At 38.7% G+C, this 144,179-nt stretch overlaps 1 protein-coding gene across 3 annotated transcripts; it reads left to right on the top strand.

The window, feature by feature from the left end:
- The first annotated feature begins 46,808 nt into the window (after nucleotides 1-46,808).
- Nucleotides 46,809-98,423, top strand: gja1 (gap junction protein alpha 1). Of its 3 annotated transcripts, none has more exons than XM_018093818.2 (2): nucleotides 46,809-46,918; nucleotides 94,467-98,423. In XM_018093818.2, exon 2 carries the CDS (start codon nucleotides 94,483-94,485, stop codon nucleotides 95,620-95,622), a length of 1,140 nt encoding a protein of 379 aa, XP_017949307.1. In that variant the 5' UTR covers nucleotides 46,809-46,918; nucleotides 94,467-94,482; the 3' UTR covers nucleotides 95,623-98,423. The 3 variants fall into 3 exon arrangements, with proteins under 3 accessions (XP_017949307.1, XP_012818279.1, NP_988856.1); XM_012962825.2 differs by lacking the exon at nucleotides 46,809-46,918 and adding an exon at nucleotides 87,881-88,063; NM_203525.1 differs by lacking the exon at nucleotides 46,809-46,918 and having other exon boundaries at nucleotides 94,483-95,622.
- Nucleotides 98,424-144,179: the final 45,756 nt, after the last annotated feature.

Raw genomic sequence — 144,179 nt, 5'->3', positions numbered from 1 at the left:
AGACTGGGTGTCTACTATTTACACTGGTGCCATGCCTGTTGATGCTCGTGTCATGTTATGCATATTTCTTGTGTCAAATATTATGGGCAACCACACTAGCACTATAGATATGTTTAAGATACTGCTGGTATGATTGCAGGTGTTTTGAAATATTTCTAAGATGCAGCAGGTTTTGACTAATAGCTCCAGGCCAGATGACAACATTTAGTAAAATTGAGCACTTGTTTAAGAAACTGCATTTGGCATAAATTAAGGTGTCTCTATAGAGTGCAACAAAATAGAAGAAGTTAAAGGAGAAAGAAAGGTAAAAACTAAGTAAGCTTTATCAGTAAATACAGCCATAAGAACTTACAGAAACGCTGCACTGAGTTCCCTTTCAAAAGATTTGTTGTGTCTATTTTCCTCTGCCAGAGACATGCAGCTCTCTGCTCTCTCCCCTCTCCTGCTCCCCTCCCTCAAGAATGCTAATTACTCACTTCCCCCCCTTAGGAATGTGGATCTGAGCCAATCAGCAAGAAGCTGACTCATAGGGGCACCTTTACTTATCCACGAACGCTCCGAGCGTTTGTACGATCGGTCCAATCTTACTTTCCACAACTTTTTTGTATCTTGCGTAATTTTTTCGACACTTGCGCAACTCTCATATTTTTAGCGCAAAAAAGATGGATCAGTTTTGCCGCTGTTTACAATTGTTCGGTATGAAAATTTTGTGATCTCCAATACGATATTCTCGTGACTAATATGATTTTTTGTAAGCGTTTTCGTGATATTTGCGATCTTCAGAAATTTTCGTTTCCAATCCGAATTTTGCCCATGCGGGATTTAAACTCGTGTTTTGATAAATCTGCCCGTTTGTCTAACTAACTGAGCACTGGTCTTGCTTTTGGTGCAGGAGTGAGGCATTATGGGAACTTTCTTTACACAGCTCAGTGTTTTTTCTTCTTGTTTGGCTTCTGATCACTTGAACAGGTGAAATATGGGGATTCTTAAGGGCAATATTGAGGCAACTAAAGGTATGCCTGCAGCTTGAGATTAACTCTTTATTAGCCTTTCCTTCTCCTTTAAAGAGTTTTAGAAGTGTAAGGCCACAACAACATTTTAGAGAAATCAAGCACTCGTTTAAGAGACTGCTATTGGTATGAATGCATGTGTCTTTACAGAGCTAAAACAAACAGAAGAAAACAGAGTGTATTTAGTAGCACTAGGCCACAACAACAATTTAGAGATATTGAGCCCTTATTTAATACACTGCTATTAGAATGAATACAGGTGTCTCTATAGAGAGCAAAAGTGTTAAAAGCTAGCGTGCATCTAGTAGCACTAGGCCACAGCAACAGTTTAGAAAGACTGATCAAGTGACAACTAGGTCCCACAAAGATCAAAATGTCATATTAATTATGCCCAGTTTTCTAGACAGCATTTACATATGCAAAAAATATTGAACATTCTGCGCACTCTATACATTTTATTACTCAGATATGTGGAGTCTAATATTCAAAAGTCTATAAAAGGGCATCCAGAGTTCTCTCAAATCAGTCTCCCCAGTGGCAGTTGTAAGAATGCAAATTAGAACATAAATTTTAATTCTTTGTATTAAAACCCTCACGATTAGGGATGAGCGAAAAAATTCGCCAGCGTCGGTTTCGCGGCGAACTTTTGCGTTTCGCCGCCGGCGAAACGGCGGCAAAAATTCGCCGTGCGGCTCGTTTCGCCGCGCGGAAAATTTTTTACGCACGTCCAAATTTTTTTGTCGCGCGGTTATTTTTGCGCGCGCGGCCAAATTTGATCGCGCGCGAGCAATTTTTGACGCGAGCAGCCAATTTTAGTCGCGCGCGGGCAATTTTTGCCGTGTGCGCCGATTTTTCCGCCGTGCGACAAAAAAAAAACGCGCGACAAACGGAAACGTCATTTTAGCCTTGCCCATTTCTTCCACATCAGCCAATTAGATTGGAGCCCTCCCACTGTCCATATAAGGAGGTGCAGAGGCGGCCATTACTCAGTGCGTTTTTGGTAGTGGATAGAGTAGGAGCTGAGGTGTGTGAGTTGTCTGTTTAGCTAGAGGTAGGAGTTGTTAGAGCTTTCTGTGAGTCAGTGCAAGTGGAAGTTGTGGATTTCAGTTCACTGCTTTCCCTCTTCTGCTTGCCTGCTCCCCTGTGAGACCCAAGAGCCCTTGTTAGGGCTACGTTTGTCTGTCTTTGTTTGTGTGTGTGTATCCCTTGTGCACACTTCTGGGGTTTAGTCTTTTATTTATTTATCTCTACCTTCCCCCAAATATCCAAACCCCCCCTATTTTTTTTTCTTTTTTAGTTGGTCCAGGATGACGGGCCGTGGGAGAGGGAGGAAGGGTGGGATGGGAGGCAAGGGTGGTGGGGGTGGGAGGAAGGGTGGTGTGGGTGGTGAGGGTGGGAGGAAGGGAGGTGTGGGTGGTGAGGGTGGGGTGGGAGGCAAGGGTGGTTTAGGTGGGAGAAGCCGTGGTGCTGGCTGTGGGCAAGAGCCCAGCACACGTGTTATGCTCAGTCTGGGCAATATAGGGCAGCAGCCACAGCAGCAGCTGCAACAGCAGCAGTCACAGCAGCAGCAGCTGCAACAGCAGCAGGTGGCAGGTCGCAGTGGGGCAACTGGCAGTCGCAAGACTTTGCCAGATTTGTTTGCCACCACTTCGCGACCTATTCAGTCGCAGCAGGCAGAGGCAGTTATGGACTGGCTCACCCAGGCTACCTCGTCTGCTGCAGACTCTAGTGAGCAGCAGGAGGTGGCATCACCTGCTAGCTCAGTGATAAGGGGCATGCTATCCCCCTTATTATTTGATCCTGAGGTGGACTTCAGCCCAGACACCCAGGATCTTTTTGATGATCAGACAGGTATGGGGGGGGCATTCCAGTCTGATGAGGAGGAGGTGTATGTGGCACAGCACACCACATCAGCTGTAGGGGATGTTGGGCAGGGTCCCCTAATGGCAGGGCAGCAGGCTGATGAGCCAGATGTGGATGTGGATGCAGGGTCTGATCTGGGGGAGGATGATGGGGACAGATCCTGGGTGCCGGCTCAGGAGGATAACAGCAGCAGTTCAGAGGGGGAGCTGTGTGTTGTTGTTAGTGATGCTGAGGAAGAGCCGGCCCCAAAGAAGCAGAAGACCCCACCAACCACTGCTAGGGGGGGTAGGCAACAGGGCAGCACTGCACCTGGGTCCACAGGTTCTGGGCGTATGGGCAGGGACCTTCAGCCTTCAGGTCCCCAGCCCTCCACAGCAGGCAAGGTGGTGGCCCGCACTTCAGCAGTGTGGGCATTTTTTACGTGCCAGAGTCAGGACCCATCAGTAGCAGTCTGTCACCTTTGCCGACAGAAAGTACGTAGGGGGCAGACAGGGTCACATATGGGAACATCAGCATTAAGTTCCCATATGAAACGTCATCACAGGATGACGTGGGAGCAGCACCAAAGTGGCAGGGCACCGGGCGGCAGCGGTGCTTCCTGTCCACCTCCTCCCATTCCCCAGGGAACAGGTGCTAGCTCCCCAATCCCTGTAGCAAGGGAAGAGGATTCTGAGGCTCACAGTAGGAGGCGGCCACTGTGCAGCTCTGCCTCTTCTGCAGCCCCCTCTGTCTCCTCCTCCTCCTTATTGCCATCTGCACAGCCCCTGACCCGGCAGGTCTCCCTCCCCCAGTTCCTTGCCCGCAAGGCACCTCTTTCCTCCAGCCACCCCCAAGTGCAGAGGCTCAATGCCTGCCTGGCAAAGCTTCTGGCAGTGCAGCTGCTGCCCTATCAGCTGGTTGACGCAGCCCCCTTCCGAGAGCTGATGGCTTGCGCTGCCCCTAACTGGCGGATCCCCAGCCGCCATTATTTTGCCAGGAAGGCCGTCCCTGCCCTCCACCAGCAGGTGGTGGATAATGTGTCCCTGTCCCTCGACTATGCTGTTGGGGGCAGGGTGCACTGCACCACAGACACCTGGACCAGCAGGCATGGGCAGGGGCGATACATTTCATACACTGCCCACTGGGTCACCCTCATGAGTGCTGGGGAGGGTGCAGGCAGCAGGACTCCCCTCAGGCTAGAGGTGCCTCCCCGTGGGGTAAAGGGCAAACCCCACACGGCCACTTCCTCCTCCTCCTCCTCCACTATGGATGAGCCACCCCTGAAGCGTCCCCGCAGTTACGCTTCAGTGCAGTACAAGCGCTGCCAGGCTGTGCTGCAACTCCTCTGCCTTGGAGAGAGGAGTCATACTGCACCTGAGCTCCATGCCGCCTTCCAGACTCAGGTGCAGCGGTGGTTCGCTCCCCGCCAGCTCCAAGCAGGGAATGTTGTGTGCGACAATGGTCGCAACCTGCTGGCCGCCCTCCACCTAGGCCGTCTGACCCACGTGCCTTGCTTCGCACATGTTCTCAACCTTGTGGTTCAGCACTTCCTGAAGAGCTACACAGGGTTGGGAGTTGTGCTGGAGAAGGCACGTAGGGTATGCGGCCACTTCCGCAGGTCCCCCACCGCCAGCGCGTCTTTGTCACGGATGCAGCGGCAACATAGCTTGCCACCCCACCGGCTGATCTGTGACCTGCCGACGCGCTGGAATTCGACCCTGCACATGGTGGAGCGCCTTGTAGAGCAGCGCTGGGCGGTCAGCAACTACCTGCTGGAGCACAGTGCCAGGGGTACTCAGGGGGCAAATTTGGGGTATTTCAGTGCAGAGCAGTGGCAGCAGATGAGGCAGCTCTGCCGAGTACTTGCCCCCTTTGAGCAAGCCACACGCTTTGTTAGCAGGGACAATGCGTGTGTGAGCGACATCATACCCCTGGTTTTCCTCCTCAAGCGCACGTTGGATGGCCTGCTAGAGGAGGGTGACGTGCCTGAGGAGGAGGAGGAGGAGTGCAGGCCCCGTAGGCAGGTGGAAGGGGCTGCGAGGCATGATGAGGAGGACATGCCTGATGAGGAGGATGAAGGAGAGGAGGACTGGGTGCCTGCTGAGCAGGGGGAGCAGGGCCCACGCCACCCTACCACCCCAGCTGTTGTCCGCGGCTGGGAAGACACAGAGCAGGGGGAGGAGGCAGGAGATGACCTGCTGCATCTCCAGGGCAGTCAAGAAGAGGTTGGTCGGGGACACCTCTTCTACATGGCTGCCCATATGCAGACATGCCTCCGGAGTGATTCCCGGATCTGCGCCATTAAAGACCGGGAGGATTACTGGGTGGCTACTATGATTGACCCACGGTACAAGGAAAAGATGGCGCAGTTCCTTGTACCCAGCCAGAGAGAGAGGAGGGTGGGTCAATTGAAAAGGGCTCTGTGCGCCAAGCTGATGGAGGCCTTCCCCCAGCCTGACACTCAGGCCTCCACTACTCCACACATCCAGCAGAGACAGGAGTCTAGCAGCAGCAGCAGCAGCAGCAGCAGCGCAGCTAGAGGTGGTGGGAATCTAATGGATGTGTGGAGAAGCTTCTTCGAGCCTCGCCAGGCAGCAGCAGGCCTGGTTAGCACCCAAAGTCACCACCAAAAACGGCTGGAGAATATGGTGGCTGACTACATGGGGTCTGTGAGTGTGCAGGACGCCATGCACACTGATGATGACACCATGAATTTTTGGGTGTCGAGGCTCGACCAGTGGCCAGAACTGGCACAATACGCTCTGGAGGTGCTGGCTTGCCCCCCTGCCAGTGTCCTGTCAGAGCGTGTCTTCAGTGCCGCAGGTGGGGTGGTCACGGAGAAGCGGACACGCCTATCCACTGGCAGCGTGGATAGGCTATCATTTATTAAAATGAATGAGGCATGGATAAGCGGGGATATCCATGTGCCCATTGCTGACATCAGGGACTAGCCTCCTCTCCTTCCTCCTCTCCTCCCAGATGTACCCTCCTCTCTCAATTGCTGCCTTATACTCCCCTAATAATCTAGCTGCTGCTGCTGCTGCTGCTGCTGCTGCCACTATATCATCTCATATCATATTCTAATTTGTGGCCTATCAAGGGTCCTTACAATGTTGCTACTATTTCTTAAATTCTAATTTCTTCTAATTTGGGGTCTGAAACGGCTCCTAATTATATTGTGGCTACTCTTGCAAAATATCATCTACTTTGGGGCTGGAAATGGCTCCTAATTATATTGTGGCTACTCCTACAAAATATCATCTACTTTGGGGCTGGAAATGGCTCCTAATTATATTGTTGCTACTTCTGCTAAAATATGGACCAATGTCTTCTAATTTGTAGTCTGTTGTTTTCTAATAACCTGCTGCTGCCACAGTATCATCTAATTTCTTCTAATTATGGCCTATACTGGCTACTTGCAATGTTGCTACTTCGGCAAAATATGTTCTACTATGGGGCTGGAAATGGCTCCTAATTATACCGTTGCGACTTCTGCTAAAATATGGACCAATGTCTTCTAATTTGTGGTCTGTTGTTTTCTAATAACCTGCTGCTGCCACAGTATCATCTAATTTCTTCTAATTATGGCCTATACTGGCTACTTGCAATGTTGCTACTTTGGCAAAATATCATCTACTATGGGGCCGGAAATGGCTCCTAATTATACCGTTGCGACTTCTGCTAAAATATGGACCAATGTCTTCTAATTTGTGGTCTGTTGTTTTCTAAGAACCTGCTGCTGCTGCTGCCGCCACAGTATCGTCTAATTTCTTCTAATTATGGCCTATACTGGCTACTTGCAATGTTGCTACTTTGGCAAAATCTCATCTACTATGGGGCCGGAAATGGCTCCTAATTATACCGTTGCGACTTCTGCTAAAATATGGACCAATGTCTTCTAATTTGTGGTCTGTTGTTTTCTAAGAACCTGCTGCTGCTGCTGCCGCTGCTGCCACAGTATCGTCTAATTTCTTCTAATTATGGCCTATACTGGCTACTTGCAATGTTGCTATGCCTGCAAGTATCATCTACTATGGGGCCGGAAATGGCTCCTAATTATACCGTTGCGACTTCTGCTAAAATATGGACCAATGTCTTCTAATTTGTGGTCTGTTGTTTTCTAAGAACCTGCTGCTGCTGCTGCCGCTGCTGCCACAGTATCTTCTAATTTCTTCTAATTATGGCCTATCAAGGCTACTTGCAATGTTGCTACTTTGGCAAAATATCATCTACTATGGGGCCGGAAATGGCTCCTAATTATACCGTTGCGACTTCTGCTAAAATATGGACCAATGTCTTCTAATTTGTGGTCTGTTGTTTTCTAATAACCTGCTGCTGCTGCCACAGTATCGTCTAATTTCTTCTAATTATGGCCTATCAAGGCTACTTGCAATGTTGCTACTTTGGCAAAATATCATCTACTATGGGGCCGGAAATGGCTCCTAATTATACCGTTGCGACTTCTGCTAAAATATGGACCAATGTCTTCTAATTTGTGGTCTGTTGTTTTCTAAGAACCTGCTGCTGCCGCTGCTGCCACAGTATCTTCTAATTTCTTCTAATTATGGCCTATCAAGGCTACTTGCAATGTTGCTATGCCTGCAAGTATCATCTACTATGGGGCCTGAAATGGCTCCTAATTATACCGTTGCGACTTCTGCTAAAATATGGACCAATGTCTTCTAATTTGTGGTCTGTTGTTTTCTAAGAACCTGCTGCTGCTGCTGCCGCTGCTGCCACAGTATCGTCTAATTTCTTCTAATTATGGCCTATACTGGCTACTTGCAATGTTGCTATGCCTGCAAGTATCATCTACTATGGGGCCGGAAATGGCTCCTAATTATACCGTTGCGACTTCTGCTAAAATATGGACCAATGTCTTCTAATTTGTGGTCTGTTGTTTTCTAAGAACCTGCTGCTGCCGCTGCTGCCACAGTATCTTCTAATTTCTTCTAATTATGGCCTATCAAGGCTACTTGCAATGTTGCTATGCCTGCAAGTATCATCTACTATGGGGCCTGAAATGGCTCCTAATTATACCGTTGCGACTTCTGCTAAAATATGGACCAATGTCTTCTAATTTGTGGTCTGTTGTTTTCTAAGAACCTGCTGCTGCTGCTGCCGCTGCTGCCACAGTATCGTCTAATTTCTTCTAATTATGGCCTATCAAGGCTACTTGCAATGTTGCTATGCCTGCAAGTATCATCTACTATGGGGCCTGAAATGGCTCCTAATTATACCGTTGCGACTTCTGCTAAAATATGGACCAATGTCTTCTAATTTGTGGTCTGTTGTTTTCTAATAACCTGCTGCTGCTGCCACAGTATTGTCTAATTTCTTCTAATTATGGCCTATCAAGGCTACTTGCAATGTTGCTACTTTGGCAAAATATCATCTACTATGGGGCCGGAAATGGCTCCTAATTATACCGTTGCGACTTCTGCTAAAATATGGACCAATGTCTTCTAATTTGTGGTCTGTTGTTTTCTAAGAACCTGCTGCTGCTGCCGCTGCTGCCACAGTATTGTCTAATTTCTTCTAATTATGGCCTATCAAGGCTACTTGCAATGTTGCTATGCCTGCAAGTATCATCTACTATGGGGCCGGAAATGGCTCCTAATTATACCGTTGCGACTTCTGCTAAAATATGGACCAATGTCTTCTAATTTGTGGTCTGTTGTTTTCTAAGAACCTGCTGCTGCTGCTGCCGCTGCTGCCACAGTATCTTCTAATTTCTTCTAATTATGGCCTATCAAGGCTACTTGCAATGTTGCTACTTTGGCAAAATATCATCTACTATGGGGCCGGAAATGGCTCCTAATTATACCGTTGCGACTTCTGCTAAAATATGGACCAATGTCTTCTAATTTGTGGTCTGTTGTTTTCTAATAACCTGCTGCTGCTGCCACAGTATCGTCTAATTTCTTCTAATTATGGCCTATCAAGGCTACTTGCAATGTTGCTACTTTGGCAAAATCTCATCTACTATGGGGCCGGAAATGGCTCCTAATTATACCGTTGCGACTTCTGCTAAAATATGGACCAATGTCTTCTAATTTGTGGTCTGTTGTTTTCTAAGAACCTGCTGCTGCCGCTGCTGCCACAGTATCTTCTAATTTCTTCTAATTATGGCCTATCAAGGCTACTTGCAATGTTGCTATGCCTGCAAGTATCATCTACTATGGGGCCTGAAATGGCTCCTAATTATACCGTTGCGACTTCTGCTAAAATATGGACCAATGTCTTCTAATTTGTGGTCTGTTGTTTTCTAAGAACCTGCTGCTGCTGCTGCCGCTGCTGCCACAGTATCGTCTAATTTCTTCTAATTATGGCCTATACTGGCTACTTGCAATGTTGCTATGCCTGCAAGTATCATCTACTATGGGGCCGGAAATGGCTCCTAATTATACCGTTGCGACTTCTGCTAAAATATGGACCAATGTCTTCTAATTTGTGGTCTGTTGTTTTCTAAGAACCTGCTGCTGCCGCTGCTGCCACAGTATCTTCTAATTTCTTCTAATTATGGCCTATCAAGGCTACTTGCAATGTTGCTATGCCTGCAAGTATCATCTACTATGGGGCCTGAAATGGCTCCTAATTATACCGTTGCGACTTCTGCTAAAATATGGACCAATGTCTTCTAATTTGTGGTCTGTTGTTTTCTAAGAACCTGCTGCTGCTGCTGCCGCTGCTGCCACAGTATCGTCTAATTTCTTCTAATTATGGCCTATCAAGGCTACTTGCAATGTTGCTATGCCTGCAAGTATCATCTACTATGGGGCCTGAAATGGCTCCTAATTATACCGTTGCGACTTCTGCTAAAATATGGACCAATGTCTTCTAATTTGTGGTCTGTTGTTTTCTAATAACCTGCTGCTGCTGCCACAGTATTGTCTAATTTCTTCTAATTATGGCCTATCAAGGCTACTTGCAATGTTGCTACTTTGGCAAAATATCATCTACTATGGGGCCGGAAATGGCTCCTAATTATACCGTTGCGACTTCTGCTAAAATATGGACCAATGTCTTCTAATTTGTGGTCTGTTGTTTTCTAAGAACCTGCTGCTGCTGCCGCTGCTGCCACAGTATTGTCTAATTTCTTCTAATTATGGCCTATCAAGGCTACTTGCAATGTTGCTATGCCTGCAAGTATCATCTGCTATGGGGCCTGAAATGGCTCCTAATTATACCGTTGCGACTTCTGCTAAAATATGGACCAATGTCTTCTAATTTGTGGTCTGTTGTTTTCTAAGAACCTGCTGCTGCTGCTGCCGCCACAGTATCGTCTAATTTCTTCTAATTATGGCCTATACTGGCTACTTGCAATGTTGCTACTTTGGCAAAATATCATCTACTATGGGGCCGGAAATGGCTCCTAATTATACCGTTGCGACTTCTGCTAAAATATGGACCAATGTCTTCTAATTTGTGGTCTGTTGTTTTCTAAGAACCTGCTGCTGCTGCCGCTGCTGCCACAGTATTGTCTAATTTCTTCTAATTATGGCCTATCAAGGCTACTTGCAATGTTGCTATGCCTGCAAGTATCATCTACAATGGGGCCGGAAATGGCTCCTAATTATACCGTTGCGACTTCTGCTAAAATATGGACCAATGTCTTCTAATTTGTGGTCTGTTGTTTTCTAAGAACCTGCTGCTGCTGCTGCTGCTTGGTTGGTTTGAACCAAGATCAGCTGCTGGCGATAATTGCCATTTGAATTCTAAACTTGTGCTGAGGTAAACATCGTTGGTCTGTAGGCACAAGAATTTTCTGTGCTGCAATTTGCGCCGTCTGATCCCAAAAGCCTGTCCTGAGGTAAAACAGTGATGGTATGTAGGCACAAGGTTTGAACCAAGATCAGCTGCTGGCGATAATTGCCATTTGAATTCTAAACTTGTGCTGAGGTAAACATCGTTGGTCTGTAGGCACAAGAATTTTCCGTGCTGCAATTTGCGCTGTCTGATCCCAAAAGCCTGTCCTGAGGTAAAACAGTGATGGTATGTAGGCACAAGGTTTGAACCAAGATCAGCTGCTGGCGATAATTGCCATTTGAATTCTAAACTTGTGCTGAGGTAAACATCGTTGGTCTGTAGGCACAAGAATTTTCTGTGCTGCAATTTGCGCCGTCTGATCCCAAAAGCCTGTCCTGAGGTAAAACAGTGATGGTATGTAGGCACAAGGTTTGAACCAAGAACAGCTGCTGGCGATAATTGCCATTTGAATTCTAAACTTGTGCTGAGGTAAACATCGTTGGTCTGTAGGCACAAGAATTTTCCGTGCTGCAATTTGCGCCGTCTGATCCCAAAAGCCTGTGCTGAGGTAAAACAGTGATGGTATGTAGGCACAAGGTTTGAACCAAGATCAGCTGCTGGCGATAATTGCCATTTGATTTCTAAACTTGTGCTGAGGTAAACATCGTTGGTTTGTAGGCACAAGAATTTTCCGTGCTGCAATTTGCGCCGTCTGATCCCAAAAGCCTGTGCTGAGGTAAAACAGTGATGGTATGTAGGCACAAGGTTTGAACCAAGATCAGCTGCTGCCGATAATTGCCATTTGAATTCTAAACTTGTGCTGAGGTAAACATCGTTGGTCTGTAGGCACAAGAATTTTCCGTGCTGCAATTTGCGCCGTCTGATCCCAAAAGCCTGTGCTGAGGTAAAACAGTGATGGTATGTAGGCACAAGGTTTGAACCAAGATCAGCTGCTGGCGATAATTGCCATTTGAATTCTAAACTTGTGCTGAGGTAAACATCGTTGGTCTGTAGGCACAAGAATTTTCTGTGCTGCAATTTGCGCCGTCTGATCCCAAAAGCCTGTCCTGAGGTAAAACAGTGATGGTATGTAGGCACAAGGTTTGAACCAAGAACAGCTGCTGGCGATAATTGCCATTTGAATTCTAAACTTGTGCTGAGGTAAACATCGTTGGTCTGTAGGCACAAGAATTTTCCGTGCTGCAATTTGCGCCGTCTGATCCCAAAAGCCTGTGCTGAGGTAAAACAGTGATGGTATGTAGGCACAAGGTTTGAACCAAGATCAGCTGCTGGCGATAATTGCCATTTGATTTCTAAACTTGTGCTGTGGTAAACCTTGTTGGTTTGTAGGCACAAGAATTTTCCGTGCTGCAATTTGCGCCGTCTGATCCCAAAAGCCTGTGCTGAGGTAAAACAGTGATGGTATGTAGGCACAAGGTTTGAACCAAGATCAGCTGCTGGCGATAATTGCCATTTGAATTCTAAACTTGTGCTGAGGTAAACATCGTTGGTCTGTAGGCACAAGAATTTTCCGTGCTGCAATTTGCGCCGTCTGATCCCAAAAGCCTGTGCTGAGGTAAAACAGTGATGGTATGTAGGCACAAGGTTTGAACCAAGATCAGCTGCTGGCGATAATTGCCATTTGAATTCTAAACTTGTGCTGAGGTAAACATCGTTGGTCTGTAGGCACAAGAATTTTCCGTGCTGCAATTTGCGCCGTCTGATCCCAAAAGCCTGTCCTGAGGTAAAACAGTGATGGTATGTAGGCACAAGGTTTGAACCAAGATCAGCTGCTGGCGATAATTGCCATTTGATTTCTAAACTTGTGCTGAGGTAAACATCGTTGGTTTGTAGGCACAAGAATTTTCCATGCTGCAATTTGCGCCGTCTGATCCCAAAAGCCTGTGCTGAGGTAAAACAGTGATGGTATGTAGGCACAAGGTTTGAACCAAGATCAGCTGCTGGCGATAATTGCCATTTGAATTCTAAACTTGTGCTGAGGTAAACATCGTTGGTCTGTAGGCACAAGAATTTTCCGTGCTGCAATTTGCGCCGTCTGATCCCAAAAGCCTGTGCTGAGGTAAAACAGTGATGGTATGTAGGCACAAGGTTTGAACCAAGATCAGCTGCTGGCGATAATTGCCATTTGATTTCTAAACTTGTGCTGAGGTAAACATCGTTGGTTTGTAGGCACAAGAATTTTCCGTGCTGCAATTTGCGCCGTCTGATCCCAAAAGCCTGTCCTGAGGTAAAACAGTGATGGTATGTAGGCACAAGGTTTGAACCAAGATCAGCTGCTGGCGATAATTGCCATTTGAATTCTAAACTTGTGCTGAGGTAAACATCGTTGGTCTGTAGGCACAAGAATTTTCTGTGCTGCAATTTGCGCCGTCTGATCCCAAAAGCCTGTCCTGAGGTAAAACAGTGATGGTATGTAGGCACAAGGTTTGAACCAAGAACAGCTGCTGGCGATAATTGCCATTTGAATTCTAAACTTGTGCTGAGGTAAACATCGTTGGTCTGTAGGCACAAGAATTTTCCGTGCTGCAATTTGCGCCGTCTGATCCCAAAAGCCTGTGCTGAGGTAAAACAGTGATGGTATGTAGGCACAAGGTTTGAACCAAGATCAGCTGCTGGCGATAATAGCCATTTGATTTCTAAACTTGTGCTGAGGTAAACATCGTTGGTTTGTAGGCACAAGAATTTTCCGTGCTGCAATTTGCGCCGTCTGATCCCAAAAGCCTGTGCTGAGGTAAAACAGTGATGGTATGTAGGCACAAGGTTTGAACCAAGATCAGCTGCTGGCGATAATTGCCATTTGAATTCTAAACTTGTGCTGAGGTAAACATCGTTGGTCTGTAGGCACAAGAATTTTCCGTGCTGCAATTTGCGCCGTCTGATCCCAAAAGCCTGTGCTGAGGTAAAACAGTGATGGTATGTAGGCACAAGGTTTGAACCAAGATCAGCTGCTGGCGATAATTGCCATTTGATTTCTAAACTTGTGCTGAGGTAAACATCGTTGTACTTGTAATGTACTTGTATTGAAGGCTTGCATTTCATTATAATTAATTGAATTATTTAATGGAGGTGCAAGCCAAAAAAGCATAATGGTTCTGAGGCTCATTCAATACAATAGCAGAATAGTCAAATTTGTCACTTAAGTGTCAAACTAGAGGCCTGTGCGTAAAAATTCACATATGCACGTCAAAATATAACCTTGCGCGACCAAATGTACATTTTCGCGACCAAATATGCGCTTGCGCGACCAAATGTACAATTTCGCGACCAAATATACGCTTACGCGACCAAATGTACACCTACACGACTAAAAATACGCTTGCGCGAACAAATGTACGTTTCGCGACGAAATATTCGTGCGCGCGACCAAAAGTACACCTACACGACTAAATATACGCTTGCGCGAACAAATGTACGTTTCGCGACGAAATATTCGTGCGCGCGACAAGCCGGGAGCGCGACAAGCCCGGAGCGCGATGAATTCGTAGCTCGCACGCTAATTTGCGCGCGAATGCGCATTACGCGGCGCGCGCATGCGCGTTACGCGGCGCGCGCATGCGCGTTACGCGGCGCGCGCGTCAATAGGGTGTGTCCCTAGTATAAATACCTGGTGCCCTGCCCTGTGACCAGTAGGAGTGGAAAACATTGCAAGACGTGGACATGGCTGGACCTGGTAACATGACTGAGGCGCAGCTGCGGTATTTTATATGCTTCCTGCACCGGGAGGGATATGATAATATCCCAGCAGGGACTCCCGGGATCCAATCCCTCCGCAGGGGCATTATTAGGAGACTGCGGCGGCGCCTCAGGAGGGATCACCAGGTCAATCTGAGTGTCCGCGTCTTGCAGCGTCTGTGGAGCGACATCAAGCGGCGCCACACTGAGCTTGTGGAAGAGCTGAGGGGAGAAGTGGAAGGTAGATTTTCTTAAAAATTAATATAAAGATTTTTCTTCTAAATTACCACTCACTTGTTTCCTATTTAATTTGCTATTTTTGAGCAAAAATGTGTTTGTGAAAATACTTTAACATTAGGATTGGAACAATAGCCATAATTGCAGATTATTTAAATAGAGATTATCTCTTAATGGTGTTTCCCATCCCATAACTGCCATACTTATAGAGGCCCTGCCCCATACCTGCCATGCTTATAGATACCCTGCCCCATACCTTCTGTAAGGTTTGGACCCACACATACACAGAGGCTTTTGCTATAGGCTTTATTTTACAAACTGTTAGGCTGCCAGCTCTGCTCACATGGCTATGACACCATAATGGGTCACATGACTGTCATCCCATAGTGACTATGATACTATCTGGTTTGCTGGAAAGGGCGCCCTCTAATGTCAGCAGTGTTGCATAGCACTAAACATTAACAAAACATAACAAACATCTTATAACAGGGTTGCTGTTGAACACTACACCTGCCATGCTTATAGATGCCCTGCCCCATACCTGCCATGCTTATAGATGCCCTGCCCCATACCTGCCATGCTTATAGATGTCCCCGCCCCATACCTTCCATGCTTATAGATAATGGTTTTCCTGTAGTTACATGACACATCTCAGCCTGTATCATTTGTTCGGTACAAAAGCAAGTGCTGTATTTCTCAAACTGTAATTCTTTCATTGACAGACGAATGGCTACAGGTGGAGCAGGGTGATAATGGGGCAGAGGCAGAGGCACCACCGGCTCCTGCACAGGATCCCCAGCCTGCCAATGATCAGGCAGAGCCAGCACCTCCAGCAGCACCACCAGCAGCAGCGCCAGAAGCACCCCCAGGAGCACGGGATGCTGCCTCCCAAACAGGGGGGGCAAATATTTTTTTGGACCTCCTACAAGAGGTCCGCCAAGAGGTGGCCCTTATGAGGGAGGACTATGGCCTTCTGAGGCAGGATATGGCCCTTATGGGGCAGGATGTGGCCCTTATGCAGCAGAACTTGAGGGAGATTCAGGAGGCCATCCTGTCCTGTTCTCCTCCTCCTCCTTCTCCTCCTCCTCCTCCTCCTGCTTTTATGTAGTTTTTTTAAGTGCAGTGCACCGTTGTGCAATTTTGTTATATTAAAATGTTCTTTATTTTCAAACTTCGACATTTGGATTTTATTTCATTTAACTACTGATCAGATGATACTTGAAGTTGTGTAACATTACATAGTATTTTAGTAGATTCATTACATTTACACAAAAATATACAGTATATTCATGTTAATGTGGGATACAAAGCACCCAGATGGTATCTGTTCATATTTATTATTAGTTGTGGCTGTGTTTGTAAGCTAGTAGTAACATATAAAATATAGATTGTACTTTTAGGTACTTTTTTAGTGCAGTAGTAGATACCATTAACTGTCAACCAGAAGTAATGTAAAAAATCACAGACATGTTTTTAAGAAACTGGCAAAATGGGAGCCTTTTTTCACTTGGGAGAAAACACTTGTAGCATAGCGGATAGGAGGTTCTCTAACAATGTAGGGCATGTGTGTAGCAGGCAGTATACTCAGCCAAACTGCATGGGAATTGGTGTTCCCATTGACTGCAATGCAATTCAGCGAATTTTGCAACCTGTTTGGGAATTTTGCCACAAAGCAAAACATGGCAGATTAACTTAAAGGGTGGTTCACATTTAAGTTAATTATTAGCATGTAGTAGAATGGCCAATTATAAGCATAGTAACATAGTAAGATAGGTTGAAAAAAGACATACGTCCATCACGTTCAACCATAATACCTATATATAGCCTGCCTAACTGGTTAATTAAGAGTAAGGCAAAAAACCCGATCTGAAGCCTCTCTAATTTGCCGCAGAGGGGAAACAATTCCTTCCTGACTCCAAGATGGCAATCGGACCAGTCCCTGGATCAACTTGTACTGAGAGCTATCTCCCATATCCCTGTATTCCCTAACTTGTACTAAGAGCTATCTCCCATACCCCTGTATTCCCTCACTTGTACTGAGAGCTATCTCCCATAACCCTGTATTCTCTCACTTGTACTGAGAGCTATCTCCCATAACCCTGTATTCCCTCACTTGTACTGAGAGCTATCTCCCATAACCCTGTATTCCCTCACTTGTACTGAGAGCTATCTCCCCTACCCCTGTATTCCCTCACTTGTACTGAGAGCTATCTCCCATACCCCTGTATTCCCTCACTTGTACTGAGAGCTATCTCCCCTACCCCTGTATTCCCTCACTTGTACTGAGAGCTATCCCCCCCTACCCCTGTATTCCCTCACTTGTACTAAGAGCTATCCCCCCTACCCCTGTATTCCCTCACTTGTACTGAGAGCTATCCCCCCTACCCCTGTATTCCCTCACTTGTACTGAGACCTATCTCCCATACCCCTGTATTCCCTCACTTGTACTGAGAGCTATCTCCCATACCCCTGTATTCCCTCACTTGTACTGAGACCTATCCCCTACCCCTGTATTCCCTCACTTGTACTGAGAGCTATCCCCCCCTACCCCTGTATTCCCTCACTTGTACTGAGAGCTATCTCCCATAACCCTGTAGTGATACTAAGCAACTTTACAATTGGTCTTCATTATTTATTTGTTCACAGTTTTTGAATTGTTTGCCATCTTCTTTTAACTCTTTGCAGTATACAAAAAGGGGTCACTGACCATGGCAGCCAAAATCCCCAGCATTCCAACTCTATGTTAGCAAGCCCATGGTTGCTAAGGTAATTTGGAAACTAGCAACCAGATAACAGGAACCGCATGCGTTAATTTGCACATAGAAATAATACTAACGCATGATTCACACTTAGACGCGCTAAATATCGCATTAGGCTATGCGAAAATGAACCCCTACTTGGGGCAGGCGGTAATTATAGAAAAGTGCAGTAAATGAGCTTTTGGCAACAAAATATGTACTTTGCAGTGGGATTTATTCAAGTATGTGTTGGCCCTAGAGTGATGCAGCCGCCAGTTTGCAGGGAAATGGGCATTTTCAGAACAGTAGTTTTCCAAAAGTAATGCCGTGTTTGGCTAATATGGCGTGCGTTTTTTTGCATATGGCGACTATTTGTGCGCGATGCGTTGATGTGATGCGTCCAATATAGCATGAAAATAGTCTTCACGACTTAAATAACACACACAGCATCTCGATAAAATTTTTAACGCATGCTAGAAATAGCGCTCGTTTCAACGCACTTAAGTGAATCGGCCCTCATAAATAAAAAAAATGAAGACCAATTGCAAATTGTCTCAGAATATCTCTCTCTACATCAGCTCGGGGGCAACATGCTGCTCACCAACCCCTTGGATGTTGTTCTCAGTGAAAAAGGTGCAACCCACAAACAAAACCACCTGTAGAATTTGTGCGCTCGTCGCGCCGCGAAATTTTCGCCGCGCGCTTACAGTTATTTTCGCGCGACGGAAAATTCCGCAGCGAAACGAAAACGGTGGCGCCAAATTTATTACGCCGCGCGCGCAGAAATTACGCCGCGCGAAAAATTACGCCTCGCGACGAAAAATTGCGCCGCGCAACGAAAACGGTGGCGCCAAATTTATTACGCCGCGCGAAAAATTACGCCGCGCGAAAAATTACGCCGCGCGAAAAATTACGGCGGGCGACAAATTAGTTTCGCGAATTTTTCGCCGTTTCGCGAATTTTTTCGCCGTTTCGCGAATAATTCGGCGAAGCGAAACGGGACAAATTCGCTCATCACTACTCACGATAACATAAACACGGAAGACTAATTAAAAAAATTAATGATTTTCCACTGCCTCGGCCTGCTGTTATTGTATGTGTTGCCCAGTTGAATTAAAAAAAATTCAGTTCTGCGCATGCCCCACTGCAACCCAATGCCACCTGCTGATGTGATTGCAGCTGTTGCCCAACATTGCTCTGACTTGGCACAGCACTAAGGATGGACTTTTTTGGGTTAGAACCCCCATGGCCTGCAACAAGGCTTCTTCCACCATTTTTTCCTCTCCCATGGCCCATCATAAAAGACCACACTACGCTATCAAAAAAATTAAGAGATTTGGGAGGAGAGGGATTCAATCAATCACTTGATAAAATTGTACTTTTGTTCTCCATAACTCCATATACATTCTGGACCAGCTCTTCCTTGACTGACCAATTGTTTGGCAAAAGCACTCACACGTCCAATGAATACAATACAGTTTGAATAAGAATAAGCAAGTTCAAGATGTCACCTTTTAAAATCAAGTATTCTATTTGCAATTGACCTGACTTAGGGAGTAACCACGATAATTTCTGAAAATTCTTTTCTTCATCGTACGAAAATATCGTCGTTTTCGATCGTAAACAGTACAAACACTTCAATGCATGATTTTGGAAGCCTTCCATAGGACTCAATGGCATTCTACAGCTCCAACCTGTCCAAAAGAAAGTCACGATACCAAAGCTGAATGAATTCCGAAATGGTCATAGTCTTTGCGAAAAATACGACCTTTTCGTGGAATTTCATGGAAACACATTTGTTGCATAATTTTTTTGTTGTCCGTGTATTTTTTGTCACCCATGTCTTTTTTGGTCACTCGCATTTTTTTTGACACCTGAAAATGTTTACGCCACTGCGACCTTTATTGACGTGAATGCGCCCAATTTGACACGTAACGAAATTTTTTACGCACAGCAAATTTTTCCACAGGGAATTTTCACGGAAGTTTCGCAAAACAATTCACCAATGGCGGAATGCGGAAATTCACTGCAAATCCATGCCTGGCATCTGTCACAAACAATATCTATTTTAAAAGCCTAAATTGGTTTTACAATCAACTACAGAAACTGAAAAGACCAGAAGTCATTTTATATGTTTGCAGTCCCTTTTGTTGCAATAAAAATATATCCCTTTGCTGTATTATTAAAACATTCATTATGTTTATGGCTGCATTACAAAGATTTATTCTTTTATTATTGTATTATAGTCTCTGCAGTATATTTCTGCTGTTTTGCCAGCTAGCAAGGTTTTGACATAATGTATTCAAACAATATTATTTTATAGAAAACTGAAGAAACTACACTTGTCATGACATATCCAATTTCTGAATATTTGCATATGATGGCAAATGATGATACTATATTAGCTGTCAAGTAAACAAATGTGTTAAATGTTTACAGATTTAAAGAAAGAAGCCTTATTAAAGGACAAGAAAATCCTGATACACTAGGCTAGGGGGTCTTTCCCCCCCCCAGTAAATCAAAAGAATTTTTTTTTTCCCTGGGTTAGTGCTCCTTTTAGGAACAATATGCCCAACCTTGAGAAAGACAAGTGCCACCATAACATTTATCTTTCCAAGGTGTCCCTCAGATTTAGCTTCTCACGTATAGTAGTATCACATTTTTGGAAGGGGGGTAAAATCATACAACCCTGAGTCAAAAAAAAATGAGTCCACCCTCCTATATTATTTTGCATGAATACCTGGCTGAAGAGAGGAGCTGACAGTACATGTTTTAGGTGACCAGGAAATGAGCATAACTGTTTGATTTACATGGATATTCAAACTACATGAGTGATCAGTACTCAGATAAATGGCAGGTAGAATCCTTGTTTTTTTAGTGTAAATTAGAGGAAAGTACATATATAGGATCCATTATGCGGAAACCTATTATCCAGAAGTTGTGAATTACGGAAAGGCCATCTCCCATAGACTTCATTTTAAACAAATGATTACAATTTTTAGAAATTATTTCCTTTTCCTCTGTAATATTAAAACAGTACCTTGTACTTGATCCAAACTAAGATTTAATCCTTATTGGATGGAAATCAGTCCAATTGGGTTTACTTAATGTTTAAATTATTTTTTTTAGTTAACTTAAAGCATGGAGACCTAAACTATGGAAAGCCCTTTTATCTGGAAGACCCCAGGTCCCGAGCATTCTGTGTAACAGGTCCCATACCTGTACATGGAGGTAAACTTACAGCAAAACAAATATATTTTGAAGGGTGTCTAGTAAGGGTTTATTTTCTTGAGATTTGAAGTCTTTGAAAACATAAAATAAGAACATCAGTTTGTTCTTTCCTTTTGGGTTTGCAATACAGAGTGAGAGTGTAATTCAGTACAACTATTCAAATTCAACATTCACAGAATGACAGCATGATATCATCTAAGCAAAGATGGAAAAAGAATGTACCATCATTCTCCTAAAGCTAGTGGAATTATTTTTGTCGTGTAAACTATTCCTGAACAAGTGAGCCAAAAACAAACTATTAAAGAAAATGATGGTACATGTGCATTTAACTTATTGCCAGTAGCTTGGGCTTATGTTAAAAATGGAATGTGTTATTTTAAGAAAAGCTTATCTACAGTATTTATAAGGAATTCCTTGTCAGAGAGTTGTGATCCTACTTTCCCAAGCATTATCTGTATGTTCTCCAGCATTTTCTTTCTTTTACTTGCTTATAATAGGTAGTATACTGCTTAGAAAATGTCACATAATATAACTGAAATTGTGAAAATAAATATCTTTTAAAAAATACTAATAGAGAATAATACAATATCAAATAATAAACAATGTCACAAAGAAACTATAAAGGACTTCTTGTTAATGAAACTTTTACTTGAACTAAAGCTAAAGCTCTTATAATGTAATTAAGTATGTTGTGCCAGGTAAGAATGTCAGTCATTTTACTATCCTTTATGTGAATATAAAGAAAATGCTAAGAATATTTATTATGGATTTTGGTTCCTTATTGGCATGAATAGGGTTATTTTGATTCACTGGCAATCTTTTGAACAAGAAAAGCTTGTTTGAAATTTCTCACTGCTTTAAAAATTTTTTTTTAAAAAAATGGCCAATACGAATCCCTTTGAATTAGGGCTGATTTGCCAGCTGTTTGATGTAATAACATACCCACAAGCAAAATAATGAATACTGCTATACCTACTGTTCTACTAATAGCCGCTGCTGTGAGATGAAAGGAGCTGACCAGAAAGAAAATACTTGTTCAGTGTTTTTAAGTCTCATGCTGCTAGTATGACCTGTATATTGAATGGACTTTTTGTGCTAGAGGTTTATGTACATAGATATACTGTAGGTCTGTATGCTCTAAAATAAGAGAATTTATTCTCAATTCCTGCACAAACTATACCTGTCTTCCTGCTGAGTGTGATGCAGGTGCGGTGACTATAGCTTGTTGCTCAAAGTGATTTGCTGAAAACAAACCTTTTTCAGTAAACCTTATTTACAGTGAATGGAAAGTTGTCAACTGGTACAAAAACATGTTCCATAAACACAAATGTCTTTCTCATTTACACCAGCAGTCTAACTCAATTCTTCTGATGTATGGTGGGTTTTTCACTCCCCTGAACAATCTTTGACTGTCAGGTCTAATCTTAAACACCAGCCAATGCTGGCATGTCCCAGCAATAGCTAAGTCTTCTGCATTCCAGAGCTAATCACAGTGCATTTTTTATATTCTCTACTGAACTTCAGAGATCAGTTTTTTTTCCCAGTAAAGACTTTATGACAATCAATGAAAATATGCTTTTGTGACACTCAATGTAAACATCTTGGAGTAACAAGAACTGGCAAAAAGCAACTCTAATATAACTGCTATGTATATCTTTTTTTGAAGACAGGTCATATTTTCATAACTGGGTCTTTAAACAGTTAAGAAGTAGAACCCTATAAACTTAACAATGAAGACTAGTGATAAGTGACTTTTTTTTTTAAATTCAACATTTCATCATTGGCAAATTTTATATTGAAAGTATGGCTAAAATTCCCCACCAAAAACAACAATAACTTATACGAATGTGTAGGGAAAAAGAACTCCTGTTGATTCCAATGCATTTGGCATGAGATAAAACTTGGGGGAAAACTGGCCGTTGACTATAATGCATTTCCCACTATATAATGCAAATTCCCACTGACCAATGCATTTGGAGTGAGAAAAAATTTGAGAAAAAAGAGGCCACTCACTTTAATGCATTTTTGAATGAGATGAAACACAGCAAAAAAAAAAACCTATTAACTTTAATGCATTTTGCTCATTATTATTGGAAATGTATATGTATACAGCTATAGTATGTCTTGTATGACTTTTTCAGCGCTTGCGCGACTTTTTCGTATTTTTAGCATGAAAAAAACAGATCGGTTTTGCCGCTGTTTACAATCGTTAGGTACAAAAATTTCATGACTTTCTGATCCCCATTAACTTAAAAAGAAATGCCAACGCTGCCAGTTTTGCGCTTAGTGAACTTGGGGATATGGAGTTCTCAAAATATATACCAAATTGCCAAAGCAAAAGATTAAGTTTGTCACGATCGCTCTCTCCTGCCTCACTCCAGTGCATTAATTGCAGCCAGTCCAACCATACTTTCTTATAACCCGACCATGTGGATGCTGCGACTGACCTCTGTACCCATGCCATCATACCTCTCATACGATCTGCCAGAGGAATTCCGGGCAGGGTTCTCCCTGAGGTTTCGCTCCCAGCACCAGGCCCCGGAATCTGTCCCACTGGAATTGGAATAAAGAGTCAGCAATGTCATTAACTACATCTGGCAGGTGTTGTGCTCGGAAACATATGTTAAACTGCAGACACCTTAATACTAGATGTAGCAACAACGCTAGCATTGGGCCCGATGATGATGTCTGGTTATTGATTGCCAAGACTACCGACATATTGTCGTTGTTGAAAATCACATTTCTATTAGAGAACAAATGCCCCCATAGCTCTATAGCCACCAGATAAAGTTATAGCGCTCTAAGAGCGTAAATTTATGTTGAGTGTCTCCAAAATGAATAACTATAACTAGCAAATTATGCCAACATCAGTGTGTATATAACTGGCCAAATTGGCTATAATAAGCACAGCCTGGCCAACGAATAAAGCCCAACAACCAATTAAATAAAAACAAATTAAAAGGGAAAAGAAAAATAAATACCAAATGGTTGGTCTGACTCGGGTGTAAAAACCCCGAGTCAGTCTCTTAAGGTCTGTATATAATAATAGGCAGATGGTTCAAAGGCAGAGAATCAACGAATGCTCACCAAAGTTCCGTAATGGTCCGGGTGCTTGCAGCCCCGAACCCGCAGCTGAAAGGAGTTATCTCTTAAATGTTGAAAAAGGACGACAAGCAATCCGGACTCAAAGGGATCTGTTAAAACTTGAACTTTATTCCAACATGTTTAAAAACAAATGCCTGACGCGTTTCGTGCGTATGGGGCACTTAGTCATAGGCTTTAACAGATCCCTTTGAGTCCGGATTGCTTGTCGTCCTTTTTCAACACTATAGCCACCAGGATTGGAAATAATTCCGCTACCCAATTCTCAGGCCATTTTTATGCACACCAGCTGCCGCTAAAGTATGCCCCAAAACCGCATGATCCTGCTGCGTCAGTAAACAACTGCAGGTCCTTGTTGGTATCAGTTGTCTTTTGCCAATAAGACCTGCCATTGTATGTTTGGAGGAACTTAGCCCATATCCCTAAATCTGCTTTCTGCCCGTAACCTGACAGGCAAATCGCTTCGTCAAATGATGTGTAGGATACCTTAGTTAACTCTTTGGGGCACATTTACTAATCCACGAATCCGAATCACGAATGGGAAAAAAATCGTATTGGAAACGAAAATTTCGTAAGATCGCAAATATCACGAAAATGCTTACGAAAAAATCGTATTAGTCACGATAATATCGTATTGGCGATCCGAAAGTCACAAAATTTTCGTACCGAACAATTGTAAACAGCGGTAAAACCTTTCCGATTTTTTCGTGCAAACGTCCGAAAAAGTCGTGCAGCGTACGAAAAAGTTGTGTGGACGCCCGAAAAAATCGGCGAAAATACACTCGGAGCGTGTAATGTGCCCCTTTGTCTATTCCATAATTTACCGATGACCCCTCGGAGTATGACAAATGATGGATAAGACGGTATTTGCCCGGTTCTTTTTTGGGAACCAAGCCCAGTGAAGATATACTTGTGTTTTTAAATGGGGGTGTGTTAAACGGGCCGGCCAAGCGAATCTCATTTGTAAGCTTTTCCAGTACTAAGGATGGGTTTCCTTTTACAGACTTCAGATAATTTACTGTTGAACACCCTGGGGTGTCATCCCCTGGAATTTTGAACCCATTTTGGAAACCAGCCCTCAGTAGCTCAGCCTTGTTTTGCTTAGGGTCCTTATCTAATCAGGGCCGCATTGCTGTAAGCTTCACTGGTGTCTCCCCTTTTTTTATTGTTGTCTCCCGATTTTCCTGCCCCCTCCTTCGGTCGTTTGAAATATCTAGCATTGGGACAGCCTGCTTGAAAGGACTGTTTCTGACTTAAGCTTGAGTACCCTTGGTAACCTTTGCCATTCATAAGTCTCATCCATAGGCCGATGTCCCTGTGATCCCACCTTATTTCGGGTATAATCAACATGTGTTGTCTAAATTGCTCACCGTACCTGAGCCAAGCCATACCCCCATAGACCTTGTGGGCCTCCCAAATGGAGTCCAAGTAGCAGAAGAGCGCTGAGCAGCACTCTGGCTGCTTTTCACCTATCACACTTGCCATTGTGGCAAAGGCCTGTAGCCAGTTCCCAAACGTTCTGGGGATAAGACAAAAATGTTGCCTATCTTCGTCCTCCTATTTTCTATGTTCCTTGCCTTTTTCCCATCTCTCTATGCTAAACTGCTCCAGGGGGAGCAGGGCGAAGATGTATATGTACTCCCGCTTTTCTGGCTTCAGGTGGGCCCCTTAGGGGCCCTCAAAGCTAATATAGGCGTGCCTTTTTGCAGCATCCAACATCGGGATTGGTTTGTCCCCTTTCTTTGCTGTCGCAGGCCCCCCCCCCCCCGTGCCCTCCGGCTGACTGGGCTATCACCCCTGTCCCTGTGGTGTTGCCTGTGGGTTGGGTTTGGGATTGGGATGCCCCCGAGGAAAGTTCCCCCCTTTGGGGCCCTTGTGTTCCTGCACCTTTCCCTTGTGCCTGGTCCAATGGCTGCTTTTGGCTTTATTGTGACATTAGCTATCTTAGCCCTGACAAAAATTGCCCCAGCATACCTTCTGTGTCTGCCTGCTGTGTGGAAATTGACTGTGTGAGTGGTACAATAGGTGACTGGCTGAGGTCAAAAGGAAAAAGTATACCTGAGGACCCAGATGCCTGGGTGTTGCCTGTGCCATCTGTCCCGCAGTTCCAGCGTTGTCTGCCCTCCTCGCCTGGCTCCCTCTGTGCCTGGGATGCCGGCTGAATGAGGGGTGTGCTCCTGGTGCTAGCTACCTGGCCTGGTGCCGCTGAGTATTGCCTCGCTAGCCTATGCCATGCACGGCTCCCTCCTACCCTCAGACGTGCTTGCCCCTCATCTGCCTCATCTCTCCCAGAGGGGCTGCTGCTGCCATCTGAGAGGTATTCTGCGGAGCACGAGGGAGTGGGTGATGGGTGCCTGCTCCGTGAGGAGCGCTGCTGCCCCCCGTGAGCTGCCTGAGTAGTGGAGGTATCCCCCCCTGCCCGCCACTGCAGCCTCTCCTGCTGGGTGCCCACTGCTGAAGGTGCCTGTCTCCACACCTCCACTTCTGGGGGGAGCTGACTAGTGGGTGCTTGCCTGCTTGCCCTCCTGCCTCTGCTGGCCGGCCCCCTCTGTTGCGCACCTTCCCCCCTTGGAGCTGTGGCCCTCTGTGCCCGCTGCCACCCACTGCGTGGGTTCCCCTCTGCCAAACCGGAAGTGGCCCTCTGCTTCCTGCCCGGTTCCGCTGCTCCGCCCGCCGCATCCGGTGCTGTGATCGGGGGTTCGGGGGGCCCCCTACCTACTGTCCTGCTGGGATCCACGGCGCTTCTGGCTGCTGACTGGGTAGGTCGTGGGCTGGGGGTGGGCCTGTGGGCTCCTGCCGCCGGTGCTGGTTATGGACTGAGACGGTCAGGGGGCCTGGTGCGGCGGGGCCGCAAACTCCGTTCTTCCGAAGCCTCTGGTCCCGGCTGTTGTAGCATCTGCCCCAGCCATCCCTCTCCCTTCTTGGTCGCCTCTTCCCTCAGTCTGGTGAGTAACGCTTCCAGGGAGGACATGATCCATGCAGTTGCTGCCCTATCTCTTCTATTAACTGCCTTCCCACGCACTGATTGGCGCCTCCTTCTGCTCCCCCTTTTTAACCCCTGCTGACCCCATGCCTGAGCTGCCCAATCGGCGCTCACGTTGCCTGCCCAGTCATGCAGGTCCTCCTCCTATGCTGCGCCCGGTATCCAGGCCTCTCTTTATTGTATCTATATTTCTCTTTATGCTTCACTTCTCTCTTGCTTCCCTAGATATTTTCTTATTAATATTCATATCATAGGCCTATCATTAGGTGTCTATGAACACAAAAAGGGGGAAGACGATTCAGTCCAACTTTAAATGAAGAATTCTGCCTGAAGATTTGCTCATTAAGTTTGTTCTTCAAAAAACAATGATATAAGTTTAATCCCTGGCAGCCTTCCTGCATCATACATACAAGCTTAAAGGAACAGTAACACCAAAAAATGAAAGTGTTTTAAAGTAATTAAAATATAGTGTACAGTTGACCTGCGCTGGTAAAACTGGTAAGTTTGCAACAGAAACACTACTATAGTTTATATAAATGAGCTGCTATGTCAACACGGGGGCAGCCATTGAAGCTGGGAAAAAGGAGAAAAGGCACATAGCAGATAACAGATAAGCTTTGTAGAATATAATGGGGTTGTATCTGTTATCTGCTAAGTAACCTGTGCCTTTTCTCCTGTAAATGGCTGCCCCCATGGCTACACAGAAGCTTTATTATATAAACTATAGTAGTCTTTCTAAGGAAAACACACCAGTTGTACCAGTGCAGAGCAGCATTACATTATATAGTAATTACTTTTATACACTTTCATTTTTTGGTGTTACTGTCCCTTTAATGCTTACTGAACCTCATTTCTACTTTCTTTACCTCTGCCATACACATGCACCCCTACTTACTCATACTGTTGACTCATTTGTTTTTTTATTTCCTTTATGTTCCATAGACTACCCAATGGGTGTAATTGGCGATTATAATACAAACTGTAACTGGTTTATAGTAGCTTGTGAACACTGACAAATTATAAATACTATTTTTAAACAAAATGTATTCAGAATGGTTATAAGAATATGTTGTTTTTCTGTTATTCAAATTACTTTGTTAAAGATTAGCATTTAAAAAATGATGCTATTTTATTTTTTTTACTATTTTTTTTTCTTTTTGATTGGCACTGGTTTAGCCTCTCTTTTTGAGAACCCATATTTCTCATTGTATTTAATGTATTGATGTCCAAGTGCATTTTCAAAGTATTACAATTTCCCACCTGAGTATTAGATAACATAACTGTTGATAAGGTGGTATTGAAGGCATGATACACATCATTCCAAAATGAGAGTTTAAAGCCAAAAGTAAACACATTTGATATCCCCTATAACATGTTCTGAAATAGTTCTCTTTGGCTTGTGAGCTGTTCCAAAGGATGCATTTTCATTTCAGATAACAATAGCCAACTTTCATTTTGTTCCTCATTCTCCTCCTCTGTTTATTCGATATCTAGCGGTTTCATTTCACATGTGTATTTTTTGCAGCTATATGGCTTATAAGTCAATATATTTACATTTTTTGGTGTTCCTTTTTAGCTACATAACGTATTCTTACACAATTGGTTCAACAAGGATAAATAATAGTATATTCAAATAAGCATACTAAATATATTAACACTGAGCAGCAAAAAAAGGTATCCTTGATTTATGAAGAACTTCAAACTCAGAGCACCACTTGAATTTATTTTTATTTTCATATTGTCTCACTTGAAACTTTTTTTACACATTCAATTTGGTCCCAGTTCCACATTATACAAGATAGATGGGGAGGCCCTTCCTGTGAGGTCCACTCACCACTGCACATAAGCACTATTATTCAGCATTACTAAAAACCATTTAATACAATTAACATTTTTTGCCCTGATACTCCATGTATAAAATGATTTTAGTAACCATACGGTAGTTCTTCTTTCTAAGGTAAACTTATTTCACAAAATTAAGGAGGCACCTTTTACCCTGTGTATAACTTTATATTACTTTATTATTTTCTAATGTGGTATGTAAAAGTTTCACTACTCTTTTGTAACATTTAAAGTTTTTGGGCAGGCAGAGTATGGCACACACAAGGAACAAAGGGCAGACAGAATATGGCACACACAGGCAGCAAAGTATGGCATGGGCAGGCAAAGTATGGCACACACAGGCAGCATAGGACAGGCAGAGTATGGTACACTGTTAGAATTCATAGAGCTCTAATTAACTTTATATAACCATTAACCATGATTAACCATATAACTTCTAGCTACTAACAGCTAAGGACAAGTTAAATATAACTCTGAATGAATGTGGAGTGACAGGTGGCTTTGGGGAAGACTGATGATTTTAGTATCCTTGCAGGATAGAGTTTGAAATCAACCTTTCATACATTTATATATGAATATTTATGTGTATGTCCAATTTAATATTAGGTTTCATATGTGAAATTCTGTTAGATAATTGTTTATAAACAGAAATAACACTAACGCATGATTCACAAACACTTAGATGCGCTAAATATCGCATTTGTCAGTGCAAATAATAACACCTACTTGGGGCAGGCGGTAATTATAGAAAAGTACAGTTAATGAGCTTTTGGCAATAAAATATGGACTTTGCAGTGTGATTTATTCAAGTATGTGTTGGCCCTAGAGTGATGCATCCTCCAGTTTGCAGGGAAATGGTCATTTTCTTAAAAGTAGTTTTACGAAAGTAATAAGTAATAAGCAGCTGAAGTGAGCAAATGTTTAACATAATAGCAAGAACATAGCAAGAACATTACTTCTAATCAGCTCTCTCACCTCTTTATTTAGTCAGCAACTTGTGGTGGGCCACATTGGACATAACTGTTTAGTTAGTTTGTGATCACGCAGGTCAGATTCAGAAGGAAACTAACTGAACAGTTATGTCCCATATGGCCCCCCCTTAAGTCACTGATTGGTTACTTACTTCTAACAGCTTATAGAGCTGTAAAGGAGGAAGTAGTGTTTTGGCTATTATGTTAGACATCCATTCACTCCAGCCTTTATAGATTACATTTTTGGCTAACTAACTATATTTTTTTATTTTTCATAGTCTATTTTATTCAGTTACATTTTTACACTGAACTGTTTTTTAAAGGAAATCTATCATGGGAAAATGCATCAGTTAATAGCACTGCTCCAGCAGAGTTCTGCATTGAAATCTATTTTTTAAAAGAACAAACAGATTTTTTTATATTTCATTTTGAACTTTGACATGGGGCTAGCCACACCCTTACTTTCCCAGGTACCCGCAGCCATGTGACTTGTGCTCAGATAAATTTCAGTCACTCTTTACTACTGTGCTGCAAGATGTAGTGATGGAGAATAGCAGGAGAATAACAACTTTATCTTTAGCTAGCAATTTGATTGCACCTACAGCCATTCCCCTACAAAATGTGAATTTATACAGGGGGTATATCCATAATTTTCCTTTGCTAAAGCTCTGCCCTCTCCTGTGGAAGATGGGTTTTACAAAAGATTGCCCCACCAAATGATAACGATCCAACATACAGCCAATTTACAGAAATATATTGTATATGGTAGTTTTTTAACAAGGGAATGTGTTATGCCCATTGCTGTGAAGACAGCCCCGTAAACATCTGAAGAAGACACTTACGGTTAAGCAGCAAAAAAACATACAACACTGTCCCTTTAATGTGGAGGAGGTGGTAGAATCTATTATCATGATGTTATGTTAGGTAAAGGTGTAACCCTATGGGGCGGTTTGCATCATGTAACTGCCTAAACACATATAAGGCTAGAAGTGTGACAGATATCTCTTGGCTTATTTTACCTACTACTGTACCTTGCAAGGCAGACCATTACAGAAAGCCCAAAGATCCTGGGAAACTTTCAGTTACAATGCCAGCATTTCTGAGGAATTTGTTGCTATTTAGGTGCAGGAATTACTTTTTTGCCTGAAAATGCTAACTAGTGTACTTTAATGGGATCCACAAGGGATTTATATCCCTAGGCAAAATAAATGCTGCCCTGTGTGATATCATCACAGTGGGGCCGATTCACTACAGGTCGTTAACACTTAACGCATAGTTTTATGTGTTAAAAAGTGTTACTTAATTAAGCACCGATTCATCAAACTAATTTCGCACCTATTACTACTCATACCACAGGCGCAACAAACTCAGTTATCGGAAAGCGTTATGTCCGTCGCATTGCGATAATTATCTAATAGAAATAAATATAATGTATAATCCACAGACATATTTGAAGTGTTAAAAGCATGAAATATAGTGCTAATATTAACACCTACTTAGCTTAGGCGTTACTCCAAAAGATTTCGGTTCATAAGCGTGAAGACAACATGGAGTTTGCAGTCGGATTTTTGTTAGATTATGAAGAAGAAAATCAAGTATGTAATCGTCCTAGAGTGATGCATGCTTCAGTTTTCAGGGAACCTGTCATTTTCAGAATGGTAGTTTTCAGAAAGTAACGGTTACGTGCGTAATAGCGTGCGCTAATATCGCGTGCTACGAAATAACGCATAATATATTGCATGCTTTCAAATATTGCTTAAAAATATGTCATCACAACATAAATAACGACAATAAAATTGCTTCTTAATTCAGACAAGTGTCTTTTTTGTGAATCGATCGTTAATTCTCCAAATATAAGAAGTGATAATATTTTTAACCCATGCTAAAGATAACTCGTTTAGTGAATTGGCCCCAGTGTCCTCAAAGGATTCTGTGATATACCATAGAGTTCAGGTGGCCATACATGAGCAGATTGAAGCTGCCGATTCGAGTCCTTCAGACCGTTTTGGCAGCTTATCTGCCTTTGTATGAGGACCCCCGAAGGGCCTCCCTGATTGATATCTGCCCGAAAATCAGCCAGACGCCAGTTTCGTTTTCCTGTCGTATTGTAGACCACATTGGCTCATTGATGTGGTCCTTGGTTTGACAGCTCCTAGGTCCAAATGATAAAATTAGCCCAATATCTCCCACCTTACATGGGCACATCATGAGGAGATCCACTCGTGACCCCGCCAAGCAAGCAGATCTTAATGTGTATGGCCACCTTAAGTCAGGACCTACAATATCTGTTATTTTTTATGGCCTTCATTCTAAAGCAGCCATGGGAAATTTCTTTTTGTATTTCTGTTTTTCATATGTATATTTCAAGAACATGCTGCTGCTTTTTTGTTTGTTTTTAGGAATTTACCTGGTTTTGCTTTGGGACTTTTCTTTTTTGGTGGGGTAAGGGGTTAGTGTTGGTGTGGGCTGTGGACTTTTTGGTTTGGTGGAAGGGAATGCAAGTCAAACTGGACAGATAGAGGATTTTGAAACTTGCTATCCATTAGGTGTTGGCGAAACTGGTGGACTGCTCTAAAGCAAATTTAACCACTTTTGTTTTATTAGTATAGGAGTTGTACCATGTATGTCTTTCTTTATTTCAAGTATTTTATCTTATTAAAAATCCCTGTGATAAATATTAACTCAACATTAATCAAAACAGTGAATTTGCTAATAATGGGTGACAATGTACGCTTTTATAACATGTTTAAATAGCTCTGATATTAATACACACCCAAAACACAGTTGCATCTTCTATGTATATTAAAAGCTGAATGTGCTAAACAAAACAGAAAAAGAAGCTATTTTATTATGGAAATTACTTTAAAATGGAACACACAATCTTACTTTAGATTTCGATTGTCTCTTCATCCACGTATTTTGCAGCTTTTAATACAAAGAGATAACAGTTTGTAATAACAGTTCACTCTTGCTATTCTAGTTTTACATAAAGCAGGAGATAAGTACATTCCTGCCTTTATGCATAGACAGATTATATTCTCTATCCATATGCAAATGTAAATCTCATTAGCCATATGAATAAATTCAATTCTGTGACTGTAGTTTGTTCAAACACTGTTGCTGGCACCATTGACTTTAGTTTACTTTATAAAATCATCCCAGCCGTGCTTAGATACTTCTATGAAGCTTTAGTCCCACTTTGAAGATTGCTAGTAAAGAAAGAATCACCACCAGGACATGTATTTTACTGCCAGAGGTGAATGCATTATTTTAAATTATTTTAGAATGAAACAAAACATGAAATTGGACAAGGATTTAGGTCTACCCTTCATCTTAATCAATAATTAATTCTTCATCCAATTTTTTTTTTAAGTGTTCTTAGGGTAATGCATATGCCCTGGATTACATTCCCAGATGGGAAAGGAATTTTATTGTGAGTATATGTGTTTTTTAAAAGGGGATAGGTAGTTAAAATCTGTGGTTTTAGCAGTTTTGTTTTTTAAAATGTGGAGTTTTAGCTTCCTTGCATTGCCTTGAGGATCCCCTTTTCTTTATCACAGCCTTACCTTCACAGTACAGTATATTTTGCTGTACTGACATTTGTACTACAATCCAGTATCATGAAATGAAACTCGAAGACTATATTCATATTCAAAGAAATCTGACTATGCTTTTGTGGACGCTTAGTATTTTTTCCCTTGTTGCACTGTGCAAACAAAGTGTTCACAAATAAAATATACAAAATTATACCTCTTTTGGACTGCAGTTCTGAAGGAGTGCTCCTCCCAAAATTTTACTTTTTGCCTCTGTGGTTTCTTTTGTTGGATGGGCAGCACAGTGGCCCAATGGACAGTATTTCCAAAAGACCATACAGACAGGTTAAATGGATCCTGATAGCAGTTCTATTGTGTATCTGGCTTCTTCAGACATATCAGAATCAGACACAATGCATTGAGATGGCTGTCTACACACCAATATTACAGCTAAAAAAATACATTTATTGGTTGAAGAATAAAATTTTAAATGTTAGAATCAATTATTTGCAATGTGAACAGAGTAATATAGTACTACACACTATACCATAAAAATCATGATAGAATCCCTTTAATAGTTTATGTTAGAAGATTCTATTGAAACAGATGTCTCCCTATTTACTGTACCAACCATGGACCACTGGCTGAACCTAATTAGGGTTAGGCTGCCTTTAATACAGTTATCATATTTATCAAGAGGTCATTTGATAAATATGGCAACAGTTGTCACAGTACACTGATAACTTGTGATGAGCGAATCTGAACTCCAAATACATTAAAGTCAATGGGAGTCTCACACCTACCATGTGATCCCTGCCTCATAGAGCTTACATAGAGCTTAACTTACATATTAGTGCTGCAGGTTACAGTGAGTAACACTGCAAGTGCCAGTTCCCAGATCATGCGCTATGTGAGTGCTCCAAGAAGTAGTCTTTGAGTTTAGTTCAGAAAGGACTGAGGGAGGATTCTCTCCAAAGGAAATCAGGGATTCCAAATGTAAGGAGCAGCAAGGCAGAAAGGTTTAAGATGGGACATGGCAGTAGTAGTTGGGGTGGGGTGCAACCAAGTGTTTGCTCTGAGAGGAGCAGAGGAGTCGTCCAGGAACGTATGGAGGTTCAAGGAAGAGATGTAGTGAGGAGCAGAGGAATTTTATCAAATTGCCAATTTTAGGAAAGCATTGCAATAGTTTGGAGTAAAAAGATATGGGTGCCTATCACTAGTTTAGTTCTGAAAAGATGGAGGGATGGGATTCCAAATGTAAGGAGCAGCAAGGCAGAAAGGTTTAAGGTGAGACACGGCAGTAGTAGTGGGGGTGGGGTGCAACAAAGCAGTTTCTCTAAGAGGAGCAGAGTCGTCGTCCAAGAACGTATGGAGGCTCAAGGAAGAGATGTAGTGAGGTGCAGAGGAATTTCATCAAATCGCCAATTTTGGGAAAGCATTGTAACTCTGTAGTTTGGAGTAGAAAGACATGGGTGTCTATTTTTAATTCACCTGAACGTGTACTTTCTAAAAATATATGGTTTGGGGGGGAGGGTCAACACATTTTTTTGTCTTTTTACCCCACAAAAATGCTGTAATTGTTTTGAATTTTCAAAAGCTAAAGTGATTTCTGGGGCAATTTGTATGCACTAACTTTCTTTGGGGTCTCTAAATGCCAGATCCTTTGGTAATCCTATGCACAATGGACCCTTGGCTTTCATATTAAGGATATTTTTTCTTGGTACCTTAGAATTGGTACACTTTGGGGCAGATTTACTAATCCATGAATTCGAATCCCAAATGGGAAAAATTCGAATTGGAAACGAAAATTTCTGAAAATCGCAAATATCCCGAAAATGCTTCCAAAAAAATTGTATTAGTCACGATAATATTGTATTTGTGATCCGAAAGTCACAAAATTTTCGTACCGAACCATTGTAAACAGCGGTAAAACCTTTACGATTTTTTCCGCGCAAGCATACAAAAAAGTCGTGTGGTGTACGAAAAAGTCATGCGGACGCCCGAAAAATTCGGCGAAAATATGCTCGGAGTGTTCGAATGAACGCTCTGAGCGTTTGTGCTTTTGTAAATGTGCCCCTTAGATTGTAAGCTCTACGAGGCAGGCACCTCCTTCTTACTGTGTCTCATACCACATGGCACTTAATCACTGTGTATTTATATATATTTATCGTATTTCAGATTCAGTAGAATGTGTACTTTTAAAAAATATATGGTTTCCTGGGGTAAAACTAATGTTCCAGGATTTTTGGCAGATTTTTTGTTGTAATGCTTTGAAAATTTGGTAATTTACTGCTGGGAGTTTTTGATCCATAGAAGTCAGAAATCTCCATAAAATGATACATATCAGGTATTGGTACATTCCAAATCAGTTTAATTTGTGTTCATATAACAAAATATGTTCCTGGTATAAATCCCTATATCATGAAAAATATAAATTTTCCTTTTTTTGTATTTAGAGCTCGAAATCTTGTTCCAGGAATGGAAATACACAAAAACTCAGGCAGATTTTTTTTTTAGGTTCTGCTGAAAAAAAAAACCAATATATAGTTTTCCTACCTAAACTAACCTTTCCACCCCCCCCACCTGAAATGTGGAAATTGGCTGCAAACCTATGCCTGGCGAAACAATTTGCTGATCATTATAAAAAACTTCTTAAGACCATTTTCTGAAGAACATTTGAGAAAATCCAAGTGGGACTGCAGATCACAATGTTTGTATCCTTCCTTTTCACCTTTAGAAGAAAAAACACACAAATACTTTTATTATAAATCTAACTATAATTTTCATTTTATTTATCATGCTTGGTTGAAGGCAAACATGGTTAATCCTGCCAGTAACTCTGTAAACCTAGTAACATGATAGACGAATGATACACATTGCACCAATGTGTCTAATGGTAGTAAAAAGCTATTCATCTGAAAAAATGTAATTGATTGCAGCCGTCATGAAAGACAACGAAAAAATGATGAAAAACTGAAGCAATTTTACATTTCCTAGTTTCAGTATGACAGCAGTCACGCTAGGGCAATAACCAAGTAGTAAATGAAATAAGTGTTGTCTCTTGAGATCTGTATGCAATCAAACATTATTGATATTTCTCTAGCACTTATATGACTTTTCCTACAAAGAAAATACAATATACACCTTACAATTTATATACATTGTCCTAATAACTGAATTTTTACCTCAGCCATGGCAGCACCATAGCATAATCTATGCCCTACATTGTATCACATCAAGTTCATAACAAGTTAAGATAATAAACTAGTGTCTCACAGAGAGATGTGTCGTAATGCCTCCCTAATTAGACACAAAACTAGCAATATAAATATCCTTATTAGTGATCTGTGGCCAGGCCCGGTGAGTCAGTTGGGTTTGGGCCTACCTCAGCACATCACCTGCGGGTTGCGGGCAGGTTCGGGTTGAGCGCTTCCACTCACCCTCTCAGCCTGAGACACTGCCGCCTTTCCAGTCCCAGCTTCGAAATTTATAAGCGCACACCTGACATGCCCTGCCCCTTTTGTGACATCATTGCATTGCATCATTTTTCATCTCTTTAAACAACACAAAGCAAGCACAAGTACTTATTACAGAGATAATTATTTAAATACTCAGAAGCCCATACAAGCATGTCCCAAAATATGTAGCAAAGACTGAATCAATTTCCACACTCTTAAGTGACAAAACAGGATTTGGGAGAAGGGGAAATTTGTACCAAAATTTGACAAGCACTAATCAAGACAATACAATTAATATGCAGATAGATATGATTATAGAAAATGTGCAGATAAATCAGATGGAATCTATACTCACATGGTCCATCTCTGCAAAGTATAACAATTTTAAATCTGGACTGTAAGGAAAGATACCCTGCGTTATTGTGAAATATATAAATCTATATTGATTGTTGCCAATGTCAGCCTGTGTTGCCAGTTCAGAAATGCTAAAATATATGTTTTGGCCACGTAACGTGGTATAAGCATGGCCTTTTTTTCTCTGTAGGCATAAAGGAGATATGGTATTTTACTATTTAATAAAAAGGGCATAATTTTATTCTCATTATAATTTCTTGTTTTATTGTCATTCTCTGCCACATCTTGGGGGGTATGGGTAAACCGATTTAGAAACTGGCATTGCCTGAAAAAAAAGAGCAACGTGGAACCACTCATCATTGATAGAATGCAGGTGGAGAGGGTTTCAGTGTTTAAATTCCTAGGAATGGAGTTGGAGGATGATCTGACGTGGAGTGTTAACACTAAGGGGCTGTTAAAGAAAGCGCAGCAAAGACTGTACTTTATGAGAGTTCTGAGGAAAAACCATCTACCTAAAAATCTGCTTCTTGCCTTTTATCATTGTTCCATCGAAAGCATACTTACGTATGGACTATGTGTGTGGTTTGGTGCCTGTACCTCCAAAGAGGTTAAGGCACTTCAGAGGGTTGTCAGGTCAGCAGAGAAAATAATTGATTGTCCGCTCCCAACCCTGGAACACATCTACATCTCCCGTTGCAGGAAAAAAGCTCTGGGCATTGTACACGACCCGACTCATCCTGGCCACTGTCTCTTCCAGCTCTTGCTATCGGGGAGGAGATATAGAACAATGAAAGCCAGAACTAATCGTCTGAGAGACAGCTTCTATCCAAAAGCAATTATGGCTTTAAATATGTAACAGTAGAATATATTATCTTTTACTATGCCACTGCTTTGAGTTGTTGCTTGTTTCTTTTAAATCTCGTTGTTTACTATGTGACAATGACAATAAAGATATATTCTATTCTATATTCTTTTCTACTAAGAGTGGCATTTAGGTATTTATTTTGTACTGAATTGCCCACAGAAGCTTTTATCACTAACACTTGAAAGAAATGCCAATTACCATCAATGCATTTAGAGTGAGAAAAAAACATGAGAACAATTCCCATTGATTTTCATATATTTGGCATGAAAAAATGCGCTGAAAAAACACCTACTGGCAAAATGTCACAATTCATTTTTCAGTGAAACAGAACAGTTTCTCTCATCACTGATAGTAAATGCCCCAAGATTCATTTCTGGCACTTATTTGCTGCAGGGGTACAAACCAAGACAGACAGTAACTGATATTCTACAACAATTTTTAAGACATACAAAAAGAGAGGTCAATAGAAGTAACTTTTTAATACTGGTACAGATACAGTATGGGATTCCTTATTCGGTTACCCGACAATATGCTAAACAAGTATTTAATTATCTATTTTAATTGCAACCTTTAAAGGAGACATATCATATAAAAATTAAGAATGTACGAGTGAATTATACTCCTCTAGATATAGAAGGATTGTGCTAAAAAAGTTGTGTTTCCAACAAATTTTTTGAGAAATTCCACCAAAACCCCACTAGTCCTGCCTATCTATTCCACTTCCTGCTGGCTGAATTCTCTGGATGTGCAGGGGAGGCGGCAGCTCTCAGTATAGGCACTGTAGGATAGGAACCAATCAGCAGCTAGGCTGACCTGATAGGGAACTAAAGCCTGGCTGTGCTTGTGTGACTGCAGGGCTGTGATTGGCAATCCCCCGCCTACTGTGCTTCTGGCAGGGACTGTTAGGGCATAACCACCCTTCATTTGAAACACAGACAGAGACTGGATAGGATGTAAAGGGAGCTCCAATAAATTGGACATTATTACAGATAGGGTTCATTTTAGCCCAAAGTTAAACCAGCACCAGCCTACAAAATTAGGGTTTTTTGCATTTATCCAATATGTCTCCTTTAATTCCAGTAAACACCACTGCCTTTCTGATGAATATTCTGTTTGTTTGTTTGTTTGTTTTTAATACATTTTTGCAAGTTAATATTTAATTTCTTAACTACCTGCCTATATCTTATATGGCTTTATTTTTTTTAGAAATAATGATTAAAACGATATAATAGAGGACATTTCTTTCATCTTTAAGCTGTAAAATTGCTACTACCGAATCATATCTTCAATAGCCACTTCTATTTTAGCAGAAGTGTCAAATTAAAAATGAGAAACTGAGTATAAAGAAAGAGGTCCACTTTGCTTTTGAAAGCATGTTCCCTTATTTAGCATTTATAATGGATGTTCATGATATAACGTGCTAACATTTCCAGTAAATTAAGAAACGTCAGCTCTACGACCCAGCTCCAAAGCAAGCTTCATTAGTTCTTCATAGAACTACTCATTAGCACTTCTAAATTCTCAAGGTGATAAATCATTACTGGAATTAGTTTCACTAGTTAAAAAAGCCCTTCTGCTAAAGATAAAAAGCCAGTAGCATTCAACTCCAGTTATTTATATAATCTTAAAAAAGCCAATTCTAAGAACTACTAAAACTACTGCCACTGAAGTTTTCAAATATACTCAAGCTCTATCTTCTAAACTATCAGGCAAATGTTTTCAGAAATCAGTCAAAATATCAAAATACAAAGTTCTTTTTATCAGTTCCCATATCCCTGGTACTAATTGGATGTTTACATTTGTTCAACATCAATATCAGATATGCATGTACTGTATCTACTGGTAGAGTAGCACCACTTAGCAAAAGGACTTTGAACCCAATTTCTCTGGTTAACAGAGGCAACTGTGGTTTAGAAAGAATAAACCTAATACTGTGGCACAATAGATATAATAAAAGATTGCTTTCATCATATCTCTGGGGATAAAAAATGCTCTTCATAGAGCCAATTTTATATTGTTCTGCTTTGGATTAAAGAATTTGTTCTTCCTTTTAACTAGATCAATACAAGAAACAGTTTATGCTATACCTATATACACTGTAAATTGTACAGTACAAATGTATATACAATTGTGGCCAAATATATTGACACCTTTACACTATTTTTCAATAACTCACAACATACTCTATAATAAATTGATCTTCTGCAAAATTAGTTTGAAGTTTCCAGGTTTCCACAACCTTTCTTTATTAAGATCTGTTTTATGCAATGTTTTATCCAATGCAGATCTTAACACATCCTTTAGCTTTATCTATCCTATCTATCTAATCTATATATCTAACTAATATATGTAATTTTATCTATCTATCTATTTCAAGCAAACCCTAAACATCAGTTAATTCTCTTTCATGTTTTACTCTAGGGATGGTGTTGTTTTCATTGCTTCATTCTTTTCTTGTAAAAAAAAAAAAAAAAGTGCCATGTACTCTAATCTATAAAAAAATGCAAAGTCACTTTCTCCAGAGACACCAATCAAACTGAAGATAAAACCCTTGCTCCAGGGGGATCTTAAAAGAGTTTTCACCACTTCAAACAAAGTATAGTACAATACCTTAAAGGGTTTCAGGTCTTTCTGCTTTGCTGGAGCTCCAGAGAGACAATCTCGTACACACAAGCCAGCTCACACTGACCAGTGACCATGAGATTCAGAGAGTATAAATCCTGAGGAAACATAAGTTGTTTTCTCCAGACCATAGCAAACCTGGAGCTCACTATTTAGTTTTCCTTCCCCTTTAAAAAAATAGTTAAAAAAAAAAAAAATACCCCCCCCTACAGCATAAGGCTGAGGGAAGTGGTAAAAATATACATATACATTTCCTGAGGTAAAAATCTCCATACAACTATATGTATTTGGTATCAGCACATTTATTAAACATACAAGTTTATAAATCAGTCATATTTTAACATATATAATGTATATATATATTATTCTTTATTTTTTGGTATTTAGACCCTTAAATCTTGTTCCAGAAACAGAATTACACAAAAATTGGAAATGCCCCTGAAGTAAAATGACTGGCAAATAAAATGCAAAATCCTGCTTGCAAAATCATGTAGATGTGGGACTTGGTTTGATGGCAGACCAGTAGTGATGAGCTAATCTGTCCCATTTCGGAAAAATACGCAAAACTGCCAAAAAAATTCATGAAACGGCGAAAAATTTGCAGAAAGCATTGAAGCCAATGGATGACACTTTACATGCGGCAAATTTTACACGCAAGGCATTTTTTTTTACTCCAAATGCATTAAAGTCAATGTGCGGTTTTTTTTATCAGTGACCTTTTTGCCTTGCTGACTTTTTTGCCTCTGCAACATTTTTACGGAATTTTGCTGCAAATCTGTGCCTGGTGAAAAAATTCACTCATCACAAACCAACAGATTTAATAAGTGCTAAAGACAAATTAATAAAAAATGTCAGTAAAATGTCATCTAAAAGACAAAACCTGAAAACTGTCCATTTAAAAGACAGATTCACAAAAGTAGAGATAGAGGTTTCTGAATAAGGTGAAAAATCTAACAAATCATCTCTGCTTTATTTTGTCTCAATATCACCACTTTTTGTAACTCCCCCTGAGAGTTGCTTGTTTAGAAAAAAAATATATACAAAGCTATAGAGATGTTAAGCTCTTCAGTTAGTTTATAGGAATGTGTGTATATATATATATATATATATATATAATACACCAATAGGTCCGCACTCCCTTTAATTAATCCTTTAGGCAAAATGAGCTGGTGCTACATAGGGTTGTACCTTGTATATTTCTCCAAAAGTTATGTGCACTCCAGCGTAGATCAATTAGCTAATTTATCTACGCTGGAGTGCACATAACTTTTGAAGAAATATATATATATATATATATATATATATATATATATATATATATATAAATAAAATGATGCAGGAAGGAACCGCTCTCACAGGTCTTAGTCATCCATAAAGAACTTTATTTAGAAAGGCACGACAACTGTTGTCGTGCCTTTCTAAATAAAGTTCTTTATGGATGACTAAGACCTGTGAGAGCGGTTCCTTCCTGCATCATTTTGTATATTCCATACTTCGGTACTGCACCCAGGCATGATTTTTTGGATTTAAACGTGAGTGCCAGCTTCTTAGATGCATTATATATATATATATATCCAAATGGTGTCCGCTCTCCAAGGCTTAATATTCTGCGGGGTGCTTAGCCAAAATTATGTATGTATAGAAAATAATCATCTGTGGCCAGCACACCCTTCAATGTTTCATCAAAAATTTTTTTATTGTAGATATATTGTTAAAACCAACGTTTCGGTCCTTATTAGAAGAAAGGTCCTAATAAGGACCGAAACGTTGGTTTTAACAATATATCTACAATAAAAATTTTTTTGATGAAACATTGAAGGGTGTGCTGGCCACAGATGATTATTTTCTATATATATATATATATAAGGTGCTTGAGAGAGGGTCAGCACTCACAGGACTTATACAAACAAATTATTTTATTAAAGAGGAGACTAACGTTTCGGCCAGCACTCTAGCCTTTTTCTCAAGGAAAGGTCCTAATGAGGACCGAAACGTTGGTTTTAACAATATATCTACAATAAAAAAATTTTGATAAAACATTGAAGGGTGTGCTGGCCACAGATGATTATTTTCTATACATACATAATTTTGGTTAGCACCCCGCAGAATATTGAGCCTTGGAGTGCGGACACCATTTGGACTGATATATATATATATATATATAGACAAAGAAGTAGTGACGGCATGCACAGGAATTTTCCCACTAGGAGACATGAATTGTACAATTTATTTGATGCCTCCTAGTGTGAAAATTCCTGTGAGTGCCGTCACTACTTCTTTGTCTACATTTGTAAGCCTGCACTGGCACCCAGGTAGCATTTTTGATCTTTTGGTGTGCAGCTTAATGACTATATATATATATATATATATACATATAATTTGCACTGGGGTGATTTGGAGGGGTTAGATCTTGAAGCGTTTTTGTCTTTTTTTCAACTAACTTAACTGTAGCTATAGTTTCTACTATTGTATAGGAGGAGGAGGATACTTTTTTTACTCAGCACCAATAATTATTCTGAGAGAACAGTGCCTGCCTTCTGCTTATCCAAGCCTTTCTTTTTTCTCTAGCTGGTGACTACCCAATCTTTTAGTATGCTTGCATGATTAATCACTATTGGCCTAGCTGATTTTTGATTAGAGCTGGTACAGGAGCTAATAACACAGATATGATTAAATGATTAACATTTAAGCTCTCTAGCTTTTGTATATCCCTTGTGCCTAACATTTGATAAGGTAGATCTGCAGCAATAAGGAATATTCCTGTATGTTCATAGTCTTAAAGGAGAAGCAAAGACATAGTTTTAGCAAACAATATCAGCTAATTATAATCACTGGGGGATGCATAAAAAATTGGCATTCCCCCGTGATTGTGCCTTTCCTTCCATTTAAAGAAACTCCATCAGCCATATTTGGGTGCCCTATTATATGTGATCAATGTTTAGACTTTGTGGCTATTAGGAGTGACACAGACTGCTTCTTTACAATTCAAGAGCCTGCGCTAACAAATGGAAATAGCAAAGCTCTGCTTTAGCTCAGTGCCTGCACTCTGATCACACTTGACAAGAGGACTCCTCAATTGACCCTTCACCTTGAGGCACCCCACTGAACCCCCTTGTTGCATACCTTAAAGGAACAGTAACACCAAAAAATGAAAGTGTATAAAAGTAACTAAAATATAATGTGCTGCTGCCCTGCACTGGTAAAAGTTGTGTGTTTACTTCAGAAAGTCTACTATAATTTATATAAATAAGCTGCTATGTAGCCATGGAGGCAGCCATTCAAAGGAGAAAAGGCACAGGCACATAGCAGATAACAGATAAAACACTATTGTATTCTACAGAGCTTATCTGTTATCTGCTATGTAACCTGTGCCTTTTCTCCTTTTTTCCAGCTTGAATGTCTGCCCCCGTGGCTACACAGCAGCTTATTATATAAATTATAGTAGTGTTACTGTAGCAAACACACCAGTTTTACCAGTGCAGGGCAACAGTGCATTATATTTTTATTACTTTAAAGCTCTTTCATTTTTTGGTGTTACTGTTCCTTTAATGAAACACCAGGAGACAGAGTTGTAGAAAATGGCCACAGCATTTATTCACATTTTATCAAATAAATATGACCAGCCTAACCCAAGGCAATATTCTAAAGCCATAATTCCGTAAGAGGTCGCTACTATGCTCTCGCTGAAGACTTGAATGAGTATTAGACTGCCTCTACCTACAGAGAGGATGGCCCCAAACTCTACTACCAGCAGGAGCTGCATTACCAACCATGAGAGAAGTTCAGCAGCCCTGCTGCTGGTCCTGGATCTGCAGTAGTAGCATCTGTATCTATCAATCCACCATGCAGTCACAGGAGAGAACCTCCATTCTCCCTCAACAAAAATGACCTGTGCAGTACTCTGGCAAGGTCCTACCGCTGCTGTGACAAATAAAACTTAAAATATGTTATCATATATCCACTATTTTGATCCAGAGGAAGGCAAAAAACCCAACCTGAAGCTAGTGCCAATTATGCTTCAAGAGGGAAAAAAATTCCTTCCTGACCCCCTTGGCGGTCGGAAACATTCCCTGGATCAAGCAATCGTAGTTAAGATGAATTAAATACAATGCTGACTCTCAAGTTTATATCGTACAAAGATACAGAAAGCACAATATAGCAATGGATTCAGGAAAACATCCACATTCAGTTATTAATAGATAATATGAAAACAAAAAGAGAAACTCCTATCATTTTCCAAAATATGCAAAAAGGGGGAGGGTTGGTGGGATGTTTCTACCTGCTCAGAAGATAAGGAAGTGAGTGCTTCTTTTTCTGACATCACATTCCTCTCTTTCTACCCCCCCCCCCCCCCCAGGCCAGCTTTCTCCTGCCTTAACTCTTTCCTTCTCACCTAATCACAGTTGAACCTAGTTCTGCCAATCTCTAAACATAAACCAGTGTAATCTGGCTGCTGGTTATTCAGATCCTTTGTCATGCAGCCTCTGCTCTTATAGCTCCAGGGCTTTCCTGGACTCAAACTGGTAACTTTTAAGACCAGGCCATATGGCCATTGTTTTGCACTGCATGAAAACAAGTTACTGGAGGCCCAAACAGAAATGCACCTAACATGACAGCTAAAAATCAGTGGCATAGCAATATGGGGGAACAGGCCACAGTGGAGTGAAAACATGGATTTACTAATGTGGGTGTGAAATTGCTTGCAGCTACCAAGGATCCCCAACGAGTTTACTTCATTATCCTGGTGTAACTTTTGTTGTATTGAAAAGCTTAAATAGTTATGACAGTCTATGGGTTTTTTAAATGACAGCACTCTTAAGAAATTATAATATATTTTTTTGTTTTCTGAGTTTATGTTAAATTTGTTATTTCTGCAAATGCAGAAATGGTTTTATAGCTTTACAACATGGCATAATAATTTCTCTATAAATCTTTTTGTTTTTTTAATTCACAAATCCTAACGTTCTCCTAACCTGCTGAGAAAGTAGATCATATCCAGGTCCTTCCCCCTGAGCAAAGATGTGTTTCTATTTCTCTTTATCTATGACAGATGCAAAAGTGATTTTTATGTTTTGTTGAAGGCATTTGACCAGTTCATAGCTAAAATAAACCAGAAGAAATTTCAGTATATTAAGAAATGTGTATTATAAATATTCAGGTCTTATTATATTACCAATTAGCTTTAATGTAAATTGTGATTTATATGACTTACAATTACTAATTTATATTTTATTCAAGCATGTACGTTTCTTTCAAATGTACATAACTATTAGTTCATCGTATAGGCTTTTACTGACATCTGCTGGAAATTGTGTGCACTGGTAAGACAAGCACTGCACATTTACTGAAATGACTGGCTGTAAAGCAATGTAAATATTTTATATGCCTCTGTATCTACAAGTTACTGATTGGGAGTTAATGAGACAAAGTCAAAATAGCAGTACAAGGCAAAAAGGGGGATTTAAAATATTGATTTTGACTCTGTAAATTAAAGCACTTTGTATATCTTTTCTTGCATATTAAGAGAATCTTACTTCCATCTATGAAAGGTTCTTGGCCAGTGGCCAATCGAGGAACAGACTGCAGAGGAAGAGGGGGCCTGGACTGCATGGTCTGCTTCCTCCATCTTTCATATAAATCTCCACTAGTAATGGGCGACAAAATTTGGCAGGCATGGAATAGCGGTGAATTTGCGTGTTTAGCCATTGGTGGATTTTTCTGTGAAATAGACGACACAATTTGCAGTGGAAAAATTTGCAGCGCTTCCAAAAATTGCCGCCTGCATCAAAAGAATTATCGTGAGAGTCAAAAGAATTGTCTTGGGCCAAAAAGAATTGTCTCTTGCGTCAAAAGAATTGTTTTGGGCCAAAAAGAATTGTCTCTCTCATCAAAAGAATTGTTGTGCATCAAGAGACTTGTCGTGCACAGGAATATTTTTTTGACGCACATCATTTTCGCCGTTTCGCAAATCCTCTTCACACTGTACAATCTGTACAATCTGTGGTGCTGGCATATTACTTACTCAATAGATTCTTTAATTCTTGGCAATTAAAATGGTTAAAAATGTTTTTTTCTTTGAGCAAGCTTAAGTGATGCCACATGCATGTCTAGGCTAGCACATGCATGTGTGCACCTAAGACCTAAAGAGCTAAAGACTATGTTGTCTGTGTATGAGTTTCCTCTATCTCCACAAAGTTTAGCAAAAGCTCTTCAGGACATTTACAGGATATAGCACCATGCAGGCTTTCTTATATAGTGCATACAAACTTTATGCTCATAAACTGCAAAGCCTCATTCTCAACAAAAAATAATCAAAATAAATCGAAGTTCATACATGCGCTTTATTGCTATTTTTTTCTGAATTGTCATCTTCTTTGGACTATTTTCAGCTTTCAAATGGGAGTCACTCACTGACCCCCAACATCAAAAAAACTATTGCTCTGTGAGGCTACAATTTTATTGTTATTGTTAATTTGTGTTACATAACTTTGAATTTTTTGTTCATTACCTCACCTATTCATATACCATCTTATTTTAACCCAAGTGCATATTTTAACCCAATATGGTTTCATTGCAGGCAGGTAAACCAGGTATGTTTGAAAGAGCTTTCATCCAAGTAACATCTCCAACACTTCTTGAAGATGGAAACAATGTATGCAGCTTACTGGGAACGCAGTAACACCTAATGGTGAGTTTGTATAGCATCTCTCTTACTTTTGAAGTCCTAGAAGACCTATAGATGTTTGCTAGTATTCTTTTTTTTATTGTAGATGAGAGTGTTATGTATAGTGAGGTCTTTTTCCCAGGTTGAGGTTGAGCTACACATTGGTTTGTTAATAGTAATTCATATATTTTGAAGAGTGGTCTCTCCAGCACCTTCTGTTTTTTAAGTATACTTTCACAGTTTGTGTTGTGAATTGCTTCAGATTTGGATTGATTCTTATATAGAAATTGGTGTAACTGGTAATAGCACCACTGATCCCATGGGTGGCTGTGGCTGACTCACCTTTTTGTATTGTTGAAAAGTTTATTATTTTACCATTTTTCTAGTTGAAGTCTGAGATTCTGGTTTTCCTATTATTATATTTGCTCCAGTGGAGAAAGGCTTTAGGGTTCAAGCTTGGGATAAAATCTGGGTTCAGAATTAGAGGTAGTAGTTGGTGCAGTTATTGTAAGTTTGGCTAAGAGTCTATGCTTGAACCAAATTATGGGATAGAGGAATGCCTCTTTGGGGATATTAGATAACTAAGCCACAATAAATTGCTGAGGGGTATAAGGGGTTGTAGCTTGTTTGATTTCAACCCATCTTTTCTCTTTGCTTTTCAGGTACCAGTCCAGTGTTCTAACTAGGTGGACAGCAGCATAGTACAAGTATTGCTAGTCCACCTTTGGGTTGGAAAACAAGATTTAAATCATTTATATAGTGTAAATAAAGTTTATTTTGCTTGGCAAACAAAATAAAAAATAATTTGGTATTATTTCTTAGGGTGAAACAATTGGCTCAGTACTGGAATAAGGTATTGCTCACTTGGAAACCCGAGAGCAGGGGTCCCCAAGCTTTTTTACCTGTGAGCAACATTTAAATCTAAGAAAAAATAGGAAGCAATGCATAAATGATAAAAAGTTCCTAGTGCGTGAGTATTATAGGCTGCGATTGGTTATTTGGTAGCCCAGTGATGATTGACAGGATGCTGTTTGGCAGTACCCATGGCCCTTATGCCAAACTTTCTCTAAGTCAAAAGTTCTGCACCTGTTTTAAGGCCACTGGGAGCAATGGGGGGTTAAGGAGCAACATGTATCTCATACAGGGTCAGACTGATCTGTTGTCAATTAAAAGACTTGATAAAATCTCCGACACCAAACATTGGGCTTTCCATTAATAACCACTGGCTCCTCTAAGAAATTGAGTGAGGATCTTGCAGAGAGACTTGCAGAGAGAACAGCTCATTTGCTGGCCAGGGCAATGGAAAACACTTATATGACTAAAAAGGAACTGCAGGAAGCTTTGGCTGACAGTAGAAGTAGCTGCACCATTCCGCAGTGCAGCTTTGCTTACACAAACATGATCTGTATGGCAGAGTGATCAGGAGGAAGCCTTACGTGTGACCTCATGACAAACATCAATGTCTGAGACAGGCCAGAGTGCTGTGGATTGATGAAGTAAAAATTGCACTTTTAGTAGTGATGAAACAAAATGATCAGCATTTGATGACCCCCCCCCCCCCCACCAAACCTTAATAAATGTTAAACATGGGGATGGGTCCCATATGATTTTAAGTTGTGAGGCAGCCAGTGGCACAGGAGACATTTTAGATGAAGAAGGAACAATGGATTCCACTAAATATCAGAAAATTCTTGATGCCATTGTAAAGCTCTCAGCTAAAATTGAAAGGGAAAAAAATCACAAATAAACAATTATCCTGTACATACTTCAAAAGATGCCATGAGCTACTTGAGAAAAGCATACTGAAGGTATTGGAATGGCCCTCACAGATCCCTGACTTGAAAATCACTGAAAATCGGTAGGTTGATGCAAGACAGCCCTACAAGATCTCGGAATTAGAAGTGATCTGTAAAAAAGAGAGGGCAAAAATCTCTATAACAAACTGTAATATGTGATTTTGAAAAATTATTTATAGAAGGAAAGGTTAGGTAAGCTTTTTCAGAAAGGTCTATGTAAATAAAGCCATAAACACTTACAGTTCTTTTCCTAGTCCTCTGTGAAAAGAAACATTGCATTCCTTTCCTCTATTGAGAACACATGATCTTTCCTTTTCTCAGCAAAAATCTTCAGGGCATGGCATGGACTTGTGCAGTTTGCTCCTCTCTCCCCCTCCCCTTCCTTCTCCCTCCTCCCTTCTTTTGTCCCTAAATATGGCATAATCTTAGATTGCAAATATTTATGTGCATACACTGGGGGTCATTTATTAAGTCGCACAGAGCATATTTTTCTGCAAAAAGTTTTTTTTAGCATGTTTTCCCCTAAAGTACTGCTGTGCCAGTCTTTTCTTTTTTTGCGAATCGCAGTGAAATGCAATTGCGCACAAAAATTCGCAACTGAGATTGAGATTTGCATGAGCATGTGTAAAAAATATTTGCAAAAAGCATTTCACAAACTGCGAGTTTATATTTGTGAAGTTAAAATTTGAATAGCCATGGTTTTGCAAGCTGCATCTAATGCTGTGTTAAGTAATATCTGATTTACCATGATTAAAAGGGGATTCACAGCAATGGTCAGTTTCATGTGAACCTGTCCAATCCATGGACTGTCCAATATCCATGTTACAAAGATAACAGCAGGGCCGTTAGACCATCATTCTTAAAAATCATAGAAAACAATTTTAATATTGCTATGGACAGCTGTTGTTTTTAAGGGATGGATTTATAATATGTGCATTATTTTACACACTAAATGATCCATATAATTTATTTTATGTCACATTTGTATGGTAAGATGCAACATGGTTATATGGAAATTTTCTTTCAAAAGATCTGTAAGTGGGATTTTTTAATATTTAAAGGCCAGGGCTTGAAAAACATGCCACAGATCATTAGGGAAAATATTACACTATAGGCACAGACAGAATTATGTGTCATTTCTGGAGAGCAACTTCATATTTTTCTGGGAAATCTGCACTGAGTTGCTATTATGATTCAGAAGCTTAAATTGAATTTGTGGTTTGGGTTATTTAAAAAAAAAAAAAAAAACAAGAAACAAAACAAAAAAGAAACATAATCAGACATGTCATAGGCAGAAGAGATCTAACCTGATGGTCACAGAAAATATGCTTTTGTGAGTTAAAGTAAACTTGAAATGATTACCATGGGCACGCAATATGTGCAAAATGTACTTGGCTAATGCTTCAATAGTCCATACAGTATTTCCATAGAAATGACTGGGATCACATTCTTACTGCATTCCATTAGGTTTAACAGTCCTTTGTGAACGTGAAGTTTTAGCTTGTCCATTTTATGCCAAAATTAAAATAAAGTCCAAGAAACAATAATTGTTGCTGACCTCAGCCATTTTGATATTCAGTTAAGATGTTGATTACATTACCAGTTTCTCAAAGTAGCCAAATAGTTCCCACCCCTCAAATTTCCTTTTGGCCTCTTCTGTTGGCATCATTACCAGAAAACAACAATTTTTTTTGTTTCAACCACAAAAAGGGAATGATGGGCAGGAAACTAAATCAAGCATATGCCATTGAGTTGTATCTGTACAATAACTGTAGGAATGTTTTAAACATTTTGAAGTACAGAAACCATAAAAACATATACAAATTTGCTATGTAGGTACTGGTCACTGCAATTCTCAAGGAAACACAAGGCGTAAGTCTATGGAATAACCCAATTTGGCTATTATCTTACAAAAATACAGATGACTGGAATTCACAAACAGAGTCTGCAATACAAAAAGCACTTTATGCAGTTTACTCAGGTGGCAAATCCAAACCATGCACTTCATAAATGAAGTTAGGTACTGCAATATTCAATGCGCATTTAGAGTACCAGTTATTATATCTGCAGTAAAAAAAATCTCTTAGTGGTAGGGATGCAACTAATCCAGATGATGATTAGGATTTAGCCAAATCCTAGCATTTGTGCAGTACATAAATTTAACCAAATTCCGAGAGTCTAGCCAAACAGAATTCCTTAAAGGAGAAGGAAAGGCTAATAAAGAGTAATCTCAAGCTGCAGGCATACCATCAGTTGTCTCAATAGTGCCCTTAAGTCTCCCCATATTTCACCTGTTCAGAAGATCTGAAGCCAAACAGGAATAAAAAAACGCCAAGCTGGATAAAGAGGATTCCCATAATGCATTGCTCCAGCATTGACTGTGTGGCCAGGATTCTGTAGGTGGCGCAAGCACATTGCATAGTTTTAGTGGGAGAAGCCGGCGCACTCTCCTCCCCTCCCCAGACCCAGCATGTGACACACAGAGCAGGCACACTGAGCAGAGGAGCGAGCAGCGAGCGGAGGGTTGCATGCCGGTAGGGGGTGTTGCGAGGGGGGTGATCCGCGAGGGGGATGATCCACGGGGGGAGGGGGGTGCGAGCGGGGGTGCGAGTGGTGATGTTTGATCGCCACGGGGGGGGGTTTGCGGGGGAATGCTGGAATCCAAGATGGCGGCAGTGACAGGCTGCAAATACACAAAATTAAAAACCATTTTTTTGTGAGCTGTGATCATTATTTTAAAAAATAAATATGGCGATTTGCATTGGGCAAGGGAGCTCTACATTATATTAAGGGCTACTGTAGTAGCCTTTCCTTGTTCTTTAATGTCATGAGAATTAAACATTTTGTTTGTAGATGCTGCTTTTATTTTTCTCAAACTTTAAGGTAAAATGTATAATTCAACATTGAGCCAAAACTGGATGAATCATTATTTAGCTTAATCCAAAAATGATGGTTTTGATATATCCCTGTTATTTAGTAGGATTAAAAAATCCCACTTGGTTTATTTACAGTCTTAGTTGAGAGGCTTCAAACTTTTTTTTACAGCCAGAAAAGATACCAACAGGGTTGCACATTCAAATGGTTTGAGTTACTTAAACTGAGTAAGTTTAGGGGCTCAATGATGTTGCTGTGGGGCTCAGTAATTTCCACAGCTGGAAAGTTCATGTATGAGACACTTATTTAATTCAGTAAATAGCTGCCAATATAAACAGCTGATGTTAAGGTGGCCATACATGTACCAATTACAATCCTTCCTGCCACCATTGGTTGCAAGAAAGATTGTTTGTTCCCTCCATTGACGTTCAGGGCTGAAATGTCAGATATGGAGGTAGAAACAATAGGGATTCTACCCCCACCTCCCAGCCATAAACGCAGATTTTGCTCAGACGCCATCAATGGCGCCCAAGCAATATCTTTTGTCCTGCCCGGCAGAAGAGACAACCAATATTCAAAGCTTTTGGTATATCGGTCACCTCGTCGATCCACCATACACGCACCAAATATGATAGAAAACAAGGTTTCATATGATAATATTGGTGCGTGTATGGCCAGCTTTACTCTATAATAAGCAGCCCTATAAATAGTTAAAAAAATAGTTAATTAATATGCTAATAAGTCAGTTCATTTGGGGGCAGTGGAATTTACCTTAAGTATTTAATTCACTGCCACTGTCAAGCTTCTTTGCATTGTCTTCTGCTTGCTATGCAAGTTTTGTGTGTATCTTTATATGTATGTTGTATAACTTTATATGTAGCTTACACAATTTGCATAATTTCGACTGGGCCCCCTCCTAAAGCAAAATTATGCCCTTCTCCACCCTGATAGTGGCCCTAAGTCAAGTAAGCCAAACGGAAGATTTAAGAATTGTTTTTTAGACACTGGAATTAGCAGAAAAAGGATTGGTAGCAGGTGATCTTATTATCAGCAGAAGTAAGAGACCAAATGAAGTGGTGGGAGAAAGGCTCAAATCTTCTCAAAGGCTTACTACTTCAAGAGCTAGGTCTATTGAATATCTACACAGATGACTTTGGCTCTGGCACACATCTCCAACAATGGTCTGTTCAGGGTCTTTGGAGCGAAGATCTATCTTACCTGCAATCCAATCTTCTAGCCATTATGAGAGCCTTAGAAGTATTTGCATTGATGATATTGGGAAAGATGTCTGCATAGGATTAGACAATGTAGCGACAGTCACGTATGTCAGGTGTCAGGGGGCACCCAAAGCTGGACCTTGATGAGAAACCTGAATTCTATTGTTGAATTTGCCCATACATATATAACAGGGATAATAGCGGTTCATATACCGGTGGCCAGACTTAGATCTCATGGCGTCCCCAGAGAACCACAAACTCACAGAGTTCTTTTCCAGAGTCCTGTGCAGGGAGTTAGTGGTGGTAGACAAGTTTGTTTAAAGCTGAAACAATCTCTGGACATTTATATTTCCCCTGTTCTCCATAATTTTCAAAGTCTTAAAGAAGGTGTTAACTTCCAGAGTGGAGATAATAGCAGTCCTGATGGACTGACCAAGAAGACCATGGTACCCTGTCATGAAAGGACTAATGATAGACAAACCTTGAGACTTCCACACAGACAGGACTTGTTGAACCAGGGCTCCCTTTTCCATCCAGTGCCTCAACACTTAAATCTAGCAGCATGGAGGCTCAGCTCACCAGAGTGAGAGAAATGGGTTGCTCTGAGGTAGTTATTAATATTTTTCCAGATACAGAAAGAATAGCACCATCATAAAATACAACATGATGTGGGACACCTTTTGTTCCTGGGCTTCTAAGAAAGGTTTTTAACCTGTTAACCTAGAAATTGTTCAAATTTTGGAGTTTCTACAAAATGGTTTAGATAAGGGTCTTAGTGCAAGTACCCCAACTATCTGCACTTTCAGCTGTTTAGGGTATGCAACTTGCTAATCATCAGTGGTGATTGTTTTCCTAAAAGCTGCTGTGAGAAGCAAACCACCAGTGTAAGAACAAGCACCTCCATGGGATTTGCCTCTTGTGCTGAAGGTTTGAAGGGGATCATATGGAATTCTGGAATTCCCTCCTCGAATCAGTCGTGCTGGCTGATACATTATATAACTTTAAGAAGGGGCTGGATGGATTCTTAGCAAGTGAGGGAATACAGGGTTATGGGAGATAGCTCTTAGTACTAGTTGATCCAGGGACTGGTCCGATTGCCATCTTGGAGTCAGGAAGGAATTTTTTCCCCTCTGCGGCAAATTAGAGAGGCTTCAGATGGGGTTTTTTGCCTTCCTCTGGATCAACTAGCAGTTAGGCAGGTTATATATAGGCATTATGGTTGAACTTGATGGACGTATGTCTTTTTTCAACCCAACTTACTATGTTACTATGTTACTATGTTACTATGTTTGTGCTAAGTCTCCTTTCTTCCCAAGAAGAAAAAGGGAAGAAACTCTCAAAGATTTTTTCATAGTGGCAGTGGCCTTGGGTTGAAGAGTTTCAATCTCTGGGTTTTTTTCCTCCTCACACAATGTTTAGTGCCCAAGATTTGACCCTCAGACCATGTTTTAATTTTTTACCAACAGTGGTTTTCAGATTTCATTTGAATGAACCAATATTTCTGCCAACTATTTATTTGGAAGAGTCAAGTCTAGAGGATAATATTTTTAACTCTCTGTATGTCTAAAAGTCTGTCTAGAAGTGTCTAGAAGTCTAGAATGTCTAGAATGTCTAGAAATGTCTAGAAGTGTCTAGAGGTGTATCTAGATGCTACTAAAGCATTGCAAAAGTCTGAAAGACTCTTCATTATCTCTTTTGGTGCTAAGAAGGGGCAGGAAGCTTCTATTGCCACTCTTCAAAGATGGACTGTGATAACTGTGATTAAGAAGGCCAATTTAAATGCAAGAAGGACCTGAGGGGATTAAACCTCATTCAGCCAGAGTTGTGGTGGCTTGCTGGTAATTCTGAGCTTTTTGGAAAACGGGTTTCCAGATAACAAATCCTATACCCGTAATTGTTTAACTTTTGTCATAGTATTAATATTATACTGGAAATGCAGAAACTTTGCATCACTTTATAGTTCTGTAAAATTTCAAATTTTTGAGCACAAAACTAGTTTAAAAATATGTATATACACTGCTCAAAAAATAAAGGTAACACTTAAACAACACAATGTAACTCCAAGTCAATCACACTTCTGTGAAATCAAACTGTAGCAACACTGGTTGACAATCAATTTCACATATTGTTGTGCAAATGGAATAGACAACAGGCGGAAATTATAGGCCATTAGCAAGACATCCCCAATAAAGGAGTGGTTGTGCAGGTGGTGACCATAGACCACTTCTCAGTTCCTATGCTTTCTGGCTGATGTTTTGGTCACTTTGGAATGCTGGCGGTGCTTTCACTCTAGTGGTAGCATGAGACAGAGTCTACAACCCACACAAATGGCTTAAGTAGTGCAGCTCATCCAGGATGGCAAATTAATGCGAGCTGTGGCAAGAAGGTTTGCTGTGTCTGTCAGCGTAGTGTCCAGAGCATGGAGGTGCTACCAGGAGACAGGCCAGTACATCAGGAGACATGGAGGAGGCCATAGGAGGGCAACAACCCAGCAGCAGGACCGCTACCTCCGCCATTGTGCAAGGAGGAACAGGAGGACCACTGCCAGAGCCTGCAAAATGACCTCCAGCAGGCCACAAATGTGCATGTGTCTGCTCAAATGGTCAGAAATAGACTCCATGAGGGTGGTATGAGGGCCTGACGTCCACAGGTGGGGGTTGTGCTTACAGCCCAACACCATGCAGGACGTTTGGCATTTGCCAGAGAACACCAAGATTGGCAAATTCACAACTGGCGCCCTGTGCTCTTCACAGATGAAAGCAGGTTCACACTGAGCACATGTGACAGACATGACAGAGTCTGGAGACACCGTGGAGAATGTTCTGCTGCCTTCAACATCCTCCAGCATGACCGGTTTGCCAGTGGGTCAGTAATGGTTTGGGGTGGCATTTCTTTGGGGGCCCACACAGACCTCCATGTGCTCGCCAGAGGTAGCCTGACTGCCATTAGGTACCGAGATGAGATCCTCAGACCCCTTGTGAGACCATATGCTGGTGCGTAGAGATGTAGCGAACTGTTCGCCGGAGAACTAATTCGCACGAAAATCGGGTGTTCGCAAGTTCGCAAGTTCGCAAACTTTTAGCGAAGTTCGCAATTTTGGGTTCGCCTTAGCTGGAGCCAAATTATGACCTCTCACCCCAGAGCCAGCAGATACATGGCAGCCAATCAGGCAGCTCTCCCTCCTGGACCACCCCCGGACCACTCCCTTCCATATATAAACCGAAGCCCAGCAGCCATTTTACATTCTGCCTGTGTGTGCTTGATGAGTTAGCATAGGGAGAGAGCTGTGCAGGGGTTTGAGGGACAGTTTAGGTAGCTTTGCTGACTAGTGATCTACTTTCTACTGCTCTGTATGTAGCTGCTGGGGACAGCTGTCCTTCTGATCTCATCTGCTGTAACCCAATAGTCCTTGTAAGGACTGCTTTTATTTTCTGATTACTGTTACTCTTCTTTTCATTGTGTACTGCAGCTCTGTCTGTGTGTGTTGGAGACAGGTGTGCTGCTCATAGTAGTGCACTAAGCACCAACCACACATTCACATCATTTGTTTTTATTTGTGTTTTTTTACTTTGCTACTGTAATTTATGTAGATGCCAGACGTTATAAAGCAGTTTATTACACAAGTTTAGAAATGTAGTGTGATTTCTGCCCTTTCCAGCACAAAACGCAACACTGTGTCAACAACGTATTTTTCAGAGAAATTTTTGCCCTTGATCCCCCTCCGGCATGCCCCTGCCCAGGTCGTGGCACCCTTTAAACAACTTTAAAATCAGTTTTCTGGCCAGAAATGGCTTTTCTTGGTTTTAAAGTTCGCCTTCCCATTGAAGTCTATGGGGTTCGCAAAGTTCGCAAAAGTTCGCACTTTTTGGCGGAAGTTCGCAAACGGGTTCGCAAACTTTTTTTGTGAGGTTCGCTACATCTCTACTGGTGCGGTTGGCCCTGGGTTCCTTCTAATGCAAGACAATGCTAGACCTCATGTGGCTGGAGTGTGTCAGCAGTTCCTGCAAGACGAAGGCATTGATGCTATGGACTGGCCCGCCCATTCCCCAGACATGAATCCAATTGAGCACATCTGGGACATCATGTCTCGATCCATCCACCAACGCCACGTTGCACCACAGACTGTCCAGGAGTTGGTGGATGCTTTAGTCCAGGTCTGGGAGGACATCCCTCAGGAGGCCATCTGCCACCTTATCAGGAGCATGCCCAGGCATTGTAGGGAGGTCATACAGGCACGTGGAGGCCACACATGCTACTGAGCCTCATTTTACTTGTTTTAAGGATATTACATCAAAGTTGGATCAGCCTGTAGTGTTTTTTTTCCATTTTAATTTGAGTGTGACTCCAAATCCAGACCTCCATGGGTTGATAACTTTGATTTCTAGTATTTAATAAGAATATTTCATTCATTCAGATCTAGGATGTCTTATTTTTGTGTTCCCTTTATTTTTTTAACAGTGTATGTATATATATACACACAAGGAAGAGTGGAGCACACCCTAGAAAAGTGTGAGGCAATGAGGCAATATATGAACAGAGAGCCGCACACACAAGGACTTAACGATAAAGTGAAAACATTTTTATTCGAAAAAATCCAACGTTTCGAGTACTAACTGTACTCTTCCTCAGGGACAAACCAGAGGTTCATATATATATATATATATATATATATATATATATATATATATATATATATATATATACTGGAACAAGGACAGCACTCCTAGGATTTAAAGAATTGTGAGCAAAATGTAAATGCAAAAATAGAAAGGTTTATTACTCAACGTTTCGTTCTCACACAGAAACCTTCATCTGGAGTGAAGTTAAGTGAAGGTTTCTGTGTGAGACCGAAACGTTGAGTAATAAAGCTTTCTATTTTTGCATTTACATTTTGCTCACAATTCTTTAAATCCTAGGAGTGCTGTCCTTGTTCCAGTGCATTTTTTTTATACTAGCACCCAGGTTTTGTTGCTGCAAATGGTATGCACCCTATGGACTGTTTTATATATATGTATATAGGATCTGTTTCCAGAAAAGGGATCTTTACTTAATTTGGATCACCATACCTTAAGACTACTAAAAACATTTAAACATTAAATAAACCCAATAGGATTGTTTTGCTGTTGATATGGAGTCATGCAGCTTAGTTACCATTAAGCGCAAGCTACTTTATTACAGAGAAAAATTAATTTGCTTAAAATAAATTAAAAGTCCATGGGAGATGGCTTCTCATAGTACAGAGTTTCCGGAATAACAGGTTTCTGAAGAAGGGATTGTATACCTGTATATAAAAAAATATATAATAAATATTCTATCTGTAGTAATTTGCTACAAAGGAATTTCCCCTTCTGATTTCCATAATTTATTTAAAAAAATTCTTAATTTTAATAGTTTCCCAGTCTTGTGTTTGAAAATTTGTAAATAAAATAAGAATAATATACAAAAGAGGAGCCCTGCAAAATATGTTAGCTCTTTTCTTTAATCCTTTTTGTGCCACGCCCGTCAAAACTATATCACACATAATAACATAATACTGTATTCTCAGCATTGCTAACTTTTTCCTTTTTTTCTAATACAAAATAACTGCTCATCAGCTAGGAAGCTGGCAATGCAATTTTGACAAAGTGGAAAAGCAGCCGTGTCTTTGTCGCAGACTGTTTGTGAAGGACTTTTGCTCATAAAGCTCTGGCTATATTATATCTATAGTTGGGCTGCTAGTACAGGTTTTGGACCTGTTATCCAGAATGCCCAGGACCTGGGGTTTCCTGGAATTTGGATTACCATAACTTAATTTTTAAGCAAAAAAACATTTAAACCTTAAATAAACCAACTAGGATTGTTTTTTCACCAATATGGATTCATGCAGCTTAATTAGATTCAAGTACAAGGTATTGTTTTATTACTACAAAGAAAAAGGAAATCATTTTTATAAATTGGAATTAAAATGGAGTCCATGGGAGATGGTCTTCCCATAATTGAAAGCTTTTTGGATAACAGCTTTCTGGACAAGGGATCCTATACTGTATTAAATTTATCAAGAAAATTACTTGAAGATAAAACAAAGGTTAAAATCATGAATCTTTTTGTTTAATGTTGGTCTTTCGTTATCGTATACATATATTTTGCCTCAATTTTTTAAATTACATACTATGCTCATGATCTGAGTCTATGAATTTGTGAAAATTTGTGAATATAAAGAGCCTTGTTTGATGGGCTAGCAAACCAATTTCTAAAACTTGCAATTTCAAATCAGTTCTGTTTATTGAAATATATTTTATTTGCTAATAATTAGCGAAATCCACACATTATGACAGAATATGTGGACTGTCCCAAAAATATTGCCAGTAATAATGATTAAAAGAATGTCAATTATATTGGTGTTTCAATTTTCAGCTGCTAATTTTAGACTGCAGATTTAATGCATGCATGAAGGGTGACTTTTATATATAAAACCACAATAAGCTTTCTACTGCAAAATGTGACTAGGGATGTAGCGAACCTCACAAAAAAAGTTCGCGAACCCGTTTGCGAACTTCTCCCAAAAAGTGCGAACTTTTGCGAACTTTGTGAACCCCATAGACTTCAATGAGAAGGCGAACTTTGAAACCTAGAAAAGCCATTTCTGGCCAGAAAACTGATTTTAAAGTTGTTTAAAGGGTGCCACGACCTGGACAGTGGCATGACAGAGGGGGATCAAGGGCAAACATTTCTCTGAAAAATACGTTGTTGTAATCAGTAATCAGAAAATAAAAGCAGTCCTTACAAGGACTATTGGGTTACAGCAGATGAGATCAGAAGGACAGCTGTCCCCAGCAGCTACATACAGAGCAGTAGAAAGTAGATTACTAGTCAGCAAAGCTACCTAAACTGTCTCTCAAACCCCTGCACAGCTCTCTCCCTATGCTAACTCATCAAGCACACACAGGCAGAATGTAAAATGGCTGCTGGGCTTCGGTTTATATATGGAAGGGAGTGGTCCGGGGGTGGTCCAGGAGGGAGAGCTGCCTGATTGGCTGCCATGTATCTGCTGGCTCTGGGGTGAGAGGTCAGAATTTGGCTCCAGCTAAGGCGAACCCAAAATTGCGAACATCGCTAAAAGTTCGCGAACTTTGCGAACTTGCGAACACCCGATTTTCGTGCGAATTAGTTCTCCGGCGAACAGTTTGCTACATCTCTAAATGTGACCAGAATTAGCTACACAGAGCATAATAAAAAAAAATGTAGGGGTTAAAGTAGTGTAAAAAATATTCATTACATTTTTTTTTCCAATTCACACCTCTCCAAAAGAATATCACAACATATAATATTTAAATTCTAATATCAGTTCATTCTATAAATTCACTATGAGTGCGGGGGTTATTTTAAACAACGTTATGTAACATTGTAAATGTAAAAAAATGTGTATGAGGGTTTAGGCATTAGTAAAATAAAATCATTGCGAATGTAAGGGAAGGTGTATTAGCATCTATTTTTTCCACTGATGTTCTGCAAATCTGTATTATTTTTTTCTCTTGCTCCTTCTATTCAGCACAGGGGCGGGCAAAACCAACCGTGCACCCATGGCAACCCAGTTGGCCACCTTGCAACTGCAATCTACCTTCCCTGCAATTACAAACAGCAGGGGCAACGACAAGGAAGTGCAGGGTAGGTAGGAGAGGTACCTGCCTGGCACCCCTTTATTATTGTACTCTAGGCAGGTGCCTCTTCTGCCTACTCCTAGTTCTGGCCCTGATTCAGCACTGCAAAAACAATGAAGAAAATGATTAACATTGCCAGAGAGATATTTTCACATATCTTTAACTTGTTCAAACTACCACTAGATGTCAGTGGCAAACAACACATTATTACACTTTGCCTTTTTGGTTTGTTGTATCAGTCTGTCTTTTAGAAGTAGCTGGACACTTATTAATTTCCTTTAAATGCTAAATCAGATAACATATGTTTTGTGATAACAGTCTGTGTCTGCTCAGTGCTACTTCAGTATATGGATAAGTGCTGGAGAGGTTTGACTTGCCTATTGGTTCAGGATATTTATAACAGCCAATGTAATCTTGTCAAAGTGTGAAGTTTAGCCTTTTTGCTGTGATCATTTTTTTCTCTTTTATATTTTACTTCCCCTCCTTCCAGAAAAGCAGATTTTCATTGCTATTAGGTCAAAAATGTGTTCCATTAAAGAAGTATAGGAAAACGATTTATATACTGTACCTATACACCATATATTCATGAAGATGTGCTGTTTAGGATTGGTTGAAAGTTAAGTTTTAGCAAATTGTAGAAGATATGTTGCAATCCAGTAAAAGTTATGATATTATTTCCTGTACCTGGATTGTGGTCATTATGTTATTTACAGAAAAGTTTTCCCCACATACAGCTCTCTAGGTCTGCATTGTAAGGGTCTTTTTTTTCCAAATGGTGGTGCTGGTCCATTCTCAGGTACTTAGAGTAGCATTAATGGGGCCCTGTCTGAATGCCATTCATGGTGAGGTGATCATAGATATTACAAAAACGGAATAACTGATGTAAGGGCCCTGACCAATGGTTGAATAACAAAGTTGAGCTTCATGACAATGAAAAGATTAACAGAGCAGGAGAGCTGAATTCTATTTATTCTATTTTATTCAAAAGCATTCTATTGCCTTTTTCAGCGTGTTTTGCGTTTTGCTGTGCTGTACTTCCTTAGTTTGCTCTAGCTTCCCCTTTTTTTCTAGAAATAATTTCTTACATTTCTTTTTAGTAATATTAATAGCAGTCCCCTTTCTCTCTATCTGGACTTGCCTTTTCTAAAACTCTGGACTGTTCCTACTTACCGAGTAACAGGAAACTATGTAATCTTGGCCTTTAAAGTTTCTGAAAACAATAACCGTCTCCTCAGTTTGTACCTCTATAACCTCACTGAAGCAAGATAGCCCCAATTCTGTAATCATAAAAATTTTAACCTACAGTAACATTTAGTATGTTATAATTCTTTACTTTGCAATTGTTCTTTGCAGTTGGTCTTATTTTATATATATATATATATATATATATATATATATATATATATATATATATATATATATATTTAGTTTTTGTATTAGAGGCAGTAGATGGGGATGTATCATTTTGAATTATTTGTCTTCCTTTATCTGCCCCTTTCCAGCATCCAAATAGAGGTCACTGGCCACAGTAACTATAATTTTTGATTTATTACTTCTTTCTTTTAAGATCTTTTTTTTTTTTTTATCTTCCAGTCTCACATTTAAACTCCTACCTGATTGCCAGTGTAAATTTAATACTAGAAACTAGATAGCTGCTGAAATTCCATACTGGAGAGCTGCTTAACAAATCCCTAAATATTATAAACCACACAAAATAACCATATGCAAATTGTTTCAGTTTCACTGTTGCGTCATACTAAAAGTTAAAATTAAGTGAACTGTTCCTTTGATAAGTCAGCCTATTTCTGCAGTAATCGATTTTAGCCTTATAGTGGCAACCTAGTTCAAAGACCAAGCTACACATCTACAATTTAGGTGATCTGAGATAAATGCAGTTTTTGGTAAAGCATAATCATAATTGGTAGAATGTAATAAAATCTGTAAATGGGGAAAATATGCATAAATGCCAATAGCTTTTCCTTTCTGAAAATAATGTTTTCTTTGGGCTTGCACAAGTGCTCAGTGTTTGTAATGAAGCTTCCAACTGTTTAATTGTTGAACCAAGAAATATGCCACTATTTACCAGGTCTTAAAAAATGTGCTATGCACATTTAGGGGCCCATTTATCAAAGTACAAATGCCTCCGAATACAAAAAAAATCTGATTTTTTTCTAAGTTTTCATACCTTGCGTATTTTCAATGAGTGCCATTGAGTAGTGATGGGCGAAAAGTTTCGCCAGGCATGGATTCGCCGCGGGAAAATTCGGCACACGTCCAAAAATAATAGCCGCGGGCGTTGAAACAATAGCCGTGCGACAAAATAATAGCCGCGGGCAACAAAATAATAGCCATGGGCGACGAAACAATAGCCGCGCGACAAAATAATAGCCGCGGGCAACTAAACAATAGCCGCGCAACAAAATAATAGCCGCGGGCGACAATTTTTTTTTGTCGCACAACATTTTCGCCGTTTCGCAAATTTTTTCGCCGTTTCGCGGATCTTTTGAAAGATTTGCAAATTTTTCGGTGAATCGAAACGGAACAGATTCGCTCATCACTACCATTGAGTCCTATAGGAGGCTTCCAAAATCATTCACAGAAGGATCAAAGTCAGAAAGTAGGTTTTCCTGCTGTGTACAATCGTTCAGATACGAAAATTTTGTGACTTTCGGATCGCCAATACGATATTATCATGACTAATACGATTTTTTCGTAAGCATTTTTGGGATATTTGTGATCATCAGAAATTATCGTATCTAATCCCAATTTTACTCATTTTGGGATTTGAACTCGTACTTTGATAAATCAGCCCCTTAGAGTTAGACTTCTCTCCCCAAATGTCTAAATAATTAGTAATAATGCCTAAAAATGTGTAATTAAATACCTACATGTAGTAAATCACTTGTTCTTAGAGTTTTAAGCAAATAATTCTAATCTTAAACTATTCTTTTTTTGTGTAATAATAAAACAGTACATTGTACTTGATCCTAACTAAACTGTGTGAATCCATAGCTGGTTTATTTAATGTTTGAATGTTTTTTACTAGACAGTGATCCAAATTAATGAAAAACTCTAATCCAGAAACCCTATGTCCCAAGCATTTTCATACCTTTTATATACATTAACTTTTATGCTATAGCCCTGAAGATCCAAAATTCTCTTAAGGGCATTAAAGGAGAAGGAAAATAAAAACTAAGTAAGATATATCAGAAAGGTCTATGTAAATACAGCCATAAGCACTTACAGTAATGCTGCATTGAGTCCTCTGTCAAAAGAGACACATGATTTATTGTCTCTTTTTTTTTAACATGATTTTCCAGTGTGTGACTTTCTCTCTTAGAAACATCCTTTATTTCTGGGGCCAGAGTCTGTGCAGTTCTCTCCTCTCCCCACTCCCCTCTCCTGCTCCCCCTCCCACCAGAATGCTAAGAACTCCCTCCCCCCTCCCCTAGGAATGTGTGATCTCAGCTATAATGGCTAGAGCTGCAGGAAGGAAGCTACTTAAAATGGCAGCTGCTACCTTAAACAAATGCAGAAAGCTTCTAAAACTATTTACTCAGGTATGGTCATGGTTTCTGCAGAATATATATTTTGTGCTAGGTGGTACTAATGTGGCAAATCTATTGGCAGTAAAATGCCAAAATGACTTTCCTTCTCCTTTAAGCCAGTTGCCATTAAAGTATCTCACAGCAACGCATTCTACAGCCTTACTGCCATTTTAGTAAAGAAACATTTGAATTACTTCAGGTGAAAATTCTGTTCCTCAAATCTTAAGGGGTGGCCTCTTGTCATTATATTATTTTCTGAGAGTAAAAAAAAAAACCCAAAATCTAAAACGTCATTTTTTGTAGTTTAATTGTTCTAATCACTTTACCAGCTTACTATCATGTCTCTCTGCTCGTGTTCATTAATATTCTTCCCAAGTACTGGCACCCTAAATTGCACTGCATACTCTTACCTGATCTTACCTGGGATCTATAAAGAGGCTGAATTTTGCTTTTGTGCCTTTATTCAACTACCTTTTTATGTAAGAATGCTTTATTAATATTGTTAAATAGCATATTAAGATCTTTTGAATATAAACCATGCTGGCACAAACTCATAGTATTTGAAATATATTCTAATTTCTTATCCCTTACTACTAACCAAAAGATTTGTCAAACTAACAGGCCTATAGTATTTATATTGTAAGCTCTATGGGGCAGGGACCTCCTTCCTTTTGTCTCTTTGATTCATAACTTATTGCAACTGTACCTTGTATTTATTTGTATTTATTATCATACTTTGCATTTATCTATTATTGTAGTGACCCCATGTACAGTGCCACGTACATAAGTAGCACTATATAAAGATATACATACATAGTAGAGATAGTACTTACAGTGCCAAGCTCATTGTCATTTATAACAAATTAAAAAGCAAAGGGTTAAGGACAGACTCATGAAGTATTCCACTAACAACGCTGGTCACACTAGAAAAAGCTAATCTATCTTTCTGTGCGGTACTGTATTGAGTGCTTTAGCAAACTGTAAGTAGATCACATCCACTTCAACTACAAGGTCTGGGTTTCTGCTAACCTCCACTTAAAAGACAATTATTTATTGTAAATGTAACCTGGCACATACTCAAATTAATTTGATTTGGTATGTATTCCAATATTATATAGCTTTTTACCCCACCAAAAAGATTTTACACAAGTAATGTCAAACGAAGAGACATATAATTTGAAGCTGGGAACAGGAAACCTATTAAATAATGGCACTGCATTAGCAGATGACAAATTTCTCGGCACAAAGCCAGATTTCAAAGAATCATTGAAAATTAAGTAAAGTGGTTTGCTGATTAAATATAATTAAACATGTTAGATAAATTAACAACTCATAGAAAATTAAAATACCAGTGCACAGCTAATGCCCCTGCTTAATAAATTGCTGCTAACAAAACAGTCTCAACAAAGTGGGATGGTTGGCATTGTATACGGATAATTCAATTATCCACCTTGTAAGGACCGAACATGGAGCACCTTCAGTTTCCCTGTTTAGCTCAAGAAATAACAAATCTTAGATTTTTTTTCATGATTAAAACAATGGACGCAAATATTCACATTTGTTTGGCACAAGCATTCATATTTTTGACATTTCCTTTGGGAAAATGAAAAAAAAAATGTATGTCATCAAAAAAGGTGACATTGTAAGCAGCAAATGAAAAGCTGATGAGGCCAATTTGCAGCACAGTCACACTTCATTAAACGTGTTTATATGCTTTATCTTGAAATTAAATGGTCATTAAGACTAATTTGTTCTGTATGAGAATAAATGTGAATAGTCTAATCATGCAGAGAGTCTCTATATCTGTCCTTAAAACATGTTACTCAGAACTTAAGGGGAAAAACATCCCAGTTGTAACCCCCAATTCAAAGGTTGGTGATTTTGAAAGAAATAAAGTAAAAGCGTCTTTGGAATGCATTTTAATTCTGTGCACCTGGTTATTTGTGTGATATTGCACAAACTTTCATGGGAAGCCAAGACACTGGCTTTATCCTCTCTTAACATCTTTTCTGAATTATGTTTCATCTTCAAGGCTTAGTCTGAACATTTTTCTGGCCAGAGAGAAGAAACAGATTCCTCCTATTATTTTATGTTATAGTTGTAAATAACTAGCATCTTAAAACTCAGCCACAGACTATTGTTGGTTTTTCTTGATATAGCATTTTGTAAAATACTTGCAGAATTAAATAGATGTGCTCACAATACACTACAACACACACAACACAATACAATATTGCTTCCCCCCCTTTCTTCCCTTATCACAATTGGGCAGTTCAGCACCATAAATACAATTATCTTAAAGCATTTATGGGAGCTATGGGAGATATTTTATAAAAAGAAAATCAATTTAAAATGCTGCACACAATCAGGCAAATTTTGAAACATATTTTTAGTTAAGTTTTAGCTTCACGTTTGAAATGCCTTAAGATCAGTATGCTATTTAGCTAATGCAAATATTAAAAAATGAACGGGTAATTATGAGCTGTTTCCATCTTCCATGATACTGTAACAAGCTAAGCTTGGAGTTTTAGTCTTGTGTAAGCATCTATTGTTCACTGCATCTGTGACCACTGATTCCTTGTGTAGGGAATATAGCTTTAAAAATCCCTATTGCTTTAAACCCTAAACCCTAAGTTTTGGGATCCACATGGGCCAGAATTGTTTTGCCCTAGAGAAAGCCATCATCTCTAGTGAAGGCGGGGAGCAGGGACCCTATGAATGAGGATTTAGTAAATGCAGGATATCTTTTATAATAGCATGTTTTAGGAACATGAGATTCTCTTTTGCAGGCTCTGCTGCCTTAGTGATGGGACCACAGTAGTGACAAGGGAATCAGGCATACTCTTCTCCCTGATCCATGTCTACTGTTTGGGATCCGTTCCATTAAAAACCCTAACGGTAAAGATTGGTTACTAACTACTCTCCACAGTGTTGCATCCCTATTACTCTTGCTCTGCATTGAACCTGCCAATTTGCTTACTCTACATCTGCGTTGTAAGTATTTATTGCATATCACTGTGGATCAATTGTCTTGGACTAGTTCTTTTTGAGTTTGCTGCAAGAAGCTTCTGTTTTACAGCCAAAAAGGTTACACTTGTCTACTCACAAAGCCCTGCTGTAGTGGGATAACCCCTTTAACCTTTTTACTGCCAACGACATATGGGATACGTCGTGGCAGTAAAAGGGCTTAAATGCCAACGACGTGTCCCATACGTCGTCGGCATTTAAAGTCTTCTCTCTGCAGCAGCGGCATGTGCCGCCACTGCAGAGAGTTTCCAGCGATGACAGCCCCCCTGGGCAACGAGCCAGGGGGGCTGTCATGAGGATCCTGCGAAGCGATCATCGCAGGACCCTTCTGGAAGCAGCAGACGCGATCGCATCCTGCTTCCCCCCGATGCCGCCGCCCACTGCAGCCTGGAGGACCTGGAGGCGATCGGGTGCTTCAGGACAGGTAAGTGTTTGGTTTTTTTTTTTGAACTTACACACACACTTACATACATTTATACACACTTACATACATTTACACACACTTACAGCACACAATTTAGCAGTTTTTTTGGGGGGGGATTTCATTTTTCACACTTTTATACACTTATTTACACTCATATACACACTTACACACTGTCACACAACTTTTACACATGTACACACATGTATACACAAACACTTTGTTTTTTGTTTTTCATTTTACCACTTTGTTTTTAGTTTCTTTTACCTAAAAACTGTTTATTTTGACAGCGTGACTATTGGATCAGATATTCTGACCCCTAATTACACTGTCATGTGACTTATTTTATTGTTTCACTGATTTGCACAATTTTTTGGGTTTTCTCGCATTTTATCCCTGTATAAGTGTTCCTAAACTTTAACTTTACCTATTTTGAATTCATCAGAATGTGTACTTTCCAAAAATATATGGTTTTCTGGGGGTCTCTGTATAGTTAGGGGGGGGTTACTGCACATAATACGCTGTCAGGGGGCTCTGTGTGCAAAAGCTGAGCTGGCAGGCGAGAAATCCAAATGCGCTATTTTCATTTTGGGGTCAGTACGTACCGCAGACTTTGGTATATCTATGCATATTGGGCATCAAACTGTTCAGTAGACCTTAGGTGTTCCTATTTGGGGTGATTTGCCTTTGTATGCAAGAAATTGTGTGAGATAAATGCGGCAAATTGCAACATTTTTAGGCGATTTCCTGAAATGTCATAAAAACCAATAAATTTAGGAAAGCTTTGCAGATTGGTACTTTGGTGTAGAAAGGACTCTTTACCCTTGTTGGATTTGTCAGAATGTGTACTTTCCAAAAATATATGGTTTTGTGGGGGTCTCTGTATAGTTAGGGGAAGTTTCGGCACATAATACGCTGACAGGGGGCTCTGTGTGCAAAAGCTGAGTTGGCAGGCGAGAAATCCATATGCGCTATTTTCATTTTGGGGTCAGTACATACCGCAGACTTTGGTATATCTATGCATATTGGGCATCAAACTGTTCAGTAGACCTTAGGTGTTCCTATTTGGGGTGATTTGCCTTTATCTGATCTTTATCAAGAAATTGTGAGAGATAAATGCGGCAAATTGCAACATTTTTATGCAATTTTCTAAATGTCATATAAATCTGCAAACTTAGGAAAGCTTTACAGCTTGGTACTTTGGAGCAAAAAGAAATGTTTACCCATTATAGATTCGGGGGGATGTGTACTTTCCAAAAATATATGGCTTTCTGGGGTGAGTGTACTTTTTTTGTAGCATTATCCCACATAAAGGATGTAAATGTGTTGATTTTGCAGGAGCTGAAATGATACATCATATGGGGGTATGTTCCCATTGGGGCCCATACATGCCACATACTTTGGTAAACCTATACATATTGGGCATCATACCGTTCAGTGGACCCCTGGCGTTCAAATTTAGGGTGTTTTATCTTGGTACCTAACATTATGTGGGAGATAAGATGCTGCAAAGTGGAAGCTTTGAGGGGATTTTTGGAAATGTCACCAAAATTGCTAACTTTAGAAAAGCTGTGTGGCTTGGTACTTTGGAGTAGAAAGACATGGGTACCCATTTTAGATTCGGGGGAATGTGTACTTTCCAAAAATATATGACTTTCTGGGGTGAGCGTACTTTTTACTAGCTTTATCCCATAATGATGTAAATGTGTTGATTTTGCAGGAGCTGAAATGACAGAAATGACAGATCATATGGGGGTATGTTCACATTGGGGCCCCTACATGCCACATACTTAGGTATACCTATACATATTGGGCATCAAACTGTTCAGTGGACCCCTGGCGTTCATATTTAGGGTCTTTTATTTGGTTACTTTATGACCTGTAGGAGATAAGATACTATAGACTGGAAGCTTTGAAGCAATTTTTAAAAAAAATCACAAATTTTGATAAAAACCAATAACTTTTGGAAAGCATTGTGACTTGATAGTTTGGAATAGACACACAGTTGTGCCTATTCTGTATTCCCCAGAATCTGTTCTTTCCAAAAATGTACAAATTTCTGGGATAAACCTTCTGTTAGTGTAATTTTTGTCCTTGAAATCTAAAGTATGCAGCTTTCTGGAGCAGTGCTTTGGAAATTTGGTAGTGTACTGCTGGGAGTTTTTGACCTATACAAGTGACAAATCTCCATAAAACTATATATATTTGGTATTGGCACGTTCAGGAGACATGGGACTTTCCAAATCAGTTGTATATTCGTGCATAAAATAATTTTTGTTTCTAGTATGTGTGTTTATATTATGGAAAATTTGATTTTTTTGCATTTTTAGAAGCCTATATCTTGTTACAGAATTGGAATTACACAAAAATTCTACCATATTTTGAAAGCTTAGGTTGTTCTGAAAAAAACAATATATTGTTTTCCTGGGTAAACTAAAAGTCCCCCCGAGGAAAGGCCCCAAAAGTGAAACAGTGCAAAATGTTCAAAAACTGTCTGGCAATACAAGTTCCGCTTTGACCAAAACGGCTGGCAGTAAAAGTGTTAAAGAAGCCAGCAAATGCTGTAGTTCTTCAGTAATGTATCATTATGTAGTAGATACTGAACAGAGAACATAGTAACATAGTAAGTTAGGTTGAAAAAAGACATACGTCCATCAAGTTCAACATTAATGCCTATATATAACCTGCCTAACTTCTAGTTGATCCATAGGCGCAAAGGGGAAAAAAAAATACTTCCTGACTCCAAGATGACAATCGGACCAGTCCCTGGATCAGCCTGTACTAAGATCTATCACCCATAACCCTGTATTCAGAGAGGAGCACAACCCTAAAAATGTAGTTAACTCTCCGGGTGCTGGTCTTCCTCAGAAACTGCCCCATGGAACATTAGACTGTTTCATGGGGCAGCACCTGATGTTCTAGCACTATATAAATAAAGGATAATCATCAGCTTTTCAAATCCCTGTGAGTGCTGGCCTCTTTTGCATTTATGTATATATATATATATATATATATATATATATATATATATATATATGATATTAAGACATTCTGTGCATTAAAAGAAAACTATGCCCTCAGAATGACAACTTAAACAACAGATAGTTTATATGATGTTAATTGATTTATTAAAGAATCTCGACAAACTGGAATATATATATACAGTAATTTACATTGCCTAACGTCGGCCGCATTGCAAATCTGGCTCTGTGTATAGCCAATTAGTAAGAAACCATATGTAAAAAAATAGTCACATGGAAGTAATTGTTGGCTTTACTCTAAAAAGTTTATAAAAATAAAATTCTAATTATAAAGAAAGTAGCTGTAAGACTGGCCAGATAGGGATGACACTGTGACTGTTTGCTAGATTAAATTTTTGAAAAATAATCTTCCATGGTTAAAATAAATGATGAGATTGGACTGAAAATGTCAGGAAAAAATTCTGCATTTGAAAGCTCTTGGCATATCTATGTTTACTCTACTGAGGAAGAGTCAATCTAGCGTACAGTCTGGAAAAGAAAAGTCTGAAATCTAATAAGCCTCAGAATAAGGTAAGTTTGTGAAACTCAATTTATTACAATCATTTCCATCCCAACATTATAAATCAGTTTTAGAATTTGTGTTCCGTTTCATACCTAAAGGAGCAAAATCAAATAAAGAAAGTGTAGAATTTCCTGATTTTAGTTTAGCTTCATTGCTTTCTTAGATATTATTGATGTTGTGGTAGAGAAATCTTTCTGAAGTTTTCTGTAATTTCCTCCTAATGTGCCATGAATCTTTTTTAATAAGAAGGAAATTGAGCAAGCAGAAATCATATTCCACTGAATATAAGATCATAAGAAAGAAAAGAACTACAAAACAGATGTTCACTCAAAAACCAGAACTGAGAATGGTACAAACTGTTATACACAAACATTTGCCCCTTTCTAAGGAACAAAATTCTGCCAACTAACATAGTAGAAACCAAAACAAACAGTAGACTTTTTTCACATTGCTTAAAGGGCCACTATAACTACACTTTTTTTGCAATTGTCAAAAGGAAACATAAAATGGAATATAAAGTCTTCATAAAACCATTGCACTCTGCTCCCTAGATCCCTAAAGAAGATGATCAAAACCATATTTACAGATTTACACAGATCAGGCGACATACTGACTGGAAGAGTCTTTTGCATTTTAATGGTGTTGCCGACCCTAGAAAGATGAGGAAAAAATGTTATTGACCAATAATACTTTGTTTGTTAGTTTGTTTGGATTTATAGTCTAGCATGGGAGGGGGGTGGGGTTGCATGTTGTACCTTGTTATTAAAATATTGAAAATTTGAATCCTATTGTATTGCTCAATGTATTTAATATGCATGCCACAGTACAACTGAACCATAGACAAATATAATTCATAAAGAAAAATGAATACAGTAGTTGCAGAGTTGTTTTAGAAACCATGGAAATAAGAAAACACTGAAAAAGTAAAAGTCACATTATGACATTTATCAGATGACTTTATTATGTATTTCCGATTATAAAGATCTCTGGATAATTTCACCATACTTTGGATGCATGAGTGAATTTTTCATTTGTAGAAATGGTAACAAAAGACACATTTCTAATGTTACTCTCACAGCTTTCAACGATAGTTTAGAAACTATCTCAGAAACATTTAACTTTATGAAGAAATAGGTGCATGAAAACAAAAAAGTCAATAACCAGGTTATTAGCAAAATAAAAGTGTAATACCGTTATATTTAGCTGCAATCGTCATGAACATCAGAAAGGTACTAGTAATAAGAAAACTTTTTAAGTATGGATTCCATGAAATTTCACATTTTAGCATCTGCGAACATTTTTGCAAAACCTCTGCACCCGTATTTTTCATGAAGTCATCGGAAAAAGTTGCTGCAAAAACCACCCATAGACTGAAATATATTTTGCGAGAAAAATGTTGCCACAAAAAACACCAATTCGATGCAATTCACAAATTTTCGCCATTTTGTGAGTTTTGCCATGGTTTTCACTCATTTTTCAATAAAATGGGACAGATTTGCTCATCACTAGTGCGCAGTGAATTTTCACATTTCACCATTGGAAATTACTTAGCGAAAATTTGCTGCCGAAAAATTCTTTGCACGCCAAAGAAATGATGAAAAAAAGTCATAAAACAAACCCGTTTCGAAAGGGACAGATTCACTACTTAAGGGTACTAAAAGGTACCTTTAAGCCAGTAAAAGACCAGGCTTAAGCAATTGCTCATACATGCCTAGCTGCTATACAGAAATAGTACATAATGGGCCCGATTCACTAAAGTCCGAAATAAGGAGTGCTATTTATAGCATGCGTTAAAAATCTTATCACTTCTTATTTTCGCTCGATTCACTAAAAGGACACTTGTCATAATTAAGAAGCGATGTTCTTGGCGTTATTTATCTTACGATGACATATTTTAATGAAAAAAACTTTGTGATAAGCGTTATAGGGGCCGATTCACTAAAGGTCAATAACGCTTATCGCATAGTTTTTTTCATTAAAAAGCATGCGATAATTAAGTACCGATTTATCAAAGTCATTTCGCATGTGTTAATCCGCATATCGCATGCACAAAAAAAACGCATTGCGTTAATTAGCGAATAGAAATAGTACTAACGCATGATTCACAAACACATATGAAGCGTTAAACGTGCAAAATATCGTGTTAATCTGTGTGAATATTAACCCTACTTGGGGCAGGCGGTACTTAAAGAAAATTGCGGTTCGTGAGCTATTGGCAACACAACATGGAGTTTGCAGTCGTATATGTTGGCCCTAGAGTGATGCATCCTCCAGTTTTCAGGGAAATGGTGGTTTTCAGAAAGTAATGGTTACATGCGTAATATATTGCGCTCTGCGTAAAATATCGCGCGCTGCGTAATATCTTCTGCACTGCGTAATATATTGCTTGAAAATATGTCATCGTAAGATAAATAAAGCCAAGAACATCGCTTCTTAATTATGACAAGTGTCCTTTTAGTGAATCGAGTGAAAAATAAGAAGTGATAAGATTTTTAACGCATGCTATAAATAGCACTCCTTATTTCGGACTTTAGTGAATCGGGCCCAATGTCTTGATGTATGGCTCTGTGCCACATTTGTAAATAACCCTTAACTGTATTGTAAATATGATAAAGAAATGTTTTATATAGTAACATGAGACGACAGAGTGCTCTGAGCCTTTGTATGGAGCTTTTTGGTTGCATAGATAAAACTAAATAGTATACAATATTTTGGACCCATCCAAGTGCTCACAAGTGTTCAGCTTAAAGGTTAAACATTTTTAAACACATTTTAACAAGAAACCAACATTACTGGCATATTCTAGCTTGTAACCTACAAATGATGTCCATCAGCTGACCAAATTAATTCTATAAATGCATAAAAATTAGCACAAATGGAAAGAATTTATATATATACATATAAATTCAGTCTACTTGATGAATAATTTAATTGTGAATGCCTATAACAAAGACACAATATGACCAATGCTGCTGGATTTTTAAATCAAGTTTGTTGCATGTGTATTGAGTTTATCACATGTTTATCACATGTTTTTTTTGTCATTTATTAAGGCAGTGCAAATTGCACATCATCATACCAAATTGCCATGTTTTTTTACCAATAATGTATCCATGCAAAGAACTACAAACAATTCTGGTAATTGTGCCTCTCGTGTAACAAATTCAGAATGCCTTGCACCCTTAACCCCTACAACGGCTAAAAATTACTACAGAACACTTATTTAGCGGGAGACTTTCACACCAAATAAATGTTTTCTGGTAATTACCTACAAACTGGGGTTCAAGTTGTGAGACTCTTTCCAAACTTGTCCAGATTGGCTTCTCATAGAATGTTTATTATTGCTAGTATATTTTTACGGTATGTGCAGAGCAATTTGACACCATTTATTTTCTTAAATAACTAGAACCTAGTTGACTCTTGGAGGATTTCCTGCTTATTTTTCTCCTTGCACGAGGCAGGGCTGGAACCTTTCTGATTCCTATTCCCCAGACACCACAATATGTTCTGGAATATGGTCTTGAGAATCTCAGGAAAATGCTCATAGAGGCCATTATTTTGGTGGTGATGTGGGATAGGATGTAGAGAGGTGATCCAAAGGGCCCCTGTTCAGACAAGATCATGATGGCAAACCATACCCACAAAAAATGCATCTCCAACCACTGGAGTGTCAATCCTCTTTAAAGCAGCTGCCTGTGGGTATTTGACAGAAGATGGTATGATGGGAGGTACTGCACAACATGAATCTCACCATTGCTTCTGTACAAAATAGAGCAAAAAAGGAAAGTTGAGCTCTCCACTAAATGATTTTAAATGGTGGTACAATAAAGTATAAACACAAAAATCATACAGACAAAGATATCCTTTGCACTCACATACAATATATTAATATATTTATTAAGACAATTTGTGTTTGCCCATATATTGCAATATATTAATGGTGACCAAATTGTTGAAGCCATTCGTAATCTGGCCTGTCCTACACTCGCTTTCATCTCATTCTACAGTCCCAGTCACAGGCAGTAGTAAAACAAGTATGTCTGACTTTCCTTTCCTTTATTATGTGATTGCCCTAGCTCTAAAATGATTTCCCTTGAGTGGCCAGGGTCCAGCATGATATTCCAATACTGCCGAACAGCTTGCAATTACCCCAAAACACAGGATCTGGTAAGATGATTTATGGGCATGTTGTCAACACATAGGCAATAAACATCAAACCACAGTTTTATTAGCAACAATTCATTTTTTAAACAAGAAGTATAACTGCTCAGCAGAATCTTAGTGGTACCTTGTTTGCAATAAAGTCTCATTTTATATTTAAAGAATACATTTGTCAATTTTTGTTGGTTTATTTGGGTGTTCATACATGAACTGACAAAATGCAAGGAGACAAGAGGACCGTTCTCTCATCCATAGGTTCAGAAAACACAGGGCCCCTCACATCCAGTGACCATGTATACCCTGGGGCCCCATCTCATGTGTTATTTTATATTATCTGAGATCATTAATTTAGACACAGAAAGAAACTTTTCAGGGTCCATCTCCTTAACTGGGGAAGGTCAAGGACAATATTTGTATGTAAAAGTCAGTCTCTTGTGCCATGCCTCTCATCTGATAAGGTTGCACTATTATAAAGAGACACAGAGCTATTCAGCAGGACATTGTGTCAAAGGACAAAACATGCTCCTATGGGTGTTCAATGGAGTTGAGATTTAATTTGCCATCCAATTACTCCAAAAGTAAATGCCTACCCTCTGGCTAGCTCCATTCCTTAGTATCTGAAAAATATTATGCAGTTCATTGTTGCAAATCTATGCTGCTTTACCTTGAAGTAGAATCTATTTCAAAGGGTTAATTAAAAGAGTAAGAAGAAGAAACACAGGTGCAGTAACAGCTCTGAAATGTAGCCATTTCCAGAATCTAATTAAAATGTCACCAGTTCCTGAGACAATATTTTATAATGCTTTGTCACAAAACAAGCTTCTTGCCAAAAAACGTATTTGAGAACTGCTTGACAAGATTCATTTGGAGATCTTCTACAATATTCTGCAACAATAGGAAAAGCTCAAAGTTATTTTCATGAAATCTTATGCTCTTTCACAAGTGACTATTACAATGTACAAATCATATATTGATACATGGGGACTACAGAGAGCAATAGGAAACAGTGGCAATCAGTGGTTATTTTATGAAAGAAAATAAATGGCTCATTCTGTACACATTACCTTAAAAACTAAAATCATATATTTAGGTTAAAAATTGTACGTTAAGACATGTAAATTGCTTTTTATGATTCCTTAAAGTCATCTTTTTATCTGAAACTACAAGATTAATTGCACAATTACAGGCATATATTCATAGCTATATATCAAAGTTGCAGAAAACCTATTTAATTTATAGCAATGCACAATGCCAAAACATAACTTCCAGGGTGTAGGATTTATTGACATTTGGTTCCCTTTAACTAAATCCTTAAGCCCTATATGGAGCCAAAGGACCTCTATTATAAAAGAAAATATATGAAATTATCTCTTAAGTCAAGGAATTGTGTGCTACCCACTATAGCCATGATTTGCATAATTATTTGGATTTGTTTTATTTTATTGAAAAAAATCCGCTGAATTTTAGTGTGCTTTTCTCTCCAGTTGGTACCAAACATACTTTTGGCTGGTAAAGATTAACTAGTAGATGTCTAATTTTGCATTATGTTTTTGACTTTTCTCAAAATGTGTGGGCCAGTATAATGTAGTTCATCAATAGCTGATGCTGGCCAAATCACCCATCACTAATCAGATATATGCTTTTAAATAGGTGAACAGGAAATGCACCCACTGATTGGTCTAGGTGACCAGACCTGTAGCAAACATTGCACCTCTTATTAATTAAGCCCATAGGTCTCTTTTATTGATGTCTAACAAAGTATTATCCTCAGGCTAAAAGCTATGAAATATTTTCTCCACAGTGAAGGAACCATCTTTGCTATATTAGTATTCAATGAGAAATACTTTTTGAAATAGGAACAGCCAGGGATTTCCTAGACTAGTGGTGTGGGAAAGTTACTAACTCGGGCAAACTGAGAAAGGGTGGCCAGGGATTTCCTAGACTAGTGGTGTGGGAAAGTTATTAACTAGGGCAAACTGAGAAAGGGCGGCGCTGCTATGGTATCTGTTAAGCCATGTTATATGTGTAAAGTAACAATGGATTGACTCTCTCTTGTGGAGCAAGCTAAGCTACTGTGTATTAGAGGAAAACTTTCTAAAACTTTTTAAAATTATTGTTTTGCACAAGAACCTGGGAATATGGTATTTTATGCCTTTTAAAGCAACTCATCTTCACACTGCCAAATGGTTACATATATGCAAGATATATAATTTGGATTTTCATAAGAAGAAAGAACCTGTGAGTCCTTTGGCTCACACAGCAGTAGAACTGGGGCATACCACCAATTAAAATATTTTTACTAATCCTTGTCTGTGAAGAAAATTCTCTGAAAAGTCTACTTTGATGTTAATTAAGTTAATGTATCATTTTCTCATAGTCATGTATTAGAGATCAAGATAATTAATGTAATTTTATTATATTAACGTCTTACAGCAATGATAGTTTGTAGCATTGCACATAAACAGTTATTACTTGGTTCCCAGGACATGCTTCCTCGGTGTAAACCATTAACTTTTTTTTTTAGGGGATGGGAGAGAATGATTGCTTTTAACCACTTAACCCTTATAGGAAAAAATATAGAGCTTGCTAAGCCCTTTTTTACAAAAGACACATCCAGACCCAGATTGGAAATCTGTGGATTCTTTAGATCATATATCATAAAGAAGTGTAGATTATATATCTATATATATATATTACTTAGTATCATATAAACTATCTGTTGGTTAGGTATTCATTCTGGGTGTATAGTTCTCTTTCAAGAATAATTGATAACATTCATTATCTTAAACTTGAAGGATCTTAAATGCTCCTTAAAATCCCTTATCAGGAAACCCATAATTAAGAAAGCTCTGTATTGCAGGAGGACCATCTCCCATAGACACCATTATAAGCAAATTATGTTTTTAAAAATGATTCTTTATTCTTTGTAAAAAAAAAAAAAAAAGAAGAGTACTTTATACTTGTGCCTAACTAATCTGCATCTAGAACTTTATTTTTAAATCACATTCACATATTCAAGTCTTATGTGCTAATAGGAACATTATAACTAACATGGTGAACATTACAGTACTAAGTGATAGGTAAGCAAAAATAAACATCCAACTGTTGCAGAACTTCCCCCAACACCTGTAGTTGCCCACTATACATATTTGCTTGGTCGCTTGAATTTCCAAGATCCTTAAACACAATGTTTTGATGGTTTTTGCTACAACACATTTCCATGGTTTGCAATTGATCTATCCTTCCTTTTATCTGTAGACAAATATGTGCACACATGCCAGTAGTACTGCACACCACTACTATATTAGTCTTCATCGAGAAGTACTTGCTGAGCTGGTCTTGGCCAGGAAATCCCTGGATGTTCCAAGTTCAGCAAAGCACTTCTCGAAGAAGTTCTCATTAAATACTAACATTGCAAAGATAGTTCCTCCACTGAGGAGAAAGTGTTTTTATAGCTTTTAGCCTGTGAATAATACTTTGCAAAACATTATTAAAAGAGAATTATAGGCTAAATTAATAAAAGTTGTAAATTATGCTACAGGTCTGGTCACCTGAGCAGTGATCGCCAACCAGTGGCTCGTGAGGAACATGTTGCTCGACAACCCTTTGGATGTTGCTCCCAGTGGCCTCAAAGCTGGTGCTTATTTTTGTATTTCTGGTAAGGAGGCAAGTTTTGGTTGAAGAAAAACCAGGTGTACTGCCAAACAAAACCTCCTGTAGGCTGCCAGTCCACATAGGGGCTACCAAATAGCCCATAACAGTCTTTATTTGGCACCCCCAGGAACATGTTTTATGCTTGTGTTGCTCCCCAACTCTTTTTTACATTTGAATGTGGGTAAAAAAAGTTGGGGATCCATGACCTAGAGCAACTAATCAGCAGGTCCATTTACCGGTCACCTGTTTAAAAGCAGACAGCTTATTGGTTGCTGTTGGTTACTGCATCTGGGCAAAGTTTGTTGCATAAAGTTTCACATCTAACTGTATAAGATTTTTTCAATATCACTTGAGTATCAGAAGTTTAGCAGTGATTTATACTAACTTTATACATCATTTATGGCATAATCCATTAAAAAAGAATACTTTGTAAAGGCAAACAATCTACCACATCATGAACATGGCCACTGGTGTAATTTTAACTCTGCAAGCAAAAAACCTGTTTCTGCATATCTATAACATTTATGTGTGCAAGTATATTGACTGCAGAATAGGTTCTGATATTATGCTAACTGAATTTTAAATAAGAAAAGTGTCGATACTGCTTATATTTTTTCCTTTAAGAGTAGTGGTACATAGACCTTGTAGCCCAACCTCAAATTCAGATTTTTATTTTTTACCTGTATCCTCTAATTAAAAAGCAGCACAGTTCTTTATAATGAATGTTTATGTCATACTAAATAGAATAGTAGATTGCCAACAGATTAGCAAGCTCACCAACTACGCTCAAAATAATAATTAGAAAACCATCATAATGTCTATTTTTTAAATTTAAGGATTGTAACTTGATTTCCATGATTTCCATTAGATCACAAACTATGTTAGGCATTATAATACAACCAAAATGCAATTTAATTAAAGTAAATTCATTTGCATATACATTTAGTACAATTTTGAAGTGATCCTGCTGGTAGGAATGTACCACATTAGATAACTAGACCCAGATATCTTTTTCTGGCCTTAAGCTTCTTTTGCCATGTGTCTTACAAGGACTAGTAGTGACCTTTTTATTTCTATTTTTTCCTTTAGAACAGTGCTGTCCAACTGGCGGCCCGCGGGCTGCATACCTCGGTGTGGCCCCCCACCTGTCTGACTGCTTTGATGGCTTACTTTTGTGTAAGCTTTAAATGGTATCAGTACTGAAATTAACTGCCCCCTGCATGGTCACCTGAGATTCAGGCTGTAAACCCCTGTATTGTTTAAAAAAAATGTTCACCCCCTGCATTGTTCACACCTTAGGCTAAGACTGTAAGCACCCACATTGTTCACACCTTAGACTGTAGGAGCAGTAGAAACTCACAAATGAACCATGCACACTATAAAAAGAACATATACTGAGGTGGTATTGCAATTAAAATGTTTTTAATATAAAGCTATTATAGAGACTGTAGGAGCAGTGCCAGCATTAGGTCATATACACACAGGCAGCATAGGGCAGGCAGAGTATGGCACACACAGGCAGGGTAGGGCAGACAGAGTATGGCACACACAGGCAGGGCAGGCAGATTATGGCACACACAGGCAGAGTATGGCACACACAAGCAGGGTAGGGCAGGCAGAGTATGGCACACAGGCAGCATAGGGCAGGGAGGGTATGGCACACACAGGCAGGGTAGGGAAGGCAGACTATGGCAGTTTTTTGCTGTACTACCACCATTAATATGGTGTTTCAAGTGGGTGTGGTTTAAAATGGGGAGTGGTCAAAACTGGCTTCCATTATTGGCCCACCATCATGTAGGCCGGAAAAATTCCAGCCCTCAGTACCACAGAAGTTGGACAGCACTGCTTTAGAATAAATAATGGGAGGGTCAACTATTGGTGCTACAGCATGAGCTTATTCATACAGATGTGTTTTTTTTTTTATGTCTCTGTATACTAACAGTTGTCTAAGAAGATGGGAAACTTTAGGTACTTTATTCTACTTTATTCTACAATATGACAGGCATATTTTTTTGTAAATCAAACTGGGGTATCCAAAGTAGTGCACAGGTCTATACTGGAATACAAAATAGGGCCAACAAGAACACAGAGGCCCAAACAGCCCCCATCAGTCCACTAAATAGTGACAGTCTATGGCTTCTTACAGCAGCCCTCTGCATTTGCCAGAATTCATAGATTGCCAGTTCAGGCCTATTAGTGCAGCGGGGTTGGGTTTCTTATTGGGATTCCTTACTGCCTTGGGCTCTCTTCTCTGTGATCTTTGGTTCAGACCTGACTGCAAATGTGCAAACTTGGTGTCTGTGATCACAGGTGGCACTGATTGCCAACCCACTGCACAACTCTGCTTTGCAAAACAAATGAGCAGTTTAGGGGGTCCCAAGTTGTATGATTCAGGAGATGGCAGGGAGGGCGGGTTCAAGGTATTACATAGACTTTAGATCTCCTTCAACCTTCTGGGGGCTGGTCTGACAGGACAGAGGGAGGCAAACAGTTTTACAGTGTAAAACTTCTAAAAAAAAAGGAGTCTTTCCGTAATTTGCTTTTAAACATAAAATAAAGCAAACAGGATTGTTTTGCCTACAATAGGATTATTATACAAGGAACTGTTGTATTATCACAGTGAAAAAGGAAATAATTTTTAAAAACCTGCAACCTGGAGCTAATGAGAGATGGCCTTCCTGTAATTCGGAGATTCAGCGAGGGGACCACAATGAGTATGCTAGGATAATGACAACATCCGTGTTATTACCAGTAAGGAGCGGACTGTTGGTAGACAAGGGCATGGCATAGAGGAGTAAAAAAGGCACATGCCTAGCGACCCCCGGAATTGTGCTCTAAGCACATGCCTCTTCTGCCTACCCCTTGTTCCGGCCCTGACACTGAAAATCCCATATTCTGCTGTTTCTGACTGCCCAAGATTTCATTGCTGTGATGCCACATCCCTGATTCTTTTTTTTCAGAGGTGTTATAATGCAGTGAGATTTGTAATTGGATAGAAAGGTTTTTGAAAGTCAGCAGCATTAATACAGTAGAAAGTAGAGTAGAGACTGAAACTGCAAGAGTCCATAACATGAAGTCGTCTTGAGAAAAACTAATACAAAGAAAACATAATAATCATAAAATAGTGACCCTTTTAATAAATAATATTAAGGTTATGTAATACTGCCACACTCAGAAATAGAGAAATATGTGCAGCCAGTTCATTCTGTGACTATACAGTAGGGGGTGCTGTAGTCAAATGTAACAATCTAAAGACATTCTCATCTGCAAATGACTACTCGTTATTAGTTTGATTTATGACACAAACTTAACTCTTTTGTAAAAATGCATTTTAGTCCTCTTTGACACTAAGAAGTAATAAAGATCTTTAAACAATCTGTATCCATCACGATGCAATCCCATACATTTTAGTAATATCAAAGCACATTGGACTGCAGACAGATAACTATGTTTAGGATACATCCAGTGTTAGACTTATTGTTATACCATAAAACCTTTAGAAAGTTAATGCTTTTATTTCTGGGGATTTTTAAAACCAAACTCCAATTTTTACCAGTGTAATATTAAGGGGCACATTTACTAACCCACGAACTGGCCGAATGCGTCCGATTGCGTTTTTTTCGCAATGACCGGTATTTTGCGTTTTTTTCAGAAATTATCGCGACTTTTTCGTTACCAATACGATTTGTGCGAAAAAACGCGAGTTTTTCGTAGCCATTCTGAAAGTTGCGCAAAATCTGGCGATTTTTTCGTAGCGTTAAAACTTGCGCGAAAAGTCGCGATTTTTTCGTAGGGTTAAAACGTCGTGCCTTTTAAGTTTTGACGCTACGAAAAAGGCGCGACTTTTCGCGCAAGTTTTAACGCTACGAAAAAATCGGCAGATTTTGCGCAACTTTCGGAATGGCTACGAAAAACTCGCGTTTTTTCGCGCAAATCGTATTGGTAACGAAAAAGTCTCGATAATTTCCGAAAAGTCGTAAAGGCGCCAAAAAATCGCAAAAAATACGAAAAAGTCGCAAAATGTTCGTTTTTCAATCGGAATTTTTCCAATTCGGATTCAAATTCGTGTCTTAGTAAATCAGCCCCAAAGTGATATAGCGACAAAAATTCTCCTTATAAAAACTTTTTTATTTATTGCGATTTGTAATAATATATTATTTGTGGTTATCTGTAGTTTCCAATATTATTTTTAAAGAAATGCTTATATTAATACAAATTCTGTGTGGATTAATTATAGAGCAGCACAGTTTCCATTAAACTGTCCCTATTTTTTTGCCCTGTAAAAAGGCATTATTTGGGATGGTCAAAGGACAATAACTGGGCTATTTTGTTGATTAGAAAGAGTTTACTAACTCAGATTAGTTTACTAAAATATCTTACTAACTCAGATTGCAATAAAGTGCAGGATGACTGGTTAAATCACTACTGCAGTGTGGCCCTGTCTAACTTCATATTAGTCAGTTACCCCAAAATATACCAGTAGGAGTCAGTGTCCAAAGATATTTGCCATTTTGCTGTACAAGGAAGAGGTGCAAGAGAACAAAGGTGCTCTTGTCTGTCTGTTCTCATCACCTTATAGTAACTAAAAAATCCAACACAAGGTGCAGAGATCAGTATCGACGGTGCAGGCCAATCCTGTCCTAAGTGTAGCATATCATAGCAGGCAGTAAGCACAGGGTCCAACTGTGGCCTGTGTCCACTGCTGCTCCCTAAATTGTGCAACTGAAGGAAATGGAAGTGGGTGGGAAGGGGGTTAATCTATGTACCCCCCATCCCACCCCTTAAGAATGCAGAGCTGCAGAAAACAGGCAGCTCTTTACTCATGGTGGAGGCCCCAAGTGTCTCTACTCTGAAATAGAAAGCAGAGACCTACAGCAATGCATGTAGCCTGAAAGGCTGTGTGCAAATTACAAATTGTGCTAGTTTGTAAATGACTATAGCCTTTACATGGACATACCATCTACCAATCATTTAAAAAAAACACAAATAGTCAGCCTGAGGTTAAGGGAATGAATTTCATTCTGCTTTATAATTTTCATAGGTCAGGAACACAACTTAAACAAAGACTAGAGTGTTTACCAATCTAACTGCATTTGCTAAATATGTCTCATTTCTGGGTATTCTCTTAGATAATTTGTAATATGAAAGTCATGGGACATTGCAAAGTGGCTCCATTCATAACTATGGATTTGAATCTATACTGAATCAGTGCATGGCATGTGATTAATAGTAAAACAGCCATTATGTGTTCAGCATTAAAATAACATACAGTTAGCAGTGTTCCCATATTTATCTCCTGGCTGAAAATGATGCACACAATGTATCTAAATCTCTTTAGGTCCATAGAAGGGACTAGTACTACACTTTCATTGTCAGGTAATGTTTCCACTTCTACCCCTGTATGCTTTACTTTCTTTTATTAGCATTATTGAACTTATCTGTATTGGCTTGGTCCCCCACTGATCCCAACCACAATATAATTAATCCTTATCAGTAGCAGAACAATCCTATTGGGTTTATTTTATGTTTAAATTTTTCTGGTAGAGTTAAGGAATGGTTATCCAAATTATGGAAAGACCCCTTATCTGGAAAAACCTGGAAAGCATTCTGGATAACAGGTTCCATTCTCAGTTTTATAGATGTTATGCATCTGATTTTGGGCTATTATATGAAGTTGCTTTTGAGGCAGTCTTAGTACAATTAGGTTGAATGGGGTTTATAAATGTTTGGGCCATTCTCAGTCAGTCAGTACTAGTAGGCTAAAATGCATTTGGGGTACGGAGGCAGTTATTTTTGTCACTCTGAAATTGGTAATTTTGAAATACTAAAGGCAAAAAAAAATCTGTATTTCATTCCAACACAGCTAAAGCAACTGTGATATCTTTCTAGGACAAGGATGAATGACAAAAGTCACCATTAAACCAAGCAACCAGAAATTCTGTTCTCCTAGCTCTTATATTTCACAATATTACATACCAAAACCTGCCAGATAGCTCATGAAAATATCCAGAAACATACAGTATGTGTTTTGACAGAAAAAGAAGTCATTTAAATTACTTTCAAAAAGTATCCGTGAATGCTTTATAGCTTCATATTTACTGGCGACTTATCTAAGCAGAATACTAAAACATAGCAGTGAACATTTTCTTTATCTAAAGAACAAACAAATGTTGCATGAAAAAAAGCTGCCCACTAGTGATTTCTGTAAGCAGGATATTTCCATTCCTTGTAATTACAGACACTTCCAGGAATTACCGGGTGCTTCAGATGGTTGTTTTTTCCATCAGCTCTTTTAAATTACATGGTAGAGACACACAATCGTAGGACCCTTCCAGCACAACTAATGTTACACTGCTTAGGAGCTAGACTGCTGCAGGGACCTAGACTTATTACATGGCATAATCATTTCTTCAAACTAAATTTATCAAGCTGAGATATATATATTTTTTTATAGACTTCAAGTCACATTATATTTAAACTAATACATTTTCTTAAAATGAATTATACTCACAAATGTAAGCATACATGTCCATACAAGTAAAGTTATAAAATATTTCATATGATGTTATATATACTAACACCATAAATACAATGTTCCATTAAAATTGTCATAACAATGAATATACAGCACCTTTATATGTGAAAATGTTTCCATGCGTAACACAGCAGAGTGTCATATATACAGTATATGTCAAATAAGGCATCTGTTTCTACCATACTCTGCTATGCAGACATGTATTACATCTTTATTTTCATTGGCTGTATAAATGAAGAGGCAATAACACCAACACAACTGTACTATAACATATTTGATGCACCACACAAATTACCTGTGTCATTTTCTGAACAGAGGTGTTCATATCATTATTTTTGGTAATATTTACCAAGGGAAACCTGACACAAGACCTAAATAAACTAACTGATTCATACTTATCATTAGTAATAATGATTTTTGATGTTAAAGGAAATTTTTTGCCCCAGAAATGCCACTATTGTTATTTTCTATAGTTAGGCATGGCCTTTATTCTGTTCCATCAGCCTAATACTGGACTGTTATTAACCCATGCTAATGTTCCTGTGTTTTTCATATAGCTTGCCATGTGTAGATGCCCAACTTTATCAGTACAGCTATGGGACTTGTTATACAGAATGCTCAGGACCTGGGGTTTTCCGGATAGGGGGTCTTTCTGTAATTTGGATCTCTATACCTTAATACAGCTAAAAATCATTTAAACATTAATTAAACCCAATGCGATTGTTTTACCTCCAATAATGATTAGTTCTAGCTTAGTTAGAATCAAGTACAAAGTACTGTTTTATTATTACTGAGAAAAATTAAATCATTTCAATAAAATGTGAATTATTTGAGAAAAATGGAGTCTATGGCAAATCGTCTTCCCATAATTCAGAACTTTCTTAATAACAGTTTTGGATAATATATCTGGGTAAACATAGAACTTTGAAGAAAACTGAGAAAATATTAAAAAAAGTAAAAAAAAAAAGTGCTGCTTGTTCAATAATCTTCACACAGCTCTCTTGAATTAATACTGGCATGTGAGATGTCCTAGAAATAGGGATATTTCAGTGTAGCAGGTGTGACACATGACCTGGGCTCTGGACCCTTGTTGCTTACAAAGAATAAGAAATCCCCAATGGTTGTGCCTTTGCCCACTCTCAAGCCCAGTAGCCAATGTAGGAAATCAATAGATGAAGCTGTAGGATGCTGTAATGTGTGTTACCAGTTTTAGTGAACACGTCATAAAGCACAACCTTTCAGGGGTGTGTGATGTTCCCCATTCCATGGGTGATCTGGAGGCTTGGTGGTTATATTAATATTTGTTAGGAACTTATAAGCAACCTCAATCTGCAGCCAGACTTACAGAGTAGCGAAAAGCTGGAAACCTGTTCCCCATGCAGGCATTATCTGATTGTATCCTCCAATGTTTTCCTTCACAGTACAGCTATTATTCTCAGTATTTGCAGATTCAGCAGAAGCATGGATTATACAAAGGGAACTCCGCATACTTGTATTCTTCTTGTAATGAAAACATGCAGATTGTGCTCACTCTCATAGTCAGTTTTACTAATTAAGAAAATAAACCGATTTTCAGTAGGCAAATGTTAAACTAATCCTCTGACTACCAACTTGTGTATTTAGTAAGCCTTTTATTAATGCTCTGTCATGTACAGGTCTCTTGTACAGGTCTCAGATTCTTAAAGCACTTGTTTTAAATGTATAATTTAGGTATCAGGTCCATTTTCTAAGTGACCTTCTGACTCTGTAGAGCTAAAACATAAATATGTATCTTATATTCAGTTTAGGATTCCAAATGTAAAAATATATTACAATGTATATATTAAAATATAATCCCAGGCAAAGGTAAGTGTCCAGGTTATGCATCTTCAGGGCTATACAGATAACTGACAATGTGGACCCCTGTAAAGCTGTTTGTTTCTTCAGTGAATCTTAAGAGTTAATGTATTTTTATGAAATTAAAATTGGACATCATAGTTTATATATGTGTATATTTGCATTTTAAGCAGGCATACATGTTGTGAAATCATATGTTTTCTGCCTCTGTAAACTTCCATATAACACAAGAAATGTAATATGGGGAAATACAAATCTTTGCTGGACCCCACACTGTCAATATGCCATAAAACCCAACACCGCGAAGCCACAGTGTTTACTTTAAGTGATCTGTCCTTTTAAATGAATGCTTCCTCAATGTTCCGCTTGCACATACTAAATTCTAAATAGCACAGAACTGCTCAAGTATCCCAGTGAAAAAACGTTAGCCTATAATAAAGCAATGTATTAAGCCAAATGCAATTTGTTTGATGATTGTATTTAAACTGAAATTTATGTTTCTGAATTAGGTATTGAATGAAGATTTTGTCATCAAATTCTGTGCTGTGCTGCATTTCTCATTCAGGCTCCTAAGCATTTCAGTCACACCATATATTATCCCTTATCCTCATAACATTTAATTTTATATTCTCTCTTTCTCTCTCCCTCTCTGAATCCAAGATCTTTTCCTCTCCTCCCTTCTCTGTCCACCCTGAAGGCGGAGTTGTGGTTTGCAAACTTTTTAAAAGCCTTGATGCAGAGGCTGAAGTAGGGGAAAAAAAAGTTCTAACAACTTCAGTAGGAGGAGGAAGTCAGCAGAAAGCAACAGGCTTTTAAACTTTAAAAAGACAGGTCTAAGTGCCTGTCCTTTAGACGTGCTCCTTTTAGCTTTCAAGAACTGCCTGGAACTTGGGATTTTTTTTCCATTTTGGATCTGCAAGGTAATGTATGGCTAAATTATTTTTCTTTACCTAGTTCATTAGAGAAAAGAGACATAACTTTGTAACACTTAATCATATGCAGAGAGAAAAGAGTTGAATCTGAAAAAGATATTGCAGCACCAGTACCATGTTAAATGTGGAAATGAAAATTTTAGCTACATGTGCTGACGTTTCCATTAATTACTAAAGCTGAACTTTGCTTCTCATGCTGTCAGTTTTTCATATTTATGGTGATTTTTATGCAAGTATTAGACCTGTTCTGACTGACTCTGAATGACATTATTATGAATGTGTTATCAATGGAGGTTACGTGGAAACATTTTAACAGGGGAAGTGAAACATTTTATTGGAACATAGAACATTCATTTTTCCACAAGATTCACTTATGTTGTAGTTTCACATTGCCTGTTCCTTTTCTCACTGCTTACATATCTCTCTAATGCGCTGATTACCTCTTGCACCATAAAGTTCAGTGAGTGTTAGGAGTGTTATAAATACATGAATTGCTGCATGCAAGCTATGTAGGGTAGGGAATGTATGGCAATGTAACTCTCAGAAGCAAGAGTTCTATGTAACTATATAATGGCAATTTGACTGTTATATTAAAAGTTGTCTTAGGCTGATTATGTATTGCACTCTCTAACACTGATGGGAAGGCAGGTATTTCACAGAACCTGTACAGGAAAGGATAATGTCTGCAGGTGTCTCCAGGAAAGCAGTAATCTAGCCACCATATCTTTTTCCTATTCATATTATTGAGACTTCAATTAGTGATCAGATTTCTAAAGGAATGTTTGTAGTACATTGTGTTGGAAGTCTTTAAATCTGTTATCCAGATTATAATCACCTAAAGTGTGCAATTCTTAAAATGTCATGCTCTCTCTCCATTTCTTACTAATAATCTTAAGGCCATATTTGTCAAGGAAAACTCACACAATCCAATGGATTGCCCCATTTATGTTCCATTCATTGTAAAAGGATGTTTTTTTAGTAAGCCAGCACTTTGCCCCAGAATGACTAAATTTTAATTTTTATCACTGTCGCCCTAAGTGCTCATGAGTCCAGTTGCGCAGAACCAGTGCAGCAAGAGTTCCTGCTCTCTAGAGAATGCAGCAGAGTGTGATGCACTTATGGGCCTTGTGGCTTTAGAGGAGAACCAGGTTTCTTTCTGCATAACTGCTGGTTTTTATTTAGGAATCAGAGACATACTATGCACAGGAATTATCACTACCGTGTGTTCTGCCATTATAACATCTGGACAGCACAAGTTGCTTTTGTACTACTGAAATCTTGCCCTTTGCTGTGTTTATCAAATGTTTTTCCTCAGAAATCTTGAAATGTAAATATTGGCTCCTCTCCATGGCACCTCACGATCCTTGAAATAAGAGAGCAGTATGATTAAGAGGTGACAAGGCCTATGGCTTCTAGAATATTTAACATTTCCTAAAACAGACTCTGTTAGGTCATACTATGAGTACATGTTGGCCAACCTTCAGTAACAGGAGCCATGTCAGCTTTTGTGAAACTGTAACTCTCAGTCAATGACCCCCATCTTAATGAGAATAGAAGGTTGAAGATTATAGTTCTGAAACATCATTTGGTGAGACAAGTTACCTATCCCCAAGTTTATTCCACTCAAGAGTAAATTTACTTTTTGCTCATGGGCACAACATTTTAGTATTTGCTTGTAGAGCTCCTGTTCTTGGTTCTGTTTTGTAGCATATCTAGTCTCCTGGTGAATAATGTGCAGGTAAGGGGGTGTCCAAGATTATACCCACATACTACCCCTTATGTGGTGGGTGTTAGTCGCACACATCAAAGCACCATTAAGAATCAGCATAATTCTTTGTTTCTCATACTGGAGGTGTGCAATTGCACACTAGTAACAAATATGTTGCAACCTGTTTTTGCACATAGCCCCCAGTTTCAAATCAGCACTTATGCCTCTCTAACTAAATAATCTTTAATTATCATGAGTTGCCTGACTTTGTACCATTTGGGTTTGTTGAAACAAAAAGTAATTATCTAGCCAACTGAAGGGGGGGTAGTCTTTGTTGGGACCTTTAAAAAACCAATATTTAGTACATTTCAGTATTGCACAGGGGGCCCCAAGATGTTGCATGGGGTTCTGGTGGTAAAATGGGGTTCTGATGGTAGTCCACTCCTGCTTTGGTCAGCTTGATTTGCAAAATTATTTTTTTCATACAGAAATCTCACAATCTCACAATCACATAAATGTGAATCCTCTGAAATATACACTATATCATCTGATTTTGTGTAAGATGTAAGTGTTACAGCTGCAATCCAGCACCATACAGCCTTACATTGCAGAATCAGTCTATAAACTCTGGAATATTTATATAGGCTAATTTTAGACAACATCCCACGTTGAAGTAATTGGGAACGTTTGCAAACCAGGACCATTAACTCAAACAGCCTGCTGCTGCTGCAGAATTGTGTAAAGCCCTTCAGCACTACAGTAACTAGGTTATGGATTTAAGTTAAGGATGGACAAACAAAACAGCATGCAAGGGCTTCGAAGCTTTCAAAGTATCGACTCTGTGCTTTGAGCCATGACAGTATTCCCCAGTGTTTGAGCTCTGTCCAGTTCTTAAGGAACCTTTGTATCATCTGAGTGTTCCATTTAATTTAAAAAAGAAACCACACAGAAAAACACAGAGACGGGAGAAAATGTTCTTGTGCTACTCAGCAGTTCTCTCTTTGTGAATGAAAACTATGCTGTTGCAAGCCTGCCGTCTTTCTTGCCACAGAATTAAATTGCTTCACAAACATCACAGCTAAAAGATTATCACTGAAGAAAATGAATATCATTGGCACAATTTCTGACACTGTACCTGACTATATGAACTTTGCATTTCTCTTCTATAAAATGGTACGGCTGAGCAGAAGGTTAAAAGAGAATTGAATAGCTGGGAACCTGTCCAGCTAAAAGGCAGGATCTTAACAATCTTTCCTTTTCTGTGGCAGGAAAATGTCTCAGAAACATCACATTGTTCTGTCTTTCAATAAAACTGTCAGACCTCTGTAACTCAACTTCCGTGTCCCAATGCAGTTGGCTTTAAAGCAAGATTACTAAAAAAAAAATTCAAAAAATACTTTGCTAATATACATACATAGCTAATATACATGCACAGCTAATATATTATCTGTCTGTCTATCTTTCTGTGTCTCTTTTGTCTCTCTTTCTATCATTTATCTATCTCTTTCACTCTCAACTTCTCTCTTTCCTTTTATCTACTGATCTATCTATCTATCTATCTATCTATCTATCTATCTCTTTCTCTCTCTCCCTATTTTAATCTGTCATCTATCTATCTCTATCTTTCATCTATCTAGCTATTATTTTGGCCTGTCTATCTCTATCATATCGTTCAGTTTATACACAGTTGCCATTTCCGACTATTTGTAAGAGTATGTTAGCTTTTAACTAAGGATATGTGGAGTATCTTTGGTGGAAATTTTCACATATGCTCCCACTTACAAATAGGTTTACTAGTTATATGAAATATTATATTAGATATCTAAGGACATTATGTCTGTTGATCTATGTTTTTACCTGTTGTCCTAACTGGTTCATACTTTTTGGCATAGTTTTAACACTGTAAAAAAAAAAGAATTTAGGTTTATTATTTTTGTTTTCAATGTACTTACCCTGAGGTAAGTAAGAACAACTGGTTAATGTCAAGTCTCTGACAGGACCTCACTGTATATAAGGGAAAGTTGTTGTTATTAGCAGATCAGCATCTCACTGGAACCACTCCCACAAATTTAAAGGAAAACTATACCCCAAAACAAGTCCCTATAAATATATATTGCATAAAGAAACTCATATGTAACCCTGCTTCATCTAAATAAACCATTCCAATATACTTACTTACTACTACTTTCTAAATAGAAAATTGCCATTTTAAGAATTAAGGGATGACCCCTGGGATCATAGGATTCACAGTGCACACAAACAAGCCAAGGCACACATACATGCTAGGTCACATCATCCAATTAATGGACAGAGTTCTGCCTTCTGCTTAAACACTTCTTCCTGTTCCTGTTACAGTTAGAGCTGCATTATTTCCTGTCATGTGATCCCTGAGAAAGCACACAGCCCATTACTTAACATAATATAAACTATCTGTTGGTTAAGTATTCATTCTGGGGTATAGTTTTCCTCTAACTCTTGCAAGTGCACAAATGAGCAAGCACGTTCTTAGCAATTCCTTTAACTGATGTTAATAATGTATTAAAACACTTTTTGGATAATTTGAAAAACTTTCCAAAGAAGAGATTTGCATAATATAATAACAATATTGTTGTTACATAAAAGTCAATCATAAATTAAACTAATAAGTTTATGATTGCACTACATAAGAGTAGCAGGCCTAGGGCAGTGTCGGACTGGGGTGCCAAGGGCCCACCAGAAAACCTTAGACCTTAGGCCCACTCTCCCCTTCTCTGTATATTCACTTTCTTTAATCTCTTAATTACTTCTTTTTACATACTATTATCTATCCTTTCCCCCATTTCTTTAGTTTCTTCTCATATAGAATTGAGTAATGGCCATGGTATAGGGATACAAGGCAAATGGTAGGGTGAGCAGGAGGGCCCACTGACACCTGGGCCCACCGGGAGTTTTCCTGGTATCCTGGGGGGCCAGTCCGACACTGGCCTAGGGTAAACACTTGGTTATACACTGAAGGTTGTACACTTAAATAACGTATACAACCTTCAGAAACTCTTCCATTGATTCCCAAAGCTTTCCAACACTGGTATCCAAACTGAATGGCAGAAGCCAAAGTATTATGCAATAAATAAGAGCCCTGCTTAATAGCACTACCTAATTAACATTGTTGTTTTCTAAAACAGGGAGTTTATTGTGAGATTTTACTTTGCCTATATTATACTATACTATCAAATGTCAGTAGGTTGAAGGTTAGAAAAGAGGGTGCAGCATTGCATATAGTAGGGCACTGCCTCCAGAGAAGGCAACATTTTTAACAGCATTGCTTATGTTGCTGAACTGCATGCTTTAACCTTTAATAATTTGTTAAAGTATACTGGGGTTATAGTCTACCAAAATTTAAGTTAAGTTTGGGTGAGCAACACTGTTTGCATCTCATTTTAAAGGTGAACAAAACATTGTTGCTCAACTATACTTTAGTCAGTGGTTGCTGAACTGAACCCAGCATACTTTACCATATTGTTAAGGGTTAAAGCATGCTGGGAGATGTAGCTGAGCAAAATTAGGGTTGTGACCTGTGTATTATAAGCTTCCTTGTTTCTATTTGAAATTGAAAAGCTTAAACACAGTTTTCAGTAAATAAATATATCTTCCGACATTACGTTTGCATACAGTGTAACATAGGAAAGCCAAAATGTAAGATAACAACAAGATGGTTGATCTTTAAGATTTTGGCCTTAAGGCTTTATATCATCGTTAAGTGCCAGAACCACACAAAATAAAGTCTTGTAAAATATAAATGATCTTCTTTCTTTGCAGTACCTCAACACCTTTCTTTTTATGCTTTTACTTCCTTCTTTGTATGTCCATTTTTATACCATGTTCATCTCTGCCACTCCTCTTTGCAACTCTTCTTTTTCAATTTATTTTTTCTTTTCATAACTTTTAATGCTATGTATATATTTCTCTCTTACATTCTTTCATTACTCGAACAAAAAAATAAATAACAATCTCTATATTTTGCATTTTTCATGCATTCTTCATATCTATGAGTTCCTTCTGTGGTAAAAGTATTATGATATAAAAAATAGGAATTATAACTTTATGGTACTCTGTACAAGTATATTAGAGGAGATTATAGGCAGATAGGGAATGTTCTTTTTTTCCCACAAAAACAACCAGCACACCAGAGGCCACCCCTTTAGAGGAACGGAGCTTCCATTTAAAGCAGGGTAGGTGGTTTGTTCAAGTGAGGTAGTGGAATGCCCTTCCTAGTGATGTTGTAATGGCAGATTCTGTTAATGCCTTTAAGAGGGGCCTGGATGAGTTCTTGAATAAGCATAGTATCCAAGGCTATTGTGATACTAAATTGGTGTTGGTATATATGGTTTATGTATGTGAGTATATAGATAGGTAAGTATAGGTTTATGTGTGCTGGGGTTTACTTGGAAGGGTTGAACTTGATAAACTCTTGATGGTGTTTTTTCAACCCAATGTAACTATATATATGGTCATTTTTCACAAAACACCATAACTTTTACTCAATTACTTGCTTAGAGTGTAATGAACATTGCCTAAATATTGCCTAAAAATATTAAGAACATTCAATCATTCAGTAGCTTGCAATGTAAGAAGTTGTTCCACAGTTACTCTCTAATGATATTACTTTTATTTATAATACTGATGTGTACTTTTTTGGGATTTTAGGTAACCACTTTTGAGCATGGGTGACTGGAGTGCCTTAGGAAGACTTCTTGACAAAGTTCAAGCCTATTCGACTGCAGGAGGGAAGGTGTGGCTGTCTGTCCTATTTATATTTCGAATCCTTTTATTAGGGACAGCAGTGGAGTCAGCCTGGGGAGATGAACAATCAGCATTTGTCTGCAATACTCAACAACCAGGTTGTGAAAATGTTTGCTATGATAAGTCATTCCCGATCTCTCATGTGCGTTTCTGGGTACTTCAAATCATATTTGTCTCAACGCCTACCCTCCTTTATTTAGCCCATGTGTTTTACTTGATGAGAAAAGAAGAGAAGCTAAACAGGAAAGAAGAAGAACTTAAAATGGTTCAGAATGAAGGTGGTAATGTAGACATGCACCTTAAACAAATTGAAATAAAGAAATTCAAATATGGCCTTGAAGAGCATGGAAAAGTTAAGATGCGAGGTGGACTTCTTCGCACTTACATCATCAGCATTTTGTTTAAATCAGTCTTTGAAGTTGGCTTTATTTTCATTCAATGGTACATGTATGGGTTTAGCTTAAGTGCCATCTACACATGCAAAAGAGATCCTTGCCCACATCAAGTGGACTGTTTCCTTTCTCGACCCACAGAGAAGACCATTTTTATCTGGTTCATGTTAATAGTTTCTATAGTTTCTCTTGCCCTAAATATCATCGAGCTGTTCTATGTCACCTACAAAAGTATCAAAGATGGCATCAAGGGGAAAAAAGACCCATATTCTGCCACAAATGATTCTGTGGTTCCAGGAAAGGAATGTGGCTCCCCTAAATATGCTTATTTTAATGGCTGTTCTTCTCCAACTGCTCCCATGTCTCCACCTGGTTACAAACTTGTTACTGGAGAAAGAAATCCTTCTTCTTGTCGCAATTATAACAAGCAAGCAAGTGAACAAAACTGGGCCAATTACAGTGCAGAACAAAACAGGATGGGGCAGGCTGGAAGCACAATTTCTAACACTCATGCACAGCCTTTTGATTTTTCGGATGAACATCAGAATACTAAGAAAATGGCACCAGGACATGAGATGCAGCCCCTGACTATATTGGACCAAAGACCATCTAGTAGAGCAAGCAGTCATGCAAGTAGCAGACCTCGACCTGATGATTTAGAGATCTAATCAATCTTGATGTATTACCAGAAGGCACATTTTAAGAGTGGAGGTGGTACTAAATTCTCTCAAATGAGATTTAACAAACTTTTTTGATGAACTTTTATATGGCGAGGGAAAATCGCTTTGATATTTAAGTAGCTCATACAAATTTTACAGTCTTAAATGACTCATACAATATTTTTTTAGAATGTATGTCTAAGACAACATATGTGTTTTCAATTCACCCAAAAAGTGAAATATTTGATGTGAGCAATGTTGTTTTACGACTAGTGTCAGCCTTCTATGAGATGAGAGATTTCTTACAATGATTTTATAAATAACTTAAACAATAGCTTGACTGTTAGGAACTTTTTAGAATGAATTCTGGAGAAAGACACCTGGATGTTTTCTCAAGATGACTAGCATTTTTCCTTGCCCCTTCTCTTTTTCTGGTTAAGAAAATTATGCTTATGTAATTGAATTGCTTGATCATATGCCTTCTTAAAAGCAGCACTATTATTCCGCAACAAGCCTAGTCAATCCTTTCTGAATGGCCCAGACATTCAATAGGGGATGTCAAATCCCAGATACTACAGTGATTAACTAAGATGACAATTAATTATAAAAATGAAAAACTACTTAATTCCATAAGGATCATGTTTTAAAAGAACCAAATGTAACTATAGGGTCATCTTTCCCACCAGATCCTTATAACATTCCAACAACAGCATTATTTGTGTGGGACTATTAGAAATTATTGCGAAATCTCCTATATTATATTAATATTTTCCCTATGTCTATTTGTGGAATAATATCATAGTAAAGGCTCCTTAAATGTGAAACCCATTTTAATTCTGAAGTAGGACCTTAGTGGTAAACTATTCGGCAACCCAACTGGTAGAAGCACCTTTTGAACTGCTTACATTTTTTTTGCTGGTGCAATATTGAATAATATTTTATGATGCTGTATGTATATGTGTGTGTTAAGGGTTGGGGTTGCTTGAAGTTTGGTTCTCAAGCATGGCAGTCAATATGGGTCTGACAAATTAATCATCATTTTGAGCTGAAGTATGCAGTGAATCAGAAGAAGATGTTAGTCAAAGGCATATGTCTCATGAAATGCCTTTATAGTATAGCCATGTTCTAGTGGTGTCCTCAATCATGAAGCATGATAAAGCCTACAAACCACGTTTCTGTGGCTAATTTCTGGTAAGATACATTTGTAACGTGTAGTTCAAGGAACTGAGGTAAATATTTCTGGAATAACATGCAGGGAATTAACATGTCATTTTGCCAGCCAGTTCCCTATTATATATATATTTTTTTTATCGTTGTAACAATTTAAGAGCCCAGAATATAGTATGCATTTTAATCTACAGGAAATATGTTTCAAGATGTTTCTGAAATAACAGTGATGTGAAAAAAGTAATAATGCATTTGTTAAAGAAGTTGTGTTAAAAGATATAGAAGAGGTACGTTGTATATCAGTGAATCGGTGAATGCTTCTTTAGAATTTGTTTACAAATTTACAAATTCCTTCTGTGCAGTTTCCAGCACATTTAAAAAATGTTTTTCTTTATACAAAATATTTCCCCCCTGTGTCCCATTTTCGATGCAATAACTCAGCTTAGGATATATCTGAAAATGTGTCTTTTTTTGTAGTGTGAGAAAGGCTTTTCTAGCATAAATGGATTAATTTCATTAATGTGTAATCAATGATGCTTGAATGATTGTATGTAGTACTGTAAACAGATTTCATGTGGTTATTTTTTGAAAAATGTAACTAAAAATGTTTAGAGCTGGAACATGATTTAAATGTAGCTGCATGGGTCTTGGAATCTGCTGGCCCATTATTGTGAATTATGTTGTAATTGTGTACTGTAAACTAGACTTCATTATTCTGAAGAGATTAATTTTGTACATTTAATTGTGGTTTGGTTGTTCCAACTGTTATAATGTTTGCACTTGGGATTTTGTTGTTTGGAATGCAAGGGAGTCTGGAATACAACTTGTTCCATGATACACTTTAGAAATAATTTATTTTCATTAATGCATCTGCTTAACACCTCTACTTTTTATTTACAGTGAGCCAGGTTCATGCTTAGGTAGAGCTGAAAAGGCATTTGCCCCGGAGCCCCAAATCAGGGTAGGGTAAAATACAAAATACATTTTTGGGACCAAAATGCAGATAAAATACAAACAATATTTAAATGGATAACACTTGTTTTATATCGTCTATACATAAATCATGGATGTACATCATGCAGTGCCCTGGATGTTATTAAACTGCAATTCACAGAATGTCACAAAGGATGTTGAGGATATACTGGGATTTCTAGCTCAACAACAGTTTCCATGGCTACCTGATTTACGTAATTTTACCCCCTCTAGATAAGGGCACTTAGTGGCATATTTATTATAGTGTGAAAGCCAACCTCACCAGGGATGTTGCCCATAGCAACATATCAGATCTTTGCTTTTGTTTAATTGCTGATTGGTTGCTATGGGCAACATTACCGGTGAGGTTGGCTTACACACTATAATAAAATATGCCCCTTAGTCTATTTGGATTGCTAGGGCCCCTCTTCTTTCTCCAGCCCAAAGTGATACTGCCTTCCTTTGTCTCTATGCATTCTAGTGAGAAATGGATTGTAGGACTTCTATACTATGGAAGAGAATGGATTTTGTACCATAGTCATAATTAATGATTTTGATATTTTTATAAACTACTGTTATGTTCAGCTTCATTGCATGTATGCAGTCATGGTTCATTAGCACATGGTTTCCAGAGTACTTTTCTCTAGACAATAAAGTTTTACTTTAGTAAATGTTGTCTTGCTTCTTTATTATATTTCCTTTATTATATATCCTTTATGATCAGCTCATCCCAAATGTTGGAAAACTGTAACTTTCTCCAAGTTTTAACATATTATCAAGGATTAAAACATGTTGACAGCTGTTGGATCCGCAGGGCCAACAGTCAACTTGATTTCCATCTGCTTTATGTACACACGTCCTAATGTTTGAATATGGTGTACTTGAGGCTAGTCTAAAATGTATATTAACCTTCCTATGTTAGATAAAAGAAAAAACAAAACATGGGTGTAGCCCTGGCAGGGATGAATCCTCCTGTATCTCTAATTAGGTTTGGTATGCATACAGGGTATAAAATGAATAGTTATCAAACTAGACAGTTTTTTGTATATCTCAACCATTTGAAAAGAACAAGTGATTGCTTTGCATGGTTGACAGTCACTTGAATGGGAAATGCTGGGCAGTGCAGGTGCAAGTGCTTTTAAGCCTTTAGCTCTAACAAGTGTGCCAACTGGCATTTCATATTCAAGTGAATGAGAGTCATGGGAGGTGATCACCGGCTGAATTATGCTGCACTGAAAAGCATTCTGTGTGCCATTAGCCAAGGAATGATTATGTCTCCTTTAACTAATGTACAAAAGTTAATATCTAACTATTCTAGCACAAATGAATGTGAAATGTTTCTTAATAAAAAAAAGTCATTTTAACTTCTATCTGAGTAATTGCACTGGCTGCATCTCCATCTGCTATCTGAGTAATGATATTGGCCACATCTTCATCTGAACAAAAGCCACGAAAAACATAATATTTCATTATAGTTTTCAAGCCAAGTGCTCCTTTTGAAAAAACAAACACACATCAATATACGCAGATCATTTAGACAATTTACAATCTGCAATCTTTGGAAACAAATAGAGATATGACATATTAACAGGATATTACTATTTGTCAGCAGATATTTGAATGTTAAAATCTGGACTCGTACATAATTTTTTAAGTAAAAAAGAAGTGTTCCTGCTACAGAAATGATGAGGTGGATAGCAAAACAAAGATTAAAATGCAACCTGAGCAGAGCAAAATTAGAAAGATAGATGAATATACAGTACAAGCAGGGTAGTAATGGGAATGAAGGGGTCACAGAGAAGAGAAAGACAATTAAAAATACATCAGTAAAAAAAAAAGTATATATTTAAAGTAAAATGGAAAAGATAAGAATGGAAGAATGATAGTTGTCAAAGAGTAATGGGTAAATGGCCATAAATCTAAAAATAATAATAGCTATAATAACAGAAAAATGGTTCATGTGTCCAAATAACCGAAACCTTTTAAGAACATCTTAGGTTGGACATGATTTATTTTAAATTGACCACACCACACCTTCTATTTTATGTTAACCAAGCCTGGAACTACAATTGTACTCTGTACTCTGTATAAATATAAATTATACATTTTAGTAGTGTCCATCCACCCAAATATTGTTGGAATGCATACAACCCTTCTCCTGTACATTATCAATCATTAAACATGATGGAAGCGGTAGTCCAACAGCTACAGGAATCTGCATGATGAAAATCTTTTCAAGCTTATGCTCCAATACAAATCCTGCCTTACACTTTACATTATATAGGCAATAATGAGGTAAGTAATGTGGTGCTAGTAAGTATGGTCCACACTGGAGAACCCTCTTGAATTAGTAATCAAATTAAGGAAAGGTGTATGTTCCCTTAAAGCGTATAACCGATTTCCTGCTGTAGTTGCAGCTGTTTTACTGTGCAAGTTCGATAAATGCAGGCTTTATTACTAGGATTGAAATTAAACCCTGAATAGAGTGGAAGTATAGCACATATTTTGTATTTGTCCTATTTAATAGAAAGGCCTCACTGGGCAATCAAAGTGAAGAAGCCTGAACTTGCAATGCACTCGACACCAGAAAGAACATTAAAGCAGACATAAGATCAGCAGATGTGGCAAGTTGTAGTTCTGCAACATATTGCTTTCTGTCTTTGCATATATAGATGCTGATTTCCAATTTCAAAACAAACATCTGTGTTGTCTTTAGTCTTTAGTATTGTTGGTGATATTAATTTACACATCTGCAAACTGGGCATACTCACTAAATAGCTTTTCCCTAGGCCTATCAGCTCTGGTCCTGATTGCTCCATATAGTGAACTGCCTGGAGTGCAACCTGATCTGCTTCCAATAAACTGCATTTGAGGCTTGCAAAAAGAATCAGGCCTACAAAGGTGGCTGCCAAGAATTGTGTATTGCTAGATGCTAGAAGTGGATAGTAGTCTAGGCTGTGCCATGCCATACGGAAGACACTGATTCTGCCCAATTGCAACAAATGCATCTGAGCCTACATGGCCCAGAAACCTGCAGCAGCAATACCCATGTTGACTACCTGACAGCTGTTGATGAAAACATACAAAGTTGTACCTATTTAGGGGCTGACATGGTGACATGATGACTTTTTGCTGCGATTCTATAATGCAGTTTAAGTGAATCACAGCAAAAAGCTACCACAAAAAAAGAAATACATTTTTGAAGATCATTTTTTATGAAAACTGCAGCAAAAAATAACCATCCCTTTATTCCAAAACATTCACCAGCAACCCGTACAAACCACCCCCCCACACACATACAACTGATGAAAAACATTTAATAATGGAAACAACTTTCAGCAAATAAAATATGATGATGAAGAAGAACTTGATCACAAATTATGCCAAAAACCTTGAAAATTGATAAATCAGCCCCTTAGTGTTTGCCGGGGGGGTTAGTATATGTAGGAAAACTATAAATTGTTTTTTGGGGGTTTTTTTTCAGAAGAACCTGAGCTTTCCAAATCTGCCTGAGATTTTATGTATTTCCACTTCTGGAACAAGATTTAGAGCTCTACATTAAAAAGAAAAATTGATATTCTTCATGATATAGGGATTTATACCAGAAACATATTTTATTTTATGGACATAAATTCAACTGATTCGGAAACCCTCACGTCTCCCAAACGTGCCAATACCTGATATGTATAGTTTTATGGAGACTTCTGACTTTTATAGCAGTAGTAAAATAGTAAGTATAGCAGCAGTACATTTTCAAAGCATTACAGCAGAATACGGCATACTTTAGATTCCAAAGCCAAAAATCCTGGAACATTAGGTTTACCCCATATACCATATATTTTTGAAAAGTACCCATGTCTTCCTACTCCAAATTATGGAGTCGCAATACTTTTCTAAAAATGGCAGTTTTAATGAAATACATGAACATCTCATCAAATCTTTCACTTTCAAGCACCTTATCTCCCATATAACATTAGGTACCAAGAAAAAACATCCTAAATATGAAAGCCAACAGTCCACTGAATAGTTTGATGCCCACTGTGCATAGGATCACCAAATTATCTGACATCTAGACACCCCAAAAGAAGTTAGCGCATACATATTTCATGGCATATAAATCAGCCGGTGTATTTATTTGGTAGTAGAAATACATGTAGTAAACGTGGGAAATAAGCAAGCTGACCCCAGAAAACCTAATATTTTCAGAAAATACATATTCTGCTGAATGTAATGGGTAAATATGTCTTTGTATGGCAAAGCCCCAAACAACAAAGCTAAATGTTGCAATTTTTTTGTAATTTCTGAAAATTGTCTCAAAGCTTGCAGTTTACCCTATTCTAAATTCTACATTTTGTAACGTACCAACATAAAACATTGTATTGTCGCGCCGAGTACGAAAGTTTCGGATTCCTTCAAGCTTCGGTATCGTGACTCTCCTTAGGCCAGGTTGGAGCTGCAGAGTGCCATTGATTCCTATGGGAGGCTTCCAAAATAATGCACAGAAGGATCAAAGTCGGAAAGGTTTTCCTGCATTTTACAATTGTTCGGTACGAAAATTTCGTGACTTTCAGATCGCCAATACGATATTATCGTGACTAATACGATTTTTTCGTAAGCATTTTCGTGATTTTTGCAATCTTCAGAAATTATCGTATCCAATCCGAATTTGTCCCATTTGGGATACGAACTCGTGTTTTAATGAATCGGCCCCTAAATGTAGCAGAAAATAGCAGTTTTTATGAAATTTCTAAAAAAAAGTCACAAAGCTTGAATTTTAGCCCATTATGTACCCCCACATTTTGTAATGTATCAACATAAAACATTCTAAATATGAAAATCACGGGTCTACTGAACAGTTTGATGCATGCATCCATTTATTTGTGTGGTGTACAGAGGCACCCAAATTGATATACAGCAGATAAAATTTCCATGGGCAAAGACAAGTAACAAAAAACAATGCGAAATGCAATAAAATCAGTAAAATCAATGATTTTTTCCACCTGGTGTAATTCTGTAGTCAGAATCACAGTTTTAGAATTTTGGCTTGGGCAAATTCATTTTACAAAAAAAATCAAGGTGCAAAAACACCTATGCAGAATACAGTATATTATCAAAGCAGAAATTTTTGTGTTTATATTTCCAAAAGTTAACACTTTTCTTTTTAATCCTGTTTCAAACACCTAGGGCTACATTCATCAAATCAAGAGTTCGAATCCCGAATGGGAAAAATTCGGATTGGATACAATAATTTCTGAAGATCACAAATATCACAAAAATGCTTACAAAAAAATCGTATTAGTCACGATAATATCGTATTGGCGATCCAAGAGTTTTGTACCGAATGATTGTAAACAGCGGGAAAACCTTGATCCTTCTGTGCATGATTTTGGAAGCCTCCCATAGGAATCAATGGCACTCTGCAGCTCCAACCTGGCCCAAGGAAAGTCACGATACCGAAGCTTGAATGAATCCAAAATACGATTTTGTCGCACAAATTTTGTCACAAGGTACGAAATTGACGCGCAAAGTATGAAATTGGTGAGCAAAATACGCTCGGAGTGTTCGTGCCTTAATAAATGTCCCCCCTAGAGTTCTGGATCTAGCAAGCTGTATAATGTTAAAGGAACAGTAACACCAAAAAATCAAAGTGTATAAAAGGAACTACAGTATAATGTACTGTTGCCCTGCACTGGTGCAACTGGTGTATTTGCTTTAGAAACATTACTATAGTTTAGTAAATGAAGCTTCTGTGTAGCCATGGGGGCAGCCATTTAAAAGAGAAAAGGCACAGGTTACATAGCAGATAACAGATAAGTTCTGTACAATACAATGGTGTTTTATCTGTTATCTGCTATGTAACCTGTACCTTTTCTCCTTTTTCCAGCTTGAATGGCTGCCCCCATGGCTACACAGCAGCTTTTTATATAAACTGTAGAAGTGTTTCTGAAGCAAATGTGCAAATTTTACCAGTGCAGGGAAACAGTGCATTGTATTATGATTACTTAAAAACATATTCATTTTTTGGTGTTACTGTTCCTTTAATACTGCAAAATATTAAAAAATATTAATCTATAATGATGCAACAAGGTGTGCTTTAGGGAAATTTGAAAAACTAAACTTAAAGGGGAACAAACATGAAAAATGTTTTTATAATATTGAAAATATAAGTCTAGACAAACATTTTGACAATCTTTAGCTCTTAAAAATTTTGCACCAAAACAAAGTTATGGCAAATTATTGAAGCAGCCTCCCATCCCCCACCCTCCAGAATCTCTGGCTCCCTGGTCTGTGTCATTGACGAAGAAATGTGTGAGGGACAGAGCAGAGTAAAAGCTGATTTGCTGTGGCATGTCATGGGGCTGCACCCCTAAACAGCACACATGTGCAAAGGGAAAGTAAATGAATGGAGCCGGGCTGGGTGCTGATGAAGCTGCATTTGCACATAACAGTACAGCAGCTTATTTTTATATACACATATACACAGCACTTCAGGCTCTTTTGCATTTGGGTTTAGTGCTGCTCACCAGCAGGCTTAGATCAGCTGCCAGTCACCCTCCTGCAATTTATACATACAAATACAAATCTTTAATAGCCTGATACAGGAGTAACAAAAGGGTGTATAAAAGAGACTTACCCCATACCAGTGACAGTGACACATCAATTGCAGCAATACTACAGACCTTGCACATGCAACTGTGTGTGTACAGGCACATAGACTCCTGTATGTTGGATTCACAGACACTTCCCTATGTCTCTCAGTCAGAGCTCTCCTATAGACTGACCAGCCATGCTTTCAGGCTTCTTGATAGGCCAACTGAGTCTAATCAGACCCACTTTGTCAGTCTGTAGCATTTACTCTGCTATAGCCAGTCCATGTATTCCTAAGAAATAGCTATATATTCTGCTGCTACACTTTGATTAAACACGCAGGGGCTAAGCCCCACTTGCATTACACTTGTCGTGCCTGTCATTTTTCTGCTATATATTCTGTTATTCATTAGCTTGCATACATATAAAGAGTGACTACAAAATTCCTGTAGAAACAGTAACACAAGTTATTGTTCCTATACAAAAGTCAAAGTCTAGTTTTATGGGAATGTTCAATTTATTGTTTAGCTGCAACTCCTTTATTACCTGCAGCTCACTTGGCCTGTATGTTACAAACTGCAGAAACGTTTGCTCAAATAAAGCAAGTGATACTGTATGTGGCTCCTTTCATGTTTTGCTCATAAATAACCAAGAAATAAAGTTCTATGTGTTAGTAATTCGGGTGAGTGAGATGAAAAGTGTCAGACAATGTAAGGGTGAATTATGTCGAATATTTAGACCTACTTTAAAGTCTTTTCCAGGTTGAACTTTAGATGTCAGTCAAAATGGTTGTACCACTCCCACTCCTCTCTGCTCAGAACTCAAGCTGCCTGTCAGAACTGAGCCAAGTTGAGCAGATTCCCATTCATGATAGTTCCCCTTTAAGAATTTGAAAGTTCTTGAGAAGTTATGTTCACAAAAGTCAAAAACATGTCACATTAAAGAGCAAACTATGAGTGTTCGTATTGCAGTTCTAAATATATTCAGTAGATAATTTACACCAGCTCTCTACATGTTGCCTTTAAAACAGAATGTAACACACGGCTAACAGGTTTGACTGGAACGAAAATTAAGTGCTGGGTGAATGGCACACTGACCACAATGTAATAGAAGAATTCATTTACACCATTTTTAGAAACCAGTACAGTAGATGTGAAATTGCTCAGAAGAAGATATATTAAGAGGTGCCAGAGGGAACATGTGATGCATAATATTTTATATTTACTGTGTAGGCCTATATAGCTCAGACAAATACATCTATATAGCCTGCAATGAGTAGCCATAAATGAGTTCAAGGTCTTTATCATAAAAAGTCATTATCCTTATCTTTTAACAGAACACTTTTAAAAAAAGGTGTCTCATCTTTGATTAAAAATGTATAGTTATCTGACAACTGATATGTCCTAATTTATCATTATGTTACATATTATAGTTGTAAGTCATTGGCTCCATTGGTCCTACAGCAGCAGCCCCCAACCTTTTTTGCACCAAGGACTGGTTTCAAGTGAGACCATTTTTTCCAAGGACCTGTGGGGGGGGGCGTGCATTTTAGGCACAATATCAAGCGCATAATAAAACACAATAAACTAGTGCATAGTATATATTTATTACACATATTATGTAAATGTAATTATTTCATACTATGCACTTTATTTCTATTATTATTATTACATTGTAATACATAAATTATAATAAAACTCACCATAATACAGAATAAGTGGGAGACCTGAGCTTGTTTCTCTGCAACTGACTGGTTCCATCTGGGGGTGATAGGAGAAAGTGTCACCTAAAGTCCTTATGTCCATTCTACTCTGTAATCTCATTTTGGTTGCTGTTACTGCAGAAAACCCAGCTTCATAAAGATAAAGATAGGATGCTGGAAATGGAAGCAGGGTTTTCAGTGCTTTTGTGGCAATCTCAAGATATTACACCTTGACTCTACTTCAGAACATATGAAGATTTGAAGTTGTCTCAAACATGCTTTTAAGGCCTCTTCATTTACAATGTCAAGCTGCTGATTCTCTTCTAGCATGGACAAAGGCGATTCACCTGGCTTGTTCACAAATGGGTAATGGATTCGGAAAGCCATCCAGTCATGGCCGCTGCTCCGTCTGTGCATACAGCTACACGAAATTACCAATTCAGACATGAATAGTTCTGCAGCTGTAGTGTTGGTTGGCAACAATAATGCACATAACATATTCTCATGCACATCGTCCTGAAAAATATATTGCACATTGCATTATTGCCTTTAAATATCGGTAGACTTGTCAACTTGAGTTGCATACCATGGGGACTCATTAATTCTCTCTAACAGTTGTGCCTCAGTATCCTCTGCTATTTCATCAATAGTTATGGTGCTAGCTGTAAGAGGAACATGGCCACCTTTTTAACTGCAGCCTCTCCTAAAAGTTCATGGCAAATGTCCTTAGCAGCAGGCAGGATAAACGCTTCAGAAATAGTAAAGGGCTTTATAGCTTGAGCAATGCGGTTAGCGACTAAGAATGATGTCCTTAGTGCAGACACATTTGGTCTCCATGTAGTGAATCAGTTTTGAGGGTGTCATGGCATCATTGGATAGCCGTTCTATTACATAACAGAGCGGGAGAATGTGTATCACCTGTTGCAATTAACTTTTTAAGTAAGACTCGTGGAGTCTTCACCATGAGTCTTCTAAATTTTTCTTTTAAATGCAGCTCTCTTTTTTTTTGGCAGACTTGGAGTCTTCTGCTGTCTCATTATTGGGTCTTTCCCCCTTTTCAAAGAAGCTCTGCAGTGACATTTGTTTACTCATATTTGTGTCTGTAGTGATGCAGTGTGTACCCAGTGCAGGGCAATCATCTCTTTGTCTGGCTAGCCCTAGCAGAGTGTGCAGACAGCTAATCCCACGGGAGAATGCATGCCTGACGCATCACGAGTGGCATCAAACGCAGTTACACACAATGTATCATGTAACAACAGCTGTGATCAGAGGCAGCCAGGTACAACACAGCCCATGACCCACTGGTCCATGGCCTCGTGGTTGGGGAACCCTGCCTTAGAGAATATAAACTTTAGGCTGCCTCTTTACTGCCTCAGTTGAAACAAGTTCATTTTAAAATGAAGATGGGAGCAGCATGATGTTAAATTTAGAAAAGTTAATTTTAGCAATTTTTACATACAGTACCTAAAAATATGGGAACAAAAGTGTTTGTGTATAGTTCATTCTACGTTCATTTGAGTCTCATTGAGACTAGATGTATTGAAATACTGAAAAAACCCTGCTGCGCAAAACAGGTGATCAGTCAACGGGTTAATATAAACCAAACTCAGTGTTCAGGTGTTTATTAGACATTGCGAGCCAGATCATTACAACTTTCGTCAGACTAAGGATTAGTGGGATCTAAAAACAGATCAAGCAGGCAAAAATACTTGAGTATGTTTAAACATTAATTCTAAATATCTAATTCCTGTTTAATTCTAATAGTGCAATTCTTTACTCATATGAACACAAAAATAACTTGTGTTAACCAGTTGTGCTCTATAAATGTGAAGTAGGTATTAATTCAAGGAAACAATTTTCCCAGCCCACAGAAAATCTCTACATGTTATACAGTTTGGGATAAATGATAGAAAGAGCATTTTTTCACTAGGGCTCATTTAATTTAGTTTGGAGGCCTTCACTCTTTGGTTTGTTAAGTCTGCTGATTACTGATATATAGGGAAGGATTAAATGAGTGTTATGTGTATTGATGGGAACTCTGAGAAGATTTAATTTTGTTCAGTTTCCTTTGGGGACTATGTCATTGAGGCAGGCTGGTATTGTGTCATGTAAATATGGGAGATTCAATGAGATCTGATTCTGGATGGTTTATCAATTGTGGATAAAAAAAGATATGTGCAAAATACCTGCAATGTTAATTAAGAAAGGAAGGGGGGTTATAGGCCAAAGAGCTTCTGAGCTCCGTTTTGGGTTGTTCAGTTTTGGCATTGCATATAAAAAGAGATACTCTAAGTTCTAGACAAACAATTTTGCTGTTAGATATTTGCGTATTAGATATCAGCATCAGGAGGTGCAGGTGAGCCCTGACCATGGCCATGGCCCCATACCTGTCCTTACTGGCCTATGCAAGTGCAAATGTCTTAAAAATGCCCCATATACATTTCTGCAATGGAAATATGTTATTTTGTTATGCTTTATTAGAAAATAAATACATCTTATATATGGCACACCTTTAAGCAGAGAACATGAGCAAATCTTAATCAATGGAATCCTATAATTAAGCAGGTAAGCTGTAATTCTCTGCATAAGTGTTCAGAAATACCTACTTGCTTCTAAATAGCTATTTCCTACCGGAGTAGACAAAACAAACGTTTTTACTCAAAGATGTTATTTTTAGATGTTGAAATCAGTCATAATTGCATACTGAATTCCACATAAGAAAAGTGCAACATTTTTACATGTAAACTTTCGAAAGGTTTTTGTAACAATTTTAAAAGAGGAAGAGCAAGAGGAGGGGGTCAGTGGTATAGAGCATCTCTCTCTCTCTCTCTTTGGTTGTTTCTTTATGCTGTTTTTACACCAAATTATTTCTTAGAATATGGTAACAATTCCAATTTCTCAGGATTACATCACCCTTAAAATGTACTCAGACCCCCCTATTTCCTTTTTCTCTCTATTAATGAACAGTACCTTGTACTTGATCCAAACTAAGATATAATGAATCCATTACTGGAGGTAAAACAATTTTATTGGATCCAAATTATGGCAAGATCCCTTATCCGGAAAACCCCAGGCCCAAACATTCTGAATAAAACATCCTACACCTGTACAAACTAACAAACTGCAGGCTAAAAAAGAGAAACTCCACACATTTTTGTAGCCCCATTACCCAATACAGTCACTTTGCATTTTTCCAAACATTGTGCATTTTTTGAATGTTTCTAGTCTTTCTCACTTTACTTGTATTGAATTAACCTTTGTCCATTGTTAAATAATGACACAGGGGAGTTTTAATCCTTGACCTAGGTGGTAAAAAATATGTACATCACATGCCGGCATTGGTTTGCATTTAATGGTTATAAAATAAAATGGTTTTAGTTTGCATAAATATGGATTAGATGGGGCAAGGTTCCTTGTATAAACATGATAATAAAGCTTTGGCCAACCTCCACCCACAACCTATTGGTCTCGCCTCTGATTCCTTGGCGCAATCCCTATGGGGGGGGGGGGTACCTGTATTCATATAACCGCAGTTGAGATGTAAAAGGCAATATTTACAGTTCCAGTATAGTAAGATTCTTTAATAGGCAACTTAATATGTTATAAACTATTTGTTGGTTAGGTATTCATTCTAGGGGTATAGTTTTCCCAATATTAAATTGAGTTTAATTTTAACCTCCCTAAATTTTCCACTTTATTCCTTTCCACTTCTAGATGACACACACACACACACACACATACACACACAACCCCTTAAACGAATTTAGTCTATCCACAATTCTAGATTTGAAAACTATACCTGACAATGCCCATGGTATGAGAAGGTAGACCCCATTTAAAGGAGAATTAAAGGGTAACTAAAGATGTGGGCAGAAATGCTGTACATTATGTTTTGTGCCCCTCTACCAGTCTAAGGCAACCACAGCCCTTGATCTGTGTTTCCATGGCACCCCCCAGTAGCTCCCCATCTTGACGATTCATGTTCTGTGCTGCTGTCAGTTACCTGAGCTTAGGGGGCGAGTCAAAATATACTGTATATATAGAATATACCTTTCACAATATAAATCTTATTAGTGATTAATTCAGTTTATTAGTACTTGACTGCTCTGAAACTATTGAAATTAGCACCACAATTTAACAATCAGCTCTGTAGTATCAGCTTCTATGATAGGCAAACCTCATTTATTGCTTGATAATTTGCTACAATCCCTAAGCTTAACTTCTCAACAGCTGCCCAGACCACACTGAGCATTTGAGTGTCACTGACACTTCTAACAAAATCCAAGATGGGGAGTTCCTGTGACAACTTTGAAGATCTGGATCATTGCTGGTATAAAGATGCTGAACCTTTACGCTGGCACAGTAAGCACAGTATATAAAATATTGCATTTCAAGCCATATTGATTTATAGAGTTTAGTTATCCTTTAAAAAATAATCTATAAACTTCCATTGCCTTACATGTGGCATAGGCTGGGGTAATGGAAAAGAGTTTTCATCTCCTTATAGCAAATTGTACTATTTCACCAGCTTTTCTGTTTAATATGCATAAGGTGAATACATTCATGAATTTATAGCTGTTTTAAGTTGCCAGAATGCTGTATAACTGGTAAATGATTTTTTCACATGCATTTCCGGAACCCTACTTAACTGAAATAATAGCATCCCACCCTATAACTATCTAGGATAAGAAATGAGAATAGCACTAACGGTCACTACTGTCTTTTAGTAGCCAGTATAATTACATCATCAGATTATATGTCACCCCATCCAATAGATCAAGTAAAAAATCTAGTTTTGGTCTACAGTAGAGTAAAGGAACTTCGGAGGTTAATTTTTCCATTTAAACCAAAGAACGTCATAGTGAGCACTCATGGGGAAAGGAAATATAGAACATATTTCTCCTGTGCCAGCATTTGTCATCAATTCATAATAGTGTTTTAAGGAGTACGAATCCCTGTATTCTGGCAACTTGAAACAGCTTTTGCAAATCCATTTAAAGGAAATAGTCCAAGATGCATTATAATTTAAATTGGCAGAGACATTGAACTGTTTCTACAGAAGCCAGGTGTGTGTCCTTTTACTTTCAGATGACAGCCCATTAAAAATGTTTGAAATGTTTGTTGACATTGGATAAGGACCAAAAAGTCTCAGTGCCAAAGACTCCAAGGCACTGCCCAAACGGGGGATATTTTCAGACATAGCACATCAGAACTGGAGACACATTTCCATTACTGTTAGAACGAAAATAGAAGGTACATTTCTAAAAAATCGGATAAGGAAGTGATCTATCACTTTTTGTCTATGAATGCTAAATATGCTGTTTATTTTTGTCGTAAAGATCTGCATATTTTTGACTGAGCTGAAATCCATATACCTGAATGAAGGAAGGAAGTCCAAAGCAAAGCAAATAAATGTAAAACTGGAGAGCTAAAATTACCAGGATGTGTTTTGATTTAAATATCTATAAAAAGAAATATGTACACAGAAATGGATGTTATTTATGGCGGAACTGCACAGGATGGATAATGCCAAGTCAAGATTTCAATAAAAACAAAACAATAATTACATATTAAAAGGAATTTGAAATCCTATCATCCTTCTGATGGTACATATAATATAGAATATAAACATTTTCCCTACTAACTGTGAATTCACTTCCCTGTTGAATCAACAAATTACTTTCCACGTGCACTGGTCATTAGACATTTTTCATATTATTATTATTATTTGTATAGTGCCATCAATTTACGCAGTGCTTTACAGAATAGAGGGGTACAAAAGACAGAACAGTTAACATGTACATATCAACAAATTATAAAAATGGTTTGCAATTACCATTGGATGAGGATCGGAGACACTAGGGGGAGGGCCCTGCTCGCCGTATAAGTGTTTTTAATTGAGTGCTAATCCAAAAAGAAAAAATTATTTTTTGTGTGTCAGCATTTTACTGGGTACTCTCTAGAGTGTTCTAAGGCAGATGGGATTTGCTTAATGCTTTTTTTTGCAGCCTAAATCAAGACAGCTGGTATAGCTTACTTGACCCTGGTCTTCAACGACACCCTTTTGGGGCCCTGTAACTTTCTGTGGCAGAGTTAGCAGAGAACCTGAATACTTCAGAGATAAACTACAGACAAGGAGGAGGCAAAATCGTAGTCAGGGCCAGGCAAAGGTCAGGTCAGGCAGCTAGTATCAAGGTCAGAAAACAGGCAGGAGTCAAAACCAGATCAGCAAACAAAATACAGGCTTAAGCAGGAACTAATTACACAGAAGCCAGGTTGGACAAGGAGCAATGGGAGAAATCAATGTTTAAAGGAAAAGGAACCAAACAGAAAAGTTTTACCATGATTGACAAGATGGGGAACCAGTAAAATGCAAAATACCCAATTGTTTATAAACAAAGTGCACTGGGCGCGCACTGATGACTTTGTGCCAAAAAATAAATCTTTTTTGACTGAATGATTCGCAATCTCTTGGTTGATTTTGATTTAATGCTAAAAACATCAATAACTTGACAGGTACTTCAAATACTTTCATCCGTCGAATGTTACTCTCAGCTGTAGTGTTCACAAAACCCCAGGTGTAGTACTCACAGACATGGTGACAAAATCCCCAATGCTAAGCAAAGCTGACAGTGGTTGCTAACTCCAGGAATCTTCTATTCCTGAGCCTAACTGCTCTAGCCCTATACTAGCAGAATTGACAGCACAAGGTATTAATCCTTCCTGACCTTCTCGTTGGAGCCTCTGGCTGCCCTACTAACAACCCTGATCCTGCCTATCACTCTTAGCGAGCTATTACAAGATTTCTAACACTTGCTTCACCTACTGAGGCCTACCTTATTGCAGGCTCTTTAGTATACCACCTCCTCCAACAAATGGAGTCCAAAGTGACAGAAAATGTGGTGGCTTCCTATTTTAAATAATAGGGAATCCTGACCTGCTATGGCCAATTATTGAACTGACAGAGAAATACTTTGGAAAAAACACTTCTGTCCCAGCTGTAAATTAGGCCAAAACCCTTCTAGGGGACTACATGAAATTAAGTTTGCTAAAGCCCACCCCTCCACACACACACACACACACACTTTGATCATGGATTTATGTTAGGTCTTCTGACACCTGCAAACTTTTATTGGAGTAGGGCAAAGTTAGTAACATAGGCGCTACATTTTCACAAATGCATTTGCCGGCAGTGACCAATCAGATATTTGCATTCATTTTCTAACTAGTATTAAACTAACCCCTGATTGGTTGCTATGGGTAACTGCACCTACCTTAGGAAATCAGTCCCTAAAAAGAGTATTGCTCCACAAATGTTACTATAACCGTATAACAAAAATGTCACACTCAAGATATAATTCCAAGATACATTTTTGGGATTCAAATTACTGTCTGTACATTTGTATTATATTTTATAGCTTTTCTTGAAGGTTGTGTATAAGATATTCAGGCCCACAGTGCCCGTTTATCTTCTTTGTTAGCATCCAGTGAAGCTGTAATCTTGTGTTTGTTAAAGCATTGTATGTTCCCATAGCAATAATTGCCATCCATCACAGCTTTCAAGCTAACTGCAAAGATTTGTTTGTAGAAAGAACGAAAAAAAGTTAGAGTGCTGCATATTTATATATATTTTTTTTAAATAATTATTTCTATTGTTAAGAAGACAATAATAAACAAAATACTGGCTTTGTATAGAACTCAGTTAAGAAATGTTAATGTATGTAATGGGGAAATTTCATTGTGAGTAAAAATAATGCAGGGAACAATCATTGTAAATGTTCTAGATTTTGTCAACCAGTACAAAACTCAGCAGCATATCAGCATACCTGATAACTACTTATCTTTTGTATACGAAACGCGTCAGGACCTTTTTGTTTTAAAGATCTCTACAATAAAGACAAGTTTGAGTGGACCAAGGAGTGCGTGCCATTTCTCTTCAAACATATCAGCATACCTGTCTAAATTTCATTTCATTTCTTCATTTTTAAACATTACCTATGAATTTCAAAGATGTTAGGAGATGAATAGAATTCAGTAAGCTGCAGTAAGATGCACAACCTACCTCTACAAGTAATTGTGTATTGCCAGTCGGCCATAGGAGCTTTGGACCAACTGGAATTCACTAGGATCAAGATCAGGGCAAGATATGCATGTGATTAATATTTTAAACAGCTTTAAAATTCACAAAAATAACATTCACGGAGGAAACTGGGCCATGTTTTGGTAGAAAATAAAGAAAAACAAGACATAAAATCTGGGAATGGCACCTAAAGGGGTTAAAACAGTTTTTGTTTTTATAAAGAACAGTTATAGTATAATTGAAAGAAGCTTATTCAACAAGGTAGGCAATGCATATGCTATTGTAGAGCTAACACTGTCTTAACCACAATGCAGTTTTGCTTTTTCATTCAGGAATTATCAAGAGCAGTGATGGGCGAAATAATTCGCCAGGCATGGATTCTCTGCGAATTTCGCCATTGGTGGATTGTTTTGCGAAACGGGTGACAAAATTAACTACGCATCAAAAAATTGTCGCTCCCGCATCCAAATATTGTCGTCTGTGTCAAAATATTGTCGGGCGCATAAAAAAAAATAGTTGTACTCGCCGTTTCGAGATTTTTTTTCAAAGATACAAAAATTTTCCGGCGAACCGAAATGGGACAGATTCACTCATCACTAATCAAAAGTTCTTCACGTAAGTGACAAACGCATTAATGTAGATATTTGCTATAAAAGTGTTCCATTAAGAATAACATTGTACACATGGTTATTATCTACACAGTCATTTTGAATAAAATTTTACCTGCGACTTTCAGTGATGTTCTGTTGATTCATATACTATTACGAGTTAGCTAGGTTAAATGATACAAATATATTCATTTGAGCTAAAGAAATGTTATAAACATTTTAAATTATGTCCTACGTTGGAAACTTAATAGTATTAAAAGCAGCCAAGTATTTTAATATGACTAGTGTTTTGATTCAGATTTATATATCTTTCTCTCATAGTTTATAAGCAATATAAAATAATTTGTCAGTACAAGAGATTTGGCAATAACAATGGAATTCTGGATAGTTGTGCTAAGGTCTTTTGTACATTGCTCACAGTGTTTCCTACCAAAGCAAGGTGTAACAGTTATCAACATTTTCTATTTATTTATAGATAAAAAAAACACTGGAAACACCAGAAACTTAAATAACATTTTAGCCATGTATATAAAGGGAGAAGAATTACATCTATTTAATATTAATAAAACTGTTATTCTTTATATTACTGGAAAAACTGTTCTCTTTCTTTCTCTTTGATGACAATAATTGTAGGACTGGCCAGACCAGGGCTGGCTTTGATGCATCTACAGTTTATTTCAGTGTATAGCAAAGCATACATGCTTTGGTTAATAGACCATTAAGTTGTTTTTTTCCCACAAAATATGGCTCATTTGCTATATTCAGTAATGCATGTGCTGAAAAATCCATTGAGCTCCTTGAGCCCAATAATTTAACACTTGCACACCTACCCATAGTTAGTCCTACTGTAATAAAGTAAAAATGATCCATCACTATGAGATATTTCTATTGTAATCTGCTCCCAAACTGCTATCCACAGCTACAGTGTGTGCAACTTCTAGGGAAATATAAATCAGAGATTCAGGTCAATGAGAAAAAAGTTTATCACGTGAAAACTGATAGATGAGACTTAGTTTAAGATTCAGTTTAATTCAGAGAAACTTATCTCACAGTTTATATTGTGAAAACTCTATTGAAGCCTATTGGAAAAAATGGAACTGCATTAAAGAATATCCTATTTTTCGCAACTTTGCAACTCATCTTCATTATTTATTTGTTATTGTTTTTGAATGATTTGCCTTCCTCTTGTACATCTTTCCAGCTTTCAAATGGGGGTCACTGACCCCAGCAGTCAAAAAACTATTGCTCTCGAACTTACAATTTTATTATTATTGTTACTTTTTATTCCTTATCTTTACATTCATATCTTGTCCTATTCATATTCATATTCCAGTCTCTCATTTAAACCACTGCCTGGTTGCTAAGGCAAACAAGACCCTAGCAACCAGGTAGCTGCTGAAATTCCAAACTGGAGAACTGCTAAGGAGAAAGCTACATAACTGAAAAATGGCAAAAAATACAAAATGAAAACCATTTGCAAATTGTCTCAGAATATCAATGTCTATGCCATACTAAAAGTTAATTTGAAGGTGAACCCCTTTAAGGGAAAAGGTTTTACTCCACAAATTGAATACATTCTCACATGATAAACCATGGGATTTTTTTTTTTAGCTGAATTGACTAGCGACAAGCAAATTTTTTGGCAGGCATGGATTCACAAAAAACTTCCGCATTTCGCCATTGGCGAATTGTTTTGCGAAACTTTGGCAAAAATTCACAGTGGAAACATTTGTTGGGTGTCGAAAAAAGTTGCGTCAAATAGGCACGGTTGTGTCAAAATGAGCATGGCTGCGTGCAAAATATGTGTGGACGCGTCAAAAAAAGGCTTGGGCAACAAAAAAGTTGCGCAAGAAACGTTTTTCGCTGACTTTTTGCCGTTTCTAGAATTTTCCTGTCGTTTCAGAAATTTATCGGCAAAGTAAAATGGGACAGATTTGCACAAATTGAATCACTAGAATTGACTCATTGGCCCATTATTGCATTTCAGTATATTAATAAATGAACATAGTGCCCAAAGTCTTACATTATACTCTGCCTTACCCTGGCTAGAGATGTAGCGAACCTCACAAAAAAAGTTCGCGAACCCGTTCGCGAACTTCTGCCAAAAAGTGCGAACTTTTGCGAACTTTGCGAACCCCATAGACTTCAATGGGAAGGCGAACTTTAAAACCTAGAAAAGCCATTTCTGGCCAGAAAACTGATTTTAAAGTTGTTTAAAGGGTGCCACGACCTGGACAGGGGCATGCCGGAGGGGGATCAAGGGCAAAAATGTCTCTGAAAAATACGTTGTTGACACAGCGTTGCGTTTTGTGCTGTAAAGGGCAGAAATCCCACTACATTTCTAAACTTGTGTAATAAACTGCTTTAAATTGTCCGGCGTCTACATGCCAATCAAGTCGTGTAAAGGTTACAGCCGGTTCACACGCAAAGACAAAACGCCGCAGTAGTGGATACGGAATATATTATTGCTGGTGGAAAAACGTCGCTCAGGTGATTTTATTGTAATGCGATGTCACTACTATGTGTAACGTGTTTGGTGCACTACTATGAATAACAGCAAACAGCACTGGACACGTTAAAGAACAGTAACTTAAATTAAAAAAAAAAATTAATAATAAAAAAAAAAGTGATCTCTGGTTGGTGCTGGGGGTGAACTACTAGGAGCAGCACACCAGTCCCCCACAGCTAGACTAATAGCACTGGGCTCTATAAATTACAGTAGCAAAGTAAAAAAACACAAATAAAAAAAAAATGATGTGAATGTGTGGTTGGTGCTTAGTGCACTACTATGAGCAGCACACCTGTCTCCAACACACACAGACGGAGCTGCAGTACACAATGAAAAGAAGAGTAACAGTAATCAGAAAATAAAAGCAGTCCTTACAAGGACTATTGGGTTACAGCAGATGAGATCAGCAGGACAGCTGCCCACAGCAGCTACATACAGAGCAGTAGAAAGTAGATTACTAGTCAGCAAAGCTACCTAAACTCTCCCTCAAATCCCTGCACAGCTCTCTCCCTATGCTAACTCATCAAGCACACACAGGCAGAATGTAAAATGGCTGCTGGGCTTCGGTTTATATATGGAAGGGAGTGGTCCGGGGTGATCCAGGAGGGAGAGCTGCCTGATTGGCTGCCATGTATCTGCTGACTCTGGGGTGAGAGGTCAAAATTTGGCTCCAGCTAAGGCGAACCCAAAATTGCGAACTTCGCTAAAAGTTCGCGAACTTGCGAACTTGCGAACACCCGATTTTCGTGCGAATTAGTTCTCCGGTGAACAGTTCACTACATCTCTAACCCTGGCATTATGTACAGGCACATTCTTCATAAAAAAAAAAAGAATGTTCCATCATATATGCACATAAAAAACAAGAAGCATTTATACCCACGTCTTTTAATCACCATTCCTATCCATTGTATTTGTATTACCAGAGACAAAGTCTTTTGTATGGCCCATGTGTTCCTTGATTCATTTATTCACCTGCCTTGAAAAAGTACAAAGCTTGTTACACAGGTAATAAAATTGTATTGTATTTCAATTTAATGCCCATGGCAGCGATGGTATAATGTTGGTGATGCAGCAAAAAATAAAAACATGCCAAAAGGTACATAAACCCTAAAACAAAGGTATGAGAACTCCACCAAGAAGCAGCACCTTGGTATGAAACACATCCTCTTTTAGTGATAAAGTATACTCTTTGGCAAGTAAAGCCAATTCATCCTGTGTCTGCAATCTCCATCATTTGCTTGCTTCCTTAATTTACAAAAAAAAACATACCGCCTGATCTCCCTCATTTACTGCAGACAATGTGTCATTCTAAAAAAAAATGCAGGCCAGCTTGTTCAAAAAGCCCTCTAACTGTAATGGGGCTTTTTTGAAAGCAGTTGAACTCCCGTCTCCAAAAATAATTGTTTAATTAAACAAAACACAAAAAATGTTTCCTATGGGTTTTATATGAACACATTTTGCTGTAAAAAATGCATTCTGGTGTTTGTTTAGAGACGTGATTATTTTAATTGCATTTTTCTTGGCAGCAGTAAATAAGCCTATGCACTAAAGTTTGCAGTTTGGCTGTTTATTGCATAGGAGGTAATTCAAAGGTATTTGATTATTCTAGCTTTAGAAGTCAGATACCATAGTAATGTCAAATAAATGCAAAGCATTTCTGACAGTAAACAGTAACTTCTTTCATGTGCATATCACTCAAAATCTGCACCCACAAGTTAATTAGCCAAGAAGCAAGCAAAGACCATGGTTGCTTGTCATTCCAAAGGAAACTTTAGTCTAAACAAGCAGCATGGATTCCTGTATTCTGTTAACCCCTTCCCACCTGTGGATATAATAGGTGTTACTATATATACTGTATATATATATATAAATATATAGCAAAAAAGGGGAAAGTTGTGCTCAACCACTAAATTTTAAACCATTAGGCGGGGGTGCAATGAGGTTGTGACCACAGAATACATGTAGAAAACAATAAGAGATCCTCTGCACTCACCCATTATCAGTATATATAGGACATTAAGACATTCTGTGCATTATGCTACTAAGAAATGCCCTCCCCTTTAAACAAAACAGGGATTGTTTGTCCATACATTGCAATATACTTCAAGCTGGCCAACTACGTCAAAGTCATCCCTTCTGGCCAGTCCTACACTGACTTATGTGATTCATTAAGAACTCTACTGTTTCAATATACGTTTAGCAAAGGGACTAAGTTTTACCTGCAACTTACTTGCTTTCAAGGTTAAAACCCCCATATGGTTGCCCTTTTATTGGCTTCACTGGGATCACCTGACTGTAGCTGGGAAGGGTGGGAGCTACAACATGGAGCTGGCCACTGCTCCTGTATAAACTATAGCAAAAAAGGGGAAAGTTGTGCTCAACCACTAAATTTTAAACCATTAGGCGGGGGTGCAATGAGGTTGTGACCACAGAATACATATAGACAACAACAAGAGATCCCCTGCACTCACCCATTATCAATATACATAGGACATTAAGACATTCTGTGCATTAAGCTACTAAGAAATGCCCTCCCCTTTAAACAAAACAGGGATTGTTTGTCCATACATTGCAATATACTTCAAGCTAGCCAACTACGTCAAAGTCATCCCTTCTGGCCAGTCCTACACTGACTTACTGTATGTGATTCATTAAGAATTCTACTGCTTCAAGATACGTTTAGCAAAGGGACTAAGTTTTACCTGCAACTTACTTGCTTTCAAGGTTAAAACCCCCATATGGTTGCCCTTTTATTGGCTCCACTGGGATCACCTGGGATCCACTGTGCACTGTGGTGATAATGTCCCTGATGAAAGCTCCAGTTGTGAGCTGAAACGTCGGACGAAATAAAGCCTCAATTTTACTTATGCTGACTGCGTCAATACTTTGGGAAAAGGACCTGCGAGTGCTGTCAACCCAACCCTGTATGTCCATACTATCTGCACAGGCACCCAGGCATTGTCTCTTTTCATGGTGTGCAGCTTGCCTACAAAGCATATATATATATATATATATATATATATATATATATATATATATACAGAACAAAATAGAGCACACCCTAAAAGAATTCAAATGCCCAAGGTGCTGGCAAAATTTTTTTTGTACAGACAGTGAGCCGCACACACAGAAAAATCACAAATTTATTAGAACAAAGAAAAAGTCCAACGTTTCGAGCACCAACTGTGCTCTTCCGCAGTTTGTACCTGAGGAAGAGCACAGTTGGTGCGCTATATATATATATATATATATATATATATATATATAGAGAGAGAGAGAGAGAGAGAGAGAGAGAGAGAGAGAGAGAGAGAGAGAGAGAGACAAAGAAAGGCAAAATACAGTACTGCACTCAACAGGTCTAATCAAAAGGTGTTTATAACAAAAATGTATTAGTGGACCACAGGGTCAACTATTAACCTTCTCATGTTATTAGTAACCACTTGCATACAAAGAACAAAACATTATTGCTATAAATAACTGAGAGTACAATGGGTATTTTATTTTTTGGGTGGAAGTTGACCACAACTTTATTTACCCAAGTACTTTTAACACATGATCTTTGCCCACAATAATCATTAAAATTGCAAATTCATTTACATTTCCAGTAACAAGATGCCAACTCGGAGCAATGGGTATTGAGGAATAAGTTGCAGTAAACTGCTCCTGGCAAGCATCAACACCCACCAACTTGCTGTGACATCCCAATGAAAGCAAAGAACAGTCAGAACATGTTAGAACAAGAAAGAATAAAATTGGTAGTAATATTCTACTTCTGTAAAATTGGTTATTCAATTCTCTTGTGTTCACATGCTAATGGCAGCCTAAGTGCATTAAAGGCTAAAGCCTGAACTAAAGCCTAAATAATACCTGGGCCCCCATTATGAGCCAACTATCCCAAACTGCACCACTCAGGACCCCCTACTTTACCTAGTTCTGAAAAGTAAAGTAGCATTGTTGGCTGGTGCCATCTTGCATCTCTTTTTGTACTCTTCTCTGTAATCTTCTGACAGAAGCATGCTCAGTTGAACAAAATCTGGATCTGGCTTCAATCATGCATGCTCAATGTCAGGAATTGGAGAGAAGATAACATCTACCAACCCTCCTGTGCTACAGACAACTATGTTTAAGGATTGAAAGGACTGGTCAGACTTACAGACTTTCCAGTAAACTGAAACAAACTTCAGTTTTAGATTCCAAAGAAACAAACTATTTCATGACAAAGAAATTAAAAATTGGAGGGAGGGAGGCTAGAAGGGAAAACTGAAAATAAGATAATACAATTAAAAAAAGATACTATAGTATAGTAATACTGTATAACTGTTTGAATGCAGGGGCTAATTATTCATTATCCTATATGTTGAGTGTCTATATTATAAAATAATGATTCCAAAAAGATTGTGTCTGGGTGATAATGATGATGTCATCCAAAGAGGTCAGTTCAGAGCAGTTTAGGGGCCTTAAAAATATCCGGAGGGTCAAAGTCAGCCCACGATTCACCAACTGAATAACTTTGGTGTAGCTGTTTTTTCATGACCAATGGTTAGTAAGCAGAAGCTTTGAAACTAATACATTCCAAAGAGAAAAAAGGGATGTTTTGCTTTTAGTTTGCATCTTCATGGAATTCTAAATATTTGGACTTGACGTCAGAATCACTTAAAATTTACTAAAGTCAGAGTGATTACAGGATCTGAATCATGGAAGAAAGAAGTCATTTAATGCTAACTACTGTGCGTGGTGTTCATTCCCTGTGCAAAAGTCAGTCATTTTTAAAGCCCTTTTTTGCCATATCTGTTTTTATTGAGCATTACATATGAGTCCAAATAAATAATATGTTTTCTTAAATTTTAACATTTTCTTGTTGATTCATGGGCAAAACAGTTTTACTGCTCAATATTAATAATATTATCTATGCTGGATTCATGCAATTTTTATTAATTATTAATATAATTTAATTTAGCAGTAGGCATGCAAACCTAGAAAAGAAGCATTTTGATACTTAGTAGAGGCACGGGATCTCTTATATTGAAAATCAAAATTCAGAAAGCTCCAAATTAAGGGAAGGCATCTACTGTGATGTAAATATTAAGCAAATAATTCAAATTCTTTAAATTAATTTCCCTTTTCTCTGTAATAATAAAACTGTAACTTGTGCTTGATCCTAACTATTTATTAGGCAAATCTATGTAGATGTCTGGTGGCCGGTTGATGCCCAGAGTTTTACACAAAGATCACCAGAACTTGCACAAAAAATGGGAGTCTCTATCAGATACAATAGTGTTGGTTCACTAAAGGTCGATAAGCATTATCGCATGCATTTTTGCGTTAAAATTGAAGTGAAAAAAGTATTGCATGCGTTAAGTCGCATATTGTGTGCGTTACATAGCACGCAACCGAATGCGTTAATTTGCGAATGAAAAGAATAGTAACGCATGATTCACAAAAGTGCATGAAGTGTTAAATGCGTATTTTAGCGCTTAATTGGGGAGGCGTTGTGCAGAGCACATTTTTTATTTTTTAGTGGAAAAGGCAAGATGGAGTTTGCGATGGGGTTTGCGATGGGGTTTGTGCTTGATTTGGAGGAGGAACATCAAGCCTTCCAGAGTGATGCGGCCTCACTTTTTTCGGGAAAGGGCCACTTTAGAGGGCTTAAGCGAGGATGAAGTGGTCAGGCGCTACAGGCTCAATAGGGCCACAATATCCAGCCTGTATGAGCTGCTTGAGCCTTCCCTGCAGCCACTGACTCGCAGAAGTTGTGCCGTTCCTGGAATGGTGAAACTGCTGTGCTCCCTGCACTTTTTGGCCACTGTCTGGGAATTTCATCTCGTTCCCCAAAAATCGGAACGAGTGGAACGCTGTGAAAAGGCAGTTTTATGGGGTAAGTGGCATCCCCAATGTGTTAGGTGCAACCCCCCCCCCCCAAGACAGGGAGCACATTTTCCACAACAGGAAAAGCTACCACTCCCTCAATGTGCAAGTGGTGTGCGATGCACATATGAACATCCTGAGCATCGTGTCTGGGTTCCCCAGCTCCTCTCACGATGCTTATATCCTAAGGCAGTCCGCACTTTACGATGCTTTTGAGACAAATGCCTCACGGTTGGCTGTTAGGTAAGTATTTGTGCCATGTCTAGCACAACTTGCCCACATTTGCTTTCTGTCTCCCACTGTCAAACCAGGCCCTGCCTGCCATAAGCTTGTTTTGCAATTTGTAAAGTGCCCTCTTTTGCCAGTGGGAGAGTCAAAGCAGCTACTTGTAGTGTCACCTATCAGTCTCACACTGTCACATCTGTTGCAAAAGGGCCGTGTTTTGACAGAGGGAGACTGGAAGCAGCTTATTTGTTTGCAGCATCTTATTCCATCTTATTTTATTTCAGGAGATGCTGGCTACCCGTGCTCTAGGTGGCTCATCACACCCATTCATCTGGCGAACCGGCATGGCTTACCAGGCGAGGCGATGTGGCTGAGGACCTGGATAACCCCATACATCCACAAGATCCTGTCCGAGGTGCGGAGGGAATGAAGTCCAGGGACAAATCGTTACCAGTTACTTTTCCTGTAAGTACCTACAATCCCATAAACAAGAAATACCAAACAACTTCTCCAAAAAAAAGGTTTTATTTACAAGGAAATTAGTTGCCCACTTCCAAAAGAAATGCTTAGAGCAGGTGATTCCCCCACCCACAACACAAATAGCAAAAACAGAAAGAAATATTTACAAAAGAACATAGGCCTAAGAAAAAATTGGTTCCCCAGATCCCAAATGTGGCACATTTATTTTCTTTTACGAAGCTGCCTAGTGGGAGCTGCAGGAGTGGTAGCTGAGCTCTCACCACTATCTCTACTGGTAGAGCATGTTGGCTGAATTGCCTTTTGTGCCTTTTCTTGCAAGGCAGTTTGTTTCTCTAGGAGAGAATTTTGCCTAGCCAACAATGCCACTTTTTGATGTTGGCATTAGTGGCCACACACAAGTCCACATACAATGTGTCTAACTTTTTCATCAATGCTTTATTATGCCTAATTAGGGATTTGTGGAACCTATCTTTCTCAGGTTCCTGGGGGGCCACATTAGCTGTGCTGGTTCTGGCCTGGGTTGTGACCTGCTGCTGGGGAATGTTGGCCGGCTCCTCATCTGAAAACAAGGCCACATCGCTGCCACATACGTGTGACCCTCTCTCACTTGCCTCCCCACTAAAAGTTTCCCCTTCAATTGCAGGATCACATTGTGGGGAGTGGAGCAGAGACAAGGAGTGTTCAGCAGAGCGTCCATGGCCACCTTTTGGAAAAAAGAAAAAGACTTTAATTTTTTGTTATTATGTTCATGATGCCAGGCAAACTTCATGGATAGTGATGGGGGAAATGTTTCGCCAGGCATGGATTCGCGGCGAATTTCCGCATTTCGCCATTGGCGGATTGTGTCGAGAAACAGATGAAAAATTTGCAGTGGAAAAATTCGCCGCACGTCCAAAAATTGTCGCCGGCATCAAAAAAGAATAGTCACGGGCGTCAAAAGAATAGCCGCGCAACGAAATAATAGCTGTGTGCGACAAAATAATAGCCGCGACAGTAAGCCAAAAGGAAAAGCCTATTGAGTAGAAAAGCAGATGAGCAAGTATTAAATAGAAAGATGAATGTAAGATATTTACCTGTATCTGGAGTCCTCTGCCAGCTTTTTCTTCAGGACCCTCTTAATGTCCTGGTAGCGCTTCTTGCAGTGTTGGACACTGCGCAGACAGACCCCAATGCTGTTTACGTGGTCTGCTATGTCCCTCCGTGCCTTGTTTTTAACAGCTGTTGGCGTCTTGCCAGCATATTTGCTGATAATCCACAAGAGCCTCATTTTCAAACTCCGAAAACTTTAAGTTTCAGAGCCTGCTCTTCTGTTTCTTCCAGCTCCTTTGTGGTGATGAGTGGGGTGGAAGCTCCTCAGTCTCCTCTCCATTGGCGTCTTCTGGCCGATAATCCCTGTCAGTGCCCTCCACATCCGACACATCTGGGCTGCCGATGAAGCCAGGCCTCACTCTCTCATTGTCACTACCGGAGCTGTGTGACAAGGCAGCTGTAACACTTGCCACCATTTTGCCACCTTTTTCCCTCTGCTGGCTCCCACACTGCTCTCCATCGCTTTGTGTTGCTCTGCCAATTGCGCACCGCCACCTGACAGTGGCAGTGTCAATGCTGTGCCCTTTCTATACCACCCTCAACCATCCCACAATTAGAAATTCCACACTCTGTTTGGGTGAAAAGGCCGCAGCCATTTTATTAACAACCATGAAAACCATGACTTTATTTATAATAATATAAAACACTGTAACATGTTAACATCATCAAATAACTTATCAACACAATAACACTAAGCCACTGAAGGCTGCAATTTAGTGGGAGCTATCCCTGCCCCCAGCCACATTCCGGTCCCTGAGGTTAGCCATCCCCTTTAATCTGGCCACCACACCCCCCGTTGGCCATCGGCCAATGGCCCAAACTCCCTAGCCTCAGGCCCAACCTTCTGCCTATCCTAGCTGCGACTAGCTCTCCCATCAACCCTCCTCAAGGCCACTTAACCTTGCTCCCTTTCTAATCAGGGCGGGAGGGGGGGAGCTTCTGAGGTAAACTTATGCCTTCCCCCTCAGACCATCCCCCATTCAAGGCTATCCCCCACTCCCCTGGCCAATCGGGTTACTCCTGCCTTTCTCCCTCCCCTACACCAGTAAACCTTTTTCCGGGCTTTTCCTCACCCTGTCATGGCCCCCTCCCCTCGACCCGTTCCTTGCTCAGTACTGGGGCCCCTTTCCACGCTCTCCCATCGCAAATGTGCAAAATGGCACTAGATATGTTGTACCACGTGCGTCAATTACCGTGCGTGTGGCAATTAGCGCGCACGCGACAAATAGCGCACGTGCGTTGATAAGCGTGTGCGGCAAGTAGCGAGTGCACGTTAATTAGCACGCTTTGCATCAAATACCACACGAAAATAGTGTTCGCAACTTAAATAACGCAAACAGCATTGTGTCTAAATTAACGCAAGTATCCTTTTAGTGAATCGTGCGCTAAGTCACGAAAAATAACATGCAATAAAATTTTCAACGCATGCTATAAATAGCGCTTGTTTTAACGCACCTTAGTGAATCAACCCTAATGTCTGCAGGAAATCCATGCAGGTGGAAAATGTGCTTGAGACAAAGTTGGGAAAGTTCCACCACAGAAGGAAATTTGCGAATGAAAATGAAATATGCCATCCCAAATGACAGTATTCCCTTTAGAAGTTGGGAACTCCACAATAAAGTCCATGGCCAAATGGGTCCAAGGATGGGAGGGAATAGGCAGAGGCTTAAGAATGCCACAAGGTAAGGAATGACTGGCCTTTGAAGAAGCACATACGGAACAAGAAGCAAGAAAGTCTTTGACATCTTTCTGCAAGAAGATATAACAAGTTTATACAAGATGATTTAACAAGTCTGGTCTTTTTTACACCTGGATGCCTAGCTTGTTTGGAACAGTGGGTTTGTTAAAAAATAAACAGTAGCGAAGTTCAGGAGGAACTCCATGCCAAAAGGAGTGTCAGGAGGTGCAGAGGATTGAGCGGCCTAAATCTGAGAAGCAAATTGAGGAAGCAGAGAAGCAATTATCCTAGTATGGGGAATAATTGGATCACTGTTCTCACTTTGGCAATCCTTGTGAACAAAGCTTCTACAGAGGGCATCTGCCTTTTTGTTCTTGGAGCCTGGATGAATTAAATCCTGTAAAGAAGAGTGCTCATCACCAAGCCTGTTGAGGATTCAATCTCTTGAGGGCCTGGAAATTGTTATGGTTGATATAGATTGTGATGGGATGTGGTGTGCCAGTAAATGTCGCCATTCTTCCAGGGCTAACTTGAAAGCAAGTAACTCTGTTTCCATTATAGTAGTTCTGCTCGGAAGAGGAAAACTTTTAATAAAGTAGGCACATGGATGTAACTTTGAGACAAGCTGGCCCCAGCTCCAATGTCGCATGCATCAACTTTAATAAAATAAGGTTGACAAGTGTCTGGATGTCTGAGGACTGGAGCTGAAGCAAAAGATTTTTTTCAAGGATTTAAAAGCTTCCAAGGCTTGCGGGGGCCAAATGTTGGGTTTCCCACTTTTATGGATGAGAGCCAGGATTAGAGCTATGTAAGAAGAGAATCCCTTGATGAATCCCTTGATGAATTGTCTGTAAAAATGGGCAAAACCAATAAATTTCTATTTAACCTTGGTGCTGGTAGGAGCCTTGGTGCTGATAGCAAGAGGCTAATCCTGAATTGCAGAGACTTTGACAGGATTCATTTCAAACCCCTCCTGACAGATTATATAGCTAAGCAAGGGAATCCTGGGGGCAAAAAAAAAATTGTCGCCCGCGGCTATTATTTGGACGTGCGGCAAATTTTTCCATGCCGAATGTTTTCATCCATTTTGCGGAAATTTGCTGCGAATCCAATCCTGGCGAAACATTTCGCCCATCACTACTTCACAGCAGAATGTGAAGATTTTTACAAAACACTAGTTTGCAGATAATTTTAGATTATACAGTTATACACTTTTTAACTTATAAAATTATACAATTTTAACTTATACAAGTTTGGAACTTAAATAATTATTTGCTACACAGCAAAATGTATACAAGACAAATGTAATAGAGTATAGAGATTTGTCTATTTTGATGGGTTTGGATCAGTGATTTTGTAATAGTAAATAAAAGCGTTAATCATAAAACTAAAGTTGTCACTATCACTTTACAAAGACAGGAGTGTGGTCAGCAGGATGGAGGCCATGAGCACAAATGGGAAAAAGAAATGTGTAAACTAATCAGAAAGTTTGATTCAGCCCTTATAGATGCAAGACATAACCCTGTTACAATTGAAGATTAAAATCATATAATTTTAGTCAACTATAAAGGAAAATTCTTTTATAAAGTGTGCTTGTGCTCATTGATTAAAAACCTCCACTGTCTACTCAATATAGCCTCCAATCTTGTGCAGCACTACCCCTTTTAAGAAGAGTTACAGTCAGGGGTTTACCAGTATAGGCTTCACGTTTTTTGAAATCTCTAGATCATTAGACCTTAATAATATGATTATAGTCATTGCTCCTTTCTGTTAGTTTGCATGAAAGTACCTAAAATATACTGTGACAATTTTGGTAATTTACAAATGATAAACATATCATCATTGCCATGTAAGGAATTTTACCCATGACCAAACTTGTTGTGAGCCCATTTTATAAAGTCATTTTTAATGTTGTTTCTTTGATTTTTACAGCAATATAACACACACAAACTGTGTTCCCATATATAGACAGCATCTATAGACAGCAGGCTTTCCCATGATGGGTACCAAAGCTAAATAGCAAGAAGTTATGAGTTTGGATGGAGAGTGTTGTGTTCATTTATACTTAAATTTAAAGATAAAAACTTATTAACTTATACTGAAGGAATGGTCTGCCAGTGAAAGTAATTTTGGGCAAATGTATTAGTTACATAGTTACATAGTTACATGGGGTTGAAAAAAGACCAGAGTCCATCAAGTTCAACCCATCCAAGTAAACCCAGCACACACAACCCACACCTACCAATCTATACACTCACATACATAAACTATATATACAACCACTAATACTAACTGTAGATATTAGTATCACAATAGCCTTGGATATTCTGCTTGTTCAAGAACTCATCCAGGCCCCTCTTAAAGGCATTAACAGAATCTGCCATTATCACATCTCTAGGAAGGGCATTCCACTGCCCTCACTGTGAAAAACCACCTACGCTGCTTCAAATGGAAGCTCCGTTCCTCTAATCTAAAGGGGTGACCTCTGGTACGTTGATTGTTTTTATGGGAAAAAAGAACATCCCCCATCTGCCTATAAGGGACCTATAAAGAGGCAAAATTATGTTTTCATCCCTTGAGTCAATGCCCTTTTTTATACAAGACAGCACTTTATTTGCTGTAGTAGCCACAGAATGACACTGCCTGGAATTAGACAACTTGTTATCAACAAAAACCCCTAGATCCTTCTCCATTAAGGATACCCCCAACACACTACCATTCAGGAGATAGTTCGCGTTTATATTATTTCTACCAAAATGCATAACTTTGCACTTATCAACATTGAACCTCATTTTCCAGTTTGCTGCCCAGTTTTCCAATTTTGTCAAATCGCTCTGCAAAGCGGCAGCATCCTGCATGATAAAAGTTAGTATGGTAAAAGGTAGGAAATATCCAAAAGTTTGTAAAGTTTGAAATGATTGTTGCACATGTTGGTCAGTTTGGTTCATTTGTCTGACATACTAAACTGTTGTCTTAGTAGAAGCTAAAAAATGGTGTTTGTATCTGGCTAACTAAATTAAGAAAATGGTTGGCCAGGGAACTAAATGAACCATGGAGGTGGTCCTTATCACAGGTGAAATTAGAAAAACACCAGCACAAAGAAAGGCAAGCTTGGTGAACCCCCTGTGTGTTTATTCAGTCGTGTTACCCCACTTGCATTCAGTCCTGTGTGCTGCTATTTTTTCTAATTTTATGTTGACGTGGGCACCGATTAGAGATGTAGCGAACTGTTCGCCGGAGAACTAATTCGCACGAAAATCGGGTGTTCGCAAGTTCACAAGTTCGCGAACTTTTAGAGATGTTCGCAATTTTGGGTTCGCCTTAGCTGGAGCCAAATTTTGACCTCTCACCCCAGAGCCAGCAGATACATGGCAGCCAATCAGGCAGCTCTCCCTCCTGGACCACCCCCGGACCACTCCCTTCCATATATAAACCGAAGCCCAGCAGCCATTTTACATTCTGCCTGTGTGTGCTTGATGAGTTAGCATAGGGAGAGAGCTGTGCAGGGGTTTGAGGGGCAGTTTAGGTAGCTTTGCTGACTAGTAATCTACTTTCTACTGCTCTGTATGTAGCTGCTGGGGACAGCTGTCCTGCTGATCTCATCTGCTGTAACCCAATAGTCCTTGTAAGGACTGCTTTTATTTTCTGATTACTGTTACTCTTCTTTTCATTGTGTACTGCAGCTCCGTCTGTGTGTGTTGGAGACAGGTGTGCTGCTCATAGTAGTGCACCAGCACCAACCACACATTCACATCATTTTTTTTATTTGTGTTTTTTTACTTTGCTACTGTAATTTATAGAGCCGAGTGCTATTAGTCTAGCTGTGTTGGGGACTGGTGTGCTGCTCCTAGTAGTTCACCCCCAGCACCAACCAGAGATCACTTTTTTTTTATTATTAATTTTTTTAAATTTAACTTACTGTTCTTTAATGTGTCCAGTGCTGTTTGCTGTTATTCATAGTAGTGCACCAAACACGTTACACATAGTAGTGACATTGCATTGCAATAAAATCACCTGAGCGATGTTTTTCCACCAGCAATAATATATTCCGTATCCACTACTGCAGCGTTTTGTCTTTGCGTGTGAACCGGCTGTAACCTTTACACGACTTGATTGGCATGTAGACGCCGGAAGTTTGAAAGCAGTTTATTACACAAGTTTAGAAATGTAGTGTGATTTCTGCCCTTTACAGCACAAAACACAACGCTGTGTCAACAACGTATTTTTCAGAGAAGTTTTTGCCCTTGATCCCCCTCCGGCATGTCACTGTCCAGGTCGTGGCACCCTTTAAACAACTTTAAAATCAGTTTTCTGGCCAGAAATGGCTTTTCTAGCTTTTAAAGTTCGCCTTCCCATTGAAGTCTATGGGGTTCGCAAAGTTCGCAAAAGTTCGCACTTTTTGGTGGAAGTTCGCGAACGGGTTCGCGAACTTTTTTTGTGAGGTTTGCTACATCTCTAGCACCGATCCCTCATACTTTGTACCAGACTGTCTCTACTTAAGGGGTGCTTGTGGGTATATGTTTACAGATTGGCTTATCTTGGTGCCCATATGATTAAAACATTTAGCTAAGTAGAAAGGGGCTAGGTCTGCACCCAATCTTATGGGTAACATGAGCTACCTGGGGTTGACTATTTGATCTATAGATTCTATTATTTGATTAATAGGTTCAATAATAGGTATCCTATTATTCATATTATACAGAGGATCTTGGAATGTAATCATTCTGACCTGTTTTGCAATTAGAAAGCATTATTTGTACCCCACTGAACCAACTTTTTTATGCTCTTGCATCTTGTTCCCTGATGCCAGGCTGTCTCTGATTTCTTTTTTTCTTAGCAGAAACCAATGTAACTTTTTGAAACAAGTGTCCAGCTTGATGCAACCTTATGCCCAAAATCTGACTTCAGTACAGTGTTACTTTCTACTCTAAAATAATTTTTTAACTACAGATAATAGCTAAAGCCTTTTTTTCTAAACAGTTAGGGCATACAGGACTCTTGAAAACAGAGGTCCCCAACCTTTCTTACTCGTGAGCCACAGTCAAATGTAAAAAGACTTGGAGAGAAACACAAGCACCATAAAAGTTTATGGAGATGCTAAATAAGTTCTAAGATTGGCCATTAGGTAGCCTCTATTTGTGTGAACTTACTTTGTGTGGGTTTTCTTTTTACGTGTTTTGGAATTGCTCAGAACAGCCTTAGCAGCCTGACACAAATCAATACATAGCAATTACACTGAAGCTTTCTACCACTTATTTCATAGTTTTTCATACTTAAAATGTTTTATTCTGATGGGTAAGGATTTTCTGCACTATATCAACTTTACGCCATGTTTTGCTAAAAGTAAGGAAAAGGTCAATGTATTTTAAAGATGTTCACTTTATATTTAACTTTCAGTATAATATAGACATTGATTTTTTTCCTCTTTTGTGAGCGTGGTCTTTTTAACTTCTATTTTCCTTCTCTCTTATGATTCCTGGAAAAAATGACGTCTGCCATTTTTATTGTTATTATTTTTTAAAATGTGTTCTTTCTTTTCAGACCCTTTGATATATATCTTTCAGTTTATTTTTTAAAATGCTTTCTTGTTACTATGTTAGATGGCACTCCAGCAACCTATTAGCAATTTAAATGCTAAACAGGAGAGCTATGGAACCAAATGTTACATAATTCAAAAGCCTATTGGCTTTTAAATACAAAATCAAGGACCATTTTCAAAATGGCTTAACAAAACACTGTAAACAAGAGATACTTTTGTGATGGATAAAATGCAGAAGAACAAGGTGCAGCATCATGAAAGATAACAGGGCTCACATATGTCGGCAAGAGCAGTTTGCAACTTGCACTTTTCCCTATTGTCAGTTGTTAACACAAACACTTTCATTAAAGGTACTTGCATCAAAATTCGCTGTTTGCACTACCTATGGTTGCGCTTGGCACTATTAAGTCCTTCCTGCCTTCCATTTTGAACAGGGCATTGCTGCACCTATTGAGCATGGGAACTCTGGAGCTACCACCACCTCTTGACCACACGGAACCTCCAAGATTCCCCCAGTGCCCTGCGTCAATATGCGCAGCAAACTTGTGCCAAAATAGGGTGCATACATCATTATTCAGCGTAAAGCACATGTGCAGTTGTGCCCATTTTGGTGAATCGGATGCAACTGTAGTGGATGCAACACTATTGTGTCTTGAATTACCCCTTTGCATCTGCAATGATGTCTGAACTCTGGGAAAACACACTGCATTGTGAAAATAAGCATGCCAGTTGCAATTGAAATTGAACTTTGCACATTACATTAAGGTAACTGAATGTGCCCTAATGTCTGACATTTTCTGGAGCTTATATACTAAAAGGTCTTAAAAGACAAAAGTTTTTGCATAAAACCAGCACCTGATAAAAGATGCCACAAAATGGTGCACATACATAGCTCATGTGAAAATTCTTGCAGTGTTTACTGTTGCATCCCCCTCTAACAATATGGACATCAGGCAGGTGGTGCATGGGAGCTCACGTTCACAATTTTTAATCTTGAGTAATTACCCTGCACAAAATGAAGAACCCTCACAGGCAGACTTACAGAGGAAGCCCTGTATTTACTCCCTGGTCAATGATAGGTACTGCTTCTAGTTTTTGTTCCTAGTGCCGCACCTGCTCTTAGTGAGCTAGGCCTTCTCTCAGTAAGTGCTGCCCACTTTTTCCTGAAATCTGTTGCAGGTGGGGGAACCACAAGATTTCCTGGGAGAGATATATAAAAAATATATACATATTTAATTCATGACAGAAGGTTCATATTACAATGGTGTACATGGAGCATATAAAGCAGTGCATTCCGCCATAGAATTATAGCTACTATGACAGATCCCCCACATTCTGAGAATGTTGATCATTTTTGACAAACCTTAAGCTTAGCTTTTCAACAACCCTCACAAAACTAAGCATTTCCATGGGCTTACAAGAGATGGCCTAATAAGATTCAAGATGTCGAACAACTGTGGACCACTTTAAAGGCATGGGGATAATGAACCTGGGCTGATATTGTAAGCTCAGTGTATAAAATACAGCAATTCTAGCCAGAGTCATTTTTTAGGCTTTAATTCTCTTTAATTCTAATTAAAGCTTTTGAAAAAACTTTGTAACACTTATTATTAGTAGTAGTGTTATTATTTATTATACATACAGTATAGGAGGAGACCAATTTCAAACAAAATTCAACACATAAAAACCCATGAAACTTTCTTTCCATGAGTCTTTTTCTCCAACACTAGCTTATTAAAGAAAAAACTTGGGCTGAATAGTCAAGTTCATATTTTTTTCGCAAAAGGAAGTTGCACGCTGTTTATAATTTCAGAAAATACTCACGGAAGTATTCGCTTTTGTATTTTATTGCTGTGTTTTTATTGAATCAAGAAAATATGTAAATTTGATTTTTGATATATAACTCCCTGAAAAAGCATCAACGCATCCCCCAGCACTGTACAATCAATGGGTGTATATACTGAATATAGAGATTTACAAACAAAACAACCAATAACTGATACAATGAGTATATGATAACTGATACAATGAGGGGCCTTTTCAAACAATCTTATAACTCATAAATGACCTATAAAACTCCTCTATCAAAAGAAAAAGGATTTCTTGTCTACTTCCTTGTCTCTGTAATTCTTGTGCCAGAGTCTGCACAGCTCTCTCCTCTCTCCCTTCTTCTGCTCCCCCCTCCCATAAGAATGCTAAGAACTCCCTCTTCCCCTTCTCCTTCCCCTTCTAACAAACGGCGCATGTACAGGGGTCTTGGTGCAGGAGCGTGGCATTATGGGAATTTTCTTTACAGAGCTCAGCGGGTTTTTTTTTCCTATGAGGCTTCTGGTCATCTGAACAGGAGGAATATGGGGAGACTTAAGGTAAGGGCACTATTGAGAGAACTGAAGGTATGGTTGTAGCTGGAGATTAACACGTTATTAGCCTTTCCTTCTCCTTTGAGACATTCTTTGCACTAAGCTACTAAGAAATGCCATTCCTTTTAAACAAAACAGGGATTGTTTGTCCATATATTGCAATATATTCAAGCTGGCCAACTACATCAAAGTCTTTCCCGCTCTGGCCAGAATTGACTGTGGCTACTGCTATACATATAATACACAGTATATATACAGTATATATATATATATATATATATATATATTATATGTGATTGTCTGAATCCACTGGATACTGATTGGAGAGAGTGGGAATGTTTAATTGTGCTATTTATACTTGATAATATAATACTGTATATGTGAGAACTAAAACATTGACTAATAATTGAGTTACAATGCATATTTATGTGGTGTTCTGGTTGAAAAGGTTGAGAGTCACTGCTCTGCATGGTCTATTTAAAATGACAATTTCTCGGCAATCTGCCATTAGTGGAAATTTATATAAACTTTTCTGGTTAATATCTCTTCTGTGGGACATGCCAAGTGTTCTTGGGGACATTAGTCTTTCTGTATAAATGTTCGACGCAATCCAACTGCTGTATCCATCAGAACATGATTTATTGGCCTTTTGGGATTCTGCTCTTTGTGCTATGTTGTGTTAAACTGGGCTGTAATAAAATCACAGACATTGTACTGTTAATTTGAAACTATGTAATTGATACACCATAATCAATATACATAATAGGTCAGTGCTAATAATGCATGATGCAGATTAATTAAGCTATATTTTTCCCATTTTCCTTTATATACTGTACATAAGCAGCATAATCTACATTCTTAGTGTTTTTGTCTTGCTGATCTTTGCCTACTAGGCCCGTATCTAGCAAAGGCTCCAACTTCCAAAAATGTAACAGCCCTTTCAATACAGCCCCCCACACCACCCCCATACATCCTGCTACATATGGGTTGTCCATCTTGGGACCCAGCATCGCTGCCAGTGGTCCACCTAGATAGTAAGACACATATACACACATTTTAAACATGCACTTTTTTATTCCTTTATTTTACCATATTGTCTTTCCTCTAAAAATGTTTATTTCAAAGCCTTATTACCAGATTAGGTATTCTTACTACTAACTACACTGATGGATGTTAATTATTTATTTAATTGATTTGCATCATTTTGTTTGGTTTTTATTTGTAAATAATTTGCCTTTAGACTTCCCATTATATTTGACAGGAATTTGATATAGACTTCCCTTCCAAAACCCCAGCAACAATGTTACACTGCCATTATATATTGTTGTTATGTACACATTTATCTAATAGGGAAGAATAGACTGCTTTTTGTTAATCATTGTTTTAATTTACATTTGCTTTGGTATATTCAAGGAGTTTATGTGACATGAGAGATTATTTAAAGAAACAAAACACAAGCAAACAACAAAAGACTGCAGCAATTTTATAAAGTGAGATAGCGTTATTATTTGTGAGAGCCTAGAATACAAAAGTGTAATTTTAAATTGCAATAGTGTCAGAAGCAATGTATGTTTTTCAAATTAGTTGAACATTGACCAGATGACTTATAAAAGTCTTCCTCTGTAGCTGGAGCTGTATTTTATTGAATAAACATTAGTTACTGCTAACATTTTCTTGGGCACTGTTTTTGCCACAGAGTTGTAGAGTTTCGATTTCATTGCACATTTTCATAACATTTTTATAAAAGAAATATAAAATAGTAACAGAATTGTTTACATGCTTGACTGGAGTACATAACTATATCTGGATAAGTTCAGTTACCTCTAGAGACAGAGGAACAAGAGAACATGGCAAGTAAGGTATACACAGGCCTTGCCAGGAGCCTCCTACCCTCTGCCTGAGATCATATTTGCCAGACCACACAGCAGTCAGAGAGAGCATAATGAATGTGTGCATTTGGCAGCTCTGACTATCGTGAAGGTATTTATGCAATTTCAGTCTGCAGCCAATCAAATACTAGCACTTGGATGAGCTGCCAACAGTACTACCATGAGATTGCCTTGGAGTGGCAGCCAGTAATGCACAAAAATAGTTGAGAACTTGTTATAAATGGGATCCTAAATCTTTTATTTTTATTTATTTATCTTGTTAAATGGCTTTACAGATCCCTTTGCATCATAGTTACATAGTTACATAGTTACATAGGGTTGAAAAAAGACCAGTGTCCATCAAGTTCAACCCATCCAAGTAAACCCAGCACACCTAACCCACACCTACCAATCTATACACTCACATACATAAACTATAAATACAACCACTAGTACTAACTGTAGATATTAGTATCACAATAGCCTTGGATATTCTGATTGATCAAGAACTCATCCAGGCCCCTCTTAAAGGCATTAACAGAGTCTGCCATTACCACATCACTAGGAAGGGCATTCCACAACCTCACTGCCCTCACCGTGAAAAACCACCTACGCTGCTTCAAATGGAAGCTCCGTTCCTCTAATCTAAAGGGGTGACCTCTGGTGCGTTGATTGTTTTTATGGGAAAAAAGAACATCCCCCATCTGCCTATAATCCCCTCTAATGTACTTGTACAGAGTAATCATGTCCCCTCGCATGCCCCCTCAGTCTTTCTTATTTTGAATAAATGGATATTTAGAACAGGTGTAACTATATGAGTGCATAATTTGCTATGCTTCCCAGACTCTGGGACCTTAAGGAGCCCTGTTGGGTTAACGTATTAGGTCTCTCAGCTCTACGAAGAGAACTAAACACAATCTCTTACAGTATGTATAGTTTAAAGCATATGTATTAAAGAAATGCAAGCAACTAATCTATCAACTATAACAGTTGCTCTGTGACACTTAAAGCTTAAAGAGCATGCTTAGCAAGGGATGAAACTGCTGTGAGCAAATCATGTATTAAACTACAATAGTTTATAAAATCAGTAGTCAGGCTTACTGTACTGTTGGAAAATAAGAACTATTATTAAAATGGAAAATATAACAAGTAGATAGCAACTTGATAAATACATTTAGAGTACAATTCAAAAATGAAAATTTTGTAACAATGTCCCTTTCATTTAAGACTTAAAGAAACAGTTACACTAAAAAAATTAAAGTCTTTATAAGTAATGGAAATATAATGTACTGTTGCCCTGCACTGGTACAACTGGTGCGTTTGCTTCAGAAACACTACTGTAGTTATATAGTACTTTATAAAGTGAGTGCAGCCATTCAAATGAGAAATGGCTCAAGCTTAGTGATAGGCAAAATAATTCACCAGGCATGTATTCATGGTGAATTTCCATGTTTTGTCATTGGCAGATTATTTTGCAAAATATTTGTAATTTACTTTTTGATTACTTCTGTGACTTTTTTTTCTTGTTTTAAGGTGCAGAGTAAAGTGGTCTTTTGCTCAGTGCTGCAATAGCCTGAAATTGTAATCCACTATGTATGCCTTATGTATTATTCTCTCATACTTAAATGCTTGGGGTTATACACTTCTTATTAAATGATGTTTTAAATTCTAATTGTTTATGCCATAGGTCTACATACTCAGTTTGTGCAAATTAATAAAAACTCTAATGCTTTATTGTATGCCAAATTACCCTTTTTGGCTCACTCCAAATAGCCAATGGGTTTGGAAGAAGGTTTTGCTATGCTAAACCACTCAGATGAGTACTGCATGATTTGCAACAATAGCCCACTCAAATGCTGCAACGAGTTAACAGTAATAGTTTTATCAACAACACTTTTAAACAATGGTTCTTGAGCGATACTATTGACAGTATTCACACTTTGGTTTCAACAACAGCTTTTACAGGTTATCTCCCCAATGCTCCATGTCCTATGTGCATAACTCCCTGTGCTGGTAGATTTCTGACCCAGGGAACTAAGCATATTCACACTTCTCAATAGAGCTACAAGCTTGTAGAATACTTGAATGTAGGATCTATTGCTCTTTTGGCTAATTCACAATACAAGGAACAGCACATGGGAAAATTGCATAACAGAGATAACCTGTATTTAATTGTGTCCAGCCAAACATCTTGGGGGCAGGCCGCTTCGTAGGGTTTTCCCAGTTTTGTGGTTTACCATGTGCTGGAGTTGTGACTTTGGTGGGGTTGCCGTCCTCCTTTACTCCTGTAGCACTGAGTCATCTAACTGGAGAAGCGCGGTGTGCATGGCATGTGTATTTCTTTTGGCTAATTCTTATTCACCACTCACTCTATAGTGGAAACATATTTAACCAAAATATTTTACCAAAAGAAAAATAATGACTTCTTTCTTCCAGTTCATATACCAGAAAATCCCTTGACATTAATGGGTCATCCTACATGATAGGGGATATAGAGGACACATGATGGATATTTACTACATTGCTATAAAATGTAATCTACTTGGTAGAAATACTGGTTGCTTTAGAGTCCTGATCCTTGTAAGCACAGAACACTGCTGCTCACAATGATGATGTACAATGTTTATTAAATGGGTTGTTCACCATTAAATTAACTTTTAGTATGATGTAGACATTTATATTCTGAGACTGGTATTCATTTTTTTTATTTTCAGTGGTTTTTCATGTATTTATCTTTTTGTTAAGTAGCTCTCCAGTTTTTTTTCCACAACCTATTTGGCTGCTATGGTCTTATTTACCCTAGCAACCAGGCAGTGGTTTGAAGGGGAGACTGGAATATGAATAGATGATGTACTGAAAAGGAAATTAAGTAATAAAAAGTAAGAATAACAATATATTTTGTAGCCACTGTTTGGGGCATTGTGCAAATAGACGCAGGGCTGTTCCTTGAACCTAGTATGGCCTGCATTAGATGTAGATGTCTTCTGCCCACCACTAACTTGCTTGTCATTTGCATGCACAAGTTAGGGAGTGTGTATTTCGGCATCGGGCCTTGCACTTCCTGCCTCTCAGCAGGTGGTGGGGATACGGCTGGGCTGCATCTTGTCATACTGCTCTCTGGATCCATCCTGTTTCACTTTTACTACTAGACTTGTCTTCTCTCATCTTCTTCCCACCAATAATCTACTTTATTTATGCAAACTTAGTTTCAACCTTCACCGGCTTATGTTATGTTCGACCTTGATTTTTGATACTGTTGACCATTCTACTCATACTAATTCAAATTTTTCATTCCCTTGGTATCTATAATCATTCTGCGCCCTACATCTTCTACTTAACTTTCTAAATGGTCCTTTTATGTCTTATATGCTAACAAATGCTAATTCTTCTTACTAGAGTGGAGGTTCCCTTAGAGATCTGCACGCAGTGTTTTGTTGTTTCCCCTGTAAAAAAAACATACATCTAACAATTACACCAAATAAAAATAGAAACAGATCAGTCAGCTTAAGCTGTTTTCCAAAACTGAGTAATTTTTTTTCTTTAATGAGCATTTTCCAAGCCAGATTTTAAAATAGAGCTGAATGAAGGTAGAAAGAAGTAAAACAAACAATGGCAATAACCAAAGTAAAACAGATTAATGCTCCTATTGATATCTAAATTGCCTCACTGTCAAAAACTTTAATTGGTGTATACATTTAGAATAAACAACTACAGAAATACATGTAATGTTTGAAATGCATGTCAGTATCAGTAAAAAACTAGAATAACAACAGTCATTGAGAAAAAACTAGAATTGTAGTCAGTCATTACTGTAAATTGTATGATTTAGGGACTTTACCCTGTATGATGTTTCGTTTTCACCTTGACCTCTATGAGAATTGCCTGACAAACCTACTTCATGGCAATCAAATGTGTTTTTAAGTATTTTTGTCCCTGCCTCTTGAGCATTTAAAACTGTCTGTGTTCTGTAAGCCTTATCAATTGGACACAATATCAAATCTCAATTTAAAGTAATACAATTAGACAAGATAACAACAGTGGGATAACACATTTGTAAACAGTAAATGAATGATATCTTTAAGGGTCTAAATAACACACATCAACAAATCAGATATTTGCTTTCAAGCAGGTGATCAGTAAATTATTTCTTCTGGTGGTTGTACTGGCCTTAAAGTGATCCTGACATCTGAAATATAAAAAATATATTATAACATTGTCTTTGCATGAGTTTTATAATATTGCCATAAAAGTATTTCCTGATGCTTTTACATTCCCTATCTGATCCCCCATGTTCCTCTATGGGCGGGCTGCCATATTTGTGCAGCAGTAGTCTGTTAGCATTAGGAGCTATAACTGACAGGCTGAGAACGGACAGTCAGGTTTAGGAACTTCAAGTAACAATTACTTACAAAAGCAAATCTTTTGGTGAAAAATGATCAACATGACTTATGGGTAACTTTTTATGTACATTCATATTTTGAACAGTAGTCAGTATCACTTTAAAGAACTAGTGCAAGAGTTGCCACAGTTATTATATACCTGTTCAAGGGTATAACAACAGAGACAATAGAGCTGGTGAAAGAGTACAGATTTGTACAAAGGGCTTGGGACAGAACACAATTTATACTGTATGATACGGCACAAGAGGAAAATAAGGCTGATGGGGTCATTAAATTTTAAATCAGTTCTAAGTTTGGGATCACAAAAAAAGCTCAGAATAGCTCAGTGACCATTTAACTACATTTTTAAACCTTGAAAGAGTTATGTTCTGTTCTTTAATACTTTAATGTCTGAGAGACAATGATCTGTACCACAGAAGTACAGATCCATCATTTTCCTTAGTTTTTGTCCTGTCTTTCTTATATAGTTTCCACCTGTGGGACATGGGTTAGTACACATTATAATGTAGCACTCCCCATGGCACAGGTAAAGAAATGGGGATTTCTGTTGTCTGTTGGGAACCTGTACTGTATTTGTGAACAATAAGAAAAGACATGCCCACATCTCTGTTGTTCATGCCATGGCATTTTTTATATGTTTGGGATGAAACTTGTCCAATCTGAGGTATGTTGGGCAGTCTGCTGGCTTCAGGTATAAAACTGTCTGTATTGCTTCTTGATCCTTAATTTAAATGGTGTTACACAGAAAATTGATCCTTAAGTAGATTGTTTAATGTCAGTTTAATAGTGGAGTGGAATTGCTTGAAATATTGGAGGAATTCTACTAAATCCGGCTCAGAGGCAGTCCAGACAACCAGGATGTCATCAATGTAGTGGAAATTGGCCAGAGGTTTAGTATGAAAGGTTGACAGGAAGTCGCTTTCAAGTTTTGACATGAATAGATATTTGTGTATTGTGGCTCTATTTTTCTTCCCATAGCAGTCGCTGATTGCTGTAAGAAATTGTTATTACCAAATGCAAAATAATTCTGAGGATGATTTCTATGAGTTGTAGTATAGATTCTGTTGTTTGCTTCCAAAAATGTACTCCATTCTAGCTGGAACGCTTGTGTATGAAGAAAGATAATAGTCCCAGAGCTGACAGTTTGTTTCATAAGTTTGTGGTGTCCTGAAAGTAGCTGACTGTGAACACACAATCCTAGCCACTATGGATGGAATCTCAATACTCCTTAGTAAGCCATTAAAGGTATTATATTTATGCATCTCTTGTATATACTGTGTGCAGATCTACTGGCTAACTTGGTGAAATCCTTGTTCTGAAGCCAGTGAATTAAATGTGATTTTCTTAAAAATATGCCTCTCAAGAGCTAAAACTTTCATGAAGCACATCCACTTTGTTTCTAAAACTATTGCCATTTTGTTTCTTATTTACTTTCTAATGTTAAACTCTGCTTTATTGAGATGCAGTTTTGTAAGTGTTAGCAGAAAAAGGAGTTAAAACAAGCTTGAACTGTTAACCCAGTCATGAATGGTAGAAACTCACAAGACATCCTGCTTAGTGACAATCATTAGCTGCCAGTAGATAGCTGCCAAGATACAGCATTATACGTCACTGGTATTTTCCAGTTTTATGTAACCGAGATGAGAACATACTTAGGAAGGTTTATGTATGTAATGGTGCTGCACCACCCACACTATTTGCAAATTAACATTTATCCAATGATTTCACTGTCTGCAATAACACATGAAAGTGAGCTACCACTGACTGTTTTTTGTTCCAGAAATAACACACCCAAATGTATCCCATAAACATATTCAATTAAAAAAGCTTAATTTTAATAATATACTTGTTTGGTTATTTTCTATTTGCTATTTCATAAAGCACTAAAGAAAAAACTGTACTTTCTGCTAAACTTTAAAAATGCTATTGCATTTTTATTGATAGCAAATGACATGATTTTGGTGCACTGTAGTCTTTTTTTATAAGAAAAATTAAGCTGAAATACCCAGCAAATACAAATATGTACAAATGCATGTAGCTTTGTTTTCCATGATGCTTATGGGTAGTGTAAAGATTTTAGGTAGTTGGACTGTGGTCTCACTGGGGAATAGACCTTTGGGTGCACTTTTAGACACTTCAAAGTAAAGGTACAGACAGTTTAATTCAATACAACTGGTCTTTGGCCAGTTTATTTGAGACTTTTCCAAGGAGAAAAATCAAAGATACAGAAAACAACAAATCTTAAGCCTGTCTTGCTCTAACTAATACACAGTTCTTTTTCCATTACTGACCCAGGACAAGGGCCTTGTGCCCCCATCCCTTACAAAACCAAATGCCCAGTGAGTTTTCAGACGTACACGGACGTAAGATCACTCAAAACAGCAGTTCCTGCTTTCACCAAGGTTCTGACTCTCTTAGGCAAGCCGAAAATCGCTTGGCGAAAATAGCGCCATACGCCTCTTACCTGTGCCTGCACCTGAATGAATGAAATACGCTTGGGTGCAGGCACATGTAGCCGATATCTGCCAAAGATATGAAGTCTTGCGTTTTATATATGCCAAATGCCACGTCTGACATTAGCCTTACACTGAAAACCCCAGCTCTTTTTCTTAGGGAGTCAACCTTTGCACAGCTGCAGCCTAAACACCATCCAACTACATGTCTGGGAACCCAATTCACCTGGAGCAGCCAACTGGAATTGAGGACACTTTTGTTCATTGACCTCAGTGATTCCGTAAACCAGTTTTTAATCAAACTGAACAATAGTAAAATAAACACTTTATTTTTACATAGCAAAACCAACACTTCAAACACAGGATCAAAGCAGGTTTCTGGACTGTCATGTTGTAATGTGCAACCTGCTTTTGAGTCTGAACCCAAAGCCTCATGTTCTAATATTCCTTGATATTACCTCTGTACTACTGCAGCGGGCATTGTGTATTGGGCTTCATATAGAAAGAATCTATCAATCCCATCTGTGTTTCTTGCCTGCCCTAACTGTGATAATTGTAATTAGCTGCACTGCATTTATCAGCAGGTACATCTTATTGCTATGACCTCATTGTTTCATGCCTTTCAATACCTCTTACCCTTGCCATTGCCTGTCTGTTCAACCGTTTATTCCTTATATTGGCTATTCCGCTGATCTAACTTGCTGATTATTCACCCAGCCATTACTTTTCTCAGAGGGTTCCCTTCTTGCTGGTTGTGCTGCCTGGTTAGGATTTGTCTCCTGTTTCTGCTTGATCTGCTACTATGTTCAGGAATTTTGCTCGCAATTACTACCCATTAACCTTCCCTATACCTGTGTACTTAAACTTGCCTTGCTTGCTTAACTACCTTGTTATCTACTTGTGCTGCAATAAAGCTTATTTCAGTTTGCAAGCATCAGCGCCTCCTCAGTTTTAGCTTTACTCACTCCATTGTTCTACTCCAA

Source organism: Xenopus tropicalis, chromosome 5 (genome assembly GCF_000004195.4).
Source record: "Xenopus tropicalis strain Nigerian chromosome 5, UCB_Xtro_10.0, whole genome shotgun sequence".
Classification (NCBI taxonomy): domain Eukaryota; kingdom Metazoa; phylum Chordata; class Amphibia; order Anura; family Pipidae; genus Xenopus; species Xenopus tropicalis.
This window is presented reverse-complemented; position numbering and strand designations above follow the sequence as displayed.

Bases quoted from the DNA above. Each gene is read 5' to 3' on its own strand.
- gja1 (XM_018093818.2), top strand. From the start codon at position 94,483: ATGGGTGACTGGAGTGCCTTAGGAAGACTTCTTGACAAAGTTCAAGCC.